Source organism: Neltuma alba, unplaced genomic scaffold (assembly GCF_004799145.2).
Source record: "Neltuma alba isolate B1F8T4 unplaced genomic scaffold, ASM479914v2 tig00004710_pilon, whole genome shotgun sequence".
Lineage (NCBI taxonomy): Eukaryota > Viridiplantae > Streptophyta > Magnoliopsida > Fabales > Fabaceae > Neltuma > Neltuma alba.
The window spans coordinates 67,267-211,445 of record NW_021633831.1 but is presented as its reverse complement, the minus strand read 5'-3'; the positions used below and the strand labels follow the sequence as shown (position 1 = coordinate 211,445).

General features: G+C 32.5%; 7 protein-coding genes and 2 pseudogenes across 10 annotated transcripts; 5 read left to right on the top strand and 4 right to left on the bottom strand.

The window, feature by feature from the left end:
* Positions 1-34,852: 34,852 nt before the first annotated feature.
* Positions 34,853-35,758, bottom strand: LOC114745558 (acidic leucine-rich nuclear phosphoprotein 32 family member B-like). Its single transcript, XM_028933718.1, has one exon. The coding sequence runs from the start codon at positions 35,708-35,710 to the stop codon at positions 35,051-35,053; it is 660 nt and encodes a 219-aa protein (XP_028789551.1). The 5' UTR covers positions 35,711-35,758; the 3' UTR covers positions 34,853-35,050.
* Positions 35,759-49,114: 13,356 nt separating this feature from the next.
* On the top strand, positions 49,115-51,298 carry LOC114745569 (zinc transporter 11-like; annotated as a pseudogene).
* A 1,253-nt stretch (positions 51,299-52,551) lies between these two features.
* Positions 52,552-56,131, top strand: LOC114745567 (uncharacterized; annotated as a pseudogene).
* Positions 56,132-61,293: 5,162 nt separating this feature from the next.
* Positions 61,294-77,705, bottom strand: LOC114745564 (serine acetyltransferase 1, chloroplastic-like). Of its 2 annotated transcripts, XM_028933725.1 has the most exons (2): positions 77,619-77,705; positions 61,294-62,563 (listed from the first exon to the last, which is right to left on the bottom strand). In XM_028933725.1, the coding sequence occupies exons 1-2, from the start codon at positions 77,687-77,689 to the stop codon at positions 61,609-61,611; spliced, it is 1,026 nt and encodes a 341-aa protein (XP_028789558.1). In that variant the 5' UTR covers positions 77,690-77,705; the 3' UTR covers positions 61,294-61,608. The 2 variants fall into 2 exon arrangements, with proteins under 2 accessions (XP_028789558.1, XP_028789557.1); XM_028933724.1 differs by lacking the exon at positions 77,619-77,705 and having other exon boundaries at positions 61,294-62,807.
* Positions 77,706-93,371: 15,666 nt separating this feature from the next.
* LOC114745566 (serine acetyltransferase 1, chloroplastic-like) lies at positions 93,372-94,698 on the top strand. Its single transcript, XM_028933726.1, has one exon. It carries the CDS (start codon positions 93,447-93,449, stop codon positions 94,431-94,433), a length of 987 nt encoding a protein of 328 aa, XP_028789559.1. The 5' UTR covers positions 93,372-93,446; the 3' UTR covers positions 94,434-94,698.
* A 7,295-nt stretch (positions 94,699-101,993) lies between these two features.
* Positions 101,994-105,366, bottom strand: LOC114745560 (30S ribosomal protein S10, chloroplastic). Of its 2 annotated transcripts, none has more exons than XM_028933721.1 (4): positions 105,037-105,366; positions 104,652-104,711; positions 103,520-103,873; positions 101,994-102,542 (listed from the first exon to the last, which is right to left on the bottom strand). In XM_028933721.1, exons 1-3 carry the CDS (start codon positions 105,286-105,288, stop codon positions 103,562-103,564), a joined length of 624 nt encoding a protein of 207 aa, XP_028789554.1. In that variant the 5' UTR covers positions 105,289-105,366; the 3' UTR covers positions 101,994-102,542; positions 103,520-103,561. The 2 variants fall into 2 exon arrangements, with proteins under 2 accessions (XP_028789554.1, XP_028789553.1); XM_028933720.1 differs by having other exon boundaries at positions 101,994-102,506; positions 105,037-105,363.
* Positions 105,367-111,051: 5,685 nt separating this feature from the next.
* Positions 111,052-112,839, top strand: LOC114745563 (pectinesterase QRT1-like). Its single transcript, XM_028933723.1, has 5 exons — positions 111,052-111,350; positions 111,614-111,809; positions 111,902-112,105; positions 112,358-112,593; positions 112,692-112,839. The coding sequence occupies exons 1-5, from the start codon at positions 111,052-111,054 to the stop codon at positions 112,837-112,839; spliced, it is 1,083 nt and encodes a 360-aa protein (XP_028789556.1).
* Positions 112,840-120,471: 7,632 nt separating this feature from the next.
* Positions 120,472-138,625, top strand: LOC114745570 (cytochrome P450 71D9). Of its 2 annotated transcripts, XR_003740209.1 has the most exons (4): positions 120,472-120,797; positions 120,976-121,623; positions 122,132-122,810; positions 138,493-138,625. XR_003740209.1 is itself a non-coding variant. In XM_028933727.1 (3 exons), the coding sequence occupies exons 1-3, from the start codon at positions 120,543-120,545 to the stop codon at positions 122,750-122,752; spliced, it is 1,524 nt and encodes a 507-aa protein (XP_028789560.1). In that variant the 5' UTR covers positions 120,472-120,542; the 3' UTR covers positions 122,753-123,184. The 2 variants fall into 2 exon arrangements, 1 of the variants encoding a protein (XP_028789560.1); XM_028933727.1 differs by lacking the exon at positions 138,493-138,625 and having other exon boundaries at positions 122,132-123,184.
* Positions 135,569-136,339, bottom strand: LOC114745561 (uncharacterized). The gene has a single exon (XM_028933722.1). It carries the CDS (start codon positions 136,337-136,339, stop codon positions 135,569-135,571), a length of 771 nt encoding a protein of 256 aa, XP_028789555.1.
* Positions 138,626-144,179: the final 5,554 nt, after the last annotated feature.

Below are 144,179 nucleotides of genomic sequence, written 5' to 3'. Positions count from 1 at the left end.
CACTAAAGGGTCGTTCGGCGGCGACTCACTTTGTTACTGTTGAAAAGTATCAGTGACTGTAGTACTTGGCAATGACTTTTTGTTGCTGCTAAAGTTTTTGACAAGTCAATTTTTTTGCAGTGGAAAGATTTTCACAAAAGCAGTCTCACTTTTTCCCAAATAATTTATGAATATTTTCAAGAGCAATCCATTTTCAAATTAAACTATTCAGAGAATCATATTTTAAAAGAATTCATTTTCATTAAGCCCAAGTTCAAGTCTAAATCTTTTTCTTTAAAAAAAACAATGATTATATTACTCCAACAATTTTCTCTAAACCTGGAAAAGATACATATATAATTTTAATTAATGTGTCACACATACGAATAATAATAAAATTTAAGTGTGGGATAGGAAGTAAGTTAGCTTGCTTTTTCACAGCACTTGCAGGGTGGCTTCTTTCTGATGTCATTTATTATCTTTTCAATCTTGTTTATCACTTCTGCTTCTTTTTTCTTAGTATAAACTAGATAACATGCGTGCAAAATGGTTGGAAAGTTTGAGACAAAGTAGCCTTAAGAAGCACATCTCTATGCACATGAATGAGCTGCACCTGCTAATTTCCTATGAAAAGCTAATTTCTATAACCTCTTCTGCTTTTTTATCTGAGAAGTCCCTTGCCTTTTCTTTTATTTTTATTTTTATTGTCTCCACCAACAACTTCTTCACCTTCTGCAGTCAAAGCAAGCAATAAAAACAACCCATAAGAACACAAACAATAACTTCTCATAGCATCAAAACACCATTGTTATACTATAAAAAAAAAAAAAATTAACAAGTTGCTGATCAATCTAGTGGCGAAATTCTGTTGCTAGTCAATTAATGATGGTCTCTCTCCCTGTGTTTTCTTTTTTTACAAAATTTACAAACTCCACCATTAAATTTCATTGCCGATTCATTGTTCCTTGTGATTTTGAATGGGTTCAGGTGCGAATTTGTTTTAGAAGATTTCAATTAAGAGTGTTGGGTACTCAAAACTTTTTTTGAGTTTAATTTTATTCTAAAATTTTAAAATCATAACAATTTTCTCCTGCTGCTAAAAATGTCAACGATCAATGTCAATATTTTAACATTAAAAGGTAACATTTTTACAATTTTAAACTTCTAGAGCAATATTGAACCTAAAAAATAAATTCATGGCAAATTTGCATCTTAACCCATTATAAATACCAATGTCTTTGTAGATATAGGAACTAACCTAACACACACATAATGGGAAGTAGTGTAAGGAAATAAGAACATAGCTTGCCTTATCATTGTCCTTGGCACTGATTGGCTTCTTTTCATGTCTTCTATTTTCATTTCAACCCCATTTATCCCTTTTTCTGCTAAGTATGCTGGTGTTTCGCCTGCTGACTCCTTTAACATGCTTTTTATTACTCTTCCGGTCCTTAATATAGGATCTAATTATTGAGTTATTTTTTGTTCTAAATATATATGACATATTTCTCCTATTTATCAATTTTTTTCTTCTAAATTACCCCTACTCCTTCAATTGTAATTAAGTAGAAGAGGGAGAGAGGATATCAAAAATGATTATGGTGTTTTAGAAAAAACATATCATATTTCTTATAATTAACTAACAAACTTACCTAACATCCTTAATCTAATCAAATTAGTTAAATAAGTCTTATATTAAGGATTGGAGGAGAATTTATTTTACTATCTCCTTCCATCAATTGTTCTCCCGCAATCAAAGCAAGCGACAAAATCAAACCAAGGGTATGTAAGAACACAAACAATAACCTCTCATAACATCATCATCACATCATCATCATGATGTAAGTACTAAAGATCAAGAAAATTAAATCAATTGCTTATTCTAATGTATACGGCGCGATTTGTCTAAAATATTTCTACGTAACATTAATATTAGATCATATATCAGTTTATAAATTCAAAAATAACTTCATAATTAGTTCCAATGTTTAGAACCAAAAAATTTTGTTATAAATTCTAAGAAATAGGAACATCACTTGCCTTGTTGCCATCTAGAGGTGGGAATACGGACTGGCCCTGTATGGCTGACGGGTTTAAAAGAACCGGTCCTACAGGACCAAAATTTCAAAAATACCTCAATCTGTTAGGCCCAACCCTTAAGCTAATAGGTTCAGGGTCGACCACAGGCTTTTGGCCGTTTAAGAAAAAATACAATTTTTCATATTTCTCATATTTTTTTATCAAAAAAATAAAAATAAACCAATAAAATTATTAATAAAAGACATAAATATAAATAAAATTAAGTCACAAATATAAAATATCATCATATATAAATATCCGTCAACATTCAATAACATTTAAAACATTCATTAACAAGATAACAACATCCAAAAATTTTATCTATAGTACAAACGTGCAATAAACAAATACTATCATTAATCTTGTGAAATTTCATCATCACTATAATCAATTACTCTTTTGAATAAGTATGCGTTTCTTTCGTAACAAAAATATCAAGTTTTTCTTCTTGATAAGAATTTCACTTTTAAATTTTGTAGTCTAGTTATTATTTTACTTTAATTTAAGAAACATTGTTGTTGAAACTCATAAATTTTTAATTCAAATTATAAAATCACAAGTTATATAAGTTTGCAAATACTCTCTTATCAAATATATATAGTTTAAAGATATCAACACATATAATATAAATCAAATCATTATTAAAGTCCAAATTAACCCATTTTATAAAAATTTAATTGGACAAATTATTGTCTAAAACTAAATAAATCAAACCGTTCCGTGAAATTTAATTTTAAAATGATAATAATAACTAAATATTTGAAATAAGATTAATAATGTAAAAAAAATAATAACATTAGAATTACACAAAAAATTTAAAAAAATAAAAAAAATTATAAAAAGGCCTAAACAGGCCGGCCCGTTTAAGCTCTCGGCCCTATAGGGCTAGCCCTATGGGGCATGTTTCCCATTTTAGGAGAAAAACTTCAAGCTCGGTCCTCATAATTTTCAGGCCTAAACAGGCCGGCCTGATGGGCTCGATCCATTTTCCGGGCCCTATGCTATCACATTCATAGTCTTTGCTGCTGCTACTAGCTAGCTTCTCCTTAGACATAGCCTCTACTTCAATAGCTTTTTCACTTCTATACCTTCGTCATCTGATACTATTTGTTTTGCAAGAATTACCGGCGTTGCACCTGTGGTTGGTTCAAACTAACTGGCGGCCGGTCTGCTTGGCGACACTCCCTCGGCAACGTCAGTTTCTGCCGCCCTTACCACTGCCTTTCTTGCCACCACTGCTAGACTTTTCAGTATGCCCTGAAAGCGGCGGCAACAAGAAAAGCCATATGATGTATCAGTTGTTAATTTTATTTTTAAGTGATGCCTTCTCTTGCTTTCTTTAATTTCTTGTGGGCTGGTATTCTCACTTGTTAGTGTTACTGTGTGGTTTAATTAAAATTACAAGACATTTTTAATTTATCTTTACATTAAAAAACAATTCATTAATTAACATAATTAAAAATTGCCTACTCTCTTTATGTCTGCATTTATTTAATAAGATAATTTAATTCCAAATATTTTTTAAGGTCTTGTTTTGAAAATTACTCCTTGAAAAGACTAAATTGTCTGTTTTTTTTTTTTAACATGGAAAGAGTAGAAAAATGTCTTATAATTTCGAATAAAGTGAGTACATATAATATATTACTTATAAAATTTAGGAGAATTATGTATTATGTACATACATAATTCTTTTTTGTAAAAGAACCTCATTGAAAACATATACATGTAAACTATGGTAATTGAATTTTCGGAAACATGCAGTTTAAATCTTAGATCTTTGTTTTTTCTTAAATCACGACTTCCTGAAGCAAATATATTTGTCTTATTTTTCTTAAATAGAACAGACAAGGAATAAGTTAAACATTTTCAGAGAACATAAAAATAAGTGTGATAATAAAGTTATATAAATCAATCCCTATTATGTTCCAAACCATCGAATATATGCATGATCTGCTATTTGTTACTGTTCACTTTATTCTAAAGATATTATGAATGCTCTTTTGTTTAATTATTGTAAAGGTATTATATCATTATTTAACTCTAGATCCACATGAAAAGGAAAAAAAAGGATATATAAGCATATCTAATTGAAAAACTTGACATGATATTTATAAGGAACTTGATCGTTTGCAAAATTTTTAAAACTCAGGGAAATCCAATGAGAAGAGGATCCAAACTCATATACTTCCATTTCCATACATAAGAAACTTAGGTTTGATTTGGTTTAAATATAAAAGAACAAATCACTAATGTCTAGTATATTAATTACAGTATTGGAGTAACGTGCAAATTTATTCTAAAAGCTTTTAGTCAGGAAAGCTAGACACCTAAAAGTTTTTTTGAGTACAAATTTATCCTTAAAGTTTAAAAGGGTAGTAATGTTCCCTCCTAGTATTAAAAATATTAACGGTCAATTTAACTATTTTAACAATAAACATGAGTTATTTTTAGCGGTAAGGAATAATATTGTTATGGTTTTAGATTTTCGGGGTAAATGTACTCAAAAAAAGTTTTTAGTGCCCTGCGCTTCTAAATAATAACTTTATAAACAAATTTACACTCTAATTCTTATAGTATTATCCAATTATTTCTTCCATTATATAGCTGTTATTAATTGTATAACGAGTAGCAACTAACATTATTATTCTTAACGAGTAGGGGTACATACATTAAATAGGAGCATCCTTAGAAAATAATTTTTGTTTGGTATAAAATTAAGAAGATCCACTATTTTTTGATAAACTTTTTTTTAAAACTTTTATACGAGTTAGTTATTTAATTCCTATACATACTTCAATACATATATTTAATAATCTTTTGGTCAAAAAAGATTTAGGGGAGTTAATTTATGAGAATTTACCAAGTTGGGATGCCACTTACAAAAATTTTATAAATATTTATTTATTTAATAGAAGACTACTATTACAAAATAAAATGGCTTTAATTATATGTGGAAGATCATCCTTGACCCTTTTTGTTCCCATCTCATTCCATTAAATGTTTAGAGAAGCCAAACCTAAGTGCTCGAGCGAATGGGAATAAATCGGATTCCTGAACTTGACATCCGAAATATGATGCGTTGATAAAACTTCACTGGCTATAAATTATTTATTGGCATAATTAATATTCACGTTAAGACAACAAAATATAATGGCAATGCATGCTGAGATATACAGATGGTAATCTGCTTCATCTTATTGTCTTTTTTACATGCATGGAATTATATCGTATAATACTATTGCAAGAACTACCTTGATAAGAAATAGATAAATATGAGAGACAAAGTGGATTAGAGTCTTATATTTAGAATCAAATTGAATTTCATACTAGCTCTTATATTAGGGATTGGAGTAATATTTCACATATATTAATTATGTCAAGAACGAATTCCGTCTAGATATATATTCATTAGATTTGAACATCAACCTTTCAAATAATACTCACCATATATATAATTGTTTGTTTAGTTGAATATTATATATATAATTTTATATTTAATGATCATAAATTTATTACACTCAACTAGCAAAGGTTTTGCCAGCAAGGTCACAAGTTAGATTCATGGAGGAGGTGCATTTCACATAGCATTTTGAAATTATTAAAAAAAAAAGTGTTAAGGTGCATCTAGCATTTTAAACTATTTTTCTAGGTATACCCAGAATCCAAAAGTATTTAGCAGTACATCCAGGTATTAACATATCTAAGAAATATTTCAGAGTGTTAGATGCACTAAAATATAATTTAAGGTACTAGTTGCACTTGAAAAAATATTTTAAAATACTAGATACACTACAAAATACTAGAAGAAGCTGGATGTACCTAAAAAAATATATATTACAGAATGCTAATAATGATATAATTTATTTTGACAAAGTTTGCATGTGCGTGTGGGCGTATATTAATATATATAACGAAGATTTCAATGGTTAAAAAAATTTACATTATTATAATTTATTGACACAACCTTCATTGACAAAATTATAACGACTCCCAGCTCATAATGTTTGCTTCACATAATGGCTATTTTGAAATAATCAAGAAATGAGAATATATGCTTCACGTTATCGTCTTTTTTCCTTTTCCTTTCTTTTGTTCTTTTTATCGAGTGAATATGAATTTTCACAATAGTCAAACGAACGAATTCCATTTAGATTGGCATGTTTATGTTAATAATGCTTTCATATCATCAAGAATTTTGCTTTGATTTATTGTGTATGCACTTCAGGCGGTCTTCGGAATCAAATTGGATCCCTTTCAGACTTGTGAAGCATATTGCAATATCCGTTTCATCTTCATCATGATCACGCCAAAATAAAAAGGCCATTGCAGATTGGAAGGAATTTGAGCTTCTTTAATTTGTCAATGTTGTGGGAGAAAATATGAAAGGCAAAAATTGTTGATTCATATTTTTGCAAGCATTCTTCTTCTTCTTCTTCTTTTTTTGACCACGAATTTGTAAGCATTCTCTAAATCCTTTAGGTTTATATTATGTTTTAATTTATATTTTAATTTTATTATGTGTCTTTGGATTTATTAACTTTTAAAATTCAACAAATAAATTACCCTATCAGTAACACCTTGAAAGAAAAATATCAGAAAACATAAAGTTTGTGAATACTCACAAAACAATCTCATACGTGACATATTAATCTTAATATCCTTTGAAAATCAAATTGCGTTTTTTTATCCACTTAATGCATTATTTAAATAATTTTAACAAATTTATATAAGTCAGTTATCTGTATTGTATAATTAAAAAAAAAGTGGCAGGTTAGGTTTGCAAAATGTGAGCTCATTTCGATGCATGCTTTTTTAGCTGGAACTCACCAACCCACAACCTATTATGAGCTAGTTTTAATACAGTGATTAACTAAGAAAGCCAAAGTACACATAACCCCCTCAACATTAACTCAATTTCACATAATCTTCCTCATATTTAAAAGTTTAAAAACCACACCCTCATCTTTCATATCTTGACCAGGAACCCCTTACTCTTAACATCACAGTTAAATCTAACAGAATATATTCCACATCAGATTAATTAAGAGTACCTAGAAAATGACATGTATTTATCAAAAAAAGAAAATGACATGTAATTTCTTATATTTTATTAACATTAAACTGTTAAATGGGCTCAAGGGTAATTTTGTGATTCTACAGCAATCCCCAGTTCCCATCCTCCTTGATAGCGTCTCGCTCTCCGTCTCTCGCAGGTCCTCCATATTTGCGGTGCTTGTTCGGCTTTTAACCATTGTTTACATTGAAAAAGCCATCCCTACGTATCTTATCTCCGTCATCCTCTTCCTTCAAATCTGGTAACTTTTTGCTTGTGAAACTTCTTTATACTTACATCACTTAAACTCGACCTCCTTCTTTGTGAGAGTTGAAATTTATGTTTTTTGCAGACATAAAAGTAGAGTTGATAGAAAGAGGAAGGGAGATAAGCTCCTTGGTAAAAAGCCGAAGACGTGATGGGAAGATAAAACACGGGAAAAAAAGAGAAAAGAAAAAGGAAACTAGGGAATTGGCACATGTGAAAAAATCACCCTCCAGTGGAAATGTTAGGATAAGAATAATTAGACTCAAAATCCCATGGCATTTGCCGGTTTGTTCTTCATTAGTGTGAGCTGGCATTTTCAGTTAAGTTTGACGGCTACTTAACGATTAGGGGGTTAATCAAGTTAGAAAGTTTAGGATGTCCATTTTAAACTTTTAAAGTTAAAGGAGGTAATATGTAACCAAGCTAAAGGTAGGGGAGATATACATATTTTAGCCAACTAATAATGGTATTTTAGGAAAGCTAACACACATTTATTACAAATAAATAGTTTAACTAATTGTTTTAATATTTTTAAATTAGTTATCTAGTTCTTATGTTAAAGATTCGAGGTATCTCAGATGCTCCATATAAGATCCAATTTATAGTGCACTTTGTTCATCTATATGTAATGCAACATGAAAATTAGATTTTATATTTAGGACCAGGGTAGTACTACATTTGAGATTGGAGCGATTATCTTGTACCTTGTCGAATGCATTATATATATATAGTTCAATGTATTTGCTCACATCTATAGGAAGATTTTCATGTTGTATGGATAATTTCAGTTTTCCATGTAATATTAATAATTTACATACTTCTGAAACAGTGCTCAAATTTTTAACGAGCATTAAATATATCAAAATTTAAGTACTAGAAGATAGTCTTTCCGCAAATGAATGTTTATTCATCTAACCTTATATTAATCTGTTATTTATTTTATTAGTTTATGCTAAATCCACAGTTATACATTGAAATTGATTGTACTTTCTTTTTTCCCCCCTAAAAAACCCTTGTCGGTGAATTTGATTTCTTTTCATAGAAATCTTAAAAGCACCAGGGCTGGATTGCTAAGAACAAGCAAGAAATATCAAATATCAATACAAGCTATAAGTTTTATTCGTAAATAAAAAGATCACGCACATATCTGCCTCTCTTATTTATAATAATCACACACATATGCATAGAGACAGGCCAAGTTCACATACAGGGCTTCTATTTCCACAATATTTGTATTTTTATTTATTAGGTATTTATTTTTTATCATTATTATTTATTATTTTGGACCTTCCTAGGCTTTGGAGCCAAATATGCATGGACACACGTACAACTCCTATAGCTCCCTTCCCCATCTTCGTCCTTATCCTCTCTTCTTCTTCTGCAATTGAAGCAAGCAATAACAATCAAACCAAGGGTAAGAACACAAACAAGAAGCTCTTGATGCATTGTTAAATACTATAAACCCTAATTTCTTGTTAGAAAAATATATAATAGGATAAGAAGAGAATATACTTTGAGGTTTGAATGATCATTTTCTTTAAGAGAAATGATTGCTTGACCATAGCATCTTTGTTTAAGTTTTTTTTAAAAAAAAAAGGTTTTTAAAGAGTGATAATTGTTTGGTTTAATCTTTGAAGAGTGATGGTTATCTAACACTTTTTAGAAGTTGATTATTTTTTTAGGGTTTGAATCTTTAACCTCTACCCGTCTTCCATGAATATTTTCAAGAGTCATACATTTTCAAACTATACGTAGAATCATATTTCAAAAGAATTCATCTTCATTAAGCCCAAGTTCAAGTCTAAATCTTTTCTAAAACAACGATTATATTACTCCAACAATTTTCTCTAAACCTGAAAAAGATACATAATTTTAATATGTCGCACACAAGAATAATAATGGAATAAGTGTGGGATAGGAAGTAAAAAGATGGCTTGCCTTTTCGCAGCACTTGCAGGGTGGCTTCTTTATAATAGCATTTATTATCTTTTCAATCTTGTTTGTCACTTTTTTTGCTATTTCTCCTGCTTTTTGTCTGACAAGCCCTTTACTCACGTTTTACTGTTTTTTTAATTCTCTTGATCACCTCCTTCTTCACCTCCTGCAGTCAAAGCAAGCAATAAAAACAGCCCCTAAGAGCACAAAATAATAACTTCTCACAGCATGAAAGCACCTCGCTATACTATAAAAAGTAATAAATTAACAATTTTAAACTTCTATTGCTAAAAGTCTTAACGGTTAATATCAATATTTTAACAGTAAAAGATAAAATTTCTACAATTTTAAACTTCTAAAGTAACATTGAACTTAACAAAAAAATTTTGGATAAATTTATATCTTAACCTTTTATAAATCCCAATGTCCTTGTAAATATAGGAACTAGCCTAACACACACATAATGGAAAGTGGTGTAAAGAAATAACAACATGGCTTGCCTTATAATTGTCATTGTCACTGACTGGCTTCTTTTTGATGTCTTCTATTATCTTTTCAATTTCATCTATCACTTTTTCTGCTGCGCGTGCTGCTACTTCGCCTGCTACCTCCTTTAACGCCTCTTTTTTTTTCTTTTTTTTTTTGGTGACATCCTTTAACGCCTCTTTTATTATTAGTTTTACTGCCTCCTTCCACCGATTGTTCTTCTGCAATCAAAGCAAGCAACAAAACCAAACCAGATGGTTTGTATGTAAGAACACACATAAATTACTTAATTCTAATGTATATGGTGTGATCTGTCTAAAATATTCTTATATAGCATTACATTATACTATCAGTTTATAAATTCAAAACTAACTTCAGAATTGGTTTCTACATTTAGAACTGAAAAATTCCGTTACGAATTCTAAAAAATAGGAACACGGCTTGCCTTGTTGCAATCACATTCACAGTCACTGCTGCTGCTGCTAGCTTCCTTCTCCTTAGACATTTGTTTCGTAAGAATTACCGGCCTTGCACGTGCGGTTGGTTCAGGCATACTGGCCCCTCCTCTTCGCAACACTTCCTCAGCAACGACTTTTGCCGCTGCCGTCGCCGCCGCCGCCGCCGCCTCCCCCGCCACCTCAACCACCGCCCCCGCCGCCTCCGCTGCCGCCCCCACAGCCCCCGCCACTGCCCCCGCCGCTGCTCCCACCGCCTCTGCCACCGCCCCCACCGATGGCCCTCCTCCCACCGTTGCTCCTGCTGTCATAGCACATGCTGCTAGGCCCTCCAGTATGCCCTGAAATTGGTGGCAGCGGCAACAAAAGCCGTATAATATATCAGCTGTTAATTTTATTTTGAGTGATGCCTTCTCTTGCCTTTAATCAAATTTCTTCTGAGCTAGTGTTGAGGTGGATCTCACTTGCTAGTTAGTTTTGGTTTAAAGTTACAAGACATTTTTAATTTACTTTCACATTAAAAAAACAATTAATTAATTAACATCATTAAAAATTATCTCCTTTTTTATATCTACAGTTAATTAATAAGATCATTTAATTTCAGATATTTGTTAATGCCTTTTTGAAGGAACATCTAATTACTCCTAGAAAGGACTAAAATATCTTATGTTTTTTTATCAAGAAAAGGGTAGAAAAATGTCTTATAATTTCGAATAAAGTGAGTACATATTATTACTTATATATAGTAGAGACCTTCTTCAGGCCTAAGGTATATGGATTGTTGAATGAATTGGAAAGAAAAAAATTATTTGCGCAAACTAGCTTGTTATGTTTGTAGCAATGAATATTTGAAATGTTAAAACTTATTTCAAATAAAATTTAGGAGAATTGTGTATTATGTACATACATAGATCAAAATCTAAGATGATGAATTATCATCTACATGAAATTAAGATTTGAAAAATATATCATTAATTGATGGATCACGTTTCAAAAATTAATCAATGTTTTAATAAATTAATGTTAGAATATATAGACACATATGAATAAGTAGAGCTGACAGATTTAAAAAGTTCATCACCGATTTTCCTAAAAAGAAAAAAAAATTAGATGAATTAATTGACTCTCAAAATCTTATTTGGATAATCCAGATATGATATGGTTCTAATAGCTTTTGTGAAGATTTAAAAAATCGAAGAAATATGGTTGTAAAATTTTGGGCTAATATACTTTTTGTTCCTAAAATCTGAGTTCATTTTGGTTTTAGTCCATCGAATTTTAAACCTGTGATTTTAGTCTCTGAAATTTAGGTTGTCTTAAAATATTAGCTCCTGAAGCTGCAACGTGTTAAAATCTACTGAAGTGTCATTAATGGCTTCAAAAATAGTGATGTCACAACTCATCATATGACACTTGATTAGATCTTGTGTGGATGATAAAATACAGCGCGGTAAACAATTTTTGTAACAAACAATGATGAAGAAAAAAATAGGGGGCTTAAACAGCTGCATTTTGAAAATATGTTATTTTTTCTTTTTATTATCCACACAAGATAGGTGCCATTTGGTAAGTCCACATCACCTCTTTGATGTTGTTTATGATACTTCAATAGATTTTAATATCAGTACACCCCCAAGGATCAAAGTTTTAAGAAGCTCTAAATTCTATGGACTAAAACCATAGGTTTGAAATTTGTGAAACCAAAATCAAAATAGGGATAAATTTCAGAGGAAAAAAACTATATTAACACTGAAATTTTAATAAAAGAAGATGTAAGATAACATAGTAAGAAAAATTAATTTAAAACTTCTAATCTCACTTCTTCAATTTATTAAATTGAACTCATTAACATTTTTTCACCCTACCCTCTATTCCCCCCTACCAAACTCATCCTAAGAATTTTTTAAACTTGAAGTGAAATTGTAAGTACAAAAATTAATACGTGTGTTATACATAACGATGGAAACATATATAAAGCACTCGACTTACAGGAGTAAGTAGCCCCGCAGCGAAAGCCATTGGTCTCTCTCACTTCAAAATCGCTTTGAATCCTTTGAATGGCTTTGGTGTGTGTTTGTGTTGCAAGTTACAGCCTAACCATATTGCTCCTTATATAGGCGTTGATAGAGACAAGAAAATACTACCTCCGGTCCTAATTATAAGACCCAGTTGACTAATTTGAGGAGATTAAGGAAAGAAGTTAAGTTAGTTATTTGTAATAAATAGGTGATTTCTTTCCTAAAATATCCATACTAATCAATTATATTAGCTAGAACTATAATTATTAGAAGGACTAATTTGGAAAAAATGCATAAATATGAGAGACAAAGTGGATTGGAGTCTTATATTTAGGACCAAAATAAAAGTCAAACAGGATCTTATATTAAGGAGGTAGGTATATGTTTTCAAAAGTAGGGAAAAATAACATATACTATATATGTAGATGATCTATATTTCTTTTTTTAAAAAATAAAAATAAAATCATTGAAAACATATATATGTAAACTATGGTAATTGAATTTTTGGAAATGTGCAGTTTAAATCTTAGATCTTTCTTTTTTTCAAATCACGACCTCCGGAAACAGACAACGAATAAGTTAAACAACTTCAGAGAAAGTAAAAATAAGTGTGATAATAAAGTTATAAAATGAATCCCTATTATGTTCCAAAGTATCGAATATATGCATGATCTGCTATTTGTTACTGTTCACATTATTCTAAAGTTATTATGACTGCTCTTCTGTTTAATTATTCTAAAGGTACTATATCAATATTTAATGTTAACCCACTTGAAAAAAGTAGAATATATATATATGCATATGTAATTAAAAAACCTTAACATAATAGAAAGGAAAAGCAAAAAGCACAACAGATAATGAGGTGAACTGTCATAGGCAGTGAATGGTAGTGCCCTGGGTATCATTAAATAATAAGCAGTATACAGAAAAGAACAAATAAATTTGTTATGAATAGGGCTATGTGACCCTGAGGGATAAGAGAGAATCAGGAAAGAATAAAAGAATATTCTTCTTTACATATTACAACAGACTAAATATGATTATGTTCTAACACCCCCCAAACGAGAGGGTGTAATTTGCAACCTGAGTTTGTGTCTGAAATATTGAAATTGAGAGTAACCGAGGGCTTTAGTGAGACAATCTGCAATATGATAACAAGAGGGTAGTTAACGAACATCAACAATCCCATTAATCTTAATATGTTTACTTCTAGCATGACGAATAGCATTTGCAGCCAGAGCTTTGGCACTTAAGTTGTCACACCATGTAACAGAAGGTTGCCTCAGAGCAAGTCCTAATTTAGAGAGTAGTGACATTATCCATTTGATTTTAGCAGCACCATCTCCCAAAGCCCTATATTAGATTCTGTACTAGACCTTGAAACAACTCGTTGCTTTTTAAAAGCCCAAGACACAAGAGAATTCCCAAAATAAATACACATTCCTTCCATGAATTTTGGTCATCTATGTCAGTTGCTTAGTCGACATCAGTGTAAGAAAATAATTGTATAGAGTTCAATGGTGTTAAATGAAGACCCAAATTGTATGTTCCTTTCAAATACCTCAAAGTGCGTTTAACTCCTTGAAAATGTACATCACAAGGGTCAGAGAGAAACTGACTCAACTTATTTACAGAGTAAGCTATATCTGGTCTAGTAGAAATGAGATATTGCAACTATCCTATGGCTTGTCTATACATGGTTGGGTCAGACAAAGGCCTGCCATTAGTGGCTGAAAAAGATCTACTAGTTACCATAGGAGTTGATATAGGGGCACAATCTAGCATATTGAATCTTTTCAACAAGTCCAAGTGTATTTTGCCTAACTTAGACAAAGTCCTAAACTATTTTGGTATATCTCGATTTCCAGAAAATAGTACAAAGACCTTAAATCTTTGAGAGAGAAAAGATTATTTAATTTGGCCACAAAATTCTTCAAGTAACTTAAATTATTTCCAGTAACCAAAATATCATCCACATAAACCAAGATAAATACAATCAGTGTGTTTTTTACTTAGAAAGAATAAGGAGGTGTCACTCTTGGAATTCTTAAAACCCCATTGCAATAAAATATATCTAAAATGATCAAACCAAGCCTGAGGAGCTTGCTTCAATCTATAAATTGCCTTATTTAACTTATAGATGTGATTAGGAAATTGTGCATCACGGAATCCTTCTGGTTGCTTCATATATACATCTTCTTGAAGAAATCTGTTAAGAAAGGCATTGTTAACATCCAACCATTTGATCGGCCAATTGTATGTCATAGCAATTGTCAGAATGATGTGGATTGTACTAAGTTTCACAATAGGGCTAAATGTTTCTCTATAGTCAACACCAGGAGTTTGCTAGAAGCCCTTCGTAACCATCGTGCCTTATGCTTCAGTATTGAGCCGTTTGCATTAAACTTGGTCTTAAAGACCCACTTGCAGTCAACCAGTTTCTGGGATCGATACGACACCAGTGACCAAGTATGATTATGCTAAAGTGCGTTATATTTGGCCACCATAGCATCTCGCCAGTGAAGAATTACAAGAGCAATTTTAGCATTTGAGGGCTGCAAGTTTTAGTGAATAAGAGTTTCTAGTTTTTAAAAGCCCAACAAAAGGGTATTTGGGCTTATAGATTCCAGCTTTGGCCCATGTGACCATTGTATGAACATTTTGGACTCCTTGATTTTCTACAGCTTCTTGACTTGGTTCATTAATTATGGGCTCCGGAGTGAATGAACTGGACAAAGAATTCAATGACCTAATAGAGGGACTGAGTTACACCTAATTATCTTGCAACTCTTGTACTGGCTCACTAATTGAAGACGATGAAAGATGATCATCATTTAGTGGTAATTTTTTTAGTGACAGAATTGGAATCACAGTAGGTACAACACATTCATGTTCTGTTACATCATTCTTGCGATTAATAAACCTTGTTGCAAAAGGAAAAATAAATGGGTCAAAAATCACATGTCGTGAAATGAAAATTTTTCCCGTTGAACTCAAGCATTTGTGCCCTTTCTGATTTGTTGCTAGGCCAAGATAAACACACTTTTGACTGTGAAACTGAAATTTGTTGTTGTTATATGGTTTCAAGCAGGGATAGCATACACAACCAAAATGTTGGAGACTCTTGTAATCTGGCTCTGTTTTGTAAAGTTTGAATAGAGGCGTTTGTTTATCTAACACTTTCGTGGCCATGTGATTGATTAAATAGACAGTTTTATTAAAAGCATCAGTCCAATATATTAAGGGCATTCTAGCCTAAGCCAGTAGTGTTAATCCAATTTCAACAATGAGTCGGTGCTTCCTCTCGGCTCATCCATTTTGACCAGAGGTATAAGGACAGGTGAAGCATAACTGTATTCCCTTTGATTTAGCAATCAGAACTAAAGGCTTATATTCAGTTCTAGTGTCACATTGCAAAGCCTTGATTCATGTATTTAGTTGGTTTTCAACAAGTGCTTGAAAATGCTTAAAGGCATTAATGACTTCACCTTTATGTTTCAAGGGATATAACCAAGTATATCTACTATAATCATCAACAAAATGTATATAGTAGCGATACCCACTAGTTGATTGAATTGGAGCTAGCCCCCATAAATCAGTATGAATTAATTCTAGTGGCATGGAAGCATGAGCAGTAGAAGTCAGAAATGGCAACAGTTTAGACTTTCCAGATTGACAAGCCTCACAGACATTTTTCATTAACGAGAACTTTCAGATTACAATGATTCAAAATTTATTTCAAGATTCTATTACTAGGGTGTCCTAAAGGACTATGCCATTAAAGAGAAACATCATCATCCTTGAAAGCTACAACTATGTGGACTTGGGGTAAATTTTTACTGTCCTGCTTATCAATTGGATACATTCTTGCCTTGGGTTTCCCTTGTAGCAACAGGTGTCATGTCCTCTGATCCTTCACAACACATCTAGAGTTAGTAAAACTCACATCATCCTAATTATCTTCAACTAAACGATTCACACTCATCAGATTCTTGGTAGCATTTAGCACAAGCAAGACATCTTTAAGTTTTAGAGTAGAGTCAGAAGAACAGGGAATAGTAGTAGAACCTATACCGATAACAGGGCTTCTTTCACCAGTGTAAGAGGAAATGTGATACTTACTAATTGATTTAACATGATCTAATTGCTCAGAGCAAGGGGTCACATGATAGTTAGCTCCACTATCCATGTACCAGGCAGAGTCATCTACTGTCTGAGGTGACATAATAGGCCTAAGGTGAGTACCCATGATAGCCTTCTTGACCACGATAGTTATTGGGAGGTCAGTGAGAATAGTTGGCCAATGTATAACCATAATAATCACACCAAGAGCAATACGAACGTCCAGCCACTTGGGCACCGCCTCCATATCGTCCTCTGAAGCGACCACCTCCTCTACCTCCTTAGCTATTTCTCCAAGTATCGCAACCATTTTGAGAGTCAGGATAAATCTCATCTCATGGGCCTTGAGCAGGATTAGCTAGAATATTGACAGTCACAAATTGATTTAGCTGCTCAACACGAGTTTCAAAAGCAAGGAGAAAAGCTTGTGTTTCAATCCAAGTCAGATTTAGTTTATTTATGAGTTTAACCATAATAGCATCATAAGCAGCATCTAGACCATTAAGAGTGTGCATTATCAGTTCCTCAGTATCTATTGGTGCTCCGGCCAAGACAAGTTGGTTAGAAATGCTTTTAATCTTGCCAAGATATTGCTCCATCTTCATACCATTTTTCCTTGTGTGGTGAAGCTTAGATTTAAAGATCATAATCCTGGCTTAGTTGTGGCATAGGTTAGTTGATGTGCCTTTTTCTAGAGAGACACAGCAGTGCGACAGTGAAGGAGTTAAGTTCCCACTTCAAGAGACATAGTACTGCGGATCCAGCCCATGAGCATTCGATCAATGGCGTACCACTTAGCATATTCAGGGTTTTCCTTCATTCCTGCACCTTCAGGAATGAGCCGTGGGGGAACTTTAGCAACTTCACTGAGATGAGCTTCCAGTCGATTGCCTTTAATCAATGGTAATACTACTGATTCCCAAAGGAGATAGTTCGAGTAATCTATCTTGATCGCTGTTGTCTAGCTAAACAAATTGATAAGGAATAAGCCTTTGCTACCGACATGTTATTGGCGCCTTCAAAAGAGGATGATTTAGACATGTTGGTTTTTCTTTTCCGCCGCCGCTCTCATATCAAGAAAGGAAAATCACAAAGCACAACAGAGAATGAGGTGAATTGTCATAGGCACCGAATGGTAGTGCCCTGGGTATCATTAAATAATAAACAGTATACAAAAAAGGACAAATAAGTTTGTTATGAATAGGGCTATGTGGCCCTGAGGGATAAGAGAGAATCAAGAAAGAATAAAAGAATATTCTTCTTTACATATTACAAGAGACCTAATATGATTGTGTTCTGAAAATAATAGTTATAAGAAACTTGATTTTAATATTATCATTTGCAAAATTTTTAAAACTTGAAGAAACCAAAAATGAGAAGAGGATCCAAACTCATATACTACTCCCATTTGCATACATAAGAAACTTTACTCAGGTTAGATTTGGTTTAAATTATAAAAGAACAAATCACTAATGTCTAGTATGTTAATTGTAGTATTGGGTTTAGATGTAAATTTGTCCCAAAAGCTTTTGTCACAAGCACTAGACAGTCGAAAGTTTTTTTGGATACAAATTTGCTTTAAAAGTTTAAAACCATAACAATATTGCCTTCTAGTATTAAAAACATTAATGATCAATGTCATTGTTTTATCGATAAATGTTAGTTTTTTAACGGTAAAAAGTAACATTGCTATGATTTTAAAATTTCAGGTAAATTTACACCCAGAGAAACTTTTGAGTGCCTAGCCCTTTTGAGTAAAATTTTTGTGGCAAATTTGTATATTAGTCTATAGCTGTCATTAATTGTGCAACGAGTAGCAACTAACATTGTTATTCTTAATGTTTAGAGGCACAGACGTTAAATAGGAGCGTTATGGAAAAATAATTTTTGTTTGGTATAAATTAAGAAGATCCACTATTTTTAATAAACTTTTTTTTAATTCCATGAGTTAGTTATCTATTTCTCGTACATACATATATTAATTAATAATCTTTTGGTAAATAAGAGGAGTTAATTTATGAGAGCTTAACAAGTCAGGGCACCACGTTCAAAAATGGCTTTAATTATATGTGGAAGCCTATCCTAGAACCCTTCGTGTTCCCATCTCATTCCATTTAGTGTTTAGAGAAACCAAACCTAGGTGCTCGAGCGAATGGGCATAAATGGGATTCCCGATCTTGACATCGAGAATATGTTGCCTTTGATAAAACTTTCATTGGTTATAAATTATTTATTGACATAATTAATATTCACATTTTGACAACATAATATAATGGCGATGCATGTTGAATATACAGAGAGATGATAATCTGCTTCATCTTATTTGTTTTAGAAGGTGGAATGTCTAATGTTTTTTTTTTTTTCACCCAGTCAACTAATTGGATTGTTGCGAGCTGAACAAATGGGACAAGTTTCGGAAGAAGCAATCTATTTCCAAGCTTTATTATTGGGAATAACGAAAATATCTTTGAATACTCAAAGTTTTATATCTAAAGCGAGTTTTCAATTGGCTTTTTTACCTGCATGGGATTATATTGTGTGATATTTCACATATATTATTCATGTCAAGAATGACTTCCATCTAGATATATTGCCTTTATTATTTCTGTTAAAATCCACATAAAACTTAGGGCAAAAGGTTCTTTTGTGTTTTTCATTAGCTTTGGACAATCAGCCTTTTAAATATTACTATAGATATATAACTATCTGTGTGGTTGAATATTATATGTACAATTTTAAATTTAATGATTATAAATTAATTGCAACTCAACTAAGAAAAGTTTCAGCGTGTATAAACAAGGTTATGGGCTCGAGTCATGAAGGAGTTGTATTTCACATAGCATTCTGAAATTATTAAAAAATAAATAAGGGGCAGGATACATCCAACATCTTAAACTATTTTTTTAGAAATATCCAGCACCCTAAAATTTTAAGTGATATATTTAGATGTTGAACGCACTTGAAAAAATAATTTAGAGTGGTAGATACACTAAAATATAACTTCTTTAGCACTTGAAAAAATAATTTAACATCCTGAATGTAAGACAAAATGTTAAAAGGTACTGGATGTATTTGAAAAAAAAAATATTTGAGTGAGCTAATAATGATATGTTTTTGACAAAGTTGGCATGGGCATGTGGGTGTACATATAACGAAGATTTCATTGGTTAAAAAAATTTATATTATTATAATTTATTGACACAACCTTTATTGACAATAGTATAACGACAATTTATTAGTTGATTGTTCTATCATGAAAGCTCTCAAATTAATTATCTAAATTAATGCTATATAGTACAAAGGTCAATCTAGGTCATTTCTTTTAATGAGGAGCTTTGTTAAAGTTTTGAAGAAAAAAATTTTTTATTAAAAAATGATTAAAAGAAACAGAAGTAGGAGAGAAATTTGATTGACTTTATTTTAGAAAATAAATTGAGAAAAATAAAAGGGAAATACCAATAATTAAAAGAAAGCAAAAATTAAACAAAAATGTTAGTAGAATGATGCATTTTCCAAAGACGTTGATGAGTGCCTATCATAGTTTAAAAGGATGAAGAGTTTGTATAAAAATAATTGCTAAGTCAAAAGAAAAAAACTTAGATAACATCTGAGTCATGATTAATTAATTAAAAATTATAACTAAAAAGATAGCATATAAACCATCTTTCAATTAATCATTTAAAAAACCACTTAGCTTATGAATTCAATTAAGCAACTATATTTTGTTTCTTGAAGAAAGTTATCTATCAAAAATCCTAGAATATTAATTACTTGTGCAAATCAAAATAGAAATCTATAAAGATAAACACTTATAGGATCATGAGGAAATTTAAAATATATTCATTGAAAATTTTAAAACATAATTGTTCAATTGAAACATAAATTTAATAACAATCCATAAAAATAAAAATTTAGCCTAGAAAATTCATAAAAGCAATGTACACATGGATTAAAATATTAAACTAAGAAACTCTCTAATATAAATAAAAACTCGAACCACGACTTCTTGTCCTCAAAAATAAAGAGGACTAGCTATAAATATAGCTAGATAACATCATAATGATAAAAAGAAAATAAGAAGATAGTCAAAAACTAGATGCAAAAAAGAAGCCAAGTGTATGCTTGTGATCATAGAAGTGTAGATGGATTTGTTCCTCTCCAAGATTCCCTCGGGCTCTCCTTATATGACACTTGAGTTAGTCCTAGTTGGATAAGAAAACCCTTGAAACTTGTGCATTCTTCTAGCTTAATCTTTTATTTTCTTTCATCTTGTAATCTTGCAATCTTGCTTGATATCTTGCCTTTGAAGAATTGGATTTTATTTAATATATCTTGAATTTATAATATAGAACTTTGAATTTGAATTCTCTTGATTTGGTGTTATTTTAATGGCAACCAAAAGAAAGAGCTTTTGAATTTAAATAATAGTGGATAAAAGAATAATATTTCAAATTTGAATAAACATATAATGGTAGGATGTACTAGGGTTAGGGTTTAGGAAGAGGATGGAGATGATAATGTGGATATTTGGAAGATTAAATGGATAATGGATATGTGATGGATGTGGCGTGGAATTTAATAAAAAATATGAATAAAATATTTATTTAAATTCAAAATAAGATATAAAAAAATTATCCACACAAAAAAATTAATTGCTCAAGCTATTTAATTTAGAGTGAAAGGTAAAAGATATTTTGGTTAAATATTTTGAATAATTTTCAATTAGATAATTAAAAAATTCTCTCTTAACTCTAAGTGGCTGCTATAAATAGAGTCTCCACTCTCCGTGGGGTCCACGTTTTTATTAGGCTTGATCATAACCAGTTTGCCCTTGGTTTGTGAAGGTAACGTTTTGCCCTTTGATGTTCCGACCAAATTTGATTATAGAATATTGTTTTATCTTGTTTCTTTGTACTTAAAAATTCAATTTTAAAATTTAGGTCCATTTTTTGCTCAATAGAATATTCCCTAAAATGAAAGCAAAATACGCATATAGTCTTATCTATAAATTATTTTTAATATATTTTACATAGATCAATAAAAACCTTAAATTTTATTAATTTTTATTTATAATTCAACAATTTTGTAACTTTATCCTCTTAATATACAATATACATTATGAAAGCAAAGTCAATATAATAATAAACGAAGGGTAAAATTATATATTTATATAAAAATTTTATCTCTCTATTCTATAAATAGGACTAAGAATTTTTTCTCTCTCTTTGTTCTATAAGTAGGACCAAAGAAGTACTTTTCAAAAGGAGAATTATAAAAATATAATAAAAATTTACCTTTAAGCAGTTAATTTATATAAGTTTTTTACTACAACTTATGAGTATCTACTATATTTTAAGCCCTTTAAATATTATAAATTTTTTTAATTATATATAAAAATATATTATAAAATAAAGATACATTACCAGTTCATCGTGTTTGCTTCATAAAATGACAATTTTGAAATAATCAAGAAGTGAGAATATATGCTTCGCGTTATCGTCTTTTTTTCCTTTCCTTTCTTTTTGTTTATCAAGGGAATATGAATTTTCACAAATAGTCAAACCAATGAATGCCACTTAGATTGGCATGTTTATGTTATTGCTTTCATATATCATCAAGAATTTTGCTTTGATTTAATTAAATTTGATCCCTTTCAGACTTGTGAAAATATTAATTACGAACAATATCAATTTCTTTTTTTTTTTTTTACAAGGGACGGGATCGAACCCGCACACACACACTCCACGCATACCACTCGGCCAAACGGCCGGTGGTACAATATCAATTTCTTCATCAGCATGATCACGCCAAAATAAATGAAATTATTTGCAAGTTCATTGATTAATTATTCATATGCAGGTATATCTTTAATTTTGTGGCGATCTTTATAACCCCCCCCCCCAAAAATCTTCTCATTTCAACTTTTACTCAACTAATAAAAACAACTTCTATTCAACTAATCATATAGATAACTATATAACAATGTTAATTTTATTTCTTAGTCAATTTCCTCTGAAGAGATATGTGTATTATATAAGCAAAAACTCAGTCCTTTATGTTTATGGGAGGCTTTAATTTTTTTTCTTCTTAATTTTGTAAAGTTTTTTATTTTATTTTTTAACTTTTAAAATGCAAAGTTATTATGAGCGTTGACAAAATAATGTCGAAGGCTGACATATTAATTTAATTAATGTCCATATTAGTGTTACTATCATCATTATCATTTAAAACACTTTTAGTGGACAAAACTTAGGTTGAGTTAATTAGTCCATTAGGTCCTGTTAACCAATGAGATTTTACCACATGTATTAGTTTGACACATCACCACTTCACTCAATCACTCCGCCGTTAAACCTCGTTAGTGAGGGTGCCAGGATTGGGTGACTCTGCGGGGAGAGGACGGCCAAACTACAAGTCGACCGGCGGCCAAGAAATTTTCACGAGTTCTTTGATTTCTGTGAATGCTTAAAATCGAACATTTTCTCTAATTTTTTGCATGAGAACGCTCCATCTTTTATTTGATTAATTCTCTGTAGACACGAAATTATTTTACTACTTCTGGTCCTTAATATAAGAGTTAGTTGACTAATTTGAGTAAATAAAGAAAATTAGTTAAGTTAGTTATTTATACTAAATATGTGTTATTTTTTCTAAAATATCTTTGCTAATCGAGTGTATTGATTAGCATTCCTACTATTTACAAGGACCATCTTTAAAAAAAATAGATAAATATGAGAGACTAAGTAGATTGAAGTCTTATATTTAGGATCAAAATAAAAATCAAACGAGTTATGATATTAAGGACCTTAAATGGTATTTATTAATAGGAACAGGGCATACATCATTCGACTGGGTTTTATACAATTGATTGCTGAAACAATGTTATTCTACTCAAAATATCATCAGAATCTGCCACGGCAACTTATTGCAGGCTCATGTATGATGGGAGGCAGCCTGCGGTTGACAAAACGGCAAAAAAATACGACGGTGAAGTTGGTTCTATGCTTCACATGGTGCTTGCGGTGAGGAACTTGATAGGAAAAGGCAAATTTCATCATCGAACTTCGCTTTCAACTTCAGTTGTGAGTGTTAAACTAATTCATGTAGCAAAGCCTAATTGGCTAACTGGACTTGATGGATCTAATTAACCGGACCTAAGTTTTGTCCCTTTTAAATTAAATTATAAAATAAATAAAAGCTAATAAAGGTTTGAATCACACTCTCTGACATCAACAAATCAATTCAAAGTGTCAAATATCAACAATTCTGTAACATTGATTTCCAGACTCTTATTTTCGAATTAATCCGTAAACTTTTATTTTAGTCATGTTATTTTAAAATCATTATCTATGCATTAGGCATATTTAGCAAGCATACAGCTAGGAATTTCCAGGGTGTGATGGTGTGCGCGAAACTCAGTGAATTTGATTGATGATTCGTCGGTGATCTTTGTTTCCCTGTGGGTGAGCCCAACAAAAATTGCTTTGGTTTCCGTCTCGTGACAGGAGGACGATGATCGCATAACTCACTTTCTGCCATCTTTTGGGTTATGATGTGTGGGGCTCTCCATTTTGGGTTTCCACGATGGATTAGTTTGTCAGCCTGCGGCTTTGATGCCGTGATAACATATGCAACGCGGAAGGACAGGGTGACATATTCATTGGGCCTATTTGGGCTTAAGGCGCAACAAACAACAAACAAACTACACAGAGAAATTGTAACAATTAGATAACCAACAGGTCACTGGGAGCCCTTGTGCGGAGGAGGGACTGCATAGGATCTCTATCGCCTCTCATGTAGTTTGATTTGCAATGGGCTGCCTTCTCTTACTACCAAAAAAGAAATTAGATAACCAATGGAAAAATACTTGTGCCCAGTTTAAAAAAGAAGAAGAAGCAAATAGATAAACATTAAAAGTTGGGTCTAAAGCTAATATCTTGTAATATGGTGAATCAAGATGTAAATTTTTGTTGAAAAAGATGCTCACATTTAGTGTCAAAAGTGACTCGAACAGGATTGTCTCTAATAAAAAAATACTTGTGCTTAGTAATACACATATATAAAAAACTAGATAAAAGAATTATCCACATACATAATTACTCATTCCCATTTCTAACATATGGATTTTCCTAAAATAATTCTTCTAATTATTTACATTAGAATTACCCTCATTGATGAAAATTCCTTTAACATATGTAATTAATAAGGATATTTTAGAGGGAAATTATAAATTTAAAAGACAATACGAATTGAGATTTTACATCTATAAACAAGGTAATTAAGCAATTAACTGATTCTTATATTTATGACTAAAGGAGTACTACTTCCAGTCCTTAATATAAGAATTAGTTAAGAATTTGATTTGTTCCTAAATATAAGATTTATATCCATTTTGTTCCTCAAATTTGTAATATACTTTTTAAAGTATTCCCATTGACTATATATATCAAGGAGTTTTCATCTAAAGGTAATTATGATTAGAAATGACATTTAAGGAAAATCAGCTCCAGTATAATATATGGATAGAATCAAAACTATGGTTTTAAAAGTGTTTTTACGTTACACCAAGTAAATATGTAGAGAAATTTGTCTCATTTTGTGAAAAAGTACTTTTTAAAAACACTTTTGTATGATCCCAAACACCCCTGAATCATCTTCAACGTAGTTTCACATCAACAAATGAATACAGGTTGTCTTGAACATTATTGTTGTCAGTGGATTTTGGCATCGGCAAACAACTCGAACGTATGTCTTAGACAGTGCTACGTCTGGATAACTGAGCGTCTGAAACTTGGCATCAGCGACTTGTTCTTCAAAGCTGCAAAGGCATACGTTTCCTTTGTATAATATGGCCTGATATACACACGCGCGCGCACACAACTTATCTTTCGATCCCTCTAATTTTAACCAAGTTTTAACTCAGCGTCTAAACTTTAATCCGGTGCAACTCAATATCTATAATTTTAATTTAGGGTTAAGGTGCAATTTTAATAACAAAGTTTACCCGAAAGAGCATTGGGCACTATAAAGTTTATTTGGGTGCAAAAATATACATGAAGTTGTCAAAAGGGAGCATCTGGCACCATGCCATTACATCCGTCAGTTTACCGTTAGAGGGGCCCAAAAAGTCAGTTTTAAGGTGCATTTTGAACAACAAAGTTTGCATCAAGGGGCATTAGGCACCATAAAATTTACTTGGATGTAAAAATATACATGAACTTTATAAAAAGAAAAAAATAACAAAATTCTTCAACCTCCATAAACATCCATTTATTTTATTATTTTTGGTCTCACCAAATGCTATATTTTCTCTCTATAAATTTCCACTTTTAAGCCGATCCATCTTTCTCTCATCATAGTCAACATGCACACTCTCTCTATCATGTTGTTTTTTGAGCCTCCAAGTCTTTTATATGTATTTAAGCAAAACACATCTTTCCCTTCTAGGATATGAGGTTCATTACTTGCACCCGAGTACTACCTCCAGTCCTTAATATAGAATCCAATTGACTAATTTAAGGAGATTAAAAATAAATAAATAAATTACTTTAAAATATTATATTTATTGTTTTTTCTTCAAATTAATTTTCTTGGCTTGTAAACTAATATATAATTTAATGATGCATATAAATATTTTAGAGAGATCATGTACTATATGCTATTGCGTCAAATAAATAAATAATATAATATTTAAAATAATTTATTTATTTATTTTAATCTCCTCAAATTAGTCCATTGAATCTTATATTAAGGACTGGAGGTAGTACTCGAGTGCAAGTAATGAACCTCATATCCTATAAGGGAAAGATGTGTTTTACTTAAATACATATAAAAAGCTTGGAGGCTCAGAAAACAACATGACAGAGGGAGTGTGCGTGTTAACTATGATGAGAGAAAGATGGATCGGCTTGAAAGTAGAAATTTATAGAGAGAAAATATAGCATTTGGTGAGACCAAAAAGAATAAAATTAATGGATGTTTATGGAGGTTGAAGAATTTTGTTATTTTTTTCCTTTTACAAAGTTCATGTATATTTTTACACCCAAGTAAATTTCATGGTGCCTAATGCCCCTTGATGCAAACTTTGTTGTTAAAAATGCGCCTTAAAACTGACTTTCTGGGCCCCTCTAACGGTAAATTGACGGATGTTAACGGCATGGTGCCAGATGCTCCCTTTTGACAACTTCATGTATATTTTTGCACCTAAATAAACTTTATAGTGCCCAGTGCTCTTTTAGGTAAACTTTGTTGTTAAAATTGCACCTTAACCCTTTAATTTATTGTAACTTAGGGTGTGTTTGGATGACTTCAAACCGTGGTTTAGAAAAGTGATTCTGGAGAATAGATTCTGTGGAGAATAGATTCTGTGGAAAATAGATTCTGAGAAAAAGTGATTCTGAGAAGTGAGAGTGTTTGGATAGTTATTACCAGAAGTGCTTTTTACATGTGGAAATGACCAAAAAGGATATAAGTTAATATGATAATTATATAAGGGATATATTTTATGATTTATTTTGATTTGAAGAAATAAAATTGTTAATGAAATAATTTTTACTAACATAATTAATAATATATAAGATAATATAATTAATACATAATTAATATGTGTACATATATTTATAAAACATAATATTAAATATGTTTATAGAAAAATGATTTTTTTTAGAACAGAAAAATATTAATTTTGTTTAAAGATTGTAAACGTGAAATCCCATAACATTTTTTCATAACTACTTTTTGTAATAACATACTACATATATAATAACCTCTGATGTTTAATACAATTAATTAATTAATTGTCACCACACATATATATTCATAAAATATAAGAGTGAAAAATATTCTTAGAGAAGATGAATTATTTTGTTGCAAACAGAAAGTCATGTATTTTTCATGAAGATTATAAACATAAAATGAAATGATATTGTTTGATAAAATAGAATAAACACGTCTTAAAATAATTTATTAATTATTCAAGTTATTTGTAATAAATATGTGTTGAATTTTCTAATTATAAGAACAAGTTGATTAATTTAAGAAAATTAAGAAAATAAGTCATATTAGTTATTTGTAATAAATATGTGTTGAATTTTCTAAAATATCATTACTAATCAAGTATATTGGTTAGAATTACTATTAGTAGAAGGGTTATTTTGAAAAAAAATAGATAAATATTATAAACAAAATGAATTAGGATCTTATATTTAAAACTAAAATTAAAATTAAATAAGGTCTTATTTTAAGAATCGGAGACCAAATAAGAAACTCAAATTATTCCAAATCAATTTGAATAAAATAGGAAACTATATTAAATGTTTAATCTGCGCTACTCCAAAACAACTCCAACCATACTCAAAATTACATGTAATTTTGTAATTTTTTGACCGGAACATGTAATTTTGTAATTGCACTGGCAATTTTGACTGACTGTAATATCAACAACAAATTTAGTATCTACTTCTCGATTTTAAATATAATATTCATTTTATAATCCAATTTACATCATAAAATAAATCTTATATCTAAAAACTAACGAATATAATCCATGGGTGATTTGCATATCTTAACACACAAGCTTGAAAAGCTCATGTCATATGGCCTATGGTGCAAGATTCAAATTATTATTTTATGATTTTTTGCCAACATTTTATAAAAAAATTAAATATAGTCTAATAAATTGAAACTGTTTTTTATTGATGAAATAAAAGTAGCAGCAGGGTTGTTTAGATCGTTGTAGTTTTGTAGGAATACTGAAAAAAGGAGGATTAACAAAAAAATCCCCCGGCTCCCCCTGTATATATGTGGCCAGACATTGATGAGAATTAACGAGAAAAAGAATAGAACTGGAACTGGAAAGCGAAGTGATCTGGGCGCGTTGTCCTTTCTTTCCACTGTTTCGCAGGCGAACCAGGAGCAGAATCCGGTTCCGGCATCTCAGTCGACTGGGCCATGGACGGGCAGCGTTCCAGATCCGATGACCCATTCCTTCTCAATTACCAGCCTTCCGAGCTCCGAATCGCCTCCGAGTTCTTCGCAACATGGCTTCCCTTTCTCTCCAAAGATCTCTGCGGTCACTGTTCTGCAATTCTTTCTGATCGCATCCGTTCCATTGACCCCGGTAAACTGCTTTACTTTTCTTTTTTTTTGGTTTTTTATCGGCTCTTGGTCCCTTCTCGTGGCGTTGTTTATTATTGGTATGACCGTTGCCCTTCACGAGAACGCGAAGACGCGAAGACGCGAGCCGGCGAACAGGCGACCCGATGGATGAGACGGTCGAAGAGTCGAGCTGGGTGAGATTCGCGAATGGAAAACAATTATCAGAGAAATCGGAGTCGGCCAGCGAGAGAAGGATGACTGTGTGTGTGGGTATTATTGGTATGACCGTTGCCCCCCTTCCCGAATGGTTCCCAATTATCCAGAGAAGTGACTTTTTTTTGATTTTCGTAGAACCATGGTTTCACCGGTTGAAACCATGGTTTCAGCTGGACCACGGTTTGGGCTTCTGGACAGGGTGTTTGGATAGCATTTTATCCAAACCATGGTTTGGGCTTCCAAACCATGGTTTGGAGGTGCATCCAAACGCAGCCTTAGTCCCTCCCTGAACTTTGACTTCCTACAACCAATTCCTATGGTTTTAACCATTTAAATTTTAGTCCTTATATTTCATGACATATATAATTTTAATTTTTAGAATATAAGGACTAAAGTTTTAAATAACTAAAACCATAAGAATTGAATTGTACAGAGTTAAAATTTAGAGATTAAGTTATAACTAAGTCAAAATTACAGGATGTGTGATTGTTGGGGATGGAACCAAATTTTCAAAAAAAAAAATCAGTAGATCTTCCAACTCCTTCTCTAATGCTATGCAACTCAATGATTAAATGAATTCTTCCTATAGCAAAACAATGGAGATAAAAAAACACAGTGAGGCAGAACATCAAGGGAGGGAAAGAGATCTTGATCCGAGTTCTATACTAGTTTTCAGCTGGTTGATGGGATTCATATGTAGCAGCATAATGTTTGATAGATATCAATAACATCAAAGAGTAATAATTAAGTGCTTGGATAAGCAATATATATCAATCAAAAGTTGGGAATCATCATCGACCATCCGACCAACTTGTTTGGGTTTGCCAGACAAGAGAAATAAATGCAGATAGAATCATAAGTGTCTGGTTTTGCAGATTTAACAGCTACCTTACAAACATGGTCCTATTACTCTCTCACTGTATTCCTCCTTCACTTATTGCCTTCCACATAATTAAGATTCAGTTGGCCAAATGGATTCATCAGTTCGTACTATGTATAGTTTTTTGGTGTTTTTGCAAGTCATGCCTTTGCTTGGTTTGTGATATGCGCATCAATCGATTTCCTCGTAATAGCATTCATGTTTTAATTAGGTGGGGCTCGTGGGAATGTGAAACTCAGAAAATTCTATACAATATGCAAATACTACTCCTTCCCTTATTAAAAGATTCTTTTAACTAAATTGCGCGGTTTAAGAAAACAGTTAAAATTAGTTAAAAGCAATTAATATGTAACAAATGTAATTTTTTTTCCAAATATACCCCTATATATAACTAAATAAATGTGAGAGAGTAATAGTAAGATAAATAAAGAAAGAAAATATATTAAATACATTAAATTAGGGGTAAAACAGGTAATATTATATTAAATGCTTAGACAAACTCAAAGAGGATCTTATAAAAAGGGATAAACTCATTCAAAAAATTAGATCTTATAATAAGGGATGGAAGGAGTATAGTCTGATTTATTATGTATTTAATACTCCTCCGAATTTTAATGTGAGACCTAATTAATTAATTTAACTAAATTAAAGATGTTAGTTAAATTAGTTAATATGATTTTTTTTAAAACACCCTAATCATCTTTTTTAATTCCTTCATTCCCTCTCTTACTTGACTATTGTTAAGGAAAATATCAATACGATTAATTTGGAAAAAAAAATTGATAAACATGTGAAATAGGTTTTACATATAAGACTAACATCAACTCTCAAATTAATTTCTACATTAAGGATTGGAGGAGTATTATATATTTCGTATCTTTCAGCTATTTGGATATATTACCTTCGATTCTTAATATAAGAATTAGTTGACTAATTTGAATAGATTAAGAAAGTTTGTTAAGTTAGTTTTTTGTAATAAATAAGTATTTTTTTTCTTGAAATACCGTTACTAATCATGTGTATTAGTTAGAACTGCTATTTGATGGCATAGTAAATTAAGATCTTATATTTAAAGTCAAATTAAAAATTAAACTAGCTCCTATACTAAGAATAAGAGGTAGTATAAAAGTAAAATAAAGTTCGCCCAAGCGCAAGAATAGTTCCAGCAAATTTTGTGCTTTGAAGTCTACTTCTTATAATTTTATGCTTCGAAAATCAAGTGTGGGATTTGGTCTTAAGTTGGTTCAAAAATAATATAATTAATGCAAAATATATTTATCTATATCTTTCATTTTGACTTAACATGGCAAAATAATCAAATATGTCTAACATTTTTAATCGATCAAATAAAAGGATATTTATGTCATATGTAAATAATTTTCCTAACTTTTAAAAATTCATAATAAGCCTCCTAAGCTTTTACATTTATGCAAATAACTCTCATACTATTAGGTTGTTTAGTATTTATTGGCAAATGTCTTAAAATTTAAGAGGTTTATCTATATATATATATATATATATATATATATATATAACACTCAAAATTTGAAGGGATTATATGCATATAAAAATAAAGTTTAAGGGGGTACAAATTGATTAGCTTGAGGTTATCTACACAAATATGAAAGTTTAGAGAGGTTTACTAACTAAATTTTAGAGGTTAAGCAGTTTGTTTGTACATATTCTAAATTAAAAAAAAAAAAGTTTAATGCAATTTGGCCTTGTTATATTGAATTATATTGTATTTTCTAATAATAATTTAATGGGCCCAATCTTTATTATTTAGGTTTTCTAAAAAAATCTTTATCTTTATTATTTAAGTAAATATTTTATAAATATTCGTGAAATTTTGTGCTCACTCAAATCCTAGATATATGAGAAAACTTCGTATATTGTGGTATTATATTGCCAATTAGACTTATTTTTGGTGAAAAAAATAGACTTGTTATAGATTTATTTCTTATATATATAATTATATATGCTATACTTATTTTTATTAAATTTTTATTTAATTATTATCTCACCGATTTCACAGCCAGTCTAACTGTTAATCTTAACAATTCCATGTTCAGTTAATTTTTAAAATATTAGGAAAAAATTATTGAATAAGAGTATTCTAAAAAAATTTAAAATATCATAAAATTTTGAATTTAAGGACAAAAATTAAAAAAGTTATATATTTATTATATTTAAATGCGTGACATAAAATATTTGATAACGAAAGAGAGCAGCGGCAAGGTAGCATGATCAAACTAACTTGCTTGACTTTGGGCAGGAAAATAAATGCAGAGAGAGCACCTTAAAAAGTTGTTATTGCACATTTAATAATGATTAATGGTATCCCTTATGCTTGTTCACTTATGCGTTTCCAGAGAGATTCAGCATGCCACATTGATATTGAGTACGAGTATGTACTTTGTCTTGTGTTTTTTGGTTCAAAATATAAGATAAATTTTATTCATTTACATTTATTAAAAAATTAGTTAAAATCAGTTTAAAATAATAAATATGTAAGGTATGCATTGTTTTTTTCAAATATGCTCTTATTAATGAAGAGTATAAGTAAAAGATGTAATAAATGAATTAAAGAGGAAAGAGAATATATAGGGATAAAATTGGAACAAACTCAATAAATACTTAGAAAAAAGTGAATGTTATCTTATAAAAAAACCAAATTCCTCCAACAAAATTTAGCTTATATTTTGAACCGGAAGGTGTAATAACTAGATTACGAAATTTAAGAAAATAGTTAAAATTAGTTAAAAGTAATAAGTATATGAAAGAGAAAGTATGAAAGAGAATGTATTAAACTTTTTAATTAATGTAATATATAAAATTAAATAGGGACAAAATTGGTAAAAACACATTAAATGTTTCAAAATTAAATAGGGACAAAAATTCAATAGCATCCTCAAGTTGTCCAAAACACTAAAGCAACAATTAATTTAAAAATAGATGGAGTATAAAATTACCTTGTATTTGATTCCTGCATGAAAAACACTTTGTTTTGACAAAAATGATGTGATCTTGTGAAGGTTGTGATTTAGCAAAGGGGATGAATGTGGAGAAAGATGAGTAATTAACATGAGATTTGTCTCCCTTGTTATGAGAGAAATATCTTTGATCGCTTTAATTAGTGAAAATGGTAAATACATCACTATGCTAAGATGAAATCAGTTTTATTTGTCTCATTAGTCTACTCAAATATTAAGAAAGTGAGGTTGAGTAGTACTCCATTTGTTACTTTTTATAAGGAATAATCTCTCTCGTGGTGGTGTTTCTAAATGTAAGAAATTCTTTTTGCTTAAAATTTTAAATTAGTCTTTCTATTTTTATCTTTATTAAATATACACGGTTTATTGTCTCTTTGCAATAAATTTTATTCATTATTTCTGATGTATTCTCTTTATAAACAAGAGTATAATTAAAATATATTTATCTTACACATTTATTGTTTTAAACTAAATTTCAACCAATATTTTAAATCGTGTAATTTTAGTAGTTGTTTTTAATTTTTCAAAGGAAAAAAACGAACAGAAGGAACATTAGAGTAACATTTTCGTATATCATGCTTGTCCCAGTATAATAAAAAATAGATTTGACCCAGTTTACAATTAGTCAATTTTATATAAGTAGTTAAATTAATTAATTTTACATGAACAATCACTATAAAGATTATTTTAAAAGAAATGGATAAATATTAAAAACATAATAAATTAAAATATTATATTTATGACTAAATTAAATTTTTAATTAGTTTTTTTATTAACTACCGGAGGTGATATTTTGAAATTGGTAAGCTGTCTTTTCTTAATTCAATTTAAGCCTAAAGTATACATAGGTTTGTTTAGTAATAATCAATTTGCAGAACCCTATACCTTCAGCTGGTTAGGTTCATGTGACTGATAAGCCCAAAAAAAAAATGTAGGTACATGAATACAAATCAAGTAAAATAATAAGCACCGCGGAAAAAAAAAGGGGACCTATTTAAAATTAGATGAAATTATAAAGACTTAATAAAAAGAAAAAGATTATAGGGACTTGATTAAAAATTAGGTAGAAATTGAGATGGTAAGCGGTCTTATTCTTGTAAAAAAAAAAATACAAGTTCAAATTCCAAAAAATACACTTATAGAAGTGCTTTAGTCTTAACGCTCTGAAAAAAATTACTCTCAAGCTCAAAATATTTTGTAATGCATCCGGTATCCTAAAAAATACTTAGGTGTGTCCAGCATCCTACATGTAAAAAATATATTTTAAAATGCTAAATGTACTAAAAAATGCTTCAAAGTACTGAACAAATTTTTTTAAAAAAATTTTAAGATGCTATATGCACCCTAATATACCTTAGGGTATATATCTTAGGATGCTGGATATCCTTAACCCTATTATAAAAACAGCAAGAAGTGTGGAAAAAAGATTTCAAAATGAAAAAAAACGTAAAGAGAATAATAAACAATTCCTTGCTATCAAAGGGTTAAACTTCTAGTTTTTCCAGAAAGACAAACAACTACCAACTAACTAATTAAAGTACAAGAGAGTGAGAAAGGAGAGGGGAAATGAAGAAAAGACTAATAGGATAACTAAACCTGAAAAATTCTAAGACTAATCCAATTTTTTTTTAATTTAAGGGAAAAAAACTGGGGAAAATAATAAAAAAAAAGTTGAAATTTGTAAATGTCAAATAAGGAATATCAACAAAAATTTGTTGTCATTTATAAATTCAATATTGTCAATACCAAATAAAATACTATTACCAAAACTGATTTGAGATTTAGTAATTTCTATCTCCTTTTTTTGTCACTCTCCCAAAAAACGGGTTTTTGCTAATTATAAACCATAACTGTTTGCCGTTTGGCTTCAATCGTCAAATCTTTCCTCATCCTTCTGATTAGTTTCATGTGGCTGATAAAAAGTTAAAAAAAAAAAAAACTATAGGTACTTGATTACAAATCACAAAGGACCGTAGGTTAAAAAAGGGACTCATTTAAAATTAGGTGAAATCATAAAGACTTAATAAAGAGAAAAAAAATTTATAGGGTCTTGATTAAATTTTTTTTCTGCTGGCAAAAAACTATACATTAATTTTTCCAGATTTTAAATTTTTATTGCATTGCCTATACAAATTAAAGTAAGTTGACGTTAAACAAATTAAGGAAATATCAAAAGAAAATAGATTAAAAAGAATAATAAACACTTTACACACAACTTATTATAAAAACAGCGAGAACTATGGAAAAAGATTTCGAAAATTGGAAAGAAAAAAAAAGAGGGGGGGAGAACGAGAGTAATAAACAATTCCTTGGCATCAAAGGATTAAACTTCCAATTTTGCCAGAAAGACAAGCAACTAATTAAAGTACAAGAGGGTGAGAAAGGACAGGGGAATGAAGAGAAGACTAAAGAATACCTGGAAATCCTAAGATTAATCTCTTTTTTTCAATTTAAAAAAGAAACAGGTTTTGCTAATTATAAGCCATTACTATTTGCCTTTTAGCTTCAATCCTCAAATCTTCCCTCATCCTTCCGATGAAATCTTCAAATTTCTTGTTCATTTGCTCTGTGCTTAACCCCCAATCCTCTTCCTCCACGTTTTCTTCCACCAAAATCTCTTCATTTTCCCTCCATTCTTCTTCTTCTTCTTCTTCTTCTTTCTTCATAGCCAAATCCAAGACTTCACTTTCTTTGCTTTCTTCTTCGTCTTCTTCTTCTTCCTCCATTTCCGCATCTATCTTAGTAGCCCTGACTTGAACATTCAACTCTTTGGCCTCAACTTGTTCTGAAGTATCTTCAATACTACTAGAACGTTCAAGAGGTTCATCATCATCATCATCACGCCGATCGTGATCACCAGGATCAGACTTGGATAACGATCTGGTGATGCTGACGAAAACAAGGAGGCCATTACAGAGAAGGAACATGCAGTTCTTGTCAATGGTGTGAGACAAGATCTGAGAAGGCAAGGAGGAAAGGTAGAGGTTGAAGTAATGAAGCAAGGACGAGGAGGAGGAAGAAGAAGAAGAAGACAAGAGAAGACAACAGAGAGAGATCAGTGAAACGAACAACAAATAATGGCTTAGCTTACTTCTGTTTATGAGCTTCTTAGCTTTACCCATATTTTCCATTCTTCTCTCTCTCTCTCTGCGTCTCTCTAATGTGGGAATGTAGCAGCAGAGAAATTACAGAGCTTGTGAATGAAGATTTAAACTTTATAAAGTGGAACGAAGTGACTTCAAGCCATGTTAAGACCTCCTCATATATAGGGTCTTAGTTCCTAAGTTCCACAAATGGACATGCTCACATGAAGTGAAATTCCTATTTAGACCACCAATGAGCCCCCAAATATATTGAATTTTTTTAAATTATGTGTAAATACTCTTTCTGCTTGCTAATATAAAAATTAGTTGTGAGGAATTGATTTGGTTTTAATTTATTTTATCTCCCAAATTTATAATTTTTTAAAATTAATTGCTAGTATTATATTGTTCAATTATATTCAAGGAATTTTCCTCAATAAGAATAGTTTCTACTTTCTAGTACAAATTATTAAAAGAGATAGACTAGGAAAATTAACAAAAAAATTTATATGTAACTCACTTCACTTATTTTATTAATCTTTGTAAATTAATCATCTAATTCTTACATTTAAGATTGGAAGTAATATTCTGGACTAATTTCAAGTATAATGATATTAAATTGTATCACTGTACCATCTACAACATCCCTGAGTTTCTTATTGTCTTGTACATTTTTTTCTCTCAGATGAATGAGCAGCAGACACTTGAGTTTTCTCACATGACTTGGTCATGAGGGATTGAAAAGGAAATATGAAAAATAGAAGTGATGATTTGTCACATGATTTGGGAGTAATTACATTCAACTTCACTTATATGAATATGACATTTCAAACGACATTATCTCAGGTGGGGCTTGGGAACAAAAGCTCCAAGGAGGTTGTGGTGGAGGTAGAAGACAAGCCACTAACTAGTGAACCAGCTTCAAAGTCACCCCACATAACAAAATCAAAACATTAATGATTTAATGCTTCATCCGTTGATTTAATAATGGAAGGAGACAGTGGTCAAATCATCATGAATCCATATTTACCAAAATTTAAGGCAAAAATGGAATTATGTGGGAAAAATTTATAAGTTAAATTGATCGCATAAAAGTCTCGAATCTGGATCCTAGATAATTATCTTTAAAACATTATAAAAAAAAGTCAAATGGGGAAAATTTTCAAAATATGATAATTGATAACTCACGGTTATTTTAAATATTGATATGGTTGTAAATATTGAGTTTTGTTAAATAAAGGAACAATAAAAACATGAAGTTGCAATGGAGATGTTGATGTTGATGAGATGGAAGTGATCATACCAAAAACGATAAAATTTATAATGAACATATATAAGAAAAAGTTGATGTGGTGTCTATTAATTGAAAAGAAAATGGTAAAAAAATCACTTGAGATTGAGATTAAGATAGGTATGAAGGAGGCTATAAAAAGTACTAGTGAGAAGAATAGATCATTCTCTAAAAAAAATAAAGGAAAAAATATTGAAGAGAATATTCAGTAAAATTATTGAATGAGACTTTTTGCTGAACAATTTATTTAAACATTTGGTTGTTAATAGTATATAATAACATTGTATGACTCGTATACCCAACTCCACCAAATAACATAAGACTTGTTGATATTTCATATGCCACCATCAATGATAACTTTACTCTGGATATGTTAGGATTATCAGTAGAAAAAGTAACTTATTCGTAGTTTGACTTTTGAAAAAGTGAGATTAGATAATGTGAATCGTGTTTGGATTGGATTTTATAAAAGTTGGGTTGTAAAAATGAAATTGGGTGAAAGGTTATTTGGTTTATGATTGAATAAAAGTGAGTTTAGATTGTAAAATTACTCAAATGAGCATGAATTTCATTAAATAATGAGTGAATAATGGAAGGAGTGAGAGAAAATTATTGTTCTCACAATTTCCAACGGTCCTAAACCCAATCGCCACTTGAAAAAGCTGCCTCCCCCAGCTTAAGGTGAATAGCACGTTTAGTCCCTTTTTTTGCCCTTAAATGCAGTCTTATACTAGCCTAGACCCCAAGCAAATTGTAGCCCTTTAAAAACTTCTCTCTCCTCTACTTCAAAAATCGAACAAGTACCCGGTAAATTGGTGAAACCCGCTATCCAAGTTCCATTGCCATCTCTTAGGAAACTTGTTCAATTTAATCCAACCAAAAGATGGAGGTTCCCATTTTTCTGAGCCCTGTTTCTCCAACGTCAGAGCATTTTCCTCGTCCTAAATCTGGCAATAACTCCTCCAACGGTTCATGATCCCCGAGCTTGGATCTTCTGGTTTTAGAATCTCCAGCTCGAAAATGGATTTGCTCTGCCAAAGCCATAGTTTCCAAATAGTAACTCCCATATCTGATTCCAGTAACCATCTTCCATAATTCCCAAGTCTCTTTTGAGATTCAGAGCAAACCAGTCAAGAAGTTTGAGACATTATTTTCACCTGGTAACATATATTTTTGAAATAAAACATCTGCCCATAATCCTTTTGTTCCAGAAAATAATTTCCACGTCAGTTGTTAGATGGACATGTTGAGCAGTAAATATCTATATTTGTTTGGCCCATCGGTTTTTTGAAAATATTTGGACTATAAAATAAGTTGCTACATTTGTTAATCATGTATATAATTTCATGTACCTTTGGATATATATTAACATATACTTACAATCCATTTTTTTTGGGTAAGTATTTAGCTTCCAATATACCTCTCTCCTATATAAAAGTTTACGTACTTTCGTTCAGTTGTAACAGTTTCACTCTTATTGGACCTTTGGTAGAAATATGTGAACTGCTTGACTAGTTATAATTTCTCTCTATCTGGTGAAAATTATTAATTTATTTTATTTTTTGTGGTGGCTTTGGATTATTGCTTGGGAATTAATTCAAGTGACTTTAGTAACTGTGGTTGGATTTATGCACAACATGAGCCTTCATATGCAAGCTTATATATATATATATATATATATAATTATGAATATATTGAAAATATGCAATCACTTGTTTGGTAACTTCACTCATGATTGTCACCAAAACATCAAATAAACTTTTGCCACTTCATCTTATAGTTTTCCACCGTACCAAACAAACGCAACTAAGTATTCGAAACCAGTTACAAGGAATATCAAATCTTTAAAGCAATGTTTTAAAATAATCAGAACAATTATTGAATCATCGGCAAAAGTTCTTATTTATTATAAATCATTAATTATTAATTGACTTTAATATTTTGAGTCAACATATATAAGAACAATTGTGTGGATGACCGGAAAAAAAAAATATTGTTGAAGTAGCACACTTAACAAGCTGAAAACAATCATTGAATGGGCAAATGCAATAGCCCTCACTCAAGAGTTATTTGATATTCTTTTGTGCAAAAAAGAGTTATTTAAATTTTTGGTAAAAAAAATTATTATTCAAATTCCAATCAATAATAATGCTGAATATTAATGTATTTATAACAGTTCTAGGAAATTATATTATTTATAAATCGTAAACAATAATACAACTCATCTTTAATTGAGTACAAATGCATGTGGCCTGTTGATATGTTATAGTAGTAATTGTATATAACCTATTAAGCTTATCAAAAAATTTATAACATTAATATTTTCAATTTCATATAAAAAAATTATTTTAATCCTTTGGACATAATTTTGTTGACTTTAAACTGGATTTTATTGACATTTTATCCGTTTTTTGACTAACTAGTTTGGCCATAAAAATAGTTTTCAAAAGAATATATAAAAATATCAAACAAAAATAAAGGATATATTGAGGTAACAAAATCTAAATAATAAACAAAGAAATGAGCTCAAGCATACCACACATATTTTATCTTTATCAAAATAGTTATATTTTTGTTTTCTCATTCCACAGCGGGTAGTACAATTCAACATTACATGTTACGGTATTTGGGCTTATCACAAGATCCATGGGCCAACTCATTTGACTTATATTATATTACAATGGGCTTTACTTAATGTTTTATTTTTTTCAAAAAAATACAAAATAGCAAGGGAAATAAATTTGAATTTGTATTTTTCAGAATAACTTAAATTTATTTCTGTTACAATTTAATATTGATATAGTATTAGAGTCTAGTTTCAATTTAATTTAATTTAGTGTTTAATTAAATTTAACTTTATTAACTCAACTAGTAGAAGAATAAAACTATCACATAGCTCTCTTATGAGCAAACTATCCACCTTACATCTTTATTCAAATTGTTGTGCAAAGGATGATAGAAAAAGAAATGAGTGTGAACAAACTATTTACCCCGCATCTTCATCCAAAATATTGAGAATGAAAAGAGTAGAAGGATATAACTCTTATATAACTCTCATATGAACAAAATATCCATCATGTAGCTTCATCTATCCTGTGACCATAGAAGAAGAAACGCGTGTAAACAAGTTGTAGAATTTCTTTTAAAAATGAATGAAATTGAAAAAAATAATCACAAATGATAGAAGGGTAAAACCCTTATATACCTCTCTTATGAATAAACTACCCCTACTACTTCACCCAAAATATTGATAATGTAAAGAGTAGAAAGATGACAGCATTATATAGCTTTCTTATAAACAAACTACACATTCTGCATTTTCATCCAAGTTGTTGTAAAGAGGATAATAAAAGAAAAAACAAGTGTAAACAAGTAATAAAAATTTGTTTAGAAGTGAACTAAGTTGAAGAAAATAATCACAAATGATTATTGATATGGTATCACAGTCTAGTTTTAACTTAATTTAATTTAATGCTTAATTAAATTTAATTAACTTATAACTAGACTCAGATAACATATCAATCAAGGTTTTAGGGCTTAATAATTTAACTAATTAAATTTAATTTAATTAGCTCATAACTAGACTTTGATACCATATTAATCAAGGTTGTCATAGCTGAACTGGATCAAAGCGGCTAGTCCATGTAATATCTTGAATATGTATGCTACAACGTCTCATAGAAAAAGCTATTTTGGGATGAAATTAATTTGTTATTAGGCCTTTACCTACTGTTGGAAAAACGAACAATTCTAGGTAATGCAAACTTAACTTTGAAAAAAAAAATTAAAAATTTGAAAATTGCTTAGCCTAAAGTCATGTTTTGCTTGTGCCCTAGCTCCTCAACCTCAAGTCAACTTCACCCTCTCTCTTTGCTGCTATCTTCCACCGTGTGTGACTAGTGGCTATGCTTCATCGTCCTCTATCTAGTGTGTGTTGTCATCCTCCGTTGTATGTGGAAGAAAGGGCAAGGCCACTTAGTAGGTGGAAATGAAGCCAATGAAAGAATAGGTAAAAAGAGATAACACTGTTACAGTCCTAGTACTCGGCCTTATCCCTTCATCCATCACTTTCGTTGTCACCCTAGTATGACCCCTACCCCTAGTCTGAGTGGAGGCATGACTAGAATTAGGTTAACCATTATCATTATTCCTGACATGGTTATCAAGATTATCATTGTTAGGATCCAAATCTCTTCCTTACTCTTGTTGATTTTAATTTTGTCTATTGTCTTCCTCATTTTTACCATGATCATCCTAATATATGGTTAAAGTTTAGTCAAAGGCAAAATTATGTTTAGTGGAAGGCAAAACTACATAGAGAGGCAAGAGAAGATGGAAGGCTGAAAGCATACAGATGTGCTGAAAAATTCATTGGCCGCCTAGCTTTCGTTCATTTTATGGCTGTCATTCCCGTCATTTGTTTCATCATCATATGCCCTTGAATACTTGATCATTGGGACTCCTTCTTGTGGATTTATGCCCTCTTGTTCATTAATTGAACTTGGCTTTCTTTTTACCATTGCAATCTGATACCATTATGAGTGATAATAGCCAACAAATCTATCCTTTGGAAGTCTTATTAATCCAGTAATCAGATTGTTCACTTTTTCACATATTTATTTTTTATTATTTGTTCTCTTTTTAATCAATATTGAATTAAAACTTTCTTTTCTATTCCTACGTATTCTTCCAAGCACATTAATTAACTTAGATCTTGCTAAACATTGACTCGGTATAAAAATTGACCTAGGGTTAGGACCTATACTATATAGTGTTAATACTAGTAATTAACTTGGTGAATATATGACCAGTGTATATTAGACTTCCTGCACCTCCCTCTAATCTACACAGTCCACGGTCCTCTTCTTCCAACAATATATGTCTACACGGTCCACTTTAATGACAATATTAAAAATATTTAGTGTAATCTCTGACCTTAGTTCTTCTGATAGGACATTAATCAAATTTTTTAACAGCAAGTATTTTTGTCATGAAAGTTGAATCAACTTTCACACACTCACTAAAACCAAATAACATCTCCCCCATTCGTGTATAGAATCCCCACTGTAGCACATTCACTTGATAAATTTTGTTTTTATATCATGTTGGATTTAACCCTCTAGCCAATCATAATATTTTAGGTGATTCCCAAGGGGAAAATGAAGAAAAAGATAAGAGAGTAAACGTTGGAGTAACTCCTAAATATGTTTCGAAATTGAGAGCCAATCAAATTAACTGAGAGATTTTTATTTTTATTTTCTCATTTTTCTCTTGAATGTGTCCACCTCACATTTCCAAAATTAGAGACCAATCAGCATTCAATTTCATCTTTTGCTTTATTACAATTTATTATGAGAAAGATGTTTTTCTTTAATATTTTTTTGGGGAGGTTTTCAAACTTGGCCTCCAAGAAAGAATTAAGAAAGATATTTCTTTCATTATAATTATTTTTTATTGATTTCTCATTTATTAGATTTATTATTATTTTTGTGGGTTAGACAAAATAAGGTGTTTACACATAAACTTTTGATTCACTTATAATTAGTTCTTTATCTTTTGATTTTTTTTATACTATTATTTTTATGATTTACAACTCATTTTGAGCTATGCTATGTTGCAAGGATGAGTCATGAGATTACTACCAACTCAGCTTTTCATATGAAGAATTGTGGGAGACAGACAGAGGTGAGAGGAAACGAAGAAGTGAGCAAGATAAATCCTACTCAAATGTTGAAAAGGCAAACAAAGAGGGAGGGAAAAGAAAGTTTCATAGATCAAAAAGGATAGGCCACAAACCTAGTATAGGCGATGAATTTGAACTGCTAGAAATATTAACCTTATCTTTTTCTTCATTTCCCCCTTGGGAATCACCTAAAATATTATTTCGAATGTTAACACCCTCATATTCCAATCAAGTAACTTGGAAAGTCCACTTCCTTCAATGCGGGGACATGAAATTCGCTTTCATTCACCATGATCTCCATCGCTATTGTCCTCATTGTCAATACACCGAGGACGCATCAAATTTTACTAAACCAATCATTTGGATGTCTTCATAAGATTTTAAATCATGGCCAAGCTTGCCACGATTAAAGCAAAACTTCTGGACTTTCTCATACTGAATCTTCACCTCGAACTTTTCTAAAGTTGGCACTCGTCTAGAAACTTTGAAGCCCAGGACCAAAGGTTCGTCAGCATCCAATTCAATCCTAACCCAGATGAAATCTCTATTGGCACTCTTTCCACCATTTGGGTCTTTGCAACTTTCTTTTCCCCCCCTCTTCGTCTAGCTTTTCAACACTCCAGTCAGACTCACCTTGCTCGCTTCTTTTCCTCTTACCTCTTCGTCCGTCTTCTGCAGTTCTTCATATGTAAAGCTGAGCGGGAAACAATTTTATGACTCATCCTTACAACATAAGATAACTCCCAATGAGTTGTAAATCATAAGGATAATAATATAAAAAAAAATTGAAAGATAAGAGGCTAAGTTAGAAGCAAGTCAAAAGTTTAAGAACAAGTCATAATTGAGGGACTAAATTATAAGTGAGTTAAAAGTTCAAAGATTAAAAGATGGAAAAATTGGTAAAAAAATTCCTATTTGAAAATTTAATTAGTTAAAAGGACTTGAATTTGAGCACGTGTAAGTATCTTCCGCTGTGTGCAATATATCTTTTGTTGTGTGTAAATGAATTTCGTATTAATAATTGTTGCACATTATTGATGATATGTTGCACACAGCGGAAGATATGTTGCACTAACGGATCATAGTTGCACTTACTCAAATTCAGGTCTTTTTAACAAATTAAATTTTCAACCAGGGATTTTTTTACTAATTTTTCCTTAAAAGATTAATTTTTTCTATTAAAATTGTATGTTAAAGACCTTGTGTTTGAACATTCAAAATTCCTTCCATGACTTCACCTATTGATTGAAGTTGTATTTTTAAGTGGATAAGGTCCAATTTTATCTCAGAAGTTTTTGTCTAGAAGTTATAGATAGGAGTATTCACAAGATGAGATCCTGGTGAATAGGGACGGAACAAGGCTTTAATCTTGTGTCCCGTTCCCCCCTTTTAAAAAAAACTATAATTTTTCATATGAATTTTTTTATATTATAATGCTTATTTTTCATTGGACTTCTAAAAATAAAAACATTATAAAAAATATTATATAAAGTATAAAAAAGGTGTAAAAACAATACTGTAAAAAGAAATACGGTAAAAAAAAAACTATATAATAGCTTTATGAATTATTTTATTAAGGAAGGAGATTTTGTCAAGATAATACTACAACTTAAGAGCTAAAAATCACTATAATAATAATAATAATAATAATTATTATTAATAAGTAAATTGAATAATCTAATAATAATTATTAATAAATAATTTTTAAAAAAAATACCTTGGGGACAGGACAACCCTATCCCACGTCCCGTCCCGGTCACTGTTCCCCTCCTGTCCTGTACTTGTCCTGTCCTGAAATTTTTTTTGTCCTGTCCCATCCCGTCCCGAACTCACCGGAACAGGGATGAGGCAAATTGAATATCCCTAATTATAGGTATCCAAAAGTTTTTTTCAGAGCAATGCTACCTTGTAAGTGTCAAAAAACGTGTGACAAAGCCATCTTGGTGTTAACAGATGGTAAGTTTGACCTTTGCATATATCTTTGACTAACTTATGCTGACGTGGCTTGCAGAGTTGGAAAATATGACTTGTTGACCAATCATAATATATCACAACAATCCATGGACCATGGTACTCTCTCTACCCATGCACTAATAATCTTTATTTGATTTTTTTTTTAAAAAAAATGAATTTTGGATGTTCAGGGAAATGAAGCTTCGAAAGTGATGGTGGGTATAGTTTTGTTTTTTGGGTCCAAATTGAATACCTTGGACTTGAAGTTGGATGGATTGAACTGAACCACATGTCATGATGGTCTACAGGAAGCTTTAGAAGAACTAAAGTTGTTGAAGTTGATGAGCCAGGAAAATAACAAGAATATTATTTGAGGGAGCTGGAAAACATGGCGATTCAAATTAAGCCTCTCAAGTCTGGGTATGAGATATTTCTTTTATTTTTTATTTTTTTAATAAGAAGAGGAAGAAATGGCGGTGAGCAGAACAAGGTAGGAGCCATGAGGGAGGGGGACTGGAGGGAAGGAATAAAGACGCTGATGTGGCGAACAGTTGGATAAATGAATGCCACGTAGACGTGAGTTTTAGTCAAACAAAATGGTCAAATTTAACATCAGTTAGCATCAGCACATCAGGACCACATTACTACATTTTTAATACTTTTAGGATAATATTACTCTTAAAAAATATTTTGATACCCACAGCTCCGGAGTACATACTTCTAGAACAAAATTGGACCTTATCCCTGTTTTTAACAACAAATGTTTTTGAACGCGGCTTGGATTACAGAGAAATAAATCCACACTCTTATTAATATAATAATATGTGAATAATATTCTCCTTCCGGTTCTTCTTATAAAATTGTTTTAATTAAATTACGTGTTTTAAGAAAACAGTTAGAATTAGTTAAACACAATGAATATATAAAATTCCTATTTTTCAAGTATGTTCTTATTTAATAAAGGAGTAAATAAGATAAAGAAATACTAATAATGAAATAAATGATGAAAGATGATGTAATATGAGAAAAAGATAAAGAGATAATAAAAAGTTAATTATGGGCAAAATTAGTAAAAACACACAATGTTTAGACACCCCTAAACAAGATCTTAGGAGATTGATGACGAGTAACTACTTGGATAGCTTGTTTGTACTTTTGTTTTAATGAATCCAGTTCTTCATTAAAAAAAAAAAGATCTTATAAAAATGATCAAACCAATTCAAATTTTGGGAGGAGTAGTAAATCTTGAACTTAATTTAATATATTGTTTTATATTTCATATTATAAAAAGAAAGGATCTAGCTAGTATATAGAGCAATACAAAAAGAATACAAGCTATCTGGTTTCAAGATGTAATCAAGTCTTTGATACAAATATAATAAATATCCCAACAAATGCCTTCGATTCTTTTTACCGGTCTTCTCTGGATGAAGTCCTTATTAAACATTGTACATTCTAGTCTAATAATACCATATGGAGGGACGCCGCAGACCATATTCCAAGAGGCCATGTATAAACCTGCAAGAAGTGGACATTTTGGTGCCTGCAAATGGTAAAAGTGGGTGCGGTAGGGTTCTAAAGGATGAGCAAGGAAGAGGGATCATTGGTTTCAATTGCAAACTAAGCTCTATTCTCCCGGCAATTGCGAAATTCATTGGGATTATTTGTTGTTGGCAGTAGCATCTAAATTTTCCAAAAATCTAGTGGATCTTCCAACTCTTCTATAATGCTATGCAAATCCTGTTGATGGTAACACCTGCAGAGAAACGTTAAATCCGAGTCATGTCTTACAGACACTGTTCTTAAGAGCTATTTCGCAACTACCGACAAAGCAAGAAGCGGCACTCCCCAACATTAAACAGATTCTTCCGATAAGAACAGGGTGAGCAGAACAGCAAAAAATAAAAGAACTCAATCATACATAATACCAAAGGAGGGAAGAGAGTTACCCAAAAGCTTAGAGCACGGTGGTACCCTTTGAAGTTTCGTCTCATGCCCCTTTTATAGGCTACGGATCACAATACTATTGGGTACATTTAAACGCGCTTAATGACAATTAACTCATAATTAAATGAGTGGTTTCAAATAGTAATTAACTTGTTTAGTGACTATTTAAGAAGAATAAAATCTTTGGTTACAAACATTGAAGAGGCATAATTATAATTAAAATTTAGATAGATATTTCCAATAAAGTGTCCAGTACCACATTTGACTCATGCATAAGAGGTTGAGGGGAAATTGCCGAATTTGTCTCCGGTGGCCCATTGTGCGCATGAGTCCACTCCTCTTCTTGACCCATTTGGTAGCCTAAGATTACTTATTACTTGGACCCTCACAATCCCAAGCAATGTGGGACTCTTTCTTTGACATACCCATACACAATATTTACAGCATTAGTAGATTGTAGTTGTATTGGAAAGAAGGGTTTAGGACTATTGTAGTGCATCCTGACTATATTGAGGTAATTAATTTGTGCCATAGGGGTTGTGATGTTAATCATCCCTATAAAAATATTGTGCAGAATACCATATAGATTATTAGTATGGATTGGTAGGTTTTAGTTAGCTTATTTAGCGGACTAATTAGTCAAAGGTTTTTGCAGCTTGGATTAGAATTTTTGTATGTTTGATCAATCTCCACACATAGGGTGGATCTTGATAAGAGGAGTGGTTTTTGTATTGTTATTTTTGCCAGTAATTTTATCCTGTTTATATTTTAAAAAAAAGAATACAAGCCACTTATTAAAAATATACCCATATAAACTTTACTGCAATTTTTTTTAGCACAAAACTTAGGTTAAGTTGATTAGTTCCGTTATATCTAGTATTCAATTACCTTCTGCCATCCGTATTAGTTTTTCCCATCACCAGTTAATCTCGAATCCACTGTTAAACCACCGTTAGTCTCGAAAAAAGTTGATCTTTTTTAAAACAATAAAAGACATAATCCATTGAGGTCGCAATCGGCTGGAGAACTAACGGTAGTGTGATCGGCGAAGGGAACCGACGGCCAAGGGTGCAGAAAGGGAAGTAGAATAGAAGGTTAGGGATTTTCAATGACCCAGATGATCAATTTCTTCCGTCGTTTGTGGGTGAGCACTTTGAGTGATACTGGGAAAAAAATTCTACTTTTCCGGGATTGGTAAGGGCCCTAAAAAGGCAGAAGGATGCAGTTAAGAGAAGGAATTTTCAGTTTTTTTTGAGAGAATTTTTTTGCCTATATCACTCACGCACTAGAATCGCTCACTAGAGTTTGGTTCATTATCTCTTGTTCATTCCTGAAAGTCTTCTCTCTGTGTTCGATCTCATAGAAAAGGCTTCAAATTGGAACCACGAGCTGAAGCCAGGAGAACATTATCCTATCTTCTTTGTTAATTAACCATCTGAACACAGGAGAACATGAGCATCTCAGTGAACGGACAATCCCAGGTGCCCCCTGGTTTTCGATTCCATCCAATTGAATTGAAGAGGAGCTTTTGCATTACTACCTCAGTAAGAAGATATGCTATGAGAAGATCGACCTTAACGTTATTCACGATGTCGATCTCAGCAGCTTCGAGCCTTAAACTACACAAGGTAAATCATAACTAAAGATATATACTTTTGGCTTTCGGAGAAGTGCTAAATTAGAACCACCCCATAGAACATTAAGACAAGAAGTATCCCGCCAGAACTTGAACCAAGCGGGCAATCACCACTGGGTTCTGGAAGGTTCCAGGGCAGAACAAGGTGAAATATGAGGATTTAGAGGGTGTTTGGATTTTTCCAAAAATACTTTTTAAAAAGATTTTTTCATAAATCAAGATAAACTTATAATTTAATCTTCATCCAAACACTACCTTAATCCTCCCTACACTATCCTTCCCATCCTCTTCCTTCCCCCCATACCCTCATTTTCCCTTCATAACTATTAGATTAAAATTTCAATGGTCCAAATTTAACATCTTATAAAAATAATATTATTAAAAAAATAAATAAATTTAAACTGTTAAAATGGTCTAAACAATTCACAATTGTAATAAAAAATTAAAAAAATTTACTCTATAATAATAGTATGCAGCTATGAACTATTTAAATTAGATTTTAACAGTTTAGACTTATTTATTTATTTTTTATAATAATTTTTATTTTTACCAAATATTAAATTTGGATTAATAGACTTTTGATCCAATAATTGTTTAGAGAAAAGAAGGATAGTGAAAGGGATCAGAATAGAAGGGATAACGGAGAGAATCCGAATCCAAATCCAAATCTGAAATATGGCAACGAGAGGATAATGTTTAGAGAAAGACGGTGGATTTTGGGTTAAATGTTGATGGGAAAAACTATTCAGATGGCTGGATCTTATTGAATAACTGGATAATGAATGGCCTGAGTTTTCTCTTTAATTGCTAATTTACAAAATAATTAATAACTTAAATAAAAATAATAAAATGTGATCATATAACGTCGATTTTGGTGATGAACGGAGAGCTCAGAAAAATCCACCTTCATTTTCATGGTCCTCTAAGCTTGTTGTACTACTCTCTTCCTCTCTGTCTCAGTCCCTTTCAACGGCTCCATTCTTACTATACTCCAAGACTTACCTTCACATAATATTTTATTATCCAAATCATTTTACTTATATGGATTTCTTGTCAGGTTCTCATCCCACCTATCACCACCTTGTTCTTCTCCATCTTCCTCCCAATGTCTCCATCGCTCCGATTTCTGCATTTCTTTTCGCTTTTCTTCCTTGTTTTCGTCTCCTCTGTTTCCGCCCATGGTGGCCACGACAATGACGGGGAATCTGCTGACCCCAACTTCGATCTTCGCTCCAGAACTTTAATTCTCGCTAAAATCTGGTGCATGATCATTGTATTTGTTGTGACTTTTGGTGCGGGAGTTTCGCCCTATGTGTTGAAATGGAACGAAGGTTTCTTGGTTCTGGGGACCCAGTTTGCTGGGGGTGTGTTTTTGGGTACTGCTATGATGCACTTAGCGATGCCCACCAGACATTCGAGGATTTGACCGACAAGGAGTATCCCTCTGCGTTTATGCTCGCTTGTGTGGGTTATTTATTCGCCATGTTCGCTGATTGTGTTGTCTCCTCTATCTTTGCCAGGCAGAATAAGAGATCAGGTTCGGGAGCTGATGTCGAGCTTCAAGGTTGGTGGTTTAGAATGTAGTAAGATCAATATGCGGTGATAATAACACTTTTTTTTGCTTAGTTTAAAAGTTAGATCTTCTAATGTAGTGTAGTGCAGTTTGCTTCTTTTTCTTCTTTTCCTGCTGTTGAACTGTATTGTCTGGCTAGAAGATTGCAAATTTGGTAGTATAGGAGATGAAAAGGGTGATGATGTTAGGCTTCTATTAAGATTCATAGTTCTTTAGAATTTACAAAATAATCGAAATAGCATATGGATTTATCAACTTCTAAATTGTAAGAACACTTACTTAGGTTTATGAAGTAAAAGAACACCGTAGTTATTCATTTTATCATGTAGATTTTTAAATCATAAAAGTGGAATTGTTATTATGATGGTTTGTTCATTTCAAATTCATTACTTATGGTGATCCGTAAGTGAACATAAACATTCATGCGCACGACAACTTACTGTTCGTTTTCTTCAATCTGTAAATAAGAAAAGTTCCTTCAAGATGGTAGAAGGGGAACTTCAGTTGAGCCAAAAACCAACTTGTATGTGAATATCCTCAGATTCTCCTTTTCTTTCCTTCAAACACCTGGCAATCATCCAATCTTCTTGTTATATTTACAGGCGATGAAATGGCCAAAGGAAGTGCCAACGTTCGCACTTCACAATCACAATACCAGGTAAAAAATTTCGAATGATAGAGGTCCTTCCTGAGCAAAGTCTTCTACTGGGAAAACTTCTCCTTGGCTTTGTCATCATGTATTTAGTTGCAGTTTCCGGTTAACAGGTCCATGCTGGTGCCAATCACCACTTTGCCAATCATGTTGCATCCGCCAGTTCACTTGGAGATACCATCTTGTTGATTCTTGCCTTATGTTTTCATTCTTTGTTTGAGGGCGTAGCCATTGGAGTTGCTGAGAAAAAAGAGGATGCTTGGAGAGCTTTATGGACAATCTCTATGCATAAGATATTTGCAGCCATTGCCATGGGTATTGCTCTTCTTAGAATGATCCCAAATCGTCCCCTTTTATCATGTGCAATCTATTCCTTTGCTTTTGCCATGTCCAGTCCAGTTGGTGCGGCAATCGGAATCATCATAGATTCCACAACACAGGGTTCTCTGGCAGATTGGATCTTTGCTATATCAATGAGTCTTGCTTGTGGAGTTTTTATCTACGTATCAGTAAATCATCTATTGTCAAAAGGATTCATACCCAAGAAACCAGTTCAAGTTGAAACTGCTTATTTCAAGTTTATTGCTGTGTTGTTGGGCGTTGGAGTCATAGCAGTTGTGATGATTTGGGACACTTAAGCTCTCTTCGAAGCAAGATGATAGCTTAGTTCTGAGATACATTAAAGTCACAACCAGTATTCTGTGAATTTCTAGCATCTCTTTTTCGTTTCTTTATTGAAGTAATATTACTATTTGGCTTGTAAGTCTAAGATAACCACGCATTCTTACTGTGGTGTCTAAGGTTGATCTCTTCTGTAACGCATTAACACAAAGTCAGAAAGTGAAAGTAAACTACAAAGCTTTCTCTATGAAGAATGCTTAAAGACAGGCTTTCTTTTTTATTCTCTTAAATTGCCATGCTGAAAGAAGCGCATTCATATTTGATTTTCTTCAAACCATTGGGGATGAATTGTTGTCAAATCAAAACTAATCAGATGGTCCTATGGCTTGCAAAAGTTATTTTTCTTGGTGAGCTTTCGCTGGAGGTGTTGTGAACAAGTCACTCTACTTTGGTCCTTTCTTTTTGTCTGACTGATCCTGACATGCATAGCCAGACCTTTAGAATAGAATAACAACAAAGTAAAACAAGAAGATAAACTTATCTAACCTAACGGTATGAATTATTAACTAGAAAATCACAATCTTATCACTGGCATGAAAATCACAGTTGGTTTTGTTAAACAGGATCTATCGATAATTTGATGAGCAGGTCCTCTGCCTAATTGAAGGCTCTGAAATGCAGACCTACAGCTAATGGTAGCAGGGGTGCAGAATATCCTGTTCTTGATGGATTTTCCTTGAGGAAGCACGGCTTGCCATGTTATATCTAAACCCTGTTCAACAGTGAATGGGATTTACCATATTATATGTAAACCCTACTCATCAGTGAGTGGGATTTATCCAACAATAAAAATAAAGATAATATTTACATTAAATTCTTTATATTTATCACATCAACTTTTCTAACAACACATGACTCTTGTGATTAGAGAACTTGATATAAAGAATATAAGGAGTTTGATTTAAGTATTTTCTAAATAATACTCTCGTCCTTAATGTAGAAGCTAATTATTGAGTTGATTTTGATTCTAAATATAATATGTACTTTTCATATTTATCAATTTTTTAATTATTTTCTATTGATACCCTCTCAACTATAATCGAGTAGGAGAGCAAGGGAAATATTAAGAAAAATGATTATGGTGTTTTAGAAAAAACATGTCATATTTTTTTTAATTAACTAACTTACATAATCTAATCAAATTAGTTAAATATGTTTTATATTAGGAACTAGATGAGTAACTCTATTAACTAGTGGATTTTGACCTAAATATTTTTGCCAACAAGTATGAAATATTTTAAATGAGGCATATTTATTATTTCATTGTCATTTATGTGCGTACTTGGGTTCTTAAAATAAATTGAAGCCTTTTTGGGCCAAAAAAACTCCAAGGGGAGCTTTTCAGTAATTTTACTGTGAATCAGATATATATATTTTTTTGGACTGAAAAATCAAATATGCATTTGAATGTTTATTTATCTCACGTGCGGGTGCGGCGCTTTTGATGTTCAAAATCCCGCCATCCTCGCGAACGCGGAAGGACTTCATCATCGTCGTTTTTGGCCTCCTGATTGTTGATAATAGTTCAGAATCTGCCATTTTAAGAGTTAAATTTCTTTTTGGTTTGATTGCTGGCTGAATTAGGGTTTTCAGAAGGTTTATTTTCGCTGTGTTCAGAACGATGAATGTGGGCGATCTTAACAAGGTCTGGGAGATCAAAGCTCTCAAGAAGCCTGGACAGGAAGATGCGAAGAAGATGTTGGAGAAAATTGCCAAACAGGTCCAACCCATCATGCGTAAACACAAATGGAGGGTCAAAGTCCTTTCTGAATTCTGGTAAATAACGTTTTTCATTGTCGCTTTACACTTTTCCCCGTGTTTTAGTTGTATAAAGGAACTTTAGAATACAAAATACGATGTATTATGCTTTACAACATTTCAAGCTTTCTTCTCTCTTTCTGCGGGGCGATTCACTGTCCTTATGGAAAAATGTTAGTCTACTCATCGAATGATTTAACTAAACTTTGAATGGGCGTAGGGAGAATTTGCAAGATTCTTTTGTTGAGAGGGTATGATTGCTGTCTTCAGAAATGAGAAATGTGAGATAGCTGACCAGTGTTTGCTACCTTGAACTAGAACCACGACTCTGATTCACTAATTTGATTTTGCTTTAACAATTGAAGTAGCCTCTTTTTTCTTTTTTTGCGTACTTTGGAAACAGTGGGTCGCTGCTTATGACGTATGCTTTATTTTAAGTACCATAGGCTTCCTGTAGTTCTAGTCTCTTTCAAATTGCTGCGATGAAAGGAATTCTGATTGACTTTTGTAAACCTACGTTGCTTTTGATTCCATATGTTATAAATAATGAATTAATCAATGTAATTGTAGCCCGAACAATCCGTCTCTTCTGGGGTTGAATGTTGGAGGTGGTGTACATGTGAAGTTGAGGCTGCGAAGGCCAAACAGGGATTGGGACTTCTACCCATTTGACCAAGTTCTAGATACAATGCTTCATGAGCTTTGCCATAATGTTCATGGTCCTCACAATGCCAACTTTTACAGGCTTTGGGATGAACTTAGAAAGGTTCTACTTTTACTTATTTCCCACATAATGCATATGTAATACGGTTGTTTCTCTGTATTGTTTTGTGAAATTATTTTCAGTATCATGTGGAACTGTTGCTCTGTTTTGAAACCATTACCTTTTGTGTTATATGCGTTGAAGTGTCACATTTTTTTCAAAAAGTATTTCTGCCCAATATTTGTTAATTTGCCATACACGAGGGTTTGGCTATTGGGTTTATTATCAGTAATGCGGTTCCATGCAATGATCAGATTGCTGTGACACAAATTTCTTCATTCCCAGACTGCATACTTTCATTGATGAAGATCTCAGTTGTACTTTGGGCCTTTTTATCAGCTGTGATTGCAAAAAATGTTGAAAAGTGAAGTGAATAGCATACTTCCCTTGCAACTTACCTTCAACCAAAGATCATGTTAGAGACAGCTTGCAGGTGCTGGGTAGATTTATATAGACAATGTTAATTATGACAAACCTTGGAAGTTTGAGTATCAGTTCATCCATTCCTCATTTTTCTACCCTCTTTAGATATTCTGTCTTATGATCGTTCTAACATCTGAGCACTTGTCTCCACGTGTTCCTTCTACGTGGAAAATACTATTCTTTATTAGGAAGAGTCCTTGTTTTGTGTTTTACCCGGACATGATTTTCTTCATGTGTTGATGTTATCAATGTTGTATAGGAATGTGAAGAGCTGATGGCTAAGGGAATAGCTGGGACAGCAGAGGGTTTTTGACCTTCCAGGAAGGCGATTAGGTGGTTTATCTCGTCAACCTCCACTTTCATCATCCCTCCGTAAGGCCACTCTTGCTGCGGCAGAAAATAGAGCACGCTTGGGATCTCTCCTTCCATCTGGGCCCAAACGCCTTGGTGGTGACAGTGCAATAATGGGTGCACTCAGTCCGGTACAAGCTGCTGCAATGGCTGCAGAAAGGAGATTACAGGATGATATTTGGTGTGGTTCTCAATCTTGTGAACTTTCATGTGATGAAGATGCGGACTACGATATTGCTAAGGATCTTGAACATAAGGAGGAAAAAGCAGGATGCATAAAAGAAAGAAATAATTCTACTCTACCTTTGGATCAAGGATCTCGAAAAAGAAGTCGTGATTTGGATTCAAGTTTCAGTGCCTCTGCTGATATTAAATATGTGGATCTAACTTTGAATACAACAGAAATTGAATCCATCAGTGAACATCCAATTAGATCTCAAAGAAGTTGTTCTGAATCAGTAAAGATATCTTGTTCTCGGTCCTATTCTCAAGCAGGGTCTAATACTTCAGTTTTGTCAATTCCATCTTCCAAGCCACTATCTGAGGATAATGGAAAACTTCATTCTGAGGAATCTGACATGTGGGAATGTCCGATATGCACTCTGTTAAATAGAGTAAGCAGCCTAATATATTGAGTTCAAGCATTTGCAGTTGATTATTAAAAGAATTGTACTTTGGCATAATTTCGTCTTAAATTTTACCTAATGGCAATTGGCAAGGTAGTATTAGGTAAGGACTTTAAATCATGAGGACTTTGGTTTAAGGGACATTTTATCTCCTGGATGACAACTAAAATATGATTCACTTTATAATAGGATATATCCCGTGCCACACACACACACACACACACACAAGCTCTTGGTGTGCATATTAAAGAGTCTCAATTGATCTTTTCCTATAGGTCTGTTAGTTATGGAAGATGTGTTTTTCTGTAAGAGTTGATAGGAACGAGTATTGCTGATTGCTAACTCCTACTCTATTAACTTCATGTACTCACCATTTCGGGGTGGATAGTCGGGTGGCATGTATAAAGCTACGAAATTTTTGCTTTGTTATCCTCGCATACTGCTTCGTTTGACAGATTGCGTTTTTCTTAGACGATGATTTCCTGTATTGCATTGCTGTTCAATGCTTATGAATAGAGCAACTTGCCATGGATTTTATTATATATATTGATTGATTGATGATTGATATGGTTTTTTGGACAAATATATGTTGATATATTGATTACATGCTTGTTTACGTGTTGATGATTACCTGACCTCTGCAGCCATTAGCTCCTATATGTGAGTTGTGTGGAACACAGAGGCCAAAAGATACTGCCACCAAGTACAAGAGCTGGTCTTGTAAATTCTGTACGTTGGAAAACAGTGTGAAGTTAGATAAATGCTCAGCCTGTGATCAGTGGAGATACTCTCATGGCGCTCCTGTGTCAACCCGACCACCCAACCTTGGCACTTGAGGGAAACTCTTAATCTGCCATGAAGTCTGTTTTGTCGATGTCTTGAGGAGAACCCTTACCAGGCATGATCTCATGTATGTCCCTCACTTCATGGTGTATGTTTTGATACTGGCTTTTGTCTTTAGAAAATCGTGTAAAGCCCCCTTCCAATGATTTATTTATAATTCGGCCTGGCTCCTCCCCATATAAGCAATTCTCTGCTCATCTTTATGGTACTTTCCCCCTTGAATGGAAAGATGAAAGAACAAATAACAAGAGAAAGCCAAGGAGGATGCCAATTTCTTTGCTTATGACGATCAATCCATTCTACAACATGCAGGAGGGTAAATAAATACTTTCCCCCATCCTTTTTTTTTTATAAGATCCTATTTACTGCTTTCATTAGATTAAAAGAAATTAGTTGAAGTAAGTCAAATGTCATAATTTTTTACAACTATCCAAATTTATCCTTTGATTAGTATGGTTCATTGAGAAGAGGAAGAGAAGGGAATGAAAGAGACATCGTTTAAGGGCCTGTTTGGTTTGAGGAGAGGGTAGGGGAAGGAGGGAAGGGCAGGGTGAGGGAAGGTGGGGGAGGTTTTAACCTTACCTTATTTGGTTTGGTTAAAGAGGAGGGGAGGAAGGATATTTAATGATCCCTTATTTGGTTCAGGAGGAGGAGGGAGGATAATAATAATCAATATACCATTTTATCCTTATTCTAGTTTATATCTTTATTTATATGTTATATAAATTAATTCATACTTTATTTTAAATACATAACTTTGAAAATTCAGTTAAATCATGTTATGTATGGATAAAAAAACTGATATAACATTTTTTTTTATATTAATATAATAATATTTTAAAACAAATTAATTAACATATTTTAATTTTTTCACCAAAAAAAACGAAGCTTTCATATATATCTTAATTGATAAAATAATATATTTGAAGACAATCAAACTGCTGGCAAAAAGGGAAAAAGAAAAAAAAGAGGAAAATCAAACTGTAAAGACCCATGAAAATATTAGAGCTGGAAGAAGATGATGCATGGTTGCGTGTTGCGAGACGAAGGAGGGAGAAGGCAAAGATGTAATGATTGGCAAAATGGATAGCACCATTCCTATTCCATTATTTACTTCCTCCCCAAAACTGACGTTTAACTCCTCTTCCTTTGTTTCCTCTTTCTTCCACCATCACCACCATCCCCTTCTCTCTCTCTCCCAACACCTCCTCCTCCAACTCCATAACCATCTTGTTGCTGGTCACTTCTGCCAAGCAACTAAAGAGACTTGCCACCGACAAAACTGCTGCTTGCTCATCATTTTCATGGGTGATGCTGCTCAAGAAGACAAGAAAGAAGAGAAAAGGCAGGAGACTGACATACCAAATTGGTCAGAAAAATTTGGCTTCCCTCCAAAAACACCCCAATTTGGAAGGGACCAAGATGAGGGTAATGAGGGGAGGGGAAGGGAGGAGATTTTGGCTCTCCTCCCCTCCAAACTTTCAACCAAATGAGGGGAGCTCATTTTCCCTCCCCCACCCTCCCTTCCAACCAAACACACCCTAAGCCAAGAGTAAAATAGTAAAGGGTGTGTTGTTTTTCAAATAAGTCATAAACATTTAATAAAATTTTAGAAGGAATAGTGTTAATGACCAATAGGTGGGATAATATAGATAGGATTGGAGAGAGTACTTTGGATTGATTATCTAGAGATTATGAGTTGATCTTGTAAGTCAATTAGCCCATTCGTTTGTTCTATAGTGCACCAGGAAAGATGTTCTAATCCTTCATTGAGTAATCCTTAAAAATATTGTTCAAATTCTTTACTTCAGTGAAATTAACTGAATCATGGCAATGGCCCCAACCGCGTTCCTCATCTCTCATGGCAATTCTGACTGTATTTATTCTTATTTGTAATTCAAAAGAACGTTTTATAATTGAAATGGAGGGAGTGTGTTGGTCTATCTGGTGCTGAGAGGGGAGTACAGTTTGTTCTTTTAAAAATTAAATAAAAGCATTTACTTCAACACCATTAGATCTCAATGTAATGGTTAATATTTCTTAATTGTGGAAAGGCCTCTACTTCAACACTTCCATTGGATCTCAATGTAATGGTTATTTCTTAATTGAGGGGATCCACATCCCTACCAATGAACTTGGGTCATTAGTTGGTCCAAAGGGAAAAAGACCAAGAAGCACTTGTATTATTTGTAAAGGGCAGGGAGACAAAAGGGGGTTTAAAAATTTTATTTTCTTTTTGGACCAAAAGTGGTTGGTTTGCATATTTTAAAATTATTTCTTTTTTTTTTACGAGACATTGTTTAGTGTAGGGTTTTTAGGTACGTGATTATGTAAATAAAAAACTTATAAGGACTTAATTTGAGTTTGAGTATATGGACTAAAGTCAAAATTCATTAAAAATATATAAATTATTGGTTAAATTCAGGCTAAACCATAAGGATTAGAATTAAGAATTTGAATCTATAAGGGTGAAAACTAAATTTGATCAAACTATAAGAATTGAGGCAACCAATATATTTTTACTTAAAATTTCTGTAGAAATAAATAATTAACATCTTATATATTGTAAAATGCAGGCCTTTTTTTTTTTTTTTAACAAATATACTATAAACAGTAAAAGAAAATACTGAAACGTTATGTGATAAGAGGTATTTACCAAAATACTATATCAGAAATTGTTTATTAAGTGATCAATTATAAAATGATTAATGAATGCCTTGAAGAATGATTACTTCAACAAAAATTGTTTGTTGGCTGAACGATTTGCAAACTTCATCACTTGAACAAGTTCTCCAATATCTTCCACCACCAACGTCTCTCCCTAATAAATGAAAATAAAATGATTTAGATAATGTCTTAGTAATCATATGAATGAAAAGTTATGAGTAAATAATTGGAGGAAAGTGTTCATAATTACATAATAATGCTAATAATGATTATAGAATTAGTATGAGATGTATTAATTAGAAATTGATTAATGAAATATAAGTAATGATGAGCACTGAGGATAACGAGTTAGACAATATAGATAGCACGTTAAGTGAGAAACAAAGAGCGCAACTTGGTTGCTTCACACATTAGATTGGTGTCTAACATTTTGGGCAAGGTGAAGTCTCAGTCCCTAACAAACTTATTAGTTGGGATAATGTGTTCCATGTGGGATAACACATTAAACAACAGGATGGCCACTACTAGATTTGAACATATGGTGTTTAATAGTGTGTTAACTCAAAATCTGGGAGAGGATCATGTGTTCAATTTAATTGTCCTTAAAATTTGTTCTTTTTAAAGAAGGGGGCTTCAAAATTCAACTCCTAAACCTAAAAATTTATTAGAAATGGGTAAAGATTCATCAACACCGTGATTTTATTTTCTAGGTACATCTAGGATTTTTGTTTTATTATAATATTACTTCCGGTCCTAATTATAAGACATTCTCTATAATCTACAAATAAGGTTTTATAATTAGGATTGGAGGTAGTATATCTAACACCTTAATTTTATTTATAGTATATTTAGTAGCTTAATCTTATTTATAATACATTCAATATACTAATGTAGCTAAACAAATAATATCAAGACGCTCAATGTACCAGGAAAATAAAATCAGGGTATTTGATTCACCTTTACCCATTAGAAAATTGTCACTTCAGATTATAAAATGCTCTGTTTTTTACCCCTACCCAATAGCGGTTATGTGTGAGCCGTGAATATTTGTTGCCATACACTCGGGTTCATGTCTTTTTCATAGACACTTGCCATGCCCGCAGGATTGCTTAGTACTAGTTTTAAGACTTTCCTGCCTCGGTTTGGTATCATATATACGTTTTATTTTCCTTGGGGGGGGGGGGGGGGTTCATAGAAGTATCTAATGTAAGGGGTTCAGCAAAAATAAAAAGAATTAAAGTTCATGTCTTTGTCATCCACTTGATAAACTACCTATTTAACCAAAGCCAATATAACTCAATAATTACGATGGATCCGTGTCAAAACTTTACACCAAATTCTGATAGACTAATGGCTGCTAAATTAGGGAAAAGCCAGAGTGACCTAGTCAGAGGCAAATATAAAAGTCATACTAATCCATGTTCAAATACTAAACATAGAATCTGATCAAAAAACATTCCTACTCATAGAAGTTTAATTCCACACATCTTCTTACCGAATATTATATGGACTTATATAATAGAGAAAAGACAGCATTCATATAATATAATACTTTTTTTATATTCGTTTTTTATTATTTTTCTTACTAACTACTACCTGGTTCTTAATATAAGATACAGTTAACTAATTTAAAAAAATTAAGCAAGAAAATTACTAAATTATTTAAATATAAGATATGTTATATGATCTTTCTAAAATACTTATATGTATTATTAGACTATATCTCAATTTATAAGTAAAACAAATTAGTTTGGAGAAAAAATGATAAATATAAATGCTTTAAAGTAATTAAGTAATTTTCTTAATTTTCTCAAATTAATCAGTTAGGTCCTATATGAAGGACCGAAGATAGTAATATGATGCTTGATATAAGAATTACTTAACTTGTTTGGAGAAATTTAAGAAATCTATATATGTTACCTAATTTTAACAAATATGACATGATCTCTTCAAAATATCCTTATGTACATTAGATTATACTCCTTCCAATCCAAAATATAAAACATCGAATAACTAAATTATACTATTCAACAAGTTGTTAAAGTTGGTTAAAGACGATAAATATGTACTCATCTAGTTCTTAATGTAGGATCTAATTGGAAAGTTGATATTGGTCCTATATGTAAAATTTACTTCATATTTACTCCAAATTAACCCTATTAATATTCTCAACAATAATGAAATAGAAGAGATAGGGAAAAAAATTAAGAGGATGCTTAGAGGGTTTTAGAAAAAACATATTATAATAACTAATTTAACTAACATCCTTAATATACTAAAATTAGTTAATTAGGTAGGTAAAAAAAATCAATTTTTTCCTAAAACATCCTTATTTATGGAGAGGGTAAGTGGGAGAAAGAATGAGTGGGAAAAAAAGATGAGAGAATGAATGAAAAAAAAAAAAAAAGATGAGAGAAACATATAATTAATTAGAGGTAAAAATGAAAAAAATGCATTAAATGATTAAACAAATTCAAATTGACACTTGTTAAAAAAATCCATGCTTATATTTTCAACTAAAGAGAGTATATTAGTTTATAAGTTAGAAAAATTAGTTTAAGAAAAAATATAAATATTAAATATTAAATGAATTAAGATTTTACATTTACACTTAAAACAGAGCACATTAACTAATTCCTAAAGATTATATAATACCAAACATAGTTGAAAAGTTATGTGTACAAACAATTTGACATGTCATCATTTCACCTAAACAAATCTGAGGAGCCAGTTTACCATATAAAGTAGGATTAGGATTTTATCGCCAAAAGACAGAACAGGAAATGAATGTAATAGTAGCAAGATCCATTATTGCATAACAAAAGGTAGTCTTTGTACCTTACAACATATCAAAAATCAAAATTACTGCTACACGAAACTACTCTCTTATTTTTAGCACCAAACCTCTCAAGGGCTCTCTCTGGTTGGTTGCAGGAGAATATGGATCCTCACTTATCAAACAAACAAGAATCCCCCGCATTACGATCACCCTAACATATAACAATACCTCTGTAGCTTATTAACCCAGAAATAATAATAGTAATAACAGTAAAACAATAAAGCTGTAGCATATAATTGAGGATTAGAAACTAGCATAATCTAAATAACGTAGTCAGACCACTCAGAAATATGTGAAGTATGATCCATAGTGAAACTTGGAATCTTGTCCAGCCTTACAGGATTAGCCTTCCCTCCTATCAATCTAGCTGGGTTTCCAACTGCAGTAGTCATTGGAGGCACATCTTTCAGAACTACGGAACCAGCACCAATCTTAGCACCTTCACCAATCCTTATGTTCCCCAAAATGCAAGTTCCAGCGCCTATAAGAACTCCATCACCAATCTTGGGATGTCTATCTCCTGAAGCTTTCCCAGTTCCTCCCAATGTCACATTATGCAGAATTGACACATTGTTGCCTATTACCGCAGTTTCTCCTACTACCAATCCTGTTGCGTGATCTAGCAAAATCCCCCTTCCAATTTGTGCTCCTGGATGGATATCTACAGCGAATATCTCAGAAACTCTGTTCTGAATCAGAAGGGCTAACATGTTTCTTGCTTCAGACCATAATTGGTGAGCAATTCTGTGAGCCTGGCAAGCCAGAAAGCCTTTGAAATTGAGGAAGCAATGGACATAGCTTATGCAAGCTGGGTCTCGTTCTTTGACGGCTCTCAGATCATACTTCACAGCTCCCATGATTTCTTTGTTTTCAGTGAGGGTGGAAATGAAGAGATCGGTTAGGGTTCCGCTGGGAAGACTTGAACTGCACAATTTGAGGGAGAGATGATTCGCCAACGCCATTTCCAGAGATTGGTGAGATAGAATCGAAGCATGGTAATAGGGAGACAGAATCGGCTCTTGTTCCACATCTAACCTTGCTTCCTCCTGCATCTTGGCCCAGAGATTGTCATCATCATAATCATTATCCGCTTCTTCATCCCGCTGGTGAAGCTCCTCCGGCGACGTACGCGTATGTAAGTTATTGACGCCGTTCATGGACCCAGGGACGGCCGGAGAACGATCAGAGAAAGTGGGTCGGCAGAATTTCACATAGTTGCAGGAATGATGGATGGACTGGCCCCCGTTTGGGTTCCGAGAAAGTGGGTCGGATCCGTTTATACGCGCCGTCGAAGCGCCAACACAAGTAGCCATTGAAGGCGAGGAGTTGAGCTGTGGGGAGAGAAAGTGAACGAGAAGGAGCTGAGACAATTGGATTGGAATTGGAATTGAAATGGAAAGGGAAGTCTTGTTAGTATATAAGAAGGCGGAAGCAAGAAAACGGCGGGTGAAGAGAAGTTTCATGGCAGAATGTGGATTTTCCGGGACAAGCAATTTTAGTGGAGATGGCTGCATATAATGGAATTTTTTTTTCCCCCAAGAAGCATTTAATGGGATTTCCCAGAAGGAAAAGGCAGATAATGTTTGTGGCTGATTTATAAAGGGACCCCACATTGACGAAAAGGGACCATCGAAACAGATACGATTGCATTACAATTTACAATCGTTGTTATAAAAAAAAAAAAAAATTGAACAATTTTAGGGAAATTTACTGCTCAGGTCCATATGCAAGGACTCTAATTGTCGAAAGGTCCCATGAAATGGAAAATAATTTTAATTAAATAACATCTTGTTGGGTAATTACAGAAGGGAAAATGACATAAGAAAAAGTTGAAAATTGCAATTGGCACCTAAAATGTTAAAATCTTAGGGGAGAAAGTGGTGTTTAATTTGATATTTTATAAATATAATCAAATAACTAAAATATCTTTATTTCAGATTTTAAAAAAAAAACTACTCCTTCAATTCTAAATATAAAACTCATTTTGTAGTGTAAATTGGTCTTATATTTAGAATCGGCTTTTTTTAGGTCTTATATTTGATTATTGAATTATAATTATGGACCTTATTGCCATCACAATTTCCGTGTTTATCCACTTTCAAATCCTTTTCTTTTTTAGTCCTTTTTTTCACTTTTCTTTTTTACTTTTTGATGCTTATGTTTTCTAGTTCTCACTGCCATTCAACAATTTGTATGGCTCCAAATAATTTAGTTCTTCCTTTCCTCTTAGTTTTCATATTATTATCCGGTCAATTAACATCGTCAATTAAGATTAAAATTTACAATAAATTCATCCCTATATATGAAACTAAAAGGAAATGAAAACGCCAAATTGTTGGGACCTATACACATTGTCGAATGACAATGAACATTAGAAACATAAAAACCAAAAAGAAAGGAAAAAATAGAGAGGACAGAGCAAGAGAAAGGATGCCAAAGTAGATAAACACAAAGGCTATATATGATGATGATGATGAAAGTTCAAAATCGGAGTCCAGTAATCAAATATTTGGATCAAGCGCCACAACTCAATGAATATTACATAAAAGAGGAGATTTAAAATCCTAAAAGCCTAAACAAATGCGTAGACATGATAAAAGTTCCCAGCAATTACTAACAACCGTTAAACTTAGAAAATCACAGGAATGTGTTCTTTTAACTGCATACAAAACAAAGACGTAAAGAAAAGGGAGAAGGGTGGATGACAGGAAGGAAGGGAAGAACGTCGAGATACTACAATCCTTTTATCATATTTTAGGGGCCAGGAAATGGAAGCGATGGCGACGTACAAACAATTGAGAGAATGAGAGATGATTACCGGCCATTGATAATACAAAGTAGAAAACTAAATTTTAATTCAAAAAATCGAAGAGAAACATAAACATGTGAACTATTGTGGGATTGGTTTGCCTCATCATAATGGCCATTGCTACTTCGGCCCCCACCAAGGATGCCATATCTCCACACTATACACACCTCTGGGCCACCAATTTAATGTGCACCTTGTAATGCTTAGGGAGAGAGATTTTGAAGTTTGAGGACGAGGTAAGGAGGATGGAGGAAAAAAGAGACTATGGGTGTATTTGGGATGTTGTTGGGGGCCTAAACGTGTAACAAAAAGTAGTGTTTGACCCCGCGTTTTGACAATATGGATTTTTTGTTTCAAATGGACTTCTAAGATAAGCTGATTTTTTTTTTAAGCAGGCAGTGCGGTGGATAATACCGTTATGAGTATTAATTGCACTTTAAATTGTTTATCTACCTAACCCTCTCTTGCATGCACACACTACTAGGAAAAAGACATTTAATGTCACAAATAACGGCGGGCTGCTTATTAGTATGTAATATATTTAGTTTAAAAATACTAGATTTGTATGATTTCTAATTTATATATTTATCCATCAAATATATTTAATTAAGCATTTTATTGTTTTTCAATTTCTTCCTGATAAGAAATTAAGTTCCTTCATTTTTAATAATTTTATTTTCAATACTTCTTTTAAAATGGTCACATTATATACATATAATATCATATATTTATTACTTAAAAATTCATGTCTTTTTAAGTCATTTTGTATCTAAAATTACTTTTTTTTATTAATCATCCAAATAAGTTTTATTTTTTCAAACTGACTTTATCATAAAACTCAATTCAAACATGTATCACATTACACTATCTGACTTTTAAGTTACTTCTGCCATCAATTGGATTAGCGATTGGAAAAGTAGTTTATTGTCAATTTGACTTTTAAAAAAGTGAGGTTGGGCAAAAGTTAAATTAGGTTATACGAATTGTGGTTGGATTGAATGTTATAAAAGTTGATTTGTAAAAGTTAGATTGGGTAAAATGTTATTTGGATAAAAAAAATTTAAATTTAAATTTATAGTATTGTGACAAAGTTATGTGAAATAATATTACATCATTAATTAACTGATAAGTTATGGACAATTTGATTTCTGATTGTGTCACAAACACAATTCATGTAAATAGCTAAAAGCTAATTGGAAAGCACAAAAAAGATATAAAGAGAAGTATAAGAACAACATAAATATAAGAGCGAAAATGTCTTTTAATTTTAAAAAACTGTTTTTGTATAAGTTATAAGTAAGTTTTAGGTGTTTCTATATTTAATGAATAAATTATATTTAAAAAAATTGAAATATTATAAGAAATTATTTATGTAAATATAAAATGAAAAATAACTTTAACAAGTTAGACATTATTTATTGTAAAATATTTAAATTAAAATTATTCTTAATAAAAAGCATTAATTAAAGAGTTTGATTAATTTAGGAAATCTTATGATTCATAAGCAACACGATTATATGTGATAAAAAAATTAATTCTTAGGGAAAAAATAATATTTTAAATCAAATACTAATATATTATACTATAAAATAAGTATAAGAATAAATTTTATTAGATTCCTGTTTTCCTCTTTTTTTCAGTTTTATTTTCTCATGTTAGCCTGGCTTCCCCCCCCCCCCCAAAATTTTATAGTTTTATTTTAAATCGAATGCGGACGCCTCATTAATAAGCCATTTTGAGGATCACCTTGGCGGAAGAATTGTTAATTACATATTGACACCACATTGAGAGAGACGAAGAAAAGGTAGGAATATTAGTGAGTAGAGAGAACGATGAAGTGCTAATTGTAAGCCTATGATGGGAAGATTCTTCGCTGCTTCGCCTCCTAAGCCCTGCCAATAAGGAGCTTGAGGGGAAGGTTCTTGAAATTTGTCTTTTTTTTTTTTTTTTAAGTTTATTAAATTTCAAACTATATATTTTGATCTCTCAAACTTTTTTTTTTATTTAAAATATTAATCCCTATACCTTAATAGAAACCTAGACCATTTTGTCATTTGAAGAATCAAAACTCATGATTTGAAACTTGAGAGACCAAAATAAAAATAAGGAAAAATTTCAAAAATCAAAAATTATATTAACCCTAATCTTAAACATGAAATTATAAATTAACTTCAAATCGTAATCAAAATCCAATGTTGAAAGCTAGTACCATTACAGTTTTCAAATCCTTCCAAAAACCAATGTTTTTTTTTTTGCCATCTCCGAAAATCTAAAATGAGACCATAGTATCTGCAAAAGTCATAAAATCATCCTCCTAATTCCCGGACCAAAGAAGGATAAATAAGCCAAAAGAGTCATAACATGCTTAATATAATAAAAACCCTATTTGACCGTATACATTATGATCACATAAACAAACTAGAGGCACACTCATATTAGTTACACATATTGCAAAAAATTATGTACAATACCTAACTGCATCCATATGCATACACACGTTCATACATATAAAATATTAAACAACACAAACACCATAAATATGTATCATTCAATATATGATGTAATTATTTATTTATATCTTATTTATTAAATATTTTTAAAAATTACTGCTATTATCAAATATTTTTTATTTTATTTTCTTATTTTATTAAATTACTTAACGTTTATTTATAAAAAATATTGCTTTTACATAAAAATATAATTGATACAGTAATATTTATATTATATATTACATTATAATTCTAATTGTTACATCAATTATTATATTTTCTGTAGTTGCCGCAAAACTAAAACTTCTTGTCAATGATATCGATGCTATAAATTTTATAAAATGAGTTGGCAAAAAACTTTATTAATATGGTGTATGAATTATAAATTGTGGCAATTAAAACATTTAAAAGATTTTGCCAATAAAGCCCAGCATAATTGGTAAATAGCTGGATCTCTTAAACAAAATGTTCTAGGTTCAAATCAAACCATGTACATGAAAAATATTTTGTTGAAAAGGCAAAATCTTTGGTGATTTTTATGTCTTGGGAGGATTAGTCTTTGACTATTGGCTAGAAAATACCACCTGATTTCTATCCATAAAGAAAGAACTAAAGGACTCCGGTGGTGTTCAAAGAAAATATTCACATTGAGAATTGATATAGCTTCAAGCAAACAAATCATATCATTAGTCCCCAAAAAACGAAAAAATCATCTTTAATATATGAAATATAATAATACCAAGGGGAGGCAGGCGGGACCCGCATCATTTTTTTTTAATTCTTTTACACATACGCTTTTAAATTATCAAATTAAATTAAAAAAATTTTATAGACTAAATTCTAATCATTTTTATACTTTCACACAGTTGTATAATTAAATTAATCACAAAACTTGAAAATATAAATATATAATCTGTTTTAATAGTTATTTTATTAATATAGAAATGATAAAATAGTAAAAATTGAGAAATCAAACTTAACATCAAAGTTTTTAAATAAAATGTAAAACTATATTTAAATTGAATGAAAATATTAGTTTATTTCTATTAAATTTAAAATAAAAAACAGTAGAAAAAGAAAAAACAGGCTAAACCGTGGATTGACAGGTACAAATGAAAAAGATCTGCCTCAAAATGAGTTTGTATTTGGCTAACAGCTCAATCTATATTACCACCTATTCCTAGAAATTTAATTATACTTGGGAACGGCCACATCAAGGCTTCTTATTGAAAGTAAACGCAACAACGTGCTTTTGCAAATTTTGAAAGATTATTTACAAAAAAAAAATTTACAATTTAATTATAAATTGTGAAAGCACTGTAAATCCCAAAGACAAATGGCAAATACGAAAAGCTCAGTTGCAAATCAATTTTTAAAACAAGAAAATTGAGGACTTGTTTGTTTCTCTTTTTATAGTTTCTTGTTTTCAAAAAAATTTTATAAAATTTTTTTTCAAAACATGTTTTGAGAATAAAAAACAAAAAAAAATGTGTTTGAATAACTATTTTAGAAAATTCACATTTGAAATGAAAAATGCAAAAAAAAAAATCATATTTAACAAGCGGTGACCGTCATTGGCAGTGATACATGACAAGTGGTAATCAAGAAGAGAATAAGGTTTCTTTAACTTTGTAAAAAAAATATAAAAACAAAAATAAGAAAACATCTTAAAATTGTTTTGGTTTTTTAGTTTTAAAAATATATTACCTTTTTAAAAAAATAAAAAATTATCAAATAAGACTTTTTTTAAACAAAAAAATTGTTTCCAAAAAAAAAACCAAACAAGAATTTAATTTGTAAATTTTTCCAAGATTCATTATTAAGCTTTCAAAATTTGCAGCTAAGCCGTGTTGCCAACCAAGGGCATTTTCATCGGCTCATTGTCCTTTTTAATTTCAACAACTAGTAGTCCTTAAATGTAATTAATGAGCTACTATGGTTTTTAATGTCACTTTCCCTAATACTATAGAATTCCTCTCACAGGTTAGATGGTAATTTTCATATTCTTGATTGCCTTCCTCTGTTTTAACAAGAGACAAATGTTACAGAGGAATTCTCTAGCTCTTGATGTACTTTCACTTATAAGTAAATGGATTTCAGTTGGAGATACTTGCACTTCTCAATAATTTTGGTTCTTGTGATGTTAGTGTTATTTCCTTATAAACCTTTCTGTTTTAGGCTTAACTCTTGTAATGTAGGATATTTTATCTATTGCACTATATAAACTTCTATTATTAATTTTCTCATTTTGTCGTGTCAAAAAAATGGATTTCAGTTTACAAGCATAAAAAACCAATACATTGCCAGTTGATTCTCCCATTCAGACCACTGACAAAACAATTATCACTATAATATAAATTATGTGATCAATACGTAAGCATGCATTATATTGCAGGACATGTGGCAGCAGACTGGCAGCTACTATTCTACTTTTACATAAGTAAACTAAAATGCACTAATTACTCTTTCTTTTACCTAAATTAATTATAAAAATGTCCCCACTATTTCTTTTATATATTTAAAATTTTATTTTTATCCATCCAATTATTAGCTAATAGTGAATTTTGATTCTCAAATTTTTATTTTGATCAAAATGCTCTTTTTTAACATGAGAACTGTTTAAACATTTATAACATGCCAAAAGAAAAAAGATTTTTATAATATTTTAAAGGAGTTAACAGTTTGGAAAGTGTATATTTTTAAAATAGAAAAAAATATAGAGTAATTAAGGTAAAATATAAAGCACGTTAGATTATTGTACTCTTTAATATTAGAATAAATCATATGAAAGTCCCTTCAACTCTAGAGTAGTTGCATGTGACTCCGTGATATTTCAAAGTTTAAAATCAACCCCCCCAGTCTTTTATTTTCTTTTATTATGAATCCTTTCCATTAATTTATCCTATCTTGTTTATAGAATTCACCACACCGCATCAATACATCGCATCCTAAATGGCATTTTACAAATTAATAATTTTATTGACCTCCACTAAACTCTAGGCTAGTTACATACAACTCTTCTGACATTTTAAAATTTAAACTTAACATTCTTAACATTTTAATTTTTAATATTAATTTATCTGATGTGGCAATTATGAATTAATGATTAGGCATTCATAATTAAAAAAATAAATACAAGATTAGGAGATAAATTTAAAACTTTTTTTTAGACAGCGGTATCATTCTATTGGAAATAATCTTATTCAAAGTAGTATCGGATGCTAAATATAAACACATCTCCTAACAAGGATTTGAAACACAGTTCATCATGTTGCACGAGATTCTCCCTTTCCATTAAAATGTAATCCCCATTGATGGATTTTAAACTTTGAAATACTTACAAACAACTACCTCATCGTGATCCCGTTTCTTTTCAAAAGTTGGCGGGTAACTTTGTCATGCAGCAAATGACTAGTAGAGCTGGAATCGACCACATGCTCGATGGCCATGTATTAAAACCTAGATCGGACTGAACCAACCGATTCATACAAGAAACCAATGAATCGGTTTGGTAACCATTCCGATTGAGCATCAAAAGTGGAATTGAGTTGACCTGATCAACCCAGGGTAAACCGGTAACAATCCGAGTAACATGATGGATTTGGTGGGTTAACTTGATTGCCTTTTTAAAAAAAAAAATTATTTTGACTTTTTTTCGAAAAGCTGTTGATAATTAGAACTTAATTATTGAATAATTGTATGGAGGAATATTTTGTTATCATATATCTATTTTGATATTCTGTTGGGAATAAAACTTAGTGATTTTAGTAGTATGATATTATGATTTTAATTTGTCTAAGGAATTGCAAAAGAGTTGAAAAAAAATTGTAAGTATATGATTATTTTATTAGTGATTCAAAATATTAAATTGATATTTAATTCTCAATGAAAATTTAAAATTTTTTTTATTGTTTTTTATTTCTCACAGGTTTAACTCCGATCTGATATACTGACTCTTGACCCATTATCTTTATTGATTGATTTGATTCAATGGCTGGTCTGATTTTCAGTATCATTGGGCCGCTTCACACTAATCATGTCCCCTTCATGACCTGGATGAATCAGAATGTTTCATCTTTCTGTTTCTTTTAAAAAAGAAGGTCACAGTCATAGAATATTCTGTTTAGCTCAACATAGAATGTTCTGTTTGTTTTTACTGTGAAAAAAAAAATTTCACTAAAAAGTTGATTGGAATAAATGAAATAGAACTCTCCCGTAAGAAATTTGGTTACGATTACGAACAAGTCTCATGCAAATGTATATGTTATTTTAAGGTCTTTGCCCTAACTTAAAGACTTATTAGATACTTCCTCCGGTTATTAATATAAGAGTTATTTAATCAATTTGTGGAAATTTAAAAAAAATATTAAGCAAGAGGGATGGTGGAGGTTGCTATAGTGAATGCGGAAAGAATGCAATAATTTGCCCTACATATGAGACGGAGGTGCAGGGTGTCCCAAATTGTGCTCTTTCTGGCTCTAGGCAAGGGGCTTCTGATGCCCCACTCTCTAGTGCCCCTGGAAATGCCCTAAACTCCCAATTATCTTTTTTTTTTTTTTTTTGTCATTAGATTCTAAACAAAATGAGTGACATTTTGCTATTTTCTGGGCAAAAATGGTGCAGTTTTCAATTTTTAAGATTTTTCAAACAAAAATTAAAATACATAATTTTAGAGTATTTTTTTATTAAAAAGTCGTAAAAAATTTAAAACTGCACTATTTTTTTGGTTATAAAATATCAAAATGTCACTTAGTTTGTGTAGACCTAATAACCAAAACAAAAAGGAAAAAAAAAAAAAAGCGTTTGGACGGTTGGGGCATTTTAAGGAACATGAGAGAGGTGGAGCATTAGGGCCCCCTCTCAGTTCTTTACCGGTTCAATCTCATCATTACTAATGAAAGGACGAAGTTCAACTGTTCAGATCAACTGGCTTTAGCTGTTGTGATATTTTCCGGTATGAGAAGAGCCTTGAGTCTATTTGGAACGCTCAGCTTGGATAGCCTTGCTCTGAAATACGATCAATTCGACATTCCAGGATTCTTTTGTCACAGTAAATTTGGCAGAAATTAATCAACAAAACCTTTCTACAGTTTGGTTGCATCTATAGTAATCCTTGCAGCCCCTTTGATCTGTGATTTGGAATGGAGAAATTCTCAGTACTACCAGTTGTTTCAAACTTTATTTTAGCCTTCTATATATCAGCATATGTTCCATTTTCATGTATAATATCTAGTTTAGTTGCTGCTATTTAAATTTAGCTTGTTGGGTTTTGTTATCCACTCAATCTACTTTGTTTTTCAAATTCATAATGTTTTAGCTAAAATATCCTTATTGATTGTAAGAGGTTCTCACTAAGGATTAATTTCAATACACATGATTAAAGAGAATAATTTAGAAAATTCAACACATATTTGTGACAACTAACTAATTTAACTAGTTTTTTAAATCTCCTTAAATTAATTATCTGGCCTTTATATTAAGGACCAGAGATGATATAGTCTTTGATGTCAATTCAATTCTTCATCATTATTGGTTGTATAACTATGCTTTACTGCTTCATTGGCATTTCAAAACTTGCAAAAGTTTTTAAACACACACAATCCAACCCCTCTTGCATGATTAGTCATGGACGAATCCAAAAATCAGTTTTGTTGTTGTTTGTTAAAATATGGAAATATTTGTCTTGAATCGAAACTTATTATTTTGTTCAATTTTTTTTCCAAATAAACTATTAATTAATCTAATCTATGTATTTTATATGAAAAATTAATTTTTTCGAATTTTAAAAAAGTGAAAATTAAATTAAATTTTAAAACATTTATACTTTTGTTTGGTTTATAATTTAATGGTTTAGCAGGTCTGGAGTGAGCTTGTACATTTATACATGCATATGTAGGAGGTGATATGTGCATACGTGAGGAGCTATTGGTATTATAAACTCAAAGATAGTGCAATTTTGGACGCTAACTCTAATAAATAGTGTGAAAATCCCCATTTTGTAACGAAAGTCAAATATTCGTTCAGTAAGAAATGCAAGTTTAAATATTGTGCCACGTGTAAATGGGTCAAGGGAGAAAATACCAATAAATTACAATATTATACTGCAATTTTTCCTATCAACTCTAAAAAAAGTGGGGCAAAAATTTTCAATATGTAATAGATACATGTTGGCAAGTATCAATATTGAAATTTTATTTGATTCAAAGTGCATATGTAAAAATACGTGTTTAAATTTGTCCTAATTGGTAAAAACGTTAGGCATAATATTTTACTCTGTCATACATCATATTGACAAAAACACAAGAAATTATTCTCTCTTATTTTCTTTCCATCCTCTTCCTTTTATAATCATAATAAGATTAACATTTGAATGGTTTAGATTTTATTTTTTTATGCTCTTTAATGAAATTTTAAACCATTCGTATCAAATTTTAGTAATTGAATTTAATTACTCATCCGGTCCTAAATATAAAACCTCTTTGGTAATGTAATTTACACTATAAAAAGGGTCTTATATTTAGGACCGGAAGAATATTTACTTTTTATTTTATAATTGACCATTTTGAAAATAATTTTATGAAAAGTCGAATTTGAACCATTTATTTGTGCCTAAGGGTTCTATCAACTAACATTTGAACACATGTATTTCCACGTCTACACTTTAATTCAAATAAAATCACAATATTTGTGGCATTCATGGCTTATAGTAGTCAACATGTGCTTCTGTACAGATTGAGAATTAGGTTGTTAGATGCACCATAAGAAAGATTAGAGTATTAGATGTGCTATAAGAAAAACCAAGATGATAGATGCACCAAAAAAATAAGATAAAAGTGTTAAATGAATTTTAGTCTATATGAAACTTGCATCTTTATTTAATGAAAATCTAGCACCCATTATGAATTGGAGACTTTTGCACAAGACAAAATTGCACCATATTTAAATTTTTCACAAAGTATTTTGTTGCTATAAATTAATTGATAAAGAAGAATGTGATGTTTGCCATGACGTGTCATTTTATATTAAAGAAAAAGAGGGAAAGACTGAAAAGCATTGTATTGAGAACCGGACTAGGCCAATCCAGTTGACCTCTATAAGCTAGAAAAAATTGACCTGGGATGACCTTGACCAACTCAGGGAGTAACTCGGTTAGCCTGGTCACCTCTCACTTTTGTTCTTTAAAAAAGCTATTTTGATGAAATTTTTTTTCTTTTTTTAGGTAGTTGATAATTATCACTTAATGATTAAAGATTGTAGGGAAGAATATTTTGTTATCATATGTTTATTTTGATGTTTTGCTTGGATCAATAGTGATTTTAGTAATATGACATTATGATTTCAATTTGTAAAAAAAATTGCATAGAAAGTTGGAAAAAAATTGTAAGTATATGATTATTATTATTATTATTATTATTATTATTATTTTCCTAAAGCATAGGTATCCTCCTATTGGAGGCAATTCTGTTCGAGGTATTATTAGGCACTAAATATGGGCACTTCTCTCAGGGGAGATTCGAACCTTAGTTCGTCATGTTGTGCGGGATTAGCCCCTTCTGCTAGATTTAACCCCTGTTGGTAAGTATATGATTATTTTATTAGTAATTCAATGTACTAAATTGATATTTAATTCTTGGATGGCATGATAAAAATTTATATTATTTTTAATTTGTTTTATTTCTTATTGATTTGACTCTTAAGTTGACTCCGATCTAATCTTTAACTCTTGATCCACTTTCTCTGCCAATTCAATGACTGGTCCAGTTTTAAGTTCTTTGCTAATAAGCCATGGCTTAGATTTTATGGTTGGCTTGACCCCACGTCATCCCTATGCTCTGTGACTCATTACGCTTACTAAATTCGACTTTCTTTTATTTTACGCTTCACTTTCCTAAATTTCATTGTCTTGTGCAGTTGAGCTTTATACTTTGGTATCTTTTTCCAAGACATTATGGTCCCGTTTCATACGAAGAGTTAAAAATAAAAAATATGGATTGGGATTGTAATTGAAAAAAATTATTAAAAAAATATTTAGTATAAATAATTAATTATTACATGTGATTAAGTAAACTTATGTAGATGATATTAGAGAATACCATCTCCTTCTATAATATTCTCCGATCTCACAAACATGGGTTTGTCTAATCCTATGTAAAAAGCAATCTCTCATGTTAAATATTCTTTTAATAGATTTTCTCAATCTTAATTTCAATCTCTACTCTCATTTTTAATGTTTCATATCAAATGAGACTTATAATTAAGTTTGACTTGTTAAACTTCTATTGATGGCAAAAAAAAGGCATTAAATTTTTATTGATTGTTATAAATATTAAAACGTAATTGAACAAATTTTAAAATGCTCAACATTGGAGGGAAAAAACGGAGGGAAAATAGTTAAGTAGTGAAAATTTTCATATTTATTATATCAGATTCTCTAATCACTTTTTTTTTTTGCCATGAAAATTATCCAATCGCACTTGGCTATACGTTCTACATTTTTCACGCAAGTTGATGATTAAATAATTATATTTTAAAAATTAAAAACATGAGTACGTATAATTAGAGAATTTGACAGCGTCCTTCCCTTATTGGTGGTTCTCACTGTTGAACTCACGGCCCGTGGGTTGGGACCCCTGGTATTGATTCATCAGTAACAAGACGGCGCCACATTTGAACCATGGACCCAGTGGTCCAGTTAGCAACGTGTTCCCATGAAGACCAAACTTGCCTGTAGTTCATTGACAATGAAGAATGGGACATGTGCTAAGTGATATTGTCTTCTTTTTTTTTTTTAAAGAAAAAAGGAAGACCAAATTAGACTGCACGGTGGTTTGACCAATACCCCACATTGTCTATGTGATATTGTAACCCATGACTCTTCTTAAATTCCATTTTCTTTTGTTTTGGCCCTTCCTCACTCTCTTTTATCAAATGCAGAAGGGATAGCAGGTTCGGGTGAGCCTAAGGCGTCAATTTTTTTTTTCTCCGTTTAACTATTATATATCTTGAAAGTGATTGGGCAAAAGTTTAAGAGAAAATTGGTCAAACACCTCTGATTATGAAACAATTGAGACAATATGAAATTTAAGGATGTTGGTGTAACACATCTTTAGTTGCTGCAATCATGCTTCAGCTATGTACATCGTCTCTTCAACTATATGCAAAATAAAAAAACATTTGCAAATAACTTACCTTTGCATAATTAATTTTTTAATCATGGGTTGTGATCAATTTTCCCATTTTTAATGACTCAATAAAGAAATAATAATAATTTTACTTAAAGATGTCAGACTATAATGAACTTTTTTATTTGTAAAATTTTAAATCGATATTTTTTGGGTTATTTTTAAAAATTATTAACATAAGTAGCTGATCTTCAAATTGATACGTGAAGGATGCTTGATCTATGACTAGTTATAGAAATCCAAAACCTACTACAAAAACTCAAACCACCATGAAGATGAAACTTCGGTAAGACGTCAGTACGCCTTGGAAGATGGGTTTAATAAGGCACATCATTTATAGTTTATGTACAATTTCATTATTTTTTAAACTTCTTTAGCAACAATTAACCACATACCCTCTGCTTTAAATACATATCTCTTTGTTCAAATAAACTTAAAACAACAGGGACGAGCAAATTTGTCAAGAAATGGAGTTCTTCGTGTATTACAAAGAGCAGCTGGAATTAACCAGCAGTACTATCTATAAATTAACAACATCCCGTAATCAAGAATTGGGCACAGCATACAACACTTAAAGTGTGTTTGTATCTAGTTGTCTAACAAAAATTGATTCTAAACATCAGAACAGTTCAATTATGCTCTGTTTTTTTTTTTTTTTTTTCCAGCACCAACCTCCCCAGGAACTCAGTTTGCTGATAACAGGAGAACTAATGATTTTCACTCGAGCCCTTAGATTAGCTTTTTCGAAGTGATTTAACGGTATACAAAATAAGCATGAGAAGATTTTTGTCTCAAATCCAACAACTTCCCACAAAGAGCCTCTAGCATGTAATCAAGAACTCTATTACCTACATGCCATATGGTTGATGAATAGCATCTAAATCACATAGTCAGACCATTCATAAATATGTGAAGTATGATCCATAGTGAAGCTTGGAATCTTGTCCAGCCTTACAGGATTAGTCTTTCCTCCTAACAATCTAGCTGGGTTTCCAACTGCAGTAGTCATGGAAGGCACATCCTTCAGGACCATAGAACCAGCACCAATCTTAGCACCTTCACCAATCTTTATGTTGCCCAGAATGCAAGTGCTTGCGCCTATAAGAACTCCATCACCAATCTTGGGATGTCTATCTCCAGAAGCTTTCCCAGTTCCTCCCAAGGTCACATTATGCAAAATTGACACATTGTTACCTATCACTGCAGTTTCTCCTACCACCAATCCGGTGGCATGATCAAGCAAGATTCCTCTTCCAATTTTTGCACCTGGATGGATATCAACAGCGAATATTTCAGAAACTCTGTTCTGAATCAGAAGGGCTAACGTGTTTCTCCCCTCAGACCACAATTGGTGAGCGATTCTGTGAGCTTGGATTGCCAGAAAGCCTTTGAAGTTCAGAAAGCAATGGACATAGCTTATGCAGGCCGGGTCACGCTTTTTCACTGCCCTCAGATCATACTTTACAGCTTCCACGATTTCTTCATTTTCATTAAGGATTGAAAAGAAGAGATCGACTAGGGTTCCGCTGGGAATACTGGAACTGCTCAATTTAAGGGAGAGATGATTGGCCAACGCGATTTCCAGAGATTGGTGACACAGAATCGCAGCGTGGTAATAGGAAGACAGAATCGGCTCTTGTTCCACATCTGATCTTGCTTCCTCCAGCATCTTCGCCCAGAGATCATCATCTTCTTCCTCATGGAGAAATTCCTCCATAAACGAACAATCAGAGTAAGTGGCTCGACAGGATTTTGCATAGTGGAAGGAGCGATCGGTGGTGTGGCGACTGCTTTGAATCCGAGAAAGTAGGTCTGGTTCGCGTATGCCCATCCTTGAAGCTCCAATTTCACAAGAAGCCATTGAAAGGAATGTGAGAGAGAGAACTGAAATTTGCCTCGTGGGAGTTGACGAGAGAGAGAGAGGGAATTAAATCGGCAACTTGGAGTGGACGGGAAGGAAGTGGCATAGTTCTCATATGGAGAAGAGAGAGAAAGCCGACGAGGAAAGGCGCCAAAGGCGCGTGACGCGCCAGACCGCCCAACTGGTTTCGTGAGGGTGCGTGGCTCAGTCAAGTGTCATCAAATTGCACGTTTGTTCGCTTCTTTTTAATTGTACGAGTATTTCACAAGGCGGCCAATGCATCCAAGCATTAATTCTTTATTTGACAGCCCCGGATGGAATGGATGAACGGGGCAGGTGGAAGAGAGAGATTTTTTTTAAAATTAAATTCATTAAATGTTTTCTTTTTGATTTTTTTGGACAACTTCTCTGTTTTTTTTTTAAATTTTCATTTCACTTGAATTAAGCAGATCTTAAAAATTTAAATATTGAGTAGATATTAATCTAATAATTTTATAACAAATAATGTATTTTAACCATATGTGAATTGATATTTTTTATTGATAATTTAATAAAAAGTAATGGTGTTCAGAAGGTTTAAAACAGCATTACATAAATAATTATAAATAAATAAATAGAACCATGAAAGCATAAATGATATCTCGAAGATAAGGACCACAGAATTATAAAATATAATAAAATAAAAAATTAATAAGAAATGGTAATATTAAAAAACCATGAATAGTATATTGTTTGAGCAGGTGAATAGTATTTCACTAATGATTTTATTTAGGGAGAACACTGAAAAATGTTTTTTCATAAATTAAGATAAATTTTTTTACATATTTATTTTTTTTATCATAAAATTATTTTTAAAATTTGGTTTTCATTTAAATATCTCTTTGCACGCGGTCTTTCCATTTCCCAATATTTATGATAAATAAGGAGTAATTATTTTGGGCCAGTTACGATTATTTTGTTGGAAAACTGTTTTTACTGCGATATTTTAACATTTATTGTGCCCAATATTTAAACCACGTGTAAGCAGTAAGGACGACAAAAAATCCGACAATTCATTAAAAAGAAAAGGAAAAAGAGATGTCGTGGATACTTCGTGATCATAATCAATGTTCCTTGGACGTCAACAGTACCGAACTATGTAAGCCATGACATCACCCTTATTTTTCTTCTCTTTTTTTTTTGGCTATTTAAATTCATTTGAAATGTCTAATTCAAATGGAAAATATCTCATTTGATCCTCCAACTAAACCAACTCAATTGGATGGCTTCCCTTATGACGAATTTAGAGTCTATTTGGGCCAGCGTTTGCTGACCCAAAAGCAGTTTAAATTTTAAACTAAACTGGATTGAGAGATTGGGTCTGTTTGGTAGAGCTTAGAGCTCATTGGGCTTATTCCATTTTAAGTTAGCTTAGAGCTCATTGGGCTTATTCCATTTTAAGTTATTTGAACGCCCAATTGAAATAAGCTCCTAGAAGGAGCTTATCGTGCCCTCAAAAGAGCTTAATATTAGCTGTTTTGCCATGTCAGAGAGAATTGATTCCTTTCTTTTTTTTCTCTCCCATCTGCCTTTTCCCTCGAGCTCCCTCACTTCCTTTCTTTTTCACCCATAACTCCCACCCTTGCTCCGTCGCTAGTCACCTCGCAGAAGGCCCCTCCCTAGTTGCCATGAGCTCTACTTTGTCAATGTCGTGAGCTCAGCGTGGTGGGTGTGAGGTGTGCGTGGCCTGATGGAGGCTGCTTCTTCCTCGCAAGTCCGAGCTGGTCCCGTCGTCTGCATCCGAGGTCGTCGCCGTCTACCTGTGCTTTCCTGTGTGTGGAGATCTTGCCTTGCTAGTTTGATGCACTGTCAAATCTACCTCTAACAACCTTTGGTTGGTTTGATTTGTTGCAAGTTGGGCGGTAATTTTTTTCTGTCTTTTCTGGTTTGATCCCGTGGTTGAATTTGTTGTCGTTGTCTTTGGTCGTCGGTGGAAGCCTTAAAGTTAAAGCCTGAAAATTGGTTTAATCAAGAGTTCTCCTCCATGTTGGTCGCCGATGGTTTTTTTATATTCTTTTTCCTTCTAGTTTTTGTGGTCCTCTGTTTCTGCTGGCCGATGGTTGTTTTTATTTTTTTCCTTCTGGTTTTCGTGGTTGTCTGCTTCTGCTCGCCGGTGGTCTAATTTCCCCCCTCGTGGTTTTGGTCATTTTGTCCGAGTTGTTGAGGTGAATTAACGGCTGTCTGTTGAAGCAATGGATCTACGTAGAACTTGTGATGATTATTTTGGATATGTGATTGTGTATACACGCATATGAGCTTGTGTATATGTGTATATGAGATTGTGTTACACTAATCATTCGGTCACAATGCTGTTGGAATTTTGAAAGAAAAATGTACAAAAAATTAATGGTTTTCGTTAGTGTAAATCCAATAACCTCAATTTGCAATTTCATATGAAAAAGACTTTCCCATTAGTAGCAAATACTTATCCATTAAGCAGGGAAAATTCTATGTCAAAATTAAAAGGCTTATTGTTCCTAATATATTAATTTTTATGACTTCAATGGTTTTATGTGAACAGCTTGCATAGACTGAAGAAACTAATTTTAAAACTATTTTTCCCCTTTAATTAAGTTTTTGATAGCGCAATTAACTACTAAATTGTCTTCCCTAACTAAGTTTCTATTAAAATATGGCATCTCCAATTCAAAGATGAACAATTGTTTTTCAAACAATAAGAAAAATAATTAATAAATTTAGTTTTGAAAAAATTTTCATAACCAATTACCACTGATTAAATATTTATAACTTAAAAAATTTTGAATAAGAAAACTAAACAGCTTTTGCAATTACAATGTCTTAATTAATATTTTACGACTTCATAATAATAATTGGAGCTTTGATAACAAAAACATTTACTATAATATTAAGAAAATAATGTATATGTTTGTTTGGTGATTACATAATATGGCTTTTATTATTACATATTTAGGGTTTTGGTTGATTCAATTAGTGTTCTCTCGATCAAAAGGCATAGAGAAATGGACAATGATAAGGGAAAAGCGACATGGGATCCTTACACAACAAAGATTCTAATCGATGTTTGAGCTAAGCAAATAGTGCACAAGGAACGACAAGAAATATTGTTTACAAAGCCTGGTTAGGAGAAAATTAAAAAGAAGTTTTAGGAAAGGAGTAGGAGAAAGTATGACAAGTGGCAATTAAAGAATAGATTTGATATATTGAGAAAAGATTGGAAGTTGTAGAATAAATTGATGCCTGGAGAGACTGGAATTGGTTATGATGTAGTCACAAATAAAGTGTTGGCCTCTGATGAGTGATGGCAACGAAAATTACTAGTAACTATTTGCATTGGTTGAGTTTTAATTTTGAATATCCGTTTAGACTTCGCTTAATTATGCCTAATTATGTTAATGTAATGTAGGTGGACCCTAATTTCAAGAAATTTAGATATCAGGGGTTGATGTTTACATCAGATTTGTAGAAAATATTCAACGATGTTGTGGCTTCGGGAGACTATATGTATGCACCATCAGCCTCACAGTCCCAGCCGGTACTTATGACACAGGCTGACACAGAAGAGGAGGAGGATGTTTATAGAGTCGGTCTGGACTAACAGGAAAGGTCGAGGGACAATGAGGATGAAAATTTCGGTGTTGACTTAACAACCAGTAGAGGGTTCACAGATGATTTTGCCGGTTGCAACTTAAACAACCCCGCGAATAATGGACCTAGTGGCTCAGGAAGCTATGGAAAGAGGAAGAGGAGTGAGACGTCTGATGCAAAAGAAGAAGAAAAAAGTTGCTGCGTCTACTAAAATTTCTGATAGCCTTAGTGTTATAGCAGCTGCTTCTGACAAGCGAGCAGCAGCATTGGTTGAAGATCCCCAACTAGTTGACAAGGTTTTGGCGCACCTGACTACCCTTAAGGAGCGTAATGGTAACAATCAACTATATTATGCATGTGCCAAGATGCTTACGTGGTTGAGGTGGGCTAAGCGACCCTATTTGGGGTTTATGCATGATAGAAGCAAGTTGTTGGCGTGGTTACTACTGGTAGCACAAGACCTAGACACATGGAAGGGACCTGTAGATTAGGATTTAGTTTAGGACTTAGTTATTTCACTGTTGTTATTGCACTTGTTAACTTGAACTGATTGCTGTTTGAATCTGAACTGATGTGACCTGTTGTAGGAACTTTATTAATGACTATGTAATCTATTTATGCTAATTTTTACTTGTCATCTATGTGTTTGGTTTTTTTGTTTGCAGTATGAAAATTATTTACACTTTGTTTAGTATAGTCCTTATAATGCTTACACTTTGTTGTCATCATAGTTACAAGGTTAACTCCAGAAATGGCTAATTGGAATGATGATTCACCATGGAATGAAGATACTTTGAGGAATTGGAATAATGATTCACAAGGGAATGAAGATGACCATTTAAGATGGTTATCCATGATTAATGAGGAATTAACACAATATGAAGCAGTAGGTACATTGGTTGGTCATTACTGTGAAATGTATATGTTTAAACAACCCTACAGAACTAGTGAGCAGATAGAAAATTTATGGGTACAAGGCATTATGAATGGCCATGATGATCGATGTCCTAAAATGTTTAGAGTGGATAAACATGTTTTCCACCTCTTATGTACTAAATTGGAGGAACATGGTTTACGAAAGTCTAAGTACGTAGGAATTGAAGAAATGGTCGCGATGTTTTTAAACACGGTTGCACATGGACAATGCAATAGGATGATCTAGGAACGATTTCAACGTTCAGGGGAAAGTGTAAGTAGGCACTTTCACAATGTATTGCAAGCTTGCCTTAGCATATCGAGTGAACTTATTCGACCCATAGATCCTACATTTCGTGGAACTCATAGAAAAATTGAGAATGATCCATGTTATTATCCATTTTTTAAGGACGCAATCGGAGCAATTGATGACACTCACATACCATGTGTTCTTCCCGCTGCACAACGAGATAAATTTATTGGTAGAAAGGGAAACCCATCACAAAATGTCATGGCTGTATGTGATTGGGATATGTATTTCACTTTTGTCTTGAAAGGATGGGAGGGATCTGCACATGATGCTCGTATATTTGGTAGTGCTATTGCAAATTCATCTCCGAATTTCCCTCACCGCCTCTAGGTATATGTTTATGGCATCTCCAATCACGCACATTTTTTAATAATTTCTCTAAATTTTTCAATTTTAATTCACTCATTAAATTTTACTTCTTCATTATATTATCTCAATTCTTTTTTTTCTTCCATGTTTCCCTTTATATTTAAAATATTTTTTATGATTTCTTTAAAATTTTAAAATTTAATTCACTCATTAAATTTGACTTCTTCATATTAAATTATTTTAATTTCATTGTATTATGTGAAGTCAATTTTTTATCATGTTTCATTATTTATTAAAACTAATACCCATTTTGGTAATTTCTCAGCCAAACTTGCTTTTACTCAACTATAATCCAAACAAGCTTTTACCAATCTCACTTTTGCAAACTAACTTTTCTGAACTCTAATTTAAACACAATTCAGCTTATCCAATTTAACTTTTACCAACTTTACTTTTTAATAAGCTACTTTTCCTATAAGTTGCTTTTCCAATCACTGATCCAAATGGGTACTTAATCATCATATCACTTCCAATTCAGCAAGCACAAGGTGTCGCTATGTGAATTTCTCTCACTAATATGAGTATGAGGAAGCTCAACTCGTTTGTCTTGGTACTTTTACATATATCCTTCTATCATATAGTTTCGGTTTTACATAAGAAAAGAAGATATTACCCTTGCTTTCTAAGGCATTACATCAAGGATTCAAGTGTTTAGATAGGGCAGTCAAGTGTTGCAGAGTAAAACCTAGTAGCAGGAATAATGGTTATGTTGGTATCTATAGTCTTTGGGTTTTTGCCAATCTTCAGCCAAAAGATTCATGTCATCAACAAATGACTCTCTGATTTCCTGTAGCCTTACTTAGGCTCTCATAACATGCTTATGTTTGTTTTTGCTTGCTTTCTTCTCAGTTGTTTGTTATTGATGTTCTCTTTTAACGTTTTTGGATGCGCCTTCACTTTTGATGTTGTGTTCTTCTCTTCTTCTTCTTTTTTTTTTCTTTTTGGATCTATCACCAATCCACGTTTATCTTTGTCATAGTTGTATATCTTTGATTTTTTTGTATCAGAGATTCTTTCAACACCCAAAAGGGTGCAAACGTTGTGAGACATTAGGTTACCTCAGTGACTTGTAGTGGCATTATCTCTCAGAAGCTCCTAAAACCAAGGATTATTTACTTACTTTAAAGCTCTTTTAATTGTTACTATGGTAGAAAAGAAAAACAGTTAAAGTAGCTATCGTAGTAGAAAAGGTTCAACTTATTTCAAAGAAAATCCATGATGCCAAAGAAATCATTAATGATTTAGGAAGTTTATCATGAATATTTAAAACCCTGTTAATATTCATATGAAATAATGGTTATAAGAAGGAATAAATATACTTTTAAAAGCATACATGAATGCAGAAATTTCATATTACCGTAACGTACAAAACCATGTGTTAGAAAGAGTTTTGCCCCACCAACATGGTAATAAAAAATAAGCCCCTCTTTAACACAATTAACACATTTTTAAACATTTCAAGATGAGCCTTTAAGCATCAAACCCAGGAATAGCAAACCAAAGCCCACTTCACAACCATGTTATTGAATAATACGCATAATATGGCATAATAGTTAACGTGGATCCACAATAGCCACATGTGTAATTTTAAAAGCCTCCAACCTACTATCAGCACTCAACAATAACAATAATCTAGTGAACAAAGTAAAAGTCAAAAATCAAACATCCAACAACATAGAGTATGCAAAGGAAGGGGCCCTAGGTGGCAATATATAACCCATTAGCACATACATAAGAGTACATAAGAGAGAAAGGTAATACAAGAAGTTATAAAAGCTTAGGTCTCTGAATTCTTCCCTGGTGGCGCAACATTAGAACTGTCACCTGAAAACATACCAACACGTACTTGTGAGGTGTTAAGCTCTCAAACTCATATATTGATTATACAAAATCATAGTTCATAAATAAATGCCATTATGCATATTCAATCCCTATAACCACATTCACTTACTATAGGGGAAGCAAAAGCCTAAAAGGCCAATGTCTCACTCTAAGAGAAAGAGCCAAAAATGTGACTCCTCACTATAGGGATATAAAGAAATCTTAAGGCCTATAGAGGCCATTTCCTTACTTTGTGGGAACATAAGGAGCCAACAATTATGCATTAATAGAGACACTCATCACATGACGATGATAGATATAGATCACTCACTAATTTTTATCATATGCATTATACTCAAGAATACATTCCATAAAATCCAAATCAAAGCCCATAGTGATAACATGATATCATGAACTCAAAGGACTGCATTTTCAAAATCCAACTCTACAAGACTTATTTAATTCCATTATGTGAACATAATTTCAAGTGCATGTTAACATATCTTTCAAAGTAATAAAACTATTCACAAACAACATATTAGCATATATAATGAGTAAAAAGTGGTTACCTCTTGTTTAAGCGATGATAGCTTACCACAATCAAGATGCCCTGTGCACAAAAACGCCATCACCACATATGAATAAACAAATAATAAGGTAGTTAATAATGACAATTGAGGACTCAAAATCCTAATTTAACCCTCAACTCCTCTCAACTTCAAATTAAACAAACCAAACTCAATAAATCATCTCAAAAGGTCCCACAACTCATAAGAATATTTAATTGACTATCAATCAAAAGCCCTAATTTTTCATCTAGGGTTTATCTTTAAAAATAACCACATTTGAAAATTAATTCAAATCAATATTCTAAACCAATTGACTATCAATTCTAACTCATATTAACATAACCCAATCCTCGAACCTCAGTTTCAATCATCACATAATCAAAAATAATCAAAATCCTAATTCAAGAACCAAACCCTAGCTTAAATCTTCACAAAAATAAATTCCAGCAAAAATTAAGCCAATTAAACACTTAATCTGATCCCAATAATTCATTTGAACTCAAAATATTTGGTGAAATTTTAGCCCATTTCAAATTCTACTCAAACCCAAGATTTGCAAAACTTTAAATCTGAAAAACTAAAAAAGATAGGTGGAAAAAAGGTTGGAATCACTTATTGAGATGTTACGAACCTAAAAAAAATGCTCCTCCTAGGTCAAAAGTCAAAGCTCTTAGAGAGCCCAAGTCACCACCTCTCAAAAACCCTTTTGTTTTTTATGTTTTTGGATATGATTTATAATAGATTTTGTGTGTTCATTATGGCCAACGGCACAAACAAGATGGCTCGACTTCAAAACTAATTCCATAGATATCCACAAATTACAAATTAAGACTTTTTGAAAAGTTAAAATGTTTAGATTGCAATAGAAAATGAATTATTAAACAATATTATTATTTGATCCTTGAAAATGATGACTTCAAAATTTTATAAATAACAAAGTGGCCTAACTTTAAAAATTCATAATTAATTCTATACATTTTCAAAATTTGGAAATTAGGATTCATTAGAAAGGCTGAAATCCCTACTTTTAAATAAAAAAAATCATTAACACATATTATTGTTTAAATCTTTAAAATGTCCAAATTTCAAGACTGTCATGAAAAGTCTAAAAGATGTGGCTTTCAATAATCATCTTTTGTATTTTGATGCCTAAAATAACCTCAGACAAAATATTCACTTTTATTCCCATACAATTCAAGGTTTAATCACTATTGTAAAAAAGACTTTCAATAAAGGTTGAAAAGGGATTCTCACAATGATTTTTGAGACGCAGTGAATACTGTTGATGTTATAAGCAAAGAATTTCATGGCGGTTATAAACGGCCATGAAAAATTAACTTTCCACAGTAGTTTTAAAATAATAACCCCTGTGAAAAGTCTGACTTTTAACGATGGTTATTTGTATGTGTGTTATTGAGATTACCATATAGATTAATTCTGTTCGTATTACTGAATTGAGAAAATTTTTGATCTATTACTTTCCATTGAGGAGAATCTGCTGGGTAAGAAAGTTTTCCATCACATATTTTCTCATCAGAATGCTATCTCAAATTCTTTGCTTCTGTGATATTAGTAAATAAATACTTAAACTATAGTATTATTGGAGGATACCACAACACCTTTAAAGAAGGACATTTGGTCATTTCATCACATTCACCATCGTCTTTCTTCACTATGTATCTTGGAGTACAACATTTAGGGCACTTATTCAACCCTTTATATTCATTTCTAAATAATATGTAGTCATTAAGGCACGTATGTATATTCTTATATTCCAAACCCATCAGACACAAAATTTCTTTGCTTCATACATTCCTTTTGGAAGTAAATTCCCTTTGAGAAGAATATCACTCAACAACTCCAGCAATTCAGTGAAACTAGTATCGATCCAACTATTTCTTGTCTTTAAGTTCATCAACTTCAACACGGTTGTCAACCTTGTGTAATCATTTTTACACCCTGGGTGCAAAGATGTCTCTACATCACTAAGCAAGCTTTCACATGTGGGAGAGAACTAGGTAGAGAACTCGGACCTTATATGATGGAACATATCTGAAATACCATCACCAAAACTATCATTCACAACATTCTCCTTTTCAGACAAAGTAGTTTTTCTAATTTCGCCATGTCATATCAATTTGTTACCTTAAATTTATCTCATCACAGATAAGATGCTCTCTTATCTCAAGAATACTCCACCAACTATTGTTTAAGCATTTGACATAGGGACAACAATACAAATAATCTCTTTTGTTAGGAGCATTTCTTTGAGCAAACTCAAAAAACTTTTCAACCTTATCCTCATATTGTTTGCTCATTATATTCTTCTAACTTTTATCTAACTACAATTCGTTGTTCTACAAAGTCAATGAGCAAAGTTGTCAAGTTTAATTCTAATTACTTTGTTTGAATATTCAAATAAATAAAATGATTAAGTGTTAGTCAATAAATTAATATTGACTAACACTTAATTACAAGTTAAAGGGAATGCCTTTTTTGTTTTAAAAAAATTTTGACGGAGTTTTCCCTTAAATATAAGGAATCCCAAATAATTTAAACAAAGCACAAATCAATCAATCAACTAACCAACAATCTAAGAAACAAATACAAGACAAATTTGAACAATTATAACTAACAAAACAAAAGCAACAATCTCAAACTAATTCAATAAATAAAGATTCCTAAAGCTAAAACTTCTAAATCCAAAACAGGAGCACAAATGATATTCATTTACTATGAAATTTTAAACAACACTTTATCATTAATCAAAGTTCATAAAAAAAATTGGCCAAACACTTGACAAATTATTTATTGGTAAATGTCAAAGTTTATCACAAAAATATGATGAAAATTCGAAATAAAATATCAAAAATTATTAAAAAAATTACAAAACTTAAAAATTAATTAACTTTGAAGATTTAAACATGTTACTAATGCCGTGTATAAGAAGTAATTGTAGTTTTCTAATTCTAAATGTCACCAACCAACCCTCTAAGCATAGAAGATATTCAAAATAAACAATGCAAAATGTCCAAAATGTAAAATCAATCAACCTATTTGATATATTACAAATTTATATAATCAAACATCCAAAATAATAAGAAAAAATGAAGAGAATAAATGAAGAGGAAAGTCACGATGTGGAGGACAAGTAAAATGCGAGAAGAGGCAAGTTTGAAAAACAAAACACGGCGACGAGGCAAAACATGACGAACAGAGGGCCAAAAACAATGGTATACTGTGAGGTTTTGCTAGAAAATGCTGTTTGAGTGGTAGGGTAGAAGAAGGGACCACGGCACAACAGTGAAAACTCTGAAACTTAACATACGATTGGATTTATTCAAACCTACAGGATCACTTTTCAAGGCGGTTATATTAATAATCACTATGAAAAGTATTTTTAACGATAGTTATATTAATAACCATTGTTAAAAAATACTTTTCACTACTACCCTTTAATTATAAAAATGTCACTGCCCTTTTTTTAATGGTGTTTTTCTTTTTAACCGCCATAAAATGACGTCGTTAAAAGTATTTTTTGTAGTAGTGAATCACTTAGCTTTTCCCCTTCAATTCAAGCTTAAATATCACTAAATCTTGACTTAGAATTTTAGGATGTTATATTTGGTGACTTACTGATTGCTTCTTTATATTTCTTTTTTTAAAATTCTAGAAGTTCAATGTTTTCAAAAGCAAACATAAGCATTTTAAGAATAATGAGTAGGTTAACGGTGAGTTTGAAGTGATAAAATATTACGAAAGTAAAACATACATTGATTATAGTTTATTTTTAACTGTGTAAAAGAGATAAAACCTACTAGAAGTTTAGCTTATTGTACAAAGGACATAAATAATTAGAATTGATATACTTCTTGAAAATTATGCCCACCATTTAAAACTATAAAACATATGTAATCGTATTGACTCTCATTGCATAGATTTCTTCTGAAGAGTCACAGGTGATGTGTAGAAGATTCATTTGCTTCTGAAAAGATAATCTTTTCTTGCTTATTGATGAGGGTGGTTTAGGCTTACAAGCTTCTCATTTGGTCAATAAAGCCTTAATTTCTAAACAAGTTTGGAGAATCATCTCTTCATCTCATCCGTCTCTTCTTGCGACCTCTTTGAAGGTAAAATACATTGATCATCAAGCTTCAGTCATTAATTAGAAGCCATACAACTCTTCTTGAATATGGTCAAGAATAACTAACATATTGATATCATTGTTAATAACCTTAAATGGAAAGTGGAAAATGGATCTTCCATACTCTTAACCACCTTTACGGTGGCCGGTGCAATCAGGATCTGCCTCTCTTGCTCATCTTCAAGTAGTGGCTAATCTCCTAATGCATAATTCCTTTGGTTGGAGTCTGATTCAATGGAATCATAGACTGGCACGTTCCTTATACCATCCTCATGTTGCTAACTATTACCAACATTGCCCTTTCCTTTGTAAATATCCCTTATCAAATTTCTTGGAAGGGAAATAAGTCCGGAATATACATGGTTAAAAGTGGATATTCTTTATGTCTGAGGCGACACCTCTTTGGTGTTCAAGATACCCTTTGGAAATTCTTGTGGTCTATATCTCTGCCTGTTAAATTTCTCTTGCTTGTTGAGAAACTCTTACACAGTGCTTTACCATCCTATGATATTCTTCAACAACATCACCTCAACACAACTGAGCCATGCTTATTTGGTCATCAAGAGGAATCTATAGATCATTTAATCTTTATTTGCCCTTTCCCCAGAGCAATTTGATTTGAATGCTTTCTCAATAAATTTGATAACATTAGCATTCAGCACTTTCCTATGTGGTTAAAGAATAGCCTTTCTAATTTGTATCAGGACAATCATCTGTATCTTATTAAGGGTATTATTATTCTTATTAACATTATTTGGAGGAAGGGAAACATTGCCCTTTATGAGAATATATATATATATATATATATCAAATCCTTCTGTTGCTTGAAGAGATCAAACATGCTATCTTATTCTCGAATATGGCTTTTTCTCTTAATATGGAAAGTTCTTCTTTGACTCCAACTCTCTCCTTAGGCTATCATCTTAAATAAAGTTAAAACCAGAAGCAAAGCCATCATTCAAGGATTTGTTTGCATGGCCAGACTCTTTAATACTTTCAATCGATTCATAGACTTTGGGGATCATTCTTTCAATTATAATGTTTGCAATCTTCTCTTAGTTGGATTGTTAATTCTCCAGTCTTCTTTTCTGATGATCAATCACTACAGGTTTTGGCTTCCATCAAACAACTAGCAGAGATTGGTAACTCAGTAGAAGGAGCAACTAGAATCATCATTCACAAAATCCTTTTTGTCTGTAAATTATTTTCTACTTTAGATGTTGTAGCTATTAATCCCTCGTTTAATTTTCTCTTTTTGCTAATTTTATTTTTTACTGTTTTTCTTCAATTATGTATATATAATGTTGCATTTTTCTTATTAATATCAGTCTTTTATTAAAAAATCCTATGAGACATTTTTTTAATCAATTTAGATCCCAATAAATCAGTTAATATCATTAAAAACTATAAATCTTTCATGTTTACCTTAACTTAATGTGGTGTCTCACATGATAAATATTAGTTCTTAATTTTAATACTTATTAAGGGTTTTTTTAAAGTATTTATTACACCTTAAAAGCCTAAAAATGTCTTATTTTTAAACATATTATTTCATAGAGTATGCTCTATAATTTTAAACCAAAGCAGTATAATTTCTTCACTTACTTGTCGAGGCCTTAGAGATTAACAACATTGTGTCTGTTTAATCTTTTTTTAAACTTAGAGTTACGAGTTCGAATACTCTATTAAAGACATAATGAGTGCGTGAATTATAATAATAAAATAACTTCTTCACTTATGTATATATTTACTATCCAATTGTCCAATCATATAATACATATGGATTCTTTAGTTGTCTTTTTTTTTTTTTTTGCCAGAAGAAGTATTCATTCATTCATCAAACAACAAAGTTATTACAAACACCAATCTAAAATAGCTCGTTATAAGTCTAATCACCAACCACCAACTCCTAACTCCAAACTTAAGGTAGTTAAATAATTTTATATGGAGAAACTTAACAGGAAAGTCTCCATAATTTCAACTTATTGTCACTATAGTTTCTACCCCTTTTTATTGAATCCATATAATGTTTTTAATTATGAATATTGATCCTTAATAATTTATTAATTTATAAGAGAAACAATATTAGTAGTTGATGACATGGTTTTCATTCAGCATACAAAATTGATTATGTGACATGCATCCAAATAAAGTCAAAATCAACCAAATTACATATTATATATAGATATGTAAGGAGTCAATTATAAGCAAAATAATTTTTTTTATTATGTCAATAAATTTTGTTTCATCATTTTACTTTCTGAACAAAACTTCTTTTTATTTCATTTTTTTGGTAACAATTTACATATCGTTTAGTGACATATACATTAACTCTCGTTAAGAACATCTATAATTGATGAGCCTATAAGGACTTAATAAAAAGAAAAACTTATAAGAATTCAATTAAAATTATAAAGAATGATAAATTAATTTTAGTTCTTTTATTTACATGGAATCTTGAAAGCATAAACTGAAAATCCCTAATTTTTACTTCCCCCAAGCTTGCCGCCTCACGAATGCCATGAGTGGGCCCATCGCCATCAGTGATATGGGTCAATAAAGTCCTTTTCAGAGAGCGATTGCGAAGAAGGAAAAAGAACCAACAAATGGACTAATTGGATTTGGACTTTGGAGCAATGCGAAATATTTAGAGGTGGTGAGTGTACCGGGGGACTACTTTCAATACTCATTTTAATTAGAATCAAGCTACATTCAGTATTTTGAAATATTTTTTAATTATATTTAGTGCTTTAAAATATTTTGTAATATATTCAATACCTTGAAATATTTTTTGAGGTATGTCCAACACTTCAAAGTATTTCTTTTTAGGTGCATCTAGTATCTAAAAGTATTTTTTAGTGTATTCAGCACCAAGACAAAAAAAATACTTCATAGTGTTGGATGCACTTAAAAAATATTTCAGAGTGCTAGTGCACTACAAAATATTTTGAGATGTTAGATATACCTAAAAAAATATTTCAAGATACTAAATGTATCTTAACTCTTTTAATTATGAACACATTGCTACGATGAGACCGGTACCGTTCAAATATAGTCTCAACAATCTAAATTTAAATTTTTAAATAATTTTTAGGGAGAATCTTCCAAAAAAATACCTTTAAACTTCAAATTTTCAAATAATTTTGTCTACTACATTTTACTAACAATTATATATTTTTGCAGTTATTCTTGATTGGTGATTTTAAAATTTTAGAGGCATTTTTTAAAGAATTTTCTTCGTTCTTAAATAAAAATTTTTTTAAAAAAATTGAAATTTAAAATATTATTTTTGTTTTAGATTTTATACCCATGCATATAATTTTTTGAAAGAGAATTCAAAATAAAAGAAAAACTTAATTTGAATTATACAAATTAGTACTTAGTCCGGTTTAAAATACAAGCATCAAAACTTTGAAGATATTCTAATCATTTAATCATTTATTTTTATTTTCATCCTTAATTAATTATATGTCTCCCTCATGTCTTTTCTTCACTTATTTTCTTTCTTCTTTTTTGCCCTCATTCTCTCTCCCGCATATCTCATGTGTTTTAAAAAAAAAATTAATGACATTTTTATATATTTATTATCTTTAATTTAAATAATTTGTTGAGTTATCTAATTTAAATACTTGATGTTTATCTTCACATGATCTCTTTTCAGTTCGCAATAATGAGGCCCTTTTTGGTGTTCATAACTGCCTTTAGCACCATAACACCATTAGTCCATAGCTGGTTCCAAGCAGCCGGTGGAGGCTTTAAAGAATTATGCGTTGATTAATCTTGTATTCCACGAAGGAAGGTGATGTCATGCGTGACATAGATATGTTGTTTTGAAGTCAAATCAAGAGGAACACTGAATCTGCACCTCTCTTGCGCGGCACGCCTTGCCTCGATGATGCTGCTCTCTCCCACTTATATATATAAGGAGGACTCTAGAACACACCACTTCCAAGTCCCCACTCAATATTCTCCCTTCGCCTTCTTCCGATTCCCACAAGAACTCATTCTCTCTGATTCACTCCAATGGCTGCTTGTGAATGTTTAGGCGCTTCAAGGGTTGGCATATGCGGATCCGACTCACTTTCTCGGAATCTAAACATGCGACGCGCCACCGATCACTCCTTCCACTTTGCCAAATTCTGTAGGGCTACCTTGTCTGATTGTTCTGTTATGGAGGAATTTGTCCACGAGGGAGAAGATGATGATCTCTGGGCGAAGATGCTGGAGGAAGCAAGGGTAGATGTAGAACGAGAGCCGATTCTTTCTTCCTATTACCACGCTTCGATTCTGTGTCACCAATCGCTGGAAACTGCTCTGGCCAATCATCTCTCCCTCAAATTGAGCAGTTCCTGTCTTCCCAGCGGAACCCTAACCGATCTGTTCGTTTCAATCCTTAATGAAAACGAAGAAATCGTGGAAGCTGTAAAGCATGATCTGAGGGCAGTGAAAAAGCGTGACCCGGCCTGCATAAGCTATGTCCACTGCTTTCTGAACTTCAAAGGCTTGCTGGCAATCCAAGCTCACAGAATCGCTCACCAATTGTGGTCTGAGGGAAGAAAAACATTGGCACTTCTGATTCAGAACAGAGTTTCTGAAGTATTCGCTGTAGACATCCATCCAGGTGCAAAAATTGGAAGAGGCATCTTGCTTGATCACGCAACAGGTTTGGTCGTAGGAGAAACTGCAGTGATAGGCAACAATGTGTCAATTCTGCATAATGTGACATTGGGGGGAACTGGGAAAGCTTCTGGAGACAGACATCCCAAGATTGGCGATGGAGTTCTTATAGGTGCAAGCACTTGCATTCTGGGCAACATAAAGATTGGTGAAGGTGCTAAGATTGGTGCTGGTTCTATGGTTCTGAAGGATGTGCCTTCAATGACTACTGCAGTTGGAAACCCAGCTAGATTGTTAGGAGGAAAGGCTAATCCTGCAAGGCTGGACAATATTCCTAGTTTCACTATGGATCATACTTCACATTTTTCTGAGTGGTCTGACTATGTCATTTGATTAGCCGCTAATCTTCAACCATAAGGCAATAATTGTTCGTTCAAGTGAGAATCTTCGTTCTCCTGTTAGCAAATTTAGTGCTCTGATGGGGAAGGTCGTGCGGGAATCAAAAGCAGAGCGTAGTTTAGCAATTTTGATGTTTGATGGTGCAGAATCACTTTTTGTCAGACAGCTAGATGTGTGCCTCGTACATTATGCTGAGTGTTAATAACAATGAGATTATCATAATTTATCAATAATTTACAAATATTACGGCTTGCTTCAATTCTTATATTTCATAGAGATATATGGATAGTGATGCTATTACATTCATTTCCCCCCATGGTGACGTCTGTCACTCGATATTTGTTATTTATATTTCCCTTAGCTGTCTTAAGTTTGACTGAACAATGAACAGTGAGGGTATGTTCTTGGATCTGGGTTCATGATTGATTGCGGCTTATCGGAGACATATAAGACGAGCTGTTTTATACGGTATGAATATTAGGCTCTAATAATAATTTAAAAAAAAGAGCATAAAATTAGAATAGCAGAAATGAAGATAAGGTTAAAATAGATTTATAGCCATAAAAAAAAAAGATATGATTCAAAACATAAGAGCAAAATGATTGAACATGATTTGAGGCAGTTCAAAGTAAAAAAAGCCACAAGGGACGTGATGCAGATTTAATTTAACTAATTATTTTTATTATTGTTTATTTTGTTAATTATTTATGTATTTTAGATCGTGGGTAGTTACCTCACTTCCCCACTCCCCTCATTTTATTTGTTTTATTTATTTTATTTCTTTCCTTTATTTATAGTTTAAGGTTTCAGTTTGTAATCAGACTTGACATTTGGAATTTATCGATCAGTTTTTCTCCTGTTCTCCCTACTTCTCTGCTCCTCCTCTCTTCTTCTTCCTCTTCCCTAACTTCTCATCCCTTCCAATCCTTTTTTGTTCTACATCAATTTTGGCATCAGAGCCTGGTTGATTGCTTCATTCTACTTTTTCAAACTCATTTTTCAATCCCCAAACACGCCCTTGTTGCAAAAACCACCCACAGCCGCTGCTCCTTCACCATTGTTCACTCATTTTCTGACGACCGTTCACTGTGCCGCCACTTCCATTCTCACCGTAGGCAACAATCCGTCCAGATCTCAAGGTTTCACAACCAGAAACCACCAAAAACAGCCTCCACGATTCAGCTGAACTCCCTCTGCGCAGCTTCACTTTGAAGGCCCAGATCTCGCTCTTCCGACTTCCGTTTGCCACTAAACTACCACCATTGCCTTCGTCTAGAGGAACACGGCCAAACACCGAAGTTTCACCATCAACAGAGCTCCGACGTGCCGCTACGCGCCGGAAGAAGGATCTGCGCGTGGAATCCACGCGCCGCCGTCCCCTGTTCGTCCAGTTCACGATTTTTCAGCTTTTTGACCCTGTTTTCAGCCATTTCTTCAACCGTGGACCTTCCTAAATCCGAGTGTTACTTCCTAGAACCACTAGGGTAAATTTTTGGTGTCGTAAAGCTACGCCGGTAAGGCCCAATCGACCCTCTAATTAATTACTGTGACTTTTAGTATATTGGAGGTTACTTGTTATTACTTTGGGTCCTTGTTATTGCTAGATTACTTTATCTTATTATTGTGTTGTTTTTGATTGCTTCTATATATATTTTTGTTATTATTTTTAAATATTATTTAGTAGCTTAAGAGAGAGAGAGAAGGAAAAAAAAGAGAGAGGAAAAAAAGAGGGGAAAAAAGAAAAAAAAGAGAGAGAAAAAGAAGAATTTATTTTCATTTTAGTAGCTTCTTACTTGCTTCATTATTTGCTGTTAATTTTTGCCTAGCTATTGCATGACAATTCGTGATATTGAAAATAGACAAGACACCTTAGACCTAGCACTGCAATCCCTAGAACCTCGTATCAGCTCCCTTCAATCCTAAATGGACCAGAGACTTCAAGCTTTTGAATTGAAACTGAATGAAATCACTAAATGCCTTAAGGAATCATTGGCCGAGGTTAAGCAAGAATATAACTCCTAATATCAAGAGCTTAGAGCCACTACCTAGGAGCTTAAGGTATCTAATCAAGAGCTTAGGACCTACCAGCAAGAAATTAGAGATTCTCTCCTAAGAATTAATAGGCAGGTCTCTAGTAAGGGTGCAGAAGGGATTCTTGGAAATGTCCCTAAGATCAATCAAGCGCAGCTTAAGCCCAACACCGTTGGACCATCTCACACTAGAGGCTCCGAACTGCCTATAGGTTCGCGAAACTTGCAGACTAAAACGCTACACGTTGAGACCCTTCCCCCACAGTTCGAGGAAGAGGACAACCCATGGGATGAGCAGGGGACAGAGGCTCACTACGAATCCCATGTTGTGAACCGACGAACCTATGGAGGATATGCCGCGCGCCCTAGGTATGGACGAGACCCGTGGCTGCCCAGACGATACCGAGACACCCCTCGGCAAGACTACAATGATGATGCGACAAAGAGGGTTAAAGTTGAGGCACTTGACTTTGATGGTCTTTTAGACGCGAATGCCTTCCTCGATTAGTTAGCCACCATGGACGACTACTTCAAGTGGTACAATATGAGTGACATATAGTGCGTTCGTTTTACCAAGATAAAGCTCGTAGGATCTGCAAGGAAGTATTGGCAGTACATCCAAGCGAACCTTGAACGCTTAGGGCAACCTCTTGTCACTACTTGGGAGGAGATGAAGTTGAAGCTTAAGGAAAAGTACGTGCTGGTCAGTCACTTAAGCACGCTTTTCAACCAATTGAATAGCCTCAAGCAGGGAACCTCATCGGCAGCCGACTACGTCTCTCGATACGATGACCTTCTGATCCGCAATGACTTAAATGAATCGAGTTTTGTGGTTATTGAGAGGTTCATCAGCGGCCTTAGGGATGACATACAGAGGGAGCTTAGAGTAAACCGTCCTTACACTTTAGAAGAAGCATATCATAAGGCTATCGACATTGACTCCCTACCTAAGTATCCCTCCTTCAGGCGTCCCAACTTCTCTGGATTAGAGTCTCGTCCAACACGTAGCTCTACTGTTTTGGCCAATCAACGGGTAAGTCAACAACTTTCAGGGCCAAGCACTTCTAGACCAAGAGAGTCATCAGCCTCAAACACTCGCACAGGTAGCTCATCGATAGAGTGTTTCAAGTGTCACTCTAAGGGACACATCGCTTCAAAGTGCTCGCAACGTGCGTTGCTTATCGAATCTCAAGATGATGCACTACTCAAGAGCGAGCCAGATGTCATCATCGACCCTGTCGATATTCCTTCTGATGTGGACGAAGAAATTAATTGTGATGGCATGCCATCAGGTCATCTTAGAGTGATGCGATGCCTCCTGACTGTCCCAACGCCAGATGACTCATGGAAACAGAACAGCATCTTCCACACCTTCGTGAAGTGCGGTGATAAGTCATGCAAGTTGGTTATTGATAGTGGAAGTGAAAGGAACGTGATATCTAGTCAAGGTGTTGCTCACCTTGGACTTAAGATAGAGCAAATTGCTAAGCCTTTCAGAGTTGTATGGGTCAACAACACTTCATTGCTTATCACTGAGCAATGTCGTGTCCCACTCCATTTGGGCGACTACAAGGAAGATGTTTTGTGTGTCGTGATCCCTATGGATGTGTCTCACATGCTTTTAGGATGCCCGTGGCTATATGACCATGATGTCACTATCCAAGGTCGAGCAAAGAACCACATCTTTAAGTATGAGGGCAAGACCATCTTACTTCGTCCTGCGAAGCCTAAGCCTAAAGCAAAGGGTCCAGCCCCCACGAAAGGATCCACCTCTAAGCCTATCAACCTTCACCTCCTTAGAGAGAAGCAGTTCATCGAAGAAAGTAGAGAGGTTGATGTCATCCTTGCCGTTGTTTCCAAAGTCCTCTCTCCTTCTGCACCAACACCTGATAGCCTTCCAAAAGAAGTGACCCAACTCTTGGACGAGTTTAAAGATGTTGCACCTAAGGAGTTACCTCCTAACTTGCCACCCATGAGGAACACCGAGCATGCAATCGATTTGGTTCCAGGATCACAGCTCCCCAACCTTCCACACTACGGGATGAACCCTAAAGACCGGGAAGAGCTCAATCGTCAGGTTAACGGCTTACTTGAGAAGGGCTATATCCAGCATAGCCTCAGTCCTTATGCTGTCCCTGCCCTTCTGACTTCGAAGAAAGACGGCTCGTGGAGAATGTGTGTTGATAGCCGAGCTATCAACAAGATAATTGTCAAGTACAGATTTCCGATACTAAGGTTAGAGGACATACTTGATTTAGTGTCTGGATCTAAATGGTTCTCCAAGCTTGATCTTCGCAGTGGTTACCATCAGATTCGAATCAAACCAGGAGATGAGTGGAAAACTGCGTTTAAAATGCAAGATGGACTGTACGAGTGGCTCGTTATGCCATTTGGCTTAACAAATGCCCCGAGCACATTCATGCGAGCGATGACGCATATGCTGCAGTCTTATCTAGGAAAGTTCGTGGTTGTCTACTTTGATGACATTCTGGTCTTTAGTAAGTCCAGAGATGACCACTTGCACCACCTTAGACAGGTGCTTTTGACCCTTCGGAAGAAGAAGTTTTATCTCAACTTGCCAAAGTGCTCCTTCCTACAGAATCAAGTTACGTTTCTCGGATTCATCGTCTCAAAACAGGGCTTATCTGCACACCCTGTAAAAGTCCGAGCTATCCAAGATTGGCCAGAACCACAGACACTACATGAAGCACGCAGCTTCCATGGGCTTGCATCCTTCTATCGGCGTTTCATCAGAGACTTTAGCACACTTATGTCTCCAATTACTGACTGCCTGAAGAAGGATAAGTTCAATTGGACTTCCGCGGCCTCCACAGCTTTCAGCACTATTAAGAAGAAACTCTCGAGTGCTCCCATCCTGGCTTTACTTGCTTTCAACAAGTGCTTTGAAGTTGCTTGCGACGCATCCGGGGTTGGGATTGGAGGCGTTCTAAGCCAAGAAGGCCACCCCGTCACCTACTTCAGTGAGAAGCTCAATGAGGCCAAGCAAAATAACTTCACGTACGACAAGGAGTTCTACGTCATTGTTCGCTCTTTGGAGCATTGGAAGTACTATTTCCTTCCCCAACAGTTTGTCATCTACTCAAACCACCAGTCTCTCAAGTTCCTTAGCTCCCAACGGCACTTGAATGCCAAACATGCCAAGTGGAGTGAATTCATTCAGGAATTTACCTTCATGGTCAAGCACTGCCCAGGGGTAGAGAACAAAGTAGCTGACGCTCTTAGCCGAAGAATCCATGTCCTCAACACTCTGACGGTTAGTGTCGTGGGCTTTGATAGGCTCAAGGATGAGTACACCTCGTGTCCTGACTTTGGCATCATTTATAACAAGGTTAAAGATGGCAACCGCCACGATCATGTGGATTTCCTTATTGATGATGGCTACCTGTTCCGTGGGTCGAGATTGTGCATTCCCCGCACATCACTACGCGATTTTCTCGTTTGGGAATTGCATGCGGGAGGGTTAGCCAGACACTTTGGCGTTCAAAAGACAACAGCCCTGGTTGAAGATACGTTCTATTGGCCTTCCCTTAAGCGTGATGTTGCTCGAATCCTTTCCTAGTGTCGTACGTGCCATACGGCCTAGCAAAAGAAGAGGAATATTGGATTATACACGCCTCTTCCTATTCCTGAGGCACCTTAGAAGGACATTAGCATGGATTTCGTGCTTGGGTTGCCTAAGATAGTGAGGGGGCACGACTCTGTCTTAGTTGTGGTTGATAGATTCTCAAAGATGGCACATTTCATTCCGTGCAGTAGGACTACCGATGCCTCACATCTGGCAAAGCTTTTCTTTCGAGAGGTTGTGCGTCTTCACGGTTGGCCTACTACTATTTTCTATGATAGGGATGTCAAGTTTGTCAGCTACTTCTGGAAGACCCTTTGGAAGCTCTTCGGGATACAACTGAAATTCTCGTCTGCTTTCCACCCTCAGACTGATGGACAGACTGAAGTAACTAACCGTAGCTTAGGTGACGTGCTCCGTAGTTTAGTTGGTGATAAGCCTAGTAACTGGGATTTAGTCTTGCCTATAGCTGAATTTGCTTACAATAACTCAGTCAATAGATCCACTGGCAAAAGCCCATTCCAAATTGTTCAAGGTTACAACCCAAAGCAGCCTATTGACCTTGTTCCCCTTCCCCTGTCTGCTCGCCCTTCTGAGTCCGCCGAGACCTTTACACATCGCCTTCACGATATTTATGTTGAGGTTAGGCGTAAGTTAACTTTAAATAATGACAGGTATAAGATAGCTGCCGATGTCCATCAACGTCACCAGGAGTTTGATGTTGGCGACCTTGTCATGGCCCGCATACGGCCTGAGCGTTTCCCAAAGAGGCCTTACAAGAAGCTGCATGCCCGTTCCTCTGGCCCATTTTGCATTTCCAAGAAGTTAGGGCCTAATGCATATTTATTAGAGTTACCTCCAGATATGGCTATCAGTCCAGTATTTAATATTGAGGATCTTGTTCCTTATCGGGGGCACTTTCGAGCCGCCCCCTTTGTTTTCTGATGATGCTGTAGGTACCCTGACCCACCAAGCCCCAACTCCACCGTTGCCTAAGGTTGCGCCACCCACCCAAGCCATTGACGCCGTGATGAATGAGCAGACAATATCCACTCCAACAGGTCCCATTAGTCGTTACCTTGTTCGTTGGAAAGTCTGCAATGATGCAGACGCCACGTGGCTCACCGAGGACGAATTCCGTCATATAGACCCCGCCTTCCTTGATGACTTCCAGCTCTCCAACTCTCCAGTGGCGAGTTCTTCCAACCCGGGGAGAAATGATGCACATTTAATTTAACTAATTATTTTTATTATTGTTTATTTTGTTAATTATTTATGTATTTTAGATCGTGAGTAGTTACTCCACTCACCCCACTTCCCCACTCCCCTCATTTTATTTCTTTTATTTATTTTATTTCTTTCCTTTATTTATAGTTTAGGGTTTCAGTTTGTAACCAGACTTGACATTTGGAATTCATCTATCAGTTTTTCTCCCATTCTCCCTGCTTCTCTGCTCCTCCTCTCTTCTTCTTCGTCTTCTCTGACTTCTCATCCCTTCCAATCCTTTCTTGTTCTACATCAAGACATCAGTGAAAAAGATAGATCAAACATATTAAAGTCATTTAAAAAAAAATAGAGAAAAATTGAGACATATGCTCAATGAGATTATTAAACAAGACTTTCTAAATAACAACCCATGCAAAGACTTGGATTATTAATAGAATACAATAACATGTTGCATTTTATATAGTCAACCTCACTTAATAAGATAAAATTGCTTCTTGGTATCTTGTCATGTCTTTCCTGTTTTGATTCACATACTAGCCATATCATTTTCTTTTTTAAAAAAAAAAATCCCACGATTCTCCCCAAAATTTTGGGGGGGATTCAATTCAAAATTGATTTTCTTTTATGCACTATTCCCCACAATCCCTGTCACAACTCAGTTTTGTTGCCAATATAGTCGCCTGGGTTGTGTTATCCATCAATGGGAATGAGATGTTACTGTTCATACGGTGTGAACTGTAATTCAACAACAGAAACATAGGATCATCCCATCCGGAGGATACATAAATTCCACATGGGGCATTAAAAAAAAAAAAAGGGAAAACAAGCCTCTAAACTCTAATCTACGACTTTAGTTGGGATTAATGCAAGTACTTCATCGGTGAATCCAGCTGGAGCTACCAGTAGAACCTGGAAAACTAAAATGGTATTCATAAACAGCAGAGAGCACATGCACTTGTATGCCTCACATTTAGCTCACCATCAACATAATACACTAAACTTCAATGACATATAACTAATACAACTGAAGGAGAATCACTGAAAATATACATAACGAATGAAAACGGAAAAGAGTATTGCCGTGGTGGTTTCATTCAAAATCAATATTCCACTCGACTTCTCATTATGCTTCGCCGTTGATGTGGATGATCTACGAATTTTTATACTGCTCAACACACATGTTCCTGCAGTTAAACTCAACCTAATTTGGAAAGGATGTCCTCTTCTCTGCCAAAAAAAGTGTTCCCATGAAAAGTTAAACTCCTTTAGAGAATATAAATATGCAAGGAAAAGGGGAAAAAAAAAATCAATAATGGCCAGAAAGTCAATAAGATAGATTGCCATCAAATGTAAAAATATCAGCAAAGAATGCCATAATTGACGAAGACGTTTATGTGGGCTTATGACCAAAGCTTTAAGTTAGAATAAAACAGACTCGCTTAGTGTACAAGAGTATTCTAAGACTTGTTTCACAGCAAAAGATGGATATTTAGAGGAGTGAAGCAAAACTATATGAAATCAACCCTTTTACTAGAGGTTAGAAAGCAATGAAATGCATACAAAACCACATTAACAGGTCCAGGCAATAAGGGATTGAAAACATTTCAGCCAAAGGTAAGATTAAATTTTATTGATGTTTAATGAATAACCTTTCTACAACATTATATAAATAGAGTTCAACAGGGGGAAATCAGGCATGGATGATTGGGACAGGTCATAATCTAAAACCGCAGCTGATACTTGCCAAGCTTGATTGGATTGGGTGGTAGAAGACTCAAACACTTTAAGCAAGATTTCAAATTCAAACCTTCTGGATAAGAAAAAGATTATGTTAAGAGAGCTTCCCCCTAATTGGAGCCCAATTTGGCTCAAATCTGGACTAGAAGGCTGCACAATTTTGTTTATAAAAGAATCAGAAGGTCTGACTATATTATTGTAGCTTCATTTCAAAGTAAGGATAGAGGGGAACGCTGCAATCAGCTTTCATATTGACAAAGTAAACCTTGTAAGCACTAGCTTAGGACACCATTGCTCATTATACCAGAAATAAAAATAATTGTATATGCATAGAAATGTCCGTGCCAAAGCAGGCAGAAAGGAAAAACAAAAGGGATTATTTTATTTTCCAATTATAGAGGTCAAGATCAAGGGTGTAAAATACACGCGCGAGCACACATACACACACACCCCTTCATCAATGATGCATAATTTCTAACAATGAGTAGATGAATGAAGCTCACCTAGAGTGCAATATGATCAACAACCTCCAGAAGTAGATATCCTTAAAGTTTGACCTCCACATCAACACCAGCAGGAAGATCAAGTTGCATCAAAGAATCTATTGTTTGGGCAGTAGGATATAGAATATCAATGAGACGCTGATGGGTTCTTATCTCAAAATGGAACCGGGCATCCTTGTTCACATGCGGAGATTTAAGAACACAGTAGATTCGTTTCTTAGTTGGCAATGGTACAGGACCCATGGTTTTTGCATTGGTACTTTTTGCTGCATCCATTATCTGCTTGCATGAATCCTCTATCAGGGGAACCCAATAAGATCTAAGTTTGATTCTAATCTTCTGCTTTGGTGCCATCTGAGAATGGAAACAAACAAATTAATAAAATTATCTGACTTTTGTAAAACTGTAGCAGAAACTGAAAGCTAGGCCTTAATATTATTAAAATTGGTGGTTAGCAACATTAAAAAGAAAGCAATGCTTCAATGTTCAAACAAATCTTCAGAACCTTATGATGTAGGACAAGCGGGGGAAAGGAGGAGGGAGAAATGGAGAGAAACTGCAGGAACAGTAGGTGGCAAATAATCTCAAACTTTATTCAATAGGCAGAATTCTAACAAATGACTACCTCTACGGCTACTTATAGAGTCATAAGAACAATTATTAAAATAATAACAATCTAAGTGAACTTAAACCCACAAAAGATGTGATAAAAGAGAATAAATTGTATATTTCAAAATACACTATAAAACTAAGTTTTAAGATAAATATATACTAGTTTCTGGTTAGAGTTGGTTCAGTGAGCTCCAAATCATGGTAAAATTTCAATTTCACACTCATCTTGACCTGAAGCAGATCACAGCTTCAGGTTAACAAACAGTACCAGCTTGGCATTTCAGACTTTGACAGCATAAACAGTATATTTTGTTTAGATATACAACTATTTTTTACTATATTATTTGACACAACCATCTCATGAAATTCTAATACCTAATGTCGAGCACTAAAGCAGTGAAAAATCATTGGTCAGACCACTCTATGTGAGGTGCTAAAGGAACTATGTTATTTAATTTAGCAACTGGCTGATTTATCAAACCCAATTTTCAGACAGAGCACAAGTTATTGATGAACATACCGCATCTGCATCTGCACCAATGCTAAGAGACGAGGTGCTTGGACTCCCCAAGTCTCCAACCTGAAACATGAAGACATTATTGGAACACCATGCCACTACCCACTTGACATCCAAATTTCACTTTATTCTCCAGTAGAAAACATGATAATGTTTTAAGTCCATCTTATGTACCCGTTACTAAGATTTCTCATAAGCAAGATACTGGAATCGATAGGGTAACTATAATATCCACAGGTTTGCAGACACAAGGCTTGAAAAGAACATTGAATTCCTCAATTTAAAATTTTAATCAGGAAATTCAAATTCCTCATCGAAATTCGCAAAAGGTAAACTCAATACCAGGGAAACACATGATAAACGGAAACAAAGGCATTAATATATGAACCTCAAGGGTGGAGGAGTCGGAGTCATCTGGGGTTTGTTGAGAAACTTCAGCGGAATCTGGGGAATCCAATACTTCGGGAGCAGCATAAACCCTAGTTGAAGATAGCAGAGGCTTTGAGCTTTGAAGCTTAAAGGTGTTAGTACCAGCGTGGAAGAAGGAAAAGGAGAAGTTTGCCTTCGAATTCAACGAAGACGATGAGAGGAGTGAAAGAGAAGGGACTAATGTCGAAGAAGATATGGAAGAAACAGCCATTGAAGCTCTTCTTAATTCTGCTTTCCCCTCAGCCTTGCCAGTGAAGTGATAGGCAATGCCCTCTTGGCTCTCCCAACTGAGTTATCCACAACAGTTTTTTTTTTAAATATGTTTTTAAAAATAAAAGGCATACTGCTGTCTACTGTATTGTGAATTCCTTCGCCAGAAACAATGTCCCAAACATGTTCAAACGGGATTCTAATAATGGGCCTGATCGAGGAATAATGGGCCCAAATATGTTCAAATGGGCCTCTAATATGGGCCAAAGTCCTAGTTCCCCAGAAACAGACTTGAGAATGAATAATTGATCAACAATTGTTTTGTGTGCCGAAAAAGTAAATTGTTTTGTACCCAAAAAAATATTGTTTGCTCCGGGGGAAAATAAAGTGCAACTTTAATCTTCTAATTTTGTATAAGATTTCTTAATTATATAAAATAAATTTTCAGTTTCTCTAAACCCGATTAAATTAGTCTCAAATAATTATCTTTTTCTACTGATCATTGCTATTTTTAAAAATTAAATTTAATATGTTAACAGTACTTAACATAATTTTATAATGTCATTCAATTTTTCAATTTATATGGTTTTTTTCTACGTTTTATTGGAGATAATCCTATTTGAAGTAAAGATTTGAACATTTTGTTCTGTATAATGTAAAAAGACTAGCCATTGGTATTGTTAAAATTGTATCATTTACCCGTTAATAGACAGACTACAGCCAGAGTCCACATTCTACGGAAATAGTCCAGAGAATATGCCGTTCATAATATATATATATATATATATATATATATATATACACACACACACAAAAAAATAGAATTAAAAACTGATAAGAACATTTAAACCTCGTATATTTCTGATGGAGTCATAGGCAACCCAAAAGAAAATATTATGCACGCGATTTGTTAAATTTGATGCAATGTTTTCCTTTTTTAACTTTAAGTGTTTGGTTAAAAAAAAGTATCCTAATTAGTTAATTCAATATTGACTATTAAAATTATACCAAAATTAAAGGCAATGCTGACTACTTAAAAAATAACATTACCCTGATTTTCAAAAATCATATCATTATCATAAATTACTTCACTAATTTATGATGATTATAGCTCCTTGGAGAGTATTTTTGAGACAATAATGCACTTTAATCTAACAATATGTGTTTATTTTATAATTTCACTTATATTTTTAATTTAGATCATATTGTTAAAATTATTCATTAATCTATTAAATTTAATGTAACTATATAATCTAAATTTATACGATTTATGTTAGTAATAGTAATAGAAAGATATAATTAAAAAATCATTAAAATTTGTTCAAAAATTAAAATTATTTTTGTATATAAATATTAAATTATAAAACCATTTTACTATTAAGATTTTGATTAACCATTAATATAACAAATTCCCTTATCTTAATCCAACATAAAAGAAAAGGACATTGAAGTTGAATCTTTGTTTCTTTTTGAAACGTTAATGTCATCAAGTTATTGTATCTCAATTTCACTTTATATAAGGACAAACAAAAAAAACAAGAAATCCTAATTGAGGATTAAGAGTAGTTTGTAACGAATTTGTTTTTTTCTTTCTGCAATTTGAGCTGGCTCTAATTTTTGTGATGTTGACCAAATCCTTTAACATTTATTAATTAAACCCTTTTGATTAAATCAAATCAAAACCCAAAGATGAAGTAAAATGTCAGTTAAAAGGAATGAAGATCCCAAGATTTATTCATCATTACTGTGTCTTTGTGGTATGTGCAGAGAGGACCGAACTTAATCCCTCAGACACTTCTCAATCAAAGAGACCTCCATGCAAAAGCATATTTTGATTTTCCAGATAACTGCTTTTATAAGGTTCAGAAAATTTATATTTTTATTTTAATTCTCATAAATTCACCTCTCTCTGGCATAAAGATTAGATCTCCCTAATAGTGGAAATTATCTTCTTTGTTCAAATAAAAGGGAATGAAAATTTTTTTAATGAGTTTTTTTTTTAAAGAAAAATTAAAAATAGGATTATAAAATTTTAATAAAAAACCTGTAAAAAAGAAAAATCAAAGCTTTTACCCCAATACTTCATTTTTTTAAATCAACCTCATTAAAAAAAATTTTACGCTCAATTTTTTTCATACCAAATATATTCTAAAGGCAAATGATAAAACTTTTTCAACTATAAGTTTTGTTACATACACAAGAGTTTGGTTGAATTTCTAATTAATTGCTTTAGTAATGGACAAAAGCTATCACCACCCAAGTTAACTTGAATTGGTTAAATTCATCTCCTTTTTTTACTTTTGAATTAAAAGGACATACTAATAGTATGTGGTTAATTATGAGTAGAATATCAAACTCACGATTTTTCACTTCTAAAAAGGTTTTCATGTCACTAAATTACAAGGTTATATTGACAATATCAGTTCCCTGCATACATTAGATTTGAGCATTTTACGAATCTAAGCATGGCAACAAATCTAAAACCCAAACATTCTTCTTAATCTATGGTGTGATAAATAGATAATATTTTTTTGGAGCACTCTAGCTGCCAATCTTCCTCCTTATCCCATTCAAATGCATTTCTTAACTAACCCAAGCCAATTTGTTTTTTTTTAAAAAAAAAAAGATAAGATTGAAGTTAGATCAAAGCTGGGGCAGGACCAAACATTAAAAAACACATGTACATATTAAAGACTTGGATTAGAGGGTGGAGGGGAAACGTATCCCCCTATAACTAAATCATTACAAGCCGCAAAATTCAACTCAAGGCCTTTGAATATGATTACGATGATACATAGGATGGTACAAAACTCCTTATTTGTATTTGTGTGATGTCTCCTCGCCTAAAACAAGAAAACGATCATTTTATACGTCCTCCATTACGTGCTCCCTCAAAGCATATGTGGTCCATATCATCATCATTCAGTCCTTTTGATATTAAATGTAAGGACTCCATCCGGTTCTTAATTTAAAAACTAGATAATTAATTTTGTGGATATTAAAAAAATTGGTTAAAATAGTGATTTGTAATAAATATGGGCTGATATTTCTAGAATACTTTTTACGTAATTATGTACGTACATTGTAATTACTCTTTGATGGAACTCCATTGTTTTGTATAATCAATAGGAATATTTTTAAAAAAATTAATATATTTGAGAGATAAAAATAAATATCTTATATTTAGAACTAAAATAAATAAATGTCTTGTATAAATGTGAGAGATAAATTAAATAAATGTCTATATTTATGTTTTGAAACTAAACTTACCTGTACTTAATTGGCTTCGGCTTCTATATTTAAGATAAGAGGAAATGTGTGTATTTTCTCAACAACAATATACTTCTTCTGATTTTAAATATAAGATCTGGTTTATAGTGAAATTTGTACTACCATTTTATTGATATTTATATGTTGCATTTCACTAATTTATATAAATTTAAAAAATTATTTAAAATTAGTTAATTTTCTTAACACTATCCAATCATTTTCTCAAATGTCTTTAATTAAATGACAATATCTTATCATCTCTCTCAATTTCTTTCTCGACCAAAATTATTCAATAATATCCATATATGAAGAGTACTCGTGTGAAGAAAAAAATGATCATGAGAAGAAGACTTTGAGGCACATTCATGAGCACTTCTTATTTATGCCTTTTGCCTCAAATGGCCGCTGACTTTATCATCAATATCCGTTCCATCCAAAGGATTTGGCATATTATAGGCAAATATCCAAACCAAAAGATATGCACAAACACATACACCAAATAAAACGATTCAATTGGTACACGCCATAAAACGATAAGAGAAAATAAAAATAGGATGGAATAATTTATGTTGGACATGGTATAAATATAAAACAAAAAATATAATTATGTTTGATAAAAAATAATAAATTAATAAAAAAATGTATTATAAATATAATCAATAATCTAACACAATCTCCATTAGATAAATAATAAAAATATTTTTTTCTAGGGACATATTGCAATAGCTTCTCTAATACATACAAGCTTTTTGTCTTCCTACCAAACATTTATAAACATAAGTTTGGTGCATAGAGTGTAAAGGAATGGAAGATAAAAAGGAGAGATGAAATATAATTCTTACAAGGATATTTCATATAAAAATAAGAAGTAACCAAAAAGATTAGATGATAAGGATGGAATGTAATGTGCTAAATGATATGATTTAAAACCTTTTAAAATTTGACATATAAAATCATATATACATAATTCTCCTCAACTTTATGTTAGGTATATATATGACATCCATAAATTTTGATGGTTGGGATTTATGCAACCCTTTAAACGCTTACATTTATGCAGATAACTCTTTGATTAGTAATTTTATTCATTATTCATTAATTAGCACATATATTAAAGTTTAAGGGGTTTATATGCATATAAATCAAAGCTTTAAAGGGCCTATACGCGCGCCAAAAAAAAAAAAAGGAAAGAAAGAAAAGGATTTAAAAGGAGAGCATATAATTTAAAAGATTTATATGCATATTGCCGACCTTGAAAACTTTTAAATTAAGTACATTACTTAGGACAATGTACAAATAAATTTCTTAACCTTTAAATTAAAGTATTTTTTCGACTTGATATTTTTCTGGCCAAAACCCATTTCAAATATTAAAATATATGTTGAACGTCTTTTTCATTGACTGATATTTTCTAGCGTCATGAAACTATTGTTAATTATATTGTGAAATGTGAAGCAACTTCAATATTAAAAATACTATCTTAATTAATACCTTCCAATATTCATGATAAAAGCTAAATTACATAAAACTTGATGAATTTAGGACAATATACAAATAAATTTATTAACCTTTGAAATTTAATAATAATTAATTTCAATTCCCCTTAAGTTTTGTTGTTGTATGTATATTACCTCCCAAACTTTCAATTATACGGAGACAAAGTCCTTATATTTTAAAGTCATCTATAGATAAATAATGAACAAAAAAATTATAGTATGAGAATGATCTGCAAAAATATAAAAGTTTAAGGAGCTTTATTGGTAAGTTTCAAAGGTCAGGAGGTTTTTGCATAATTTAGTCCTTTATAAAACGTAATATTTTTCAAGGTACAATTGCAGCACCGCTTAATTTAACATTGACTTTATTACTCGATTCTTTTTTCCAAAGAACATTTAGATTTTTTTTTTTTTTAAAAAAAAAGCAGCACATGATTGTTGAGTCGTAGTCGAAGAGATTATAAGAATTTAATGAGACATTTAAAACGCCAAAGAAGAAAATAATTATTCGGAGCAAGCAAAGCATTTCATAACCATTTTGCTGCCGCACTTTTTGTTACCAACTTCTGTGAAAAGTCTCAACTTATAAATAGCACCCACCTTCTTCTTCTTTATGATCAACTTTTAAAGCATCTCTTGCTAACAACAAAACGCTCTTTCTGCTTCAATCATCAGAAACCCAAAACTCGAACCCCACAATCTCACAGTCTTTTAATGTCCCTTCAATAAATCTCAAACCCCATCTTCGCATTCCATTTTCTTACTTGTAATTTGAACGTCTCTTTCTTTGTGTTTCATTCCATAATAAGATTCACTTCAAGTCCTCATCACCAAAACGCTTCACCTCCAAACTATACGTTACTTCATATATATATATATATATATATATATATAAAACCTCCCCCCTCCCCCCAAGTTTTTCGATTTGAGCTTGCCACATCTTCATGATCTGTGAGATTCAGAGGTAGCAGTAGTAGAAGAAGAAGAAGGTGACGATGATGGGATTGTCATCAGAATACAGAGTTTTAGCTTTGCTTGGTTTGGTAATTTCCTTTGTGGGTTTGTTAGCAGCAGAAAGTGGTAAAAATGGGTCAATGAATGTGAGAGGTTACATTACTTGGGATGATTTGACGGTGGACGAGAATGGCTTAGCTTCAAAATCTAAAAGTGATGTACAGGTTATTGTGGTTGACCAGAATGGAAATGGCGATTCATCTACAGTTCAAGGGGCTGTGGATATGGTGCCAGATCAGAACTCACAGAGGGTGAAGATATACATTTCCCCTGGAACTTACAGGTCAGCCAAGAACCCTTTTATCTCTTTCGGTTTCTTCTTCATTTTATTCGTCAAACCCAAAGATCTATAATATATAGAACAAAAACATAATTGAGTCCCCTGAAGACGATATTCTCAGGTACTGAATTGATGCAGAAATCTCAAACAAGGAAAGCATTTCTGTGGTTACTGCCATTAGTATGATGTGGGTAAAACAAAGCTGGTTTGGCTGGTTGGCTGGTTCTTTGTTTTCTTAATTTTTTTGCTTTTTTGTAAAAATGCAGAGAAAAGGTGTTTGTACCAAAGAACAAGCCATATGTCTCATTCATAGGGAAAAGAAATCAAACGCATGGTGTGGTGATTACTTGGAACAGCAAGTCATCAGACATTGGGTCAAATGGCCAAGAATTAGGGACTTACGGTTCAGCAACTGTGGCAGTAGAATCTAATTACTTCTGTGCAAATAGGATCACTTTCGAGGTGAAAAAAATTAACCTTTATGTTACCAGACTGACAGTAATACTGCGAAAAAGATTGAAATTTATTAAATTTTTTTGTGGGGTTGGTTGCAGAACTCTGTAGTTGCAGAGGCTGGTGGACATGGAATGCAAGGGGTAGCTTTGAGGGTAGACAGTGACAGAGCCATGTTCTACCAAGTTAGAATCTTGGGAACACAAGACACTCTTTTGGATAACACAGGAACTCATTATTTTCTCAAATGCTTCATCCAAGGAAAAATTGACTTCATTTGTGGCAGTGCAAAATCACTCTATGAGGTCAGTTTATGTCATTTCGACACAAATCTTTGTACTATGCCTTGTATACAGATCCCCTATAAGTTTTCTTCAACTATGTCGAGCTTTAATACTGAGCATGTCCTAAAAGACCAATGGTTGAGCTCCTTAATTTTATAAAAACGCTTTACTTGTGAAGCTTCTGTGTGGGGCTTATAACATGCTAGTGCAAAGGATCTACTTGCATATCAGTATACATGATTCTGACGCTTGGGGTTGGTATTTGCTTACTAGGATTGCCGTCTCAAGTCGACAGCTGATAGCTATGGAGCAATTGCAGCTCATCACAGGGATACGCCCAGTGAAGAAACAGGCTTTTCTTTTGTAGGCTGTTCAATCCAAGGAACTGGTAAGGTCTACCTTGGGAGAGCATGGGGAGACTACTCAAGAATCATATATTCAAGCTGTCATATGGATGACATTATAATCCCACAAGGATGGACTGAATGGAATCACCCTTCCAGAAAGAAGTATAAATTAAACTAAACTATTAAGCCTTCTCAAATCTCATTTTTTTTGCATTACTAGTTCAAATGTAATACTCAATGGATGCAATGTGATGTCTCAGGACTGCACTTTTTGGAGAGTTTCAGTGCCAAGGAAAAGGAGCAGATAGAAGTGGAAGAGTTCCATGGTCAAAATCTTTCACTTTTGAGGAAGCAAGGCCTTTTCTGGACAGAAACTTCATAAATGGAGACCAATGGCTCAGATTGTAGCATTCACAAGAAGGTCATCTTCACTAAAATTCATTGCACAGAACAACAAAATAAAAGCAGACACGTTGCCAAATGTGAAAAGTTTACTTCTTCTATTTGTCAAGTTCAGAGTTAGATGTTCAAGTTCTAAATGTGAAAAGTATACTTCTTATATCTGTCAAAGCTACATGTGAACCACAAGTTTAGAGTTAGATATTCAAAGATGTTCAAGTTGTAACTATTATAAACATTAGAACATTTCATTATATGTCTCAGTTTAACTTACGCTTTAATTCCCTATTTATTCCAGTAAACATGGAGAAAATGACATCAACATTAAAGGCCTTGTGCATTAATGAAAAGCAGAGCTCTGTGCACTTTACCTCTTGATGAAGGCACTTGATGATCTATACCAGAAAGCACTTAACTTCCACTTCAACACCTGTAAATTCTGAGAGACTAACAATTAACTTAAATTGCAACAAAGTGTGTTATGATGGTAGAACTCTCCTTACTATCAGAAATAGCGCAAGTTCATTGTTAAGTTCCATTGTAATTAAAAAAAAAAAAAAATCTTTACGCAGACACTTTGATGAATTCTGCGGTATTTCAGTTCTCTATGGTCATTATCAACTTCACCGTCTTCAATGAAGTCTTTATCATCATAATCACCATCGCTTTCTTCGCCGGATTTATTGCCAACTGAAACTTAATTACATCAAAGTGCCAAACAAACCACATATGGGAAGTTGGAAACTTTTGTGTTAGAGCTTTTGACTGCAAATACTGTCAGGGTTATATTACTCTACACTGCATCAAAATGTCTCATCCTGAACTTATACTTGCACAAGGGTGTAGATTCCATACACATACGAGTCTCTTGATTGGCATTTTCTTTTGTACAAATTCATCAAGACATGTCGGTTTGAAACATTGGATGCAGAACATGCTCATCATGTGGAAGTGGGCCTTCATTTATCTTCTGAACTGCTGAAAAACGGAGTAGTCTTGTAAAGGGTACTAGCCAGCTGAAGTCAAGACAAGTTCAAAGAAATAGATTTTTCAAAACTTGAATAGTTTTTTTTTTTTTTGGCTGTACAGAACTTAAAGAGATTAAAGCAGCTGAAAGAAGCTTTAAGATTTTTCCGTATTTTGTGTCTGTTTGGTTCAGCTTATAAAATGACTTATGAGCTACTTCTTGACCAAAAGTTAGATTGGGCAATTTTGATTGTGTTTGATTTTACTTTTGGCTCATTTGACTTATAGGTTAAAAGTTGTTTTTTTGAGTATGATTGCAAAAATATCTAAAACTTACTTATAACTTATGTAAAAGTGGTTTTTTGGAATCAAAAGACATTTTTGCCCGTATGTTTATATTCTTCTTATACTTTTCTTTGCATATTCTTTGTACTTTTCAATCAGTTTTTAGTTAGTTATTTTTAATATTTCAATCAGTTTTTAGTTATTTATTTTTAATATTTTCTTAAATGAAAATAATTTTAAACATAGTTTTTATAGTATTTTTAATTTTTAATATTATGTTATATTTTATATTTATATAAATTGTGTAGAGTATAACATCCAATTAATTATGTAATAATACTTAATTTAAAAATGTTCACATTACTATGATTTCTAATTTAAATATATTTTATTTGTTAAATATAAATTTTTCCTATTATAATAATTGAAAATTATCATATTATGTAAATTCATATTTTTAAATATTTTTTATTATTTAATAAAAGTTATACTCATTTTAATCATTCTAAAAAATAAACTTATTTATTCAATCATTATTCAAGCAACGTTTCTACTTTACAAATTAATTTTTGTAAAAATCAATCTAAACATAAATTACATTATCTAATCCAATTTTTTTAAAAAATTGGATTGAAAATAAGTTATTTTTTCTATCATCAATCAATCAGACCCTTTTTGATATTAAAGTATTGGTGGCTTAATTGTCATATTTAATTTTCCCATAAATGGTGGTAGAATCAAATCCCACCTCCATCCTCTTTTCCAAGAAAATCCTCCTGCCAGCAAGGTCTCGCCGAGGAGGTTGAGAACCTTTTGCCTTAAATGATGGCCATTTCTGTTATTTTTATTTAATTTAAAAATGTAGTTTTTCTTGGTTTTGAGATATTATGAATTCATTGAAATGTTAGCTTTGCAAATTAGGATTTAGTATTTTTAGGGTTCTTTTTGTGTCATCTTCTCAATGCTTAATTCCCTGTCCTCTCTTTTTTCGATATTCCGCAAAATTGCGGGAAATAATGTTATCAATTGCAAATGGACACATGGTTTCAATTTTAATAATTTTTATGAAAATCGTTTATGCATAAAATATTTTGCAAATTATATATGATGTGTTATCAATGAATCTTGATTTTTTTTTTTTTTGAAATTTAATTACCTTCACTGACTACATAATTTGATAAAATGTATCCGTTTGAGTGCTGTAAACTATACGATGTAAGGAATTTATTTTGAAGCAGATTATTTGAATTATATTTTTTTTGCCAACAGATTATTTGAATTATATTGCTTTAAAGAATTCCTTGCTCTTCATAATAATTTAATGAGACGTAAATATTAATAATTATTTATCAACTAAGGTAGTGGGCTTAACTTATACACCAATCAAAAGGCCATAACGAGAACAAATAGAGTGGGGAATAATCGTTACACAAATAAAATTAAATAAACGTCAGAGCATTTGTACGCGCCTGGTGTTGCCACGTGGCCATTTCGATGAGCAGACATCATATTGGAGGGATGCAAGGCAAGAATTAGTTCAGGATTTTCACTTAGATAAATGTAGCGAGAAAAAGGTTTTGGGAAAAAGGTTGGCTTTTGCCGGCAACGCCTCTCTTAGCTGAAATTTTATTAAGTGACACAAATAGTTGTAGGGATTTGGTGTCAACTGTCAAGGTTACTTGGTCATATGTCTAATGTTGCAGATTCTAGTTTTACTCCTCCTGGTGTTAATAGTCCTACTGTTATACGAAGAGGTGTCGGCTAGTCTAGCTTAAGCCTTTGTTGTATTTTTGTGGTTTTTGTTTTGCTTTTATTTGCTTCTTTCTTAGTCTGTATTTTTTTTGGGGGTCTGTATGTTTCTTTTTTTGAGACTGTTGTTTTGTTAATAGCCCTAGTGTTTTTTTGAATATTTGTTCTGTGTTTTCTTAAGTCTGTTGTTCAGTTTTCTTTAGTAATAAAAATATTTCTTTGGGGGAAAATATATATATATATATAGTGAGTACTCTGAGATACATTTAATGGCAGAAGAATAGCAAACTAAAGAAAAAGAATCAGTCATGGTAAAATAAAATTAATAATGAAAAAGACAAAAACTCTAATAATGGTTCGAAACAGGTACACCAAAAAAAAAATTGAAACGGGTAAAACTTAGGGGGTGTTTGGGTTTTTTTCCAAACCATGGTTTGAGAAAATATTTGCCAAACACCTCTTTTTTTTTTTAAAAAAACCATGGTTTCCAGCAAAACCATGGTTTTGAGCTTGCAAACCTTGGTTTGTGCTGAAGCATCACGCGGGTCGTTTCTGAGGAGTTAAAAAACTCCCAACAGTGAAAAAGTCCCTCTTTTCCTGTTCGAACGTCTCTTCTCCCATTTCTTCTCTCCCATTCCATCGCCCTTCTCCTATTCCTCTAAAAATTATGGGATTTCATTTTAAAATCTTAATAAATAATAATATTTTTATTGGCAAAATAAATTATTTTCTGAAAATATATGTAATTATTTTATATATATACACATTAATTATTTATTATTTATATTATTTATGTCTTATTTATTATGTTGCCAAAATATATTATTAACAAATTTATTACTTCAAATAAACATATATTATGAAATATATGTTATATGTAATTATCATTTAAACCTATGTCCTTTTTAGTAATTTCAACATATAAAAAATTACTTCTGACAACAACTATCCAAACACTCCCACTTTATCAGAATCACTTTTTCAGAAAATCTATTCTTTTAAAATCTATTCTCTCCAAAATCTATTTTCTAGAAGCTATTCTCCAAACCATAGTTTGAGATTATCCAAACACCCCCTTATTAAAGAATTTTTCATGTCAAAGTTTTCAAACCTCACCCGGAACGATCCGGTCACCACCTGTTTTGGCTTGGTCTAGGAGTTTGGACTGTTCAGAGAATTAAACCGCTTTGAGCCGTCTTGAACGGGCAGTTGAGCCGGAAACCGAAACTTGGAGCGGTTTAAAAAATCTGGACGGACATATGGGCTTCATCTATTTCTCTCACCTGATCCATTTTCTTCTTTGTTCAACTTTCTTCATGGGCGACTGGTAGTATTATAGCAGAAAGAGTAAGGATGAAGAAGGGAGAAAAAGAGATGAAAATTACAACATTAAAAGCAAAAATTAATGAAATGACAAAAAAAAAAACCTACCAGTGGCATTTTCTTTCCCCATTCTCTGTGCGAAGAAAAAAGTAATTTAATTCAAGCGAAGTGTGCTCGGCTCACGGAGGGAAGGAAAAATAGCTTTAAAATTTGCAGACTATAAGTAAAACGTGACCTGAAAAGACTTTTGACATTTTACTTCTAATTTTGATTTTTATTCTTTTTACGTATAAAACATGTCGTCAACATTTTCTAGTTACCTTGATTTACATTAAAACTAAGTATTGTAAAATAGGATACTATATTATTTTAATTTTAATAGGTTGAATTGCTTATGAAACCATAAAATTGATATATTTAATAATTTATCAAAATTATTTAACAATTTGATATTTTATTTTTTTGACATATATCACACATATATAATATTGTTTGACATTTTATTCAATTATTATACCATCGATCCAACATTGGTTCATATGATGAAGTTTAGAAAATAAATAAAATCCAAACACAATAATAAATTTTAGAGACAATTACAAATAAAGACCCCAATATATAAAATTGCGAGTATGGACCCTAAATTTGAAAAATAGCTTCAGAGGACTTGATTCCAAATTGCAACTATGAAATGATCATGAAATGTCTAAAATGCCCTCCTTCTTTTCTCTCTCTTTCTTTCTCTCCAAATTTCCTTCTCCTTCTTTATTCTTTTCCTCTCTCTCTTCATTCTCTTTTTTCTTTGGATCTTTTCTCTCCAGATTTCTTCTTTCTCTTTACTCCTTCCCAAAGCATATATAACTCATAATGTCCTTCAGCAATCCTCTCTTCATTGTCATCCCCCGTCACTTTCTTCTTATCTTGCTTAGCTGTTCTTTCGTCGACAATGAAATCTCTTCCATTATTATCTCTATTGTTATGGAAGGAGAGGAGAGTTGGGGAGTTTGAGGGAGAGTGACAGTTATTTACAATGCTTATAATATTTGCTTGCAATGTGTGCGATAATTGTTTGGTGCTGAGACAACACCCAAAAAATCTGGATTTTTATTTTGATTTTCAATTTGTATTCATAATCGAAAATAGCAAATTGACAAGTTTTGATACCCACTTCATGACAAGTTCAATAAGGCAAATAAGAAGTTTAGCAAGGCAAATAACAACTTCTGATAAGCAATTTATAAAAATTTGACTTTCTGTGTTAAAATGATAGAATTTTCAGATTTTTTTAGCAAATGACAAGTTCTGATAAGCAATTCATAACAAGTTCAGTAAGGCGAATGACAAGTTCAGTAAGATGAATGACAATTTCTGATAAACAATTTATAGGAATTAATGACAATTCTGTGTTATAGGAATTTAAATAAAATAAATGTACACAATTTCTTGGCGAATGACAATTTTAATAAGACGAATAACAATTTTTGATAAGTAATTCATGGGAATTTAAAATTTATGTGTTAAAATAACAAAATTTTCAGATTTCTTTAACAAATGACAAGTTCTGATAAACAATTCCTGACAAATTCAGTAAGGTGAATAATAAGTTTAGTAAGACAAATGACAACTTCTGATAAGCAATTCATAGAAATTTAAAATTCTGTGTTAAAAATTTAATGATCCCTAACCATAATTTTATAATTGAGGGTCTTTATTTGTAATTATCCCTGAAATTTAACTCAATGTAAAATCTGAACAAAATTTATTAAAAAATATTCACTTCACTGAAATTGTTAATCTAAAATGCTAAAACCAATTTGAGAGTAGTTAATAAGAAGTATTTTTGTCCTTTTTTTATTTCAAAATTTCAATTTAGAATTTTACATGAATTCTATAATTATGCACATTAGGAGAATCATTGCATGATTTGTGATTTTCCATGTTCTTTTATGATGATTTTCCCTTTAAATTAATTTGTATTCCTTGATGTCCTTAATATCGTAGAATTAGAGTTCAGAGACTGACGGTCTGTTTGTTTTGAAGGATTTGGAGGGAAGGAAAGGGAAGAGGAGAAATTTAATTATTTTTCCTTGTTTGATGGGATAAAAATTTTAGAAGAGGAGGGAAAACTCTCTCCTCATAAGCGTCCCATCCAAAATTGGGGATTTTGGAAGGAAAGAATAATATTTTGACTTGTGTTAACTAATATACTTATATTACTTTTTAATAATCCAATGTTACCCTTCAGTGCCGAATTTTATGTGATTTGGTATATTTATAGATTCAATAATGTCTCTCTTTCCTCATTTATATGCTATCAAATATAAAAAAAAATTACTATCAAATATATTTTAATTTCCAAATGCAAATCAAGTATTCAAAACAAAAACATACAAATAAGTGATCTATATTATTTTTGAAAAAGTTATTAACTACTCATATCAACAATATAGAGAAAATAAAAGATGAAAAAATATACTCAAATTAAACATATTTACTTTATTAGACCAGATTTTGGATATAAATACAATTATAGTTATTAGATATATAGTAGCTATTAATTATGTATTATCATTATATTTATTTAATTTTATTAATTATAAAAATTTGATCTTATATATTAAATATTATTTATAATTATATTTTATTAATTACTCTATAAAGTTTGTAAAAATCAACTTACATGATGTAAAGGTAAAATTGTCTATACAAAAATATTTTGCCTACCCTTTCTTTTTAAAACAAACAAGGTAACATTAAAATTCTTCTCCCATCCTCTCATATTAATTCAAACAAAATAATATTAAAATTTTTCCTTATTGTTTTATTTTTTTTTTCTTCATTAAAATCTCCCTCCTCCTATCTCATCCCTTCTATTGAGCCAAATACTCCCTAAATTTTATAGTAAGCATCCGTACTAATAGAAGATCATAAGAGACGGCGGCATAGGCACCTGAACTCCACAATAATCCGCCTCCATGGAAATAAAAGAGAATATTCAGCAGTCTCCGCCTATTGGGTATAACAAAAAGAGTTAGTTTCTCTTAGTACGATGAATAAAGATTCAAATAAGATTGCCTCGGGCTGCAAATACCTTTGGCCAAAAAAGAAAAAAGAAAAAAAAAAAACAGTCTCCATCCATTGATAGTCTCATGCTCGTGACTGCGTCACCGAATGGACCACAAATTGACGCCGGAGGACGGCGTTTGTTTTCCCTCGGCGGCAACCGAACGAAACGTCCATCTATGTCCAATTTTCCACAAAATGTCATTGTCACTTGCACAAGCTTCGGTTTCTTTATTGGAGTCCAAATCTCCACGAATTGCTTATCCTAAGCTTAGTAAACGCTCATCTTTATTGAAGTAATCTGAAGCTTCTTTTCCAACCCAACAATGGAGTGGGAGCTCCAAATTCCTTCATCTTCTGCAATCTTTTCCTTCTTCCTCTTCTTGTTAATGGTAGTTTACATATCCTGGAGATCGAAAACAAAAAATTCAAACTCAAAGTTGCCTCCTGGGCCACCTAAGGTACCCATCCTTGGTAATATGCACCAGATTGGAGCCATGCCTCATCAAACCCTAGCGAAATGGGCAAAGCAATATGGGTCTCTCATGCATCTAAAGCTTGGAGGACTTTCAGCCATAGTGGTATTCACCCATATTTCCATTCTGATTGATTCGATTTCTTATCGTTTTCCATATGGGATTTAGAGTTTTACCATCAATATTTGTTTGTTCCTGTGCTGTTCTTGATATGTAAAGCCTTTTGAGCTTTACAACCGAATAACTGTATTACTGTGAATGCTCTATCTTGATTCTGCAACAGGTATCTTCGCCTGAAATGGCCAAAGAAGTGATGAAGACCCATGATATCATCTTTGCAAATAGGCCTTTTGTTCTTGCTGCAGATATCATCACTTATGGCTCCAAGAGCATGAGCTTCTCTCCATATGGGAGTTACTGGAGGCAGATGAGGAAGATTTCCACGTCTGAGCTCCTAACGCCGAAGCGTGTGGAATCTTTTCGACCCATTCGTGAAGAAGAGGTTTCAGAACTTGTCAAGGAAATAGCTTTGAGTGAAGTGTCAGTGATCAATCTTACCAAGAAGATTAATTCAATGGCCTATGCCATGACCGCTAGAATAGCCTTTGGTGCGAAATCTAAAGATCAAGAAGCTTATATAGGACTCATGAAGGAAACTTTGAAGTTAGTGGGAGGGTTCTCTCTGGCTGATTTGTATCCATCCATTGGAGTTCTTCAAGTTTTGACAGGTCTGAGGTCCAAGGCTGAGAAGGTTCATCGAGAAATGGACAGGATACTTGGAAGCATTGTAAGCGATCACCAGGGCAGAGATGCACAAACAGAAAAAAACTATGAAAAAGAAGAAGATATAGTTGATATTCTGTTGAAGCTGCAGAAGCAGAACAACCCTGAACATCCTCTGTCTGATGAAATGATCAAAGCAACCATCTTGGTTAGAATCTTGCCATTATGAATATCCTTACATATTTGGCACCAAAGTGGAGGGAAAAAGTTTCAAAGATAAATTGACTGGCAGTTTTTGAGAAATGTATTACATATAGGAACCATATTCATTCTTAATGGTTTCTTTTAATATGGCGTGATACTTGAAATAATGTCCCACTGTAAAGTCATTGATTGTATCCATGCTTCTTATTTTTTGTAGAAATACCTTTTTTCTCTTTGTTTGACTACTGTTAAATGCAGGCAGATAAGGAAAGACTTAAATAGAATGATTAGATGTTAAAAATGAACTTGTGCTTAACCATTTAGTGATCATGTAAAAGCGCAGTTCTATGTGATTTATGTAAAAGTTGCTGCAAAAGATTCAAGTGAAAATCTGTTTTAGACTCCTGAATTTGAAACTATCTTTTTGTCAATTCAAGTTGGTATGATCAGGAAGTAGAAGCTACCGCTACAAGCAATTGTTGAAATTCTTTTAATGATAGTATATCTTACAGGACATATTTAGTGCTGGAAGTGGGACTTCATCAAAAACCATAGAGTGGGCAATGGCAGAGCTGATAAAAAACCCAAGGGAGATGGAGAAAGCACAATCTGAGGTAAGAAAGGTCTATGAAGGAAAAGGTTCTGTAGATGAAGCAAGTATTCATGAACTGAAGTACTTGAAGTCAGTCATCAAAGAAACATTGCGTCTGCACCCTCCAGTTCCACTGTTACTCCCAAGGGAATGCAGGGAGAGATGTGAGATTAACGGGTATGAGATTCTCCCTAAAAGCAAGGTGATGGTTAATGTATGGGCAATAGGGAGGAATCCTGAGTATTGGTTTGAATCTGAGAAATTTTACCCAGAAAGATTCGTTGATAGGTCAGTGGACTTCAAAGGAGCAGATTTTCAGCTCATTCCATTTGGCGCTGGAAGAAGGATGTGTCCTGGCGTAACATTTGGTGTTGCTAATGTTGAACTCTCACTTGCAAATTTGCTGTTCCATTTTGATTGGAAGATGCCTAATGGGGAAAATCCTGAAGATCTAGACATGAGTGAATCCTTTGGCATGTCTGTGAAGAAAAAATATGATTTGGAACTGATTCCTGTAAAGTATAGCTCATCTGTAATTTAATATTGTGCAGTGAAGCTGCCTCAGACCAACTCAACTGATAAGGCCAAGATGAAGTACGGTAAAGCTCTCTCTCTCTCTCTCTCTGTCTCTCTCTACACACACACACACACAACTGTGCAGTGAAGAATTTCCTGTTGTTGTCACCAAATAATACTGCATTTTCTCTCTGTTATTTTTTTCCCTTGGTTGTTTGCTCTCTCTTCAATGATTTGATTAGTTGGTGAGGGATCTTGACAGTTGCTTTTGCATCTTTTCATAATTATTGGAAGTATCTAACATGGGGAATTTTATAAGGAAAGAGGAAGAATGATCTTAGGCATAAAGCCAAGAGGATATTATGATACCTCAATAATTTAAGCATACTTAGTGCTTCTAGACTGTAGACAATGGACATATAAATATTATAATGTATTGCATAAGATCATTTATTTATGTGCATCCCCAAGTACTAGTACAAATTACAAAAAAATTAATAAATTTGAGGAGCTATGATCGCATGTTCTGACCACCATTGGTGTGTACTCCATTGAAAGCTAATCAGAACTCCCTTCGTCTAACGTATGCAATTCTAGCTTCTTCTTCTTTTCCCCATATCAAATATAATATTGTATATTAAGTTTCGGTTAGCCTCTAACAAGAAAGCACTGTCTTGGCAAACAAAAAGGAGGAAAAGGAGGAGGCACGATCCTTTTTTAATCAACAAAGATTGTGATGACTTGCAATATTTGCGATATCCAGATGTTTTTACTCATTTTTTTTAATATATGGTGACGAAAAAATAGTGTTTATGACTATTTTCTTTAATCACGTAAGAAAAGAGCTATTAGCCGGTCTGATTAGCCGGTCGGATTGACTTTTCTACTTGTGTTTCTTGTGTTTTTGACTCTCTCTCTCTCTCTCTCTCTTTTTTAGGTACTTCTATAATCTGATTAGCCGGTCGGATTTTAATTGTTGCTTTAGCATCTTTACATATAATTGTTTAAGCAATATAGGAAACAAAAATAAATATGTAAATCCTTATAACTTTATCTGATTTTTAAGCATTTTTTATATTTTTCTATTTTTTAGGTCTTTATACTTTATAGTTCCTTAATTATAGGCATTGACTCCTATACTTACTAATAATGTTTATTATGTTGATAATAGATAAATTTTATTCCATTATTTTATTTTAAAAAAATTAATTTTATAGCATGGGGTAACTTATTTGTCATTCAATCAGCATCTATAGAAGCCACAGCTAATAGATTATTGACATAAGGATCAATGCTTATAATTGAAAAACTGTAAGAATTTGATAAAAAGAAAAGGGGGGGGGGAGAACCTGATTAAAAAAGAAAAAAGATAAGATGAAACTATAAAAATTTGGGAATTAATTGTCTCACAAATCTAATATAGAAAACTTTAGAATGGAAATGAGGAATGGTATTAGAAATTAAAGCAAATAGAGAATATTATAAAACCCAGAAAAAAAATATTAAAACATGATTTATTTGTATCAAACTTAGATCGTCGTGCACAATAAAGAGAAAATTGCTGAAAATATATTATTGCAAAATTTATTGTCTGAAGGCGTCTTAGGTCCTTGAGTGGGCGTAACTCGTGCATATGTCTTGTTGGCAAAAAAAAAAAAAAAAAACCTGTGTGCACTGCATACAACTGAGTCATAACCGCAAAGATAGGTTGCACTAGAATTCTTGAATAAATTTTAGGTACCTTGGGCCCATAAATATTACAATGAGAGATTTTTCAACAATTTCCTCACAATGAATGAGCAAAATATTATAATGCATTTGACATGGTAAATTATTTAAGTGCATCTTGGTAGAAAGGACAATGCTGAATGCTTTGAACGAATAAGAATGTTTGATTAAAAGCAATTTTATTTGAACTTTAACAATTACTATTAACTTGTGTGTGTGTATTTTTTAATTTAGCTTTTGAAACTCAAAAGATAAGTTGAAAATACTTATGGGAAAATTATAATGTGGTCTGAAGGAAGCCAAAAAATTGTAAAATAAGTCTCAAAGGTTGTCATTTTTTACTCTGAAACTCATTATTATAAGCTGCTTAAATTATTATTGAGATTTTTTAGTAATTATTTTTTTCTTTGAGATTTGATTGTAATCTACTTTATATATAAAATCTTGTAATACCCGATGTAATACCCGACGATGTCAAAACGGGTCAGGTTAAGCAGTTGAATGGCTACCTAATTGATAGTTAATATTATGATACTGATATTATAGGGGCTCTACAAACGCTATTAGGAAAAACGGAAATAGAGTTTCATAAACAAATTATTTACAGAATTTATTAACATCTGATTTATGTAATATACGTTATCTTCATGCTGACATTCAACCTATTTGTTCTCTATCTTTGTGAATTTAATTATTTTAATGACACAATAATTGTGGCTGCATTTTTCAGGTTTCTTTGAAACTAAACATTGATGTTTTATCAAGGAGAATAATATTATAGGTAGGTTTACTGAAAATTTTTATGTGCAATCAGTATTGTAGTAAAATTGTCAACATTAAATACTTGAATCTTATATTTTATTGTCTAATTCATATATAAGAAAAATAATATTTTTAAAAATACTTCCTCCATTTCAAAATATAACCTAAACTTTGTTAGAGGGGTTTGGTTTTCTTAATAAGATAATATTTATTTTTGTCTAGGCATTTAATAAGTTTTTCCAATTTTGCTCACACATATTTTCTTTCCTTTTTAATTCATTTATTATGTCTTTTACTTATTTTTTTTATTAGTAAGGGCATATTTAGGGGGAAAAAACATGTCTTATATATTTATTATTTTAAACTGATTTTAACTAATTTCTTGATAAATAAGGAGATAAATTTTATATTATATCCTGAATTGGAGGGAGTAAATAACAAAAGATAAATTTTCTTTACAATAGATTGAAAGGGGAAGAATATAATAACATAGCTCAATCTAACGGTGAATGAACTTTAAAATATTAATTTACTATTCAGGACTCTATATGCTAAATCCAAAAGATATAAGTTAAAAACGTACTTAATAACTTGTAACTCGAAGATCAAAATGATGATCCAACCGTTGAAATTAACGATTTGGATGTCCCAAATGGGCTGACCAAATTTCAATCTGATCCAACGGTTAATAAACTCAAAACTAGCACTTTTCTGAGACTACCTCAGATATGTGCGAAAATTATTTACTCACTTCAAGCTTCACTCACTATCTCCAATATATAGGCTCTTCAAACTCCTTCATTTTAAAGATTAGTCGATGTGGGACTTCTTAACATTGCTATTTTATCCACTTCCTATCATTTGATCAATGTGGGACTTCTTAACATCGTTATTTTATTCATTTTCTCATACACACACACACACACATAAAATCAGAATTATTTTAATTACATATATGTATATTTAACCTCTACCTATTCTATAAAAAAATTTCTTTAAATATTAGATATATGAAAATTATGATGTTACAATTCTTCCCTCCTAAAAGAAATTTTGTCCTCAAAATTTAGGTTCCAAATAAGTTTATCATGCCATTCACTATCTCATATATATACATTTTATCTCTAGGATATATAATTTTGTTGTTTAACTTTCGCATTTGTATCCCCACACATAGATGTCATATACATATATATTCCCTAAAATTCTTGAACCACAATTTCATTACGTTACTCTCACTTACAACTTTTATTCTCATTTATTCATAACTTTCTAATCTAACTATTATCTTTTTATCTCTAGTTTTTTTTTATTTTTAAAAGAAATCTTAAGAGTCATGCATTTTTGATTACCAACTCTACTATTTTGTCAAAAATCTCAGCCAATTTACTCTATCTCTTTTTTTTTTCCCACTTATTTATGTTAATTTCATGCAAATAAATTGTTTTGCATCCACATATAGAGACAATTACCTTATACCTTAGGTGTAAATGCCCCTTCCTAAATAGTAAATATATATATGTTTTAGCTTCTCTTTTTTTTTTTTTTGCACAAAACACATTAGTTTATAACATGCAAGATTATACCATTACATGTTATAATCAATTCATTGAAACTCTTTCTTTTTTTCTTACTAAAAGAACAAAAATTACAACGACATTTATATAAACTCCAGCAACTATGAAAATAAAATAATAAAAAAAAGAGTAGAAATGTCACACTTATATTGTAACAGTGTTTCTAAGGTTTAATAATTCATTCTTTGTTCTATTCATATTTATACTAAAATTTTCATTAAAAAAAAACTCAATTTTCTTATAAAGATTCCAAACATTATTTTTATTCACTAATAGCTTTTCATAATTCATGAATTGATCTATAACTCATATTAATATTTTATAAAACTTTTCATACATACACAATCCTAAACATCCATTAAAATCATAAATAATTCCTATCCTCTAATTTCTCAGGAAACAAATCTTAGAGTTTAATCAAAATGTTTGACTATAGTAATTTATATTACTATTTCAAAATATAATTAGAAACAATTAACACTATGCATGCCATTTTCAATACAACTTCATCTTTCTCATCGAAACAGATGTATGTTAAAAACAAACTCACACCTATAATCATTATTTACTATTATTCCCCCAATATTTTTGTAATATTTTCAAATAATTTTCTATAACTTCCTGAATAAAATATTCATGAAAAAAGAAGGAATTTTGATTAAAAAAAATACTGAGCAAATTATAATTTAAAGAATGTCTCTTTCTTTTATTTGCACAAAAAATTCTCTAGTTCACAATTTTTTTTTAACTCATCTTTAAAGATTTTTTTTTAATTCAAACATTCAGTAATGTTCTAGTAGCAAAGCAGTCATATAAGATATACATGAAGTTCGGTACTGTATCTAACATACACACATATGTATATATTCATTGAATACTATTTAATATCATCTTATGGGTGTAAACAAGCTGAAATAGGTTCTTACTCTCTAATGTAATGCTTATCATTAAACCAATTGACTCTTTCCTATATATATGGATTCTATTCATTATTCAACATTAAGATTATTTCAAAATAATTCATTATGACATGAGAATATGAAGTTACATAATGGTATGCCTTAGATTGTTGATTTTAAATTAGTTTAACAAGTAGGAACAATACACTCCAACTAGATGCACAACACAATACCAAACTAATATATCATTAGCAACATACTGAGCATACACATACAAAAGGAATATACACACAAACACACATATATTCATAAGATACATTATTTGTCAAAACACAGTTTATGAGGGCTTTCAAATAAAAATAAAATAATTTACTATAAAATTTTGAAAATCTTATATATATGTGTACATCAATATTTTCAAGCTTATAAGAAGATTAGTGGCCTAATCCAATTTACTATTGTCTATTAATACCAATAGTAACACTTTCATATGGATAATACTCACAATAATTACTCATACTTTCTCATCCAATATTTCACTTTAAATAATACTTGGAGTACAAGAATATTTGTTCTCTATTATTAATTATCTAAAGTACTCATTCATTTTATTATATATATATTTTGGTCACTCATTTATAACATTTCTCATGTAAGTATAGAATTTATAAGAATTTGTCATCCAATGACCTTATTTTAATTAGGTTCGTTAACATGTAAGAATATGTTTAAATTTTTTTTTTTTGTTTAAAACCAATTCAAAGGAAATTTCTCTTCTTCTTCTTCTTCTTTTTTTTTTTTTGGTAATAGTTTGACCATTATTCTCCTTATTAGTAGATAAATCTTCTTAGTATGAAAAATAAAAAATAACATTATTTAATTTATATGTGTAATACCAACCTTCACAAAAAAATTTGAGAATGAATTTAATAGGAAAAATTTGTCAGTTCTAAGATTTTCAAGTAAAATTTCAAAATATTTCTTAACATAAAATTTTGGAAACTCAAAAAGAGAAATATCAATTTACTAAATACTTCATCTTACCAACATCACTTTATGTGAACTCCAAGTCAAAAACAATACATTAATACAAATGAATCTATACTTAAATATATATATATCGAAAAATCTTTTATGCATTTAAGTTTCGCCACTCTATTGTACAATATATTTATTCATAATTTCATAGTGTCTTTACTACTACCCATGGTCTTATGCTTAATTCAAAATGTCTATCATCAACGTAGTGTAGTGACATCCTTAAGTTTCACTTACTAAATCCTTTTCTTGTTTATCAGTATTCGGAATGGTTAATCTCTACTACTACTTCTACTTCTCCATTTTTTTTAGATCAATTATATTAATAAAAAAATACATAAAAGTAGTTATATTCAATACACAATTTACGACATCAAGTATCAAACACGACCATATGTAATAGGGGAAAAACACACAAAGCAATTCTATACTACTGATTGCACAACACAATTATTATTTGGATCTTACAATAACTCTCTCTCTCTCTCTCTCTCTCTCTCTCTTTATGATCTATAACAATTTATATAGTATTTAAATCTCTCCTAATTTCAAAAAGTCATTTTTTTTAATAGCATTTAGGTTGAATCATAAGCTACATAACCCAGTGAGATGAGTTTAGAGGTCATCTAACATAAAGCAATGTGTTTCACATCTCTTAATTAGAAGTACTCATTTAAATTTCATTATTTTTCCAAACATGTTATTTGTATGTCTTTATTGTTGAATGACTAGTATTTTATATCATTTGTAGTTCAAGGTATTAATATAAAATGCTGTCTTCCATGTATTTGGAAGTTACTCGGTTACATTTATTATTATTGATACTATCAACACAAATACCTATTATCAAAACTTAATACATGGTAATACAATCACACAAGATTTCAACATATACTTTACAAACATTCATTAATATCATCCAATCTTATTCATCACTAACTTAAAAGTCCCCAAAACAAGTATTTTTCACACCTATCCACTAATTTCCTTTCACCAGGGCCCTATGTCTTCCTCCTATTAGTAAGAAAATATTTGATAATATATTTTATCAACTCTCATAACAAATTAGTTTTTAGGAAAATAACAAGGGATAAGGTACCATAAAATTTATATTTGTTACTTCTCTTATGAAGAATTTAACTATACAACAAATTTCTATAAACATATGTTTACACTCTTATCAATATAAATTTTTAATCAAGTCAATAGTTTATATTTACATTAAAAGACACAATTCTCATAAAATTTTGTTATTAAATGCAATGTAAAACTTAGTTATCAAGGTTAATACACATTATTCTTCTTATGTATTGTTTATTTGACATCTCATTCTATTATTTTTATTCCTAACTTTGAAATTTACTCATAAAAATATAACATCATCTCCTTCATCTAGCTCAACATTATGTTGTTTTTAGTTACAAATACAAAAATAATAATAATATTTTGAACTTTTTAGTTTTGTACCCTTTCTTCCCTCCTAAGGATGCAACCCACCTTAATATAAAGAAAACAAAAGAAAAATAATAATAATAATATATAACACACAAAACTAAGAGGTTGACAGGGAAGGATATGTTGAAAGCTGTATAATGCCACCATCATCTATATGCAATGCAATAAACAAACCACAGAGTTGCAAGACCGTTTGCTCTGATACCAAAATGTAACATCACCACTTACTAACCAGAACTAACCATGATAGAAAAGATTAAAACTAGTAAACATACCCTATCATGGTTATTTAAGAGCAATCACATCATTAAAGGGCTAACCATGATAGAAAAACATTCGACCTTAATTAAGACTATCATGGTTAGAAAAAGAATAACCTATACTTGTAATCATGGCAAACATGGTTATAAAACAATATGCCTTTGAATGATAAATTATAATAGCAGTTTAGACTTGACTATCTTAGTCAACATTAGCAATAACTAAACTTGCCAAAATTGCCATTATCACATCGTGGATCCACAGTAATTCAATCACATGCAATCTAAGGGCCTCAGGCCCACTACCAGCACTCTAGTCCAATGTCCAGACAAAATAAACCAAAGATAGAAAGTATAATACGTCCATTAAGTCAAACGACATGAAAATATAAGGAGGTAAAATAAGTTCCAAATGAATGCAGTCCTGATGCGTGGCAATATACGAAAAGATTACATAAAATAAGGCCTAGAAGCTCTACACTGTCAGCTACAGCTATTGAGCCTCAGGAGTCTTCCCCAAAGGTCCCGCTAACGTATTGTTTCCTGAAAATGGTAAAGCAACAGGAGTGAGACAACGTCTCAGTAACTAAATCCCTACCTATCCCACACTCTAGCATGGGCTAGCGAGGTGTCAGGTGGGATACACAGAGTTAATAATAGTTGATAAACATTTATTTAACATTTAAACTCACAATAATCATACAAGACAAATATTTCCACCAGTCTCATGCAATGGTTACATTTCAAAAGAGATAACATACTTGTCATTTATTTAAAAGATATAAATATCAATGAATATCTCATGTCATATGCAATTCCTGAACCCAAATCCATCCTTATATCCTCCTTATTTCCGCCGACTGGACCCATGGGCTAAGTTCTTTCCATTTAACTGGCAACTCTGACAAGCTCACCACACGAATGATGTGGACCGGCCAAAGACCACAGAGCACTCGGTGGACCATGGGTCCCCCCTCGAAGAACTAGTGGGGTGTCGCAGTCCCTCGAAGAACTAGTGGGACAATAATAGCAGCCAACCATAGAGCTCCGTATGGAGGCTAATACCACGTGGCAAGTATATGAATCTCAATAACTCCAATTATCTCCTTTCCCCACCCAAAATAGATGCACAGGGTTCAAAATGACACATTTATATGCATAATCAATAAAATTTCATAATAACACATCATAATCATGATCACCAATTTCTTGCAATACAAACTATGTCAATCCTTTTAAAATAGCATCCCACAAGACAGTTCATACAAAACGTAATATACTTTTATAGAATTAGTTATAAAGCCGCTCACCAACTTCATACTAGAAGCATGCAACAGATAGAAATTTAGTTACCTGGTCTCCTAGCTATCAGTCAACTACAACCAGAGTCCAACCTCGAAAATGCCACAATAGAGTTTATATCTACAAACAAAATTAAAATATTATCTCTATAGTATTAGAGTAGGCTACTCACAAAATTCTAGCCTCTAACTCCTTCTCTAAAAGCTTTAATTTTACTCAGAACTCTAGCCTAAAAGACATTTCTCTAAGGTTTGGAATGAGAACATATATATATGTGATTTAGACTCGATTCCTAAATTTTCTTACTTAAATATCCTTTAATTATTAGATTATTTTATTAGAATCATCAAATTCATAATGGAAATAGACAAACTATAAATTTATAACTTATATTCCATCTTCGAAAGACTTAGACAAATAGACTTAGTACGAACCAAGTTATTCTCACTACAGAAGTTAAACCTATAATCTAACCGTTGAATTTAATTTCCTATCTATCATGATACTATCCTCCAAATTATAGCTCAATCTAACGGTGAATAAACTTTAAAATGCTAATTTACTATTCAGGACTCTATCTGTTAAATCCAAAAGATATAAGTTAAAAACGTACCTAATAACTTGTAACTCGGAGATCAAAAGGGTGATCCAACCGTTGAAATTAACGATTTGGATGTCCCAAATGGACTGACCAAATTTCAGTCTGATCCAACGGTTAATAAAATCAAAACTAGCACTTTTCTGAGACTATCTCAGATATGTGCGAAAATTATTTACTTACTCCAAGCTCCACTCACTAGCTCCTATATATAGGCTCCTCAAACTCCTTCACTCTAAAAATTAGTCGATGTGGGGCTTCTATACCATGGTTTAATTTTCTAGAATATCATCCACACATACACACAATCACATACAAAAACATTATTAAAATAATAATAATAATAATTTGCCTATATCTAACTTCTTTTTTTTTTTTTAACTTAATACTAAAATATATTTATTTATAAATTTAATTAAATACTAGATAAAAATAAGGATGTTACAGTTCTCCCCACCTAAAGAAATTTTGTCCTCAAAATTCAATAAAGGATGACGTGCTCATACCTTTATCGAATAGATGAGGATAGTCACGACGCATTCTCTCCTCAGTTTCCCAAGTAGTATCCCCATGTGACATGCCCTTCCAAAAGACTTTGAGGAGTCTAATAGTCTTATTCCGCAATTGCTTATCCTTGACATCAAGGATTCTCTCTGGTTCTGCTTTGTAAGTCAAGTCTTCTCGTAGTTCTACCTCTTCTAATTCTATAACATGTGATGGGTCCGGTTGGTATTTCTTCAATTGGGAAACATGGAATACATCATGCACCTTTGACAAGTGTGGAGGTAGTGCAATGCGGTAGGCTACTGACCCAATTCTTTCTAGGATTTCGTACGGTCCGATGTATCTTGGTGTCAACTTTTTAGCTTTAATGGATCTACCAATACCGGTAGTAGGAGATACCTTCAGGAACACATGATCCCCTACCTCAAACTCTAGCGGTCTTCGTCTTTGATCGGCGTAGCTTTTTTGTCTACTTTGTGCAGTTAGCAACTTTTGTTTGATTACCTCAATCTTCTTGGTGGTCTCATCCACATACTCAGGGCCAATAATAGTCCTTTCACTCAACTCTGTCCAACACAATGGCGATCTGCACTTTCTAGCATATAATGCTTCAAATGGTGCCATTTGTATGCTAGAATGGTAACTATTGTTATAAGCAAACTCTGCTAATGATAAGTGGCTATCCCAACTCCCTCTAAACTCAATAACACAAGCTTGAAGCATATCTTCCAATATTTGTATGGTTCTTTCGGTTTGTCCATCAGTCTGCGGGTGGTAAGCTGTACTAAAACACAATTTGGATCCCATTGCCTCTTGTAACGATTTCCAAAATCCTGATGTGAACCTGGGATCGCAATCTGAGACTATACTTATCGGGGTTCCATGAAGTCTAATTATTTCTGAGACGTACATCTGTGCTAGCTTTTCTATCGAGTAGTTCATTTTAATAGGTAAAAAGTGGGCGGACTTTGTTGACCGATCCACAATAACCCATATGGCATCAAAACCTGCCAGCGTTCTTGGTAATCCCGTAATGAAGTCCATAGAGATACTCTCCCATTTCCATTTGGGTATATCTAGATTCTGCAACAAGCCTGGGGGTTTTAAATGTTCGATCTTCACTCTCTGACAAGTGAGACACTTCTGTACATACTCTGTCACATCTCGCTTCATCCCTAGCCACCAATATTGTTGTCTCAAGTCATGATACATATTGGTGGCTCTTGGATGCATGGTATATTTACTTCGATGGGCTTCCTCTAATACCAGCCTCTTAATTTCTTCATTACTTGGAATGCACACCTTCCCTTGGTATTTTAAAATACCATCCTCCCCAAGGCTATAATCCTTTACTTCTCCTTTCTGTAACTCTTTCTTAATTCTCTTTAGGTGCTCATCTTGTAATTGAGAAGCCATAAGTTCCTTCCTTAAATCAATCACCTTAACATCCGACTGTAATAAGGTAGGTGAGCAGGGAAAAACCCTGCTATCCCTCAAGCTCTCCAGTAAGTAGTACTCTCTCAGATTCATACAGAGTACGTGAACCGTTTTTCGGCTTAGGGCATCTGCGACCACGTTTGCCTTCCCTGGGTGATATCTCAGTTCAAAATCATAATCTTTTAGGAATTCTAGCCACCTTCGCTACCGGTTGTTTAATTCCTTCTGATCCATCAAATACTTTAGGCTTTTATGGTCACTAAGTACTTCAAACTTTGAACCATAAAGATAGTGTCTCCAAATCTTAAGGGCAAATACCACTGCTGCCAGTTCTAAATCATGAGTTGGATAATTCTCCTCATGGGGTCTTAGCTGTCGTGAAGCATATGCTACCGCCTTCCTATCTTGCATTAATACGGCACCTAAACCTTTCAATGAGGCATCAGTATATAGGGTATATGGTCGATTCGGGTCAGGGATAGTAAGTACAGGTGCGGTTGTTAATCGGGTTTTCAACTCTTGGAATGCAGCTTCACACTTATCAGTCCAGATGAATGGTTGATCTTTCTTTGTTAGTTTTGTTAATGGCATGGCAATCTGAGAGAATCCTTTGATAAACCTACGATAGTATCCTGCTAATCCCACAAAGCTTCTAACCTCTGTAACTGACTTGGGTGACTCCCATTTCAGCACAGCGTCTACTTTACTCGGGTCTACTGCCACCCCCTCTGCTGAAACCACATGGCCTAGAAAGTTTACTTCCTTCAACCAAAACTCACACTTGCTTAACTTTGCATAAAGCTTGTGATCTTTCAACACTTGTAGTGCAACTCTTAGGTGTTCTCGATGTTCTGCTTCACTTTTTGAATAGATTAAGATGTCATCAATAAATACAACTATGAACTGGTCCAGATAAGGTCTAAAAATTCGATTCATGTAGTCCATAAACACTGCTGGGGCATTAGTCAACCCAAATGGCATCACCAGAAACTCATAATGTCCATATCTTGTACAAAAAGCAGTCTTAGAGATATCTTCTGCTTTAACTCTAAGTTGATGGTAGCCTGACCGCAAATCAATCTTAGAAAAGACTGAAGATCCCACTAGCTGATCTAATAGATCATCTATTCTAGGCAAGGGGTACTTGTTCTTGATTGTTACCTTGTTCAATTGTCGATAGTCGATGCACAAACACATGCTTCCATCTTTCTTCTTAACAAACAACACTGGAGATCCCCATGGGGATACGCTGGGTCTAATGAACCCTTTCTCGAGAAGTTCCTATATCTGTCTTTTTAATTCATTCAACTCAGATGGAGACATTCGGTAAGGAGTCTTGGATATAGGTGTTGTGCTTGGTATTAAATCAATTGTAAACTCAACTTCTCGTTCAGGAGGTAACCCGGTCATTTCCTTATGGAAGACTTCAGGAAATTCCCTAACCACGTCAATATGATCGATTCCTTCCTCGGTATCCACTTGTATTGAGAAGAACACCGCATAGGCTTGACATCCTTTTCGTATGCATTCATCTACTTGCGCGGTGGATAAGAATATTGTCCCATTAGATGGTTCTGTAGGCACCACATCTTCAGGGAAGACAACTACTCTTTTTCTACAATCTATCACGGCATTATTACGTGATAACCAATCCATCCCAATAATTACATCCATTCCTTGTAATGGCAAACAAATTAGATCTATTGTTGTTCTACGGCCTTTAAAGTCTAATGTAAGGTTTAAACAAGCTTGAGTAGTTCTAACAGACAAACCCGCAGGAGTAGACACACTCAAAATAACAGGCATCTCAAAGATGTGCAAATTGGAATGCAAGACATATTTATGAGAAACAAAGGAATGGGTAGCACCAGAATCAAAGAGTGCTTCGACATTATGTCCCTGAAGGGATATCATACCTTTGATGGCGTTAGGGGCAGCACCTACTTCCTCTTGAGTAATAGCAAAGACACGGCCCGGCATTATTGATCGAGTATCCCTGGAGTTCTGAATGTTATGCTGATTCTCAGGACAATAACGAGCAATGTGCCCCATCTTGTGACACTTGTAGCATTCCCAACATTTTCCTGGATGGTTCCTTCCACATTGTAAGAATAAGGTCTAATTATGCATATAAAGTATCACTGATTGAAAATTAGATATATGAAAATTAGGATGTTACACCTGACACCATAAACAAACCTTGGGTGTAAAAATACGTTTGATCATTTCAAAGCAACCTTAAAATGCTACAATTATTTAATTAATCAAAGATGACTTTTTAATTCAAACTTTTGACTAAAAAAAGTGACATGGACCCTAAGCTAATATTTCAGTCCTCCTCTTTCAAGTGCAACCCGCTCCTCCCTTCAAATGATTGCGTTTTAGTCTCCTTCCTATCCCAATGATCTTTTCTCCTCATCGTTGCACTTTCATTGAAGAGAAACAAGCTGAAACTCTTTACAAAACTTACTCCTTCATTTCATCTATCAAAGTTTCTTTCTTTTTTTCCCCTAAAAAGAGCAACGCTACTCTCTCTCAGTTGCTCTTATCACGTCTCCTCTAATTTGCAAAGAGAAGGGGCTTACACTTGAAGAAGGAAGACTGAAACACTCACTTAACGTCTATGTTACCTTGTTTGGTCAAAAGTTTAAGTTAGACAGTCATCTTTAATGAATTAAACAACTATAGTATCTTAAGGTTCTTGGGAATGATAGTAGGTATTTATGCACCCTAGGTTTGTGTATGGTATTTGGCGCATATAAACAAACCTTGGGTGCAAAAATACACATGATGATTTTTAAAAGTTAGAAAAATGCCACGATTGTTAATTATTGTAACGTTGACCGTTTGTTTGACCAAAGATACTGATGTGGACACTAACATGAATGCTGATGTGGCCTAAAGGGTTTGATAAAAAAGAATAAAGGTGCAAATATAATACGAATTTATCTCACATGTGCGCCTAACACCATAAACAAACCTTGAGTACAAAAATACGTATGATTATTTCAAAACAACCCTACAATGCTATAATTGTTTAATTCATCAAAGATGACTTCCTAATTCAATTTTGACTAAAAAAGGTGACATGGACCCTAAGCTAGTATTTCAGTCCTCCTCCTTCAAGTGCAACTCGCTCTTCCCTTCAAATGATCGCATTTCAGTCTCCCTCCTATGCCAATGATGTTTTCTCCTCATCGTTGCACTTTCATTGAAGAGAAACAAGCTGAAACTCTCTACAAAACCTACTCCTTCATTTCATCTATTAAAGTCTCTTTTTTCCTAAAAGGAGCAATGCTACTTTCTCTCAGTTGCTCTTATCACGTCTCCTCTAGTTTGCAAAGAGGAGGGGCTTACACTTGAAGGAGGAAGACTAAAACACTAACTTAACGTCTATGTCACCTTGTTTGATTAAAAGTTTGAGTTAAACAATCATCTTTAATGAATTAAACAACTATAGTATCTTAGAGTTCTTTAGAATGATAGTAGGTATTTATGCACCCTAGGTTTGTGTATGATGTTCGGCGCACATATGACAAAAGTTTATAGGCATATTTGCACCTTCACTCTTGTTGTCAGACTCTTTAAGCCATGTTAGCATCCACGTCAGTACCTTCAGTCAAACAAATGGTAAATGTTATAATAATTAACGGTCGGGGCATTTTTGCAACTTTTTAAAATTATCATATATATTTTTGCACTCAAGGTTTCTTTATGGTGCTAGAAGCATATTTGGTATAAGTTTATAGGTATTTTTTCACCTTATTCCTATTTCAAGATATTGGATGCGCCTGAAAAATGTTCACGAAGGGCCCTTGAGATGTGTATATATCAGGAATTTCATTTTTTAAGCTAGGCGCCCGTTCCTCTTCCCAATATGGCACTTCACACTATTCTTCTTCCTTGGTCGCTCTTTCTCTCTCACCTCAACCTATCTCTTAAAGCCCATAACAGAACGAGAAGGGCTCTGGAAACTTCAAATCATTTTGCTACATGCTTTTCTTCCCTTTCCCTTGCCTGTCTTCATCTTCTTCAATTCTCATCTTTTTTTTCCCCGACTAGTCTTTCTAAGTTTGCTTTCTTTCCTCTGTTTCCCTTGGCTTTGGGATGCCTTTTTATTTATTTAAGTTTGTTATAACCTTTTCGTCCTTAAAAATCTATCTCCCAAGGCCAGAGAGCGTTTTTTCCTGCTTTTTCAAGCTTAGTGTAGTTGAAATGGTGCAGAAAGCTTGGCTGGCTTGTCCGACTATTGAAAACCCGGTCCAGTTAAGGGGATTAACAGCGGCTCCCGACTCAAGCAGACCCTCCTCCGTGTTCGTCTGACCTGTCGCACCGTCCGGCCTGCCGGACCGTCCATGTCCAGTCGGAGTGTTCAAGCAATCGTTGTACCATACCAGCACAACTTATAGTTTTAGCTCCCTCAGTTGTTTTAAAGAAGAACTCATTTTAGTAAGATAAATATGATACAAACCATAACCAATTGAGGATCCGTTCCAAAAAACTAATTTAAATAATTTATTAAAAATAAGTTTAAAACTGTTTTTTTTTAATCTCATCCAAGTTATGATATGCTCATGTTTAATTCAAAAAAGTAACTTTTTTCAATTTTAAATTGTTAAACAATTGTCATTAAGCAGTATTAAAGATCTAATTGTTATTGTGAATAGACTATAATAATTCTACTTCCAGTCTTAATTATAAGATCTTATTTATATATGAGCAAGATCTTATAATTAAGACCAGAGGTAGTATTGTGCAAATCATATCAATATTCTCACACGATTGAATAATAGATATTGCCATGTTAGCTACGATTTTCATAGGCTTCCTTCTTCTCCACTCATCTTCAATTTTCTCCTTCTTCTATATCAACTTTGCTTTCTCTCTGTTTATTATCTCTAAGTTTTCCTCTATTTTGTAAGAATGGCTAATCACCCAAGAGGGGGTGAATTGGGTGTTAATTAAAATAAAAAACCTTTTTACAATGTAATGAAATTCATAATAAATTTCGAGTATAAAAATAATGAATTGACATAAACATAATCACAATAGTAAAATGATTTAGTTGGAAATATAAAGAGGTAAGGTAAGAGAAGATACAAACTGTGATTTATCCTAGTTCGGTCCTTACTGACCTACATCCAGTCCCCAGGCTCTCCCTGAGATTTTCAATCCACTATCCCTCTCAAGTTTAACACAGGTACTTGAAAACCACTACAACTACAAGTTTGATCCGGGCACTTGTAACGCCACTTACAATCCTTAGACTAACCACTCTATTCAAACAACCTCACACTGAGATAAATACTCTCCCTTACACACCGTAAGGATACAATCTGATAATGATAATGAAAATTGAATATTTCTTCTCTCAAAGAAGTGATAGATGAATCTTAAGCACATTTGGGAAACTTCCCTCTCTATCTTACGAATACATATGTTATAGTCCTTGAAATACAGAGAAAGGGAGTTTTCTCTCAGAACTCTAAATGAGAATATATTGATTCGACATTATAGCATTTGATGTTGTAAGCTTAGACTCTTCTCTTTTTTTCGTTTTGAATGCTCTTCTATTTATAGATGATGTTGGGTACTTGACCGTTCAGTATTTTCTTCCCGTTTGGCTTGAAGAATATGACTATTGAAACTAGACGTTAGAAGCTTCTGACAAAAATCAATTCTTTACATCATAAATTCATTGTGGCTCTTTACCTAAAATAATCTTCCTCAAATCAAGTGATAAGTGTCTAATAATCTTAGAAATAATAAGTTAGAAAACATGGAATCAATCATCAGATATTTAGATATTCAGAAAGTAAGATGAACTTACTTGATCGATAATCCTTTGATCAATCATATTATCGATTAATGACAGGAGAAATAGACTTAACAGATATATGCATTTATCGAGCAATTCATGGATCAACAGATGAATGAACATGTGATCGATAACTGATGAAACATGAATGCAATGATCTTTAAATGGATTATGCAAGGATAATTCCTTTCAAGGTTCGTTTGCCTTCGTATCCTTTCAATAAAGAGTTATGTGTTAAAGGAAGGCTGAGAAAAGCTAGAAAATAAAGATTCAAAAGAATATGAAGATTATCGTGAATAGTTGTTATGAAATGAACTGATTCAATGATAAAAAAAAGGTGATCAAAAACTGTTTGATCGATTAAGTTATCGATAAAGCTAAGTATGAGAGAAATAGATTTTCAAAGAGCGTTGATCAAATACTTTATCGATAAATGAATGACAGAAAATTTGATCGATAAAATGAAGTTTAACAAAGATATTCATAAAGAGCACAAATCTTAAGATAATCGAGTAAATGATCGATTAAAGATTAATCGATTAAGTGATCGATAAAATATCATTGAAATCTCTTTTCAGAAAAGGCTAGGAAAGACTTTGATTGATCATGTTATGTAAAAGCAGAAGATTCAGAGATTTGAATGATCGATAATTTTATCGATAAATGAGTGATCGATTAGGTGATCTAAAAATGGCTTAAAACAAGTAAGTGTAGTGAAGATGATGATGATCAATTAAATACCTTGAAAAAAAATTTTGACAGAACACATTATTGATTAATTAGAAGTAAATTACCATGCAATGTTCAAACAAGTTATCGGTAAAATGATAATTGATAAATTACTGCAAAATCTTACACTTAAACAATTCTATCAGTGATCAAATATCTTATCAATTAACCATTAATCGATAATGTTATCAATTACTTGTGCTTTCATATTTTCAGAAATAGATTATAGCTTGAGCACCTTAGAAATTTATGTGAAGATATAAGAGAAGAATTGAAGAGATAGTACCAGGAACTCGATAAAGTGATCGAGTATGTAGTTGCTTGATCATCAACTCGAACATCAGTTTACTTGATAACTAGCTTTGAGTAACATCTGATAATAGCTTTTCATTTCTTCATTTCTTCTAGTGATTTTACTCAATAATATGTTTGAGTAGCATATTGCTTGAGAGCTTAATCGGTCAATATAGAACTTCTGGTCTTTGCCTCAATAAATTCGAATTCTGATTCAAGCAAAACAAAGGTCAATTTTGAGTTATTAGAAATCTTCCAATTCAACTCCAAGTTTTGCAAATGACCTATCCCTATAAAGCTCTTTGAGTTTACTTTCTCATGCAACAAGAAACACCCCAAAATTCATTGTACTCACAAAGTTACCTTCATCATAGTGACTGAAGGTCAAAATAAAGGTGTTAAACCCAACTGCAATGTTTCAAGCAAAATATCTCCCTCATACGAAACTCTTTGAAGTTAATTTTGGTGTCCATGAATCGTGTTCTGAGTCTAGTTTCATATGAATCAACTTTCACCTCAAACAGATTTTTGGTTTAAGAGATATTAGAGAAATACTGAACCTATGTTAGAGCTAAACGAAGAACAAAGTATAACAGAATATGTGTTTTAATTTATCGATAAATTGATCGATAAGTGTCTGATCAAGTTATTGATCGATAAATACCCTTGAAAATCACCTCTGAAGCTTATTTTCAATATTTATATGAAAGGTGACTCAATATATGATGATATAACTTCCGGTTTGTGCATTTTAGCTTCCGATTGAGCCATACAAACTTCTAATTGAGCATAGCAACTTCCAATATCAAATTTATGAATTTGAATCTTGATATTTCTATTTGATCTTGCAAGTTCTTCTTTTCTCAATCTCTCTTCTTCTTCTTCCTCTTGATCATTTTCTATAACTCAAAGTTTAACATAATAACTCCTTTCTTTTCATGAAGAAACTACACAAGATATTAAGTACGGTAGTTAGTCAAAGTATGAGACAAATAATTTATGTAAATTTTTTGCTCTATTATTTGATATTATCAAAACTAATCACATCTAACATATTTTTCCATCTCAAGTATTAGATCTTATAATGTGAAATGATAAAAAAAATAAATATGTAAATCCAAGTTGTGAAAACATATCTAAACGGTTTAAAATTATAATAAAAATAAAAAAATTGTAAAATATTAAATACAAACTGTTTAAAATTTGTTTCTTTAACAAACAAGAAATGAAGAGAAGTCAGGACAAATGTCTCCTCATATCCTCACAATTCAAAAACCTTTGTTTAATTTAATATTTATAATAGAGTTAAGATATATCCAGCACCTGAATTATTTTATGGGATGTATTTAACACTCTAAAATATTTTGTAACGCATCTACTATCCTGAAATGTTTTTTCAAGAGCGTCCAGTACCGTAAAATATTTTTTAGTGCATCCAGTACTTCAAATTATTTTTTTAAAGTGCATTCAACACCCAAAAACATTTTTTATTGCCTCCAGCCACCAGGCAAAAAAAAAATATATATTTCAGTGTGCTAGATGCAACTAAAAAATATTTTATGGTGCTAGATGCACTACAAAATATTTTAGAGTACTGAATGCACCTGAAAAAATATTTTGGAGTGCTAGATACATCTTAACTTTTTTAGTATTTAATATTTTGTATTTTAGTGAAGTTGGAAGTCGAAACTCAATTGACTTATTCCTGTATGTGGATAGGCAAGATCTTAACTACAGAGTAGAAAACAACATAAATTAAACCTTTCCATTTTAAGTTGGATGCACAATTAATCCCATGGATTCTTAGGATTGGTGTATTTTTTTATTTTTTTTCCTATTGTTAAGGTTTGGTCAACTGAATTAATTGAGAGGATTACAGCGAGTGAGGATTTTTAAATTTAATTAGCTTGCATCTCTGCCTTTTTTGCCTACTTGGATATGCATCATGAATAATTTTTCTCGGAAAAATTTCTATGATTGAAATGATATGTTGAATTCAGTTTATTATTGTTTTTGGATTAAAAGTGTCACTTTGGTAGCTACTTTAGCTCCGCGTTGACCTTTCTTGCTTTACTAAGGCAAGATATAGTGCATAACTGTGACTTGTTTAATGGGAAGGGTTAAGATATAAATCTATTATCTATACACATCTGGCATTGTGAAGTTTTTCGGATTAACTAATGTGATTTACTCTGATTGCACGATCTTTTTTGGGGAAAGTTTATGAACACTCCAGAGCTGGTAACAATTTTGATACTGGCAATGAAGTGTTTGATTTCATACAAGACGTGCACTACAAAAAAATATGTCAATTGTAGCGGTTAAAGTGACACATTTCTAGTGGTTTTAACCGCAAGAAATAACATTTGTAGCGGTTAACAAAACCGCTAGAAAACCAGGCGCAAGAAAAAATTTCTAGTGGTTATGGCAACCGCTACATAGCATGGTCAAAACGCTAGACACTTTCTAGCGGTTAAAAACTGCTAGAAAATGCTGAAAGGAAAAAAATTTCTAGCGGTTTTATAACCGCTAGAAACATTCTAAACCAAATCTCATTTTTCCGGGAATTAAATATTTTCATTAGCGCGCCAAAATTTCTAGCGGTTATAGAACCGCTAAAAATTTTAGGGAAATTAGATATTCCCGCCAATTAAATTTTTGGGATGGTCCCAAAAAAAATTTCTAGCGGTTTGAACCGCTAGAAATTTTGGCGCAAAATTTAAATTTAACGAAATATTTGTAGTGGTTTAAAACCGCTAGAAATTTTTACCGTGCCAGAAAAAAATGTGGTTTTTCATTAGTAGAAAATATAATATTATAATTTTAAAACCATTAAATAAATTATGTTGAATAATTTTTGTTAATTTGTATAATTAGTTATATGTTACATTTTATATATTTAAATTTTGTAATAAACAATATGTAATTAAATTATGAGTGTGTCAAAAGAAGTGAATGAATATTTAATAAGATAATTGAATTGAAGATGAGATAATTTGTAATATTGAACCTATAGTGTTAGGTTGAGGAGTATTTGAATCAGTTGAGGAG

Bases quoted from the DNA above. Each gene is read 5' to 3' on its own strand.
- LOC114745558 (XM_028933718.1), bottom strand. From the start codon at position 35,710: ATGGAAAATATGGGTAAAGCTAAGAAGCTCATAAACAGAAGTAAGCTA.
- LOC114745564 (XM_028933724.1), bottom strand. From the start codon at position 62,661: ATGGCTACTTGTGTTGGCGCTTCGACGGCGCGTATAAACGGATCCGAC.
- LOC114745566 (XM_028933726.1), top strand. From the start codon at position 93,447: ATGGCTGCTTGTGAATGTTTAGGCGCTTCAAGGGTTGGCATATGCGGA.
- LOC114745560 (XM_028933721.1), bottom strand. From the start codon at position 105,288: ATGGCTGTTTCTTCCATATCTTCTTCGACATTAGTCCCTTCTCTTTCA. The intron at 104,712-105,036 runs GTTCATATATTA...TTCATGTTTCAG, and splicing joins CCGACTCCTCCACCCTTGAG to GTTGGAGACTTGGGGAGTCC. The intron at 103,874-104,651 runs GTATGTTCATCA...TTCCATTCTCAG, and splicing joins TTGGTGCAGATGCAGATGCG to ATGGCACCAAAGCAGAAGAT.
- LOC114745563 (XM_028933723.1), top strand. From the start codon at position 111,052: ATGGGATTGTCATCAGAATACAGAGTTTTAGCTTTGCTTGGTTTGGTA. The intron at 111,351-111,613 runs GTCAGCCAAGAA...GTAAAAATGCAG, and splicing joins ATTTCCCCTGGAACTTACAG to AGAAAAGGTGTTTGTACCAA. The intron at 112,106-112,357 runs GTCAGTTTATGT...TTTGCTTACTAG, and splicing joins GTGCAAAATCACTCTATGAG to GATTGCCGTCTCAAGTCGAC.
- LOC114745570 (XM_028933727.1), top strand. From the start codon at position 120,543: ATGGAGTGGGAGCTCCAAATTCCTTCATCTTCTGCAATCTTTTCCTTC. The intron at 120,798-120,975 runs GTATTCACCCAT...ATTCTGCAACAG, and splicing joins GAGGACTTTCAGCCATAGTG to GTATCTTCGCCTGAAATGGC. The intron at 121,624-122,131 runs GTTAGAATCTTG...TATATCTTACAG, and splicing joins TGATCAAAGCAACCATCTTG to GACATATTTAGTGCTGGAAG.
- LOC114745561 (XM_028933722.1), bottom strand. From the start codon at position 136,339: ATGGGGCACATTGCTCGTTATTGTCCTGAGAATCAGCATAACATTCAG.